Source organism: Hyperoodon ampullatus (genome assembly GCF_949752795.1).
Source record: "Hyperoodon ampullatus genome assembly, chromosome: X".
NCBI classification, from domain to species: domain Eukaryota; kingdom Metazoa; phylum Chordata; class Mammalia; order Artiodactyla; family Ziphiidae; genus Hyperoodon; species Hyperoodon ampullatus.
This window is the reverse complement of record NC_136913.1, coordinates 117,122,334-117,266,512: the sequence shown is the minus strand read 5'-3', so window position 1 is coordinate 117,266,512 and position 144,179 is coordinate 117,122,334. Positions and strand designations below refer to the sequence as shown.

Sequence of the window (144,179 nt, the reverse complement as noted above, 5' to 3'; positions counted from 1 at the left end):
TGAAGGGTAAATCTAGTCTCATAAAATAAATTGGAAAATGTTTTCTACTCTTTTTTTTTGGCCACCCTGAGAGGCTTGTGGGATTGAACCCCGGCCCTCAGCAGTGAAAGCGAGGAGTCCTGACCACTGGACCACCAGGGAATTCCCCCCTCCTCTGTTTTCTGAAAGAGTGTGTTCAGCATAGGTACTGTCTCCTTAAATGATAGAATTCACTAATTAAATCATCTGGGCCTGGAATTTTCTTTGTGGGAAGATTTTTTTATTGAAAATTTAATTTCTTGAGTAGATATAGGTCTATTCAGGTTTTCTATTTCTTTCTGTGTCTGTGGTAAGCAGGATTCCAAAATGGCCCCCCAAATTTCCCTGCCTAATCCCCAGGACTGTGAATATGATATGTCACAGTCACGATTGTTATGTTGCATGGTAAAAGGGATTTTGCAGATATAATTAAAGTTATTTATCAGCTGACTTTGGGGCTTTCTTCGTGGTCCAGTGGGTAAGAATCTGCACTCCCAATGCAGGGGGCCAGGGTTCGATCCCCAGTCGGGGAACTAGATCCCACATGCATGCCGCAATGAAGATCCCACGTGCCGCAGCTAAGACCCGGCACACGCTAAATAAATAAATAAATAAATAATTTTAAACAATTAGTTGACTTTGAGTTAACCGAAAGGGAGATTATCTGAGTAGGCCCAATATATGAGCTCTTTAAAAACAGAGATTTTGGGCTTCCCTGGTCACGCAGTGGTTGAGAGTCTGCCTGCCGATGCAGGGGATGCGGGTTCGTGCCCCAGTCCGGGAAGATCCCACACGCCACAGAGCGGCTGGGCCCGTGAGCCATGGCCACTGAACCTGTGCATCCGGAGCCTGTGCTCCGCAACGGGAGAGGCCACAACAGTGAGAGGCCTGTGTACCACAAAAAAAAAACCAAACAAAACAAAAAACATTTTTCTCTAGCTGGTAGCAAAAGAGGCAGTCAGATTCAAACATGAGAAGGATTTCATGTACCATTACTTGCTTGAAGATGGAGGGGACTCATGTCAAGCAATAATGGTAACCTCTAGAAGCTGAGAACAGCCCCAGGCTGACAGCCAGCAAGGACACGGAACTAAATAATACCATCAACCCAAATGAGCTTGGAAGCTGATTCTTCCCCAGAACCTTAAGAGAATAGCCCCACCCAGCCAATGCCTTGATATTAGCCTTAAGTGACCCTAAGCAGAGAACCTAATAGGGCTGACTTGGACTTCTGATCCACTCCACCCAACCCCACCCCACCCTGAAACATCCATTTGATTAACTCTCATCTTCCTCAAGCCTTTGCTCATCTCACCCCTCAATGAGGCCTATCCTGACTGTCCTATTTCATACTGCAATCTGCCCATCCCATCTCTCCCGATGCCCAGCAGGCCTGAATTCCATTACCCTGCTCTAGTTTTTCCCCCATAACTTTTATTACTTTCTTACATACTATATTATATACCTATTATATCCATTACTTATTTTCGGTCTTCTCTTGTTAGAATATAACCTCCGTGAGATCAGGGAACTTTACCTGTTTGTTTATTGATGTGTCTCAAAAGCCTGGCAGAGTAGGAGTTCGACGAATATGTTGACTGATTGAAAACACTTTTCTCCCCTTATGTACTCTTCTAAAAATGTCTCTGCCTAACACACTTTGACTGTTCTACACATGTCCCCAAATATACTGCTCCATGGCCAACCCCAAAGAAAGACAACCCAAAGTTTTCTGAATAATTGCATTCAACTTCAAATGCAGAATTTCTGGGATCTTCTATATTCTCCTAGATATGAACTAAAAATGTTAAATTTATCCCCAAACATTCTATATAAAGTATTGGGAGGAAACAAGAGTTCATTCAGCAAGGGACAAAATTCAAGTGGAATCTACAACCCTTGCTTAGGTAACTAGTCACAGGGCCATAATTGGTATTTATAATATTCTCCCTAAGAGATCCATTTTATATACCCTTTCACCTCAGTTAATGGTATTTTACTTGGTGGTATAACCTAAACCTTCATTCCTGAGGAGTCCAACTACCTGTGTTCCTTTAACTTTTAAAAAACATTAAAAAAAATTAAAGTGTAACAGAAAAGTAAACAAAGCAACTTCCACCTCTGACCATAATGAGGTAATTGGTACTGAACCTACTTTCTCACCATAAACAACTGTAAAACTGGACAAAGTATAAGGAGACAGCTATTTTCAGGCATTGCTCAGTAAGTATCACAGGAGTACAATCCCGGAGAAAAGGGAAACGCACAAGGGGAGCTGCATATTCACTCCAGTTTTCTGGCCTGGGACACTTTCCTGACTGCAACACAGGGAGGTGGAGTCCCAAGTCTCGTCAGGTTAAAATGAAGGTGTTAGGATGGCTGCATTCCTCTCTGTAGGCTCAAGAAGGTCCATTTTCTTGCTCATTTGCTTTGTTGGTAGATTTCATTTCCTTGTGGTTACAGGACTGAGGTCCATGTTTACTTGTAGGCTGTAAACTGAGGGATGTTCCCAGCTTCTAGAGGCTACCTAATTCCTTGGCTTGTATCCCCCTTCCTCTGCCATCAGAGTCAACAATGGCAGGTGGAGTCCTCGTCATGTTGCATCTCTCTGACTTTTTCTGCTTCCTTCTTCCAGTTTTTAGGATTCTTGTGATTAGTTTGGGCCCACATAGATAATCCAGAATAATCTCCCTATTTTATGTAAACTGACGAGTAACTTTAATTCCATCTGAAACTCTAACTCCTTTTCTCCATGAAATATAACATTTATAGGTTCTGGGGATCAAACATGGACATCTTTGGGGGCCATTATTCTGCCTACCACACAGGGTATGTTCTCTAACTGTAATGGAACCAAACTAGAAATCAATAACAGAAATACAACAGGAGGGACTTCCCTGCCACTCCATTGGGTAAGACTCTGCGCTTCCACTGCAGGAGGCACGGACTTGATCCCTGGTCTGGTTGGGGAACTAAGATCTCACATGCCTCAGGGCACGCCCAAAGAAAAAGCAACAGGAAAATCAATGAACACTTAGAAATAAAACTTTAACACTGCTAAATAACGCACGGATCAAAAAGAAATTCTCAAAGGAAAATTTTTTTTAAATACATAGAATTCAATGAAAATGAAAATACAACGTATCAAAATATATGGGACTCACCTGAAGCAGTGCTGAAAGGGAAATTTTTTTATATATATAGCAGCTTCATTGAGATAGAATTTACCCCTTTAAAGTGTACAGTTCAGTGGCTTTTAGTGTATTCACAGAGTTGTGCAACCATTACCACTATCTAAGAATACTTTCATTGTCCCAAAAAGAAACCCCATACCTATTTGCAGTTACTTCCCATTCCTCCCTGCTCCCAGGCCCTAGAAATAACTAATCTACTTTCTATTTCTATGGATTTGCCTGTTTTTTTACTTGCATGTAAATGGAATTATACGATATGTAGCCCTATGTGACTGGCTTCTTTGAGTTAACATATTTTCAAGGTTCATCCACGTTGTAGCATATATCAGAACTTTCTTTTTTGTCAAATAATATTCCATTGTATGGATATAACACATTTTGTTTATCCATTCAACGACTGATGGACATTTGAGTAGTTTACACTTTTTGGTTGCCGTAAATAATGCTGTGTCTGTTTTTGTGTGTGTGAACATGTTTTCAGTTCTCCTGGGTATATACCTCAGAGTGAAACTGCTGGGTAATAACCGCTGGGTCATATGGTAACTCATTGCTTACCATGTTAACACAACAGTGTTTTCCAAAGTGGCTACACCATTTTACAATCCCACCAAAGAAAAATTTGTAACACTAAATGCTGTTTACATTAGAAAAGAGGAGAGGTCTCAAATCAATAATCTAAGTTCCCTTCTTCAAGCAACTAGAAAACAAAAAGCAAAATGAAACCAAAGAAAACAGATGGAAGGAAATAATAAGAAATCACTGAAATTAAAAACAGGAAAACAGGGGCTCCCCTGGTGGCGCAGTAGTTGAGAGTCTGCCTGCCGATGCAGGGGACGTGGGTTCGTGCCCCGGTCCGGGAAGATCCCACATGCCGCCGAGCGGCTGGGCCCGTTAGCCACGGCTGCTGAGCCTGTGCGTCTGGAGCCTGTGCTCCGCAACGGGAGAGGCCACAACAGTGAGAGGCCCACATACCGCCAAAAAAACCAAAAAAACAAAAGAACAGGAAAACAATAGAGAAATCAATGAAACAAAAAGTGATTCTCCAAAAAAAATCAATAAAACTGATAAACCTCTAGCAAGATTGACAAAGATAAAAAAAGAAAAGACAGGGCTTCCCTGGTGGCGCAGTGGTTGAGAGTCCGCCTGCCGATGCAGGGGACATGGGTTCGTGCCCTGGTCCGGGAAGATCCCACATGCCGTGGAGCAGCTGGGCCCCTAAGCCATGGCCGCTGAGCCTGCGCGTCCGGAGCCTGTGCTCCGTGGCGGGAGAGGCCACAGCAGTGAGAGGCCCGCGTACCGTAAAAAAAAAAAAAAAAAAAAGAAAAAAAAAAAAGAAAAGACATAAATAACAATATCAGGAGTTAAACAAGGGCTAGAACTACAGATCCTACAGACACTGAAAAGATGAAAAAGGGAATATTAGGAACAACTTGACACTCATAAATTTGAAAACAGAAGAAACGTACCAACTCTTTCAAAACCCCAAGGTACCTGTGATGGTTAATTTTATGTATCAATTTGAGTGGGCTAAGGGATGCCCAGATAACTGGTAAAACATTATTTCTGGGTGTGTCTGTGAGGGTGTTTCTGGAATAGATCAGCATTTGAATTGGTAGACTAAGTAAAGAAGACTGCCTTCACCAATGTGGATGGGCATCATAGATTCAGAGCCTTAAAAGAACAAAAAGTCAGAGGAAGGATGAATTTGCTCTCTACTTGAGCTGGGAAATCCATCTTTTGCCCTTGGACATCTGTGCTCCTGGTTCTCAGGCCTTTGGACTTGAACTGGGACTTACACCATTGGCTCCCCTAATTCTTGGGCCTTCAGGTTTGGACTGGAACTATACCACCAGCTTTCCTGGGCTTGCAGATGGAGATGGGACTTCCCAGCCCCCATAATTACATGAGACATTTCCTCATAATAAATCTCTTTCTGTATATCTATATATATCTGGTTGGTTCTGTTTCTTTGGAGAACCCTAGTAACAGTACAGTCTTACCTTAGAGATATTGCAGGTTTGTTTCCAGACACCACAATAAAGCAAATATCATAATAGAGTCATACGAATTTTTTGGTTTCCCAGTGCATAGAAAAGTTATGTTTACACTATACTGTGTTTATTAAATGTGTGTTGGGCTGTACCTCGCCAGCCTACAAGCCCTGTGCTTGCCCAGCTTCAAGACCAAAGAAAGGGGCCGGAGTCAGTGACAGAGACATCACTCGTTTGATGGATGGGAGAGCTTACATGTTTGAAGCAAGGTCCTGGAGCAACACCCCACCGTGTGCAGCGGATGGAGGAGAGATTGCCAGTTATAGGGAGAATTGACGTCAGATTGGATCATGGGTTACCAGGGGAACTAGCAGAGGGGCACGCCCCCCACCCGCCCCTTTGATAAGAACAGTCACTAGCTGGGGCCTGGGGCAAGTATGTAAGAAGGTCAGTCATGTGCTTAGGGTGTAGATGAAGCAGTCACTGGTCGGGCAGGGGATGTACAGAGAGCAAGAAAACAGCCATCTTGAGTGTCCTGACCATACAGTGTGCAATAGCATTATGTCTAAGACAACAATGTACATACCTTAATTAAAAATACTTTATCACTAGGGGAATTCTCTGGTGGTCCAGTGGTTAGGACTCCACTCTCTCACTGCCGGAGCCCCATGTTTGATCTCTGGTCATGGAACTAAGATCCTGCAAGCCATGTGGTGCAGCCAAAAAAAAAAAAAGAATATATATATATATATATATATATATATATATATACACACACACACACATATATATATATATATATTGTTAAAACATGCTAACCATTATCTCAGCTTTCAGTGAGTCATAATCTTTTTTGTAATGATAACATAAAATATCACTGATCACAGATCACCATAGCAAACATAATAATGAAAAAGTTTGAACTATTGTGATAATTACTAATATGTGACACAAAGTCATGAAGTGAGCAAATGCTGTTGGAAAAATTGTGCCAATAGACTTGCTTGATGCTCATAAACCTTCAATTTGTGAAAAACACAATATCTGCAAAGTGCAATAAAGTGAAGAAGAGTAAAATTAGGTGTGCCTGTACTAAAACTCAACCAAGATAAATAGATCATCTGAATAGTCCTTTCACCAGGAAAGAAGTTTGAATTCACAAACTAAAAAAACTCCTTAAAAAGAAATCTCCAGGACGTCCCTGGTGGCGCAGTGGTTAAGAATCTGCCTGCCAGTGCAGGGGACACGGGTTAGAGCCCTGGTCCGGGAAGATCCCACATGCCGCAGAGCAAGCAAGCCCATGCACCGCAACTACTGAGCCTGCGCTCTAGAGCCAGTGAGCCACAACTACTGAAGCCCATGTGCCACAACTACTGGAGCCTGCGTGCCTAGAGCCCATGCTCCACAACAAGAGAAGCCACCACAATGAGAAGCCCGCACACCGCAACCAAGAGTAGCCCATGCTCGCTGCAACTAGAGAAAGCCTGCACACAACAATGAAGATCCAATGCAGCCAAAATTAAATAAATAAATAAATAAATTTATTATTAAAAAAAGGAAAAGAAATCTCCATGCTTGTATTGTTTTACCAGAGAATTCTCCCGAAGATTTTTAGAATTAACATCAATATTATACAATCTCCCCAAGAAAATAGAAGACAAGGGAGCACTTCCTAGCTCATTTTATGAGACCAGTGTTACTGTGATACCAAAACCAGGCAAAGATAATATAAAAGAGAAAGCTATAAACTAGTATCTCTCACGAAGTTAGACACAAAAATACTCAAATATTAGCAAATCAAGTCCAGCAATGTACAAAATGAATCATACACCACAACCAAGTGGGATTATTCCAGTAATACAAGATTGGTTCAATATTCAATAATCAATTAACATAATCTACTGTATCAACAGACTAAGGAATAACATCATATGATCATATAAATTGACACAGACACATATATAAGCTTATTCTAAAGTTTGTATGGAAAGGCATAGGTCCTAAAATACCTAAAACAAATTTGGAAAAGTAAAGTGAGAGTAATCTCTATTTGATGTTGAGGTTTAATACATAGCTACTGTAATCAAGACAATGTAGTATTGATGGAGGGATAGCCAAATAGATCAATGGAAGAGAACAGAGAACCCAGAAATAGACCCACACAGATATGCCCAAAGGATTTTTGACAATGGCATAAAAGTAATTCAGTGGAGAAAGAATAATAGCCTTTAAAAATTTTTATTTATTTATATTTGGCTGTGTTGGGTCTTCGTTGCTGTGTGCAGGCTTTCTCTAGTTGCAGAGAACGGGGGCTACTCTTCTTTGTGGTGTGCAGGCTTCTCATTGCTGTGGCTTCTTTTGTTGAGCATGGGCTCTAGGCATGTGGGCTTCAGTAGTTGTGGCACACAGGCTCAGTAGTTGTGGCTCGCAGGCTCAGTTGCTCCGCGGCATGTGGGATATTCCCGGACCAGGGATCAAACCTGTGTCCCCTGCATTGGTAGGTGGACTCTTAACCACTGCACCACCAGGTAAGACCCAATAATAGCCTTTTGAACAAACGATGTTGAAGCAATTAGACATCTCTATGGCAAAAAAATTAACCTTGATCTACCTAAACCTCACACCTTTTCAAAAGTTAATTCCAAATGAATCTCAGACATAAATATAAAATGTAAAATTATAAAACGTTTAGGAAAAAAATATGACAAAATCTTTGGGCCCTAAGGCTAAGTGGAGAGTTTTTTTTGACTTGACACAGAAGCACAATCCTTAAAGGAAACAATGGACAAATTGAACCTCATCAAAATAAAATGGTTTTGCTCTGCAAAAGACTCTGTTAAGTGGAGGAAAAGACCAGCTAAAGACTGGAAGAAAATATTTTCAAACCACATATCTGACAAAGGCCTTGTATCTAGAATATATAAAGAACTTTCAAAATTCAAAAGTAGGAAAACAATCTAATTAGAAATTAGGCAAAAGATATGCACAGACATTTCACTGAAAATAACAGATGGTACATAAGCACTGATAAGATGGCCAACATCATTAACCATTAGAGAAACACAAATTAAGACTGCAATGAGATATCTCTATACACCTGTCAGCTTGGCTAAAATGAAAAATCGTGATAACACCAAATACTGGTGAAGATGTGCCAAAACTGGATCACTCATACATTGTTGGTGGTGATGTAAAATGGTGTAGCCACCCTGGAAAACATTTTAAAAGTTTCTTTTAAAATTATGCTTACACTTACCATATGATGCAGCAAGCATACTCTTGACTACTTATCCCAGAGAAATGAAAACTTATGTTCACAGAGAAACCTGTATCGAATGTGTAAAGCAGCTTTATTCATCATAGCCCCAAACTGGCAGTAACCCAAATGCACCTCAATGGGTGAATGATTAAACAAAATGTGCTACCTCCATACAATGGAATAATATGCAGCAATAAAGAAGAATGAACTTGATTCATGCCACAAACTACATAATCTCCAGAGCATTATGCTAAGTGAAAAAAGCCAATCCCAAATGTTACATAATATATGATTTCATTTATATAACGTTCTTAAAATCACAAAATTATAGAGATGAGAAAAAGATTAGTAGTTGTTAAGGATTGGGGAATGGGGCATGGAAGGTTTTGAGGAACCCTGTGATGATGGAACAGTTCTACACTTTGACTGTGGTGATGGTTTTGTGAATCTGCACACGTGATAAACATGTGCCTTTATATCTGACTTCTCATCAGAAACAATGACCACCAGAAGGCAGTGGGATGAGACTCAAAGTACTGAAAGAAAAATCTGTCAAACAAAAGTCCTATATTCAGAAAAAATTATTCTTCAAAACTGAAGACAATTGCTAACAGAGTAGATCTTAGAAGCTCTCATCACAAGAAAAAAAATTGTTAATTATGTGTGGTGATGGATGTTAACTAGATTTATTGTGGTGATCAGTTTGCAATTAAACAAAAACTGAAGGCAAAACGAATTCCCAGATAAACAACCAGTGAGAGGATGTATTGCTAGCATAATTACCTTACGAGAAATACCAAAAATAAATAAATTAAATTAAACTAAAAAAGAAATATCGAAAGAAATTTTTAGGGTGAAGGGAATTGATACCAGAGATTAAATCAAATCTACACAAAGGAACAAAGAGCATAGTAAAGGTAATTATGTAGGCAATTATAAAAAGGCAGAAATTATATGTATTATATTCTCTCCTCTCATCTGAATAGATTTTTAAAACAACTTATAAAATTGTATTCTTGGGCTTTTAACACATAAAGATGTGATGTATATAATAGTATCATGATGGAGGGAAGAAGGAATGAAACTATATTAGAGCAAATAAATGACACCAAACAGTAACTTGAAACCACAGGAAAAAATAAAGAGAACCACAAAAAGTAATATGTAGGTTACTACAAAAGACTTGAGCAACCACTAAGAAAAATAACTCAAAAAATAGAGAAATTATTTAACAAAGGAATGAAAAAGAGACAGTAGAAAATATGTGTTTAATAAAAAATAAGGGGACTTCCCTTGTGGCGCAGTGGTTAAGAATCTGCCTGCCAACGCAGGGGACACGGGTTTGAGCCCTGGTCCAGGAAGATCCCACATGCCGTGGAGCAACTAAGCCCATGCACCACAACTACAGAGCCTGCACTCTAGAGCCCGTGAGCCACAAGTACTGAGCCCATGTGTCACAACTACTGAAGCCCACACACCTAGAGCCTGTGCACCACAACAAGAGAAGCTACCGCAATGAGAAGCCTTCATACCACAACAAAGAGTAGCCCCTGCTCGCTGCAACTAGAGAAAGCCCGCACGCAGCAAAGAAGACCCAAATGCAGCCAAAAAAAAAAAAAAACCAAAAACCACAATGCAAGGGAATTCCCTGGTGGTCGAGTGGTTAGGACTCGGTGCTTCCACTGACCAGGGCACAGGTTCAATCTCTGGTCAGGGGAGCTAACATCCAGCAAGCCACGCAGCATGGCAAAAAAAAAAAAAAAAAAAAAAAAAAAAAACAACCCAAAACCAAAAAAACACAATGTGATAACATCACATATCCACTAGAATGGCTAAAATAAAAAAGGTGGACAATGACAATTATTGGCAAAGATACAGAGAGATGAGAAACCTGATAAATTCCTGGTGGGAATGTACATGGGGCAGAATGTACACTGGAAAACAGTTTGGCAGTTTCTTAAAATGTTTAATTATAAGTTTAACATATGACCCAAAAATTATTTCCCAGGGTGAATGAATACCCAAGAGAAGACTAGTACAAGAATGTTCCAAGCAGGATGATTCATTATAGCCAAAAAGTAGAAGCAAACCAAATGTCCACTAACTGATGAATTGATAAACAAACCCATACAGTAGAGTATCATTCACGCATAAAAACTGATGAAGTACTGATACATGCTACTATGCCAATGAACCTCGAAAACATTACGCTAAGTGAAAGAAACCAGACACAAAAGTTTGCAGATTGTATCTACATATATTGATACACATATTGTATCACACATGTTGTAAGATTCCATTTATTTGCACTGTCCAGAACAAGCAAATCCATAGAGACAGAAAGTGGTTGCATGGGCCTCCTGATGGGAACAAGCACTAACAGTAAACAGGGTTTTATTGGGGTGATGAAAATGTTCTAAAATGGATTTATGGTGATAGTCACATAACTTGGTAAATTTACCAAAAATCATTGAATTGTGCACTTGAAATAGGTAAATTGTATGATATGTAAAACATGCATCAATAAAGAAAGAATATATATATTTTTGGCCACGCCACTCGTCTTGTGAGATCTTAGTTCCCTGACCAGGGATTGAACCGGCAGTGAGAGCACAGAGTCCTAACCATGGACAGCCAGGGAATTCCCAATGAACGTATATTTTTAAAAAGCTGAGGAATGTTAGGGATGTGTAGTGGTTACTGTTGTTCTGCCTAGATCCCCTCCAGAGATATTGTGATTTACAATAAGAAATATATACTTGGTCTTCCTCACCATTACTGGCACAGAGCTCCTAAAACCCTTGGAATTTCCTAAGTGATAAGAGAGATTAAGGTGTCTTTTCTTATTCACAACAAGCCCCTTTGAACCACATCTGAGTTTATGTTAATGAGGTGACTTCTGGAAAGCCCCTAAGGATGGGGCTGGTTGCCAGGGGAACCAACCTTGTGATTAACGGGTAGAACTTGTATCTATCACCAATGAACAATGATTTAATCATTCATGCCTAAGGAATGAAACTTCCACAGTGACCCAAAAGGATGGGTTTAGAGAGCTGCCCAGGTGAACACGTGGAGGTGCTGGGAAAATGGTATTCCTGGAGAGGGCATGAGCTCTCCATTCCTTCCCACAGACCTTGCCCAATGCATCTTGTCCATCTGGATATTCCTGAGTTGTAAGTTGTAAAACTGATAATAGTAAGTACAGTTGACCCTTGAACCATTTGAGGGTTAGGGGCACCGACCCTCTAAGCAATTGAAAATCTGCTCCATGCAGGCGGTTCCTCCGTATCCAAGGTTTCATATCTCGGATACAACCAATGGCGGATGGTGTAGTATGGTCATATTTATTATTGAAAAAATCTGCATATAAGTGTACACTTGCAGTTCAAACCTGTGTTGTTCAAGGGTCAACTGTAAACTCTTTTCCTGAGTTCTGTAAGCCACTCTAGCAAATTAATAAACCTGAGTAGGGGGTCGTGGGAGCCTCCGATTTATAGCCTGTCAGTCAGAAGCACAAGTAACAGCCTGGATTTTTTATTAGCCCCTGACATGGGGACAATCTTGTCAGACTGAGCCCTTAACCTGTTGGATCTGACACTATCTACCTGAAGATAGTGATAGAATTGAGTTAAATTGTGGGACAGCCATCTGGGGTCACAGAATTGCTTGGTGTGGGAAAACCCCACACATATTTGGTGAATAGTACTGAGAGTAGTGAGTGTGTAAAGGAAAACAGAAGTGTTTTTCCATATACCTCCAATCCCTTTAACAATTTGTGAGTACCATTCTGCTGGCTGTTGTGTCTCTTTGCTTCTACAGGCCTGCATCTGTGTCTCTAATGCTCTTGGAAGCCTGTTTTGGGGTTAATGGAGCTGCTTTGCTTACACACGCAGAGAGCTGGCATTGCCTGTGAGCTTACAGTCATCCTTACACAATCCCTTTCCTCCCCACCTGCAAGCCGCTGATGGTCTTTGCCCAGTGACTGACTGCTGTGAGAGTAGGAAAATGTAGTTTCTTTGACTCAAGTTGGGACAAGCTCTGAGGCAGAATTTACATTCAGTGTTCCCCTGTTGCATCACGCTGAAGCAACCCTCCACAAGATGTTGCCAGAAAGTACACATCTGTTTAGCTTCTTCCCCTTTCCCATCCCACTTTCTCCATTCTCTTATTAGGTTGTCCTGGGAGCACTTCCTTAAGTTAACTGAATGTACATTTCAGCAACTGCTCCAGAGGAACCCAACCCAAGACGAAGGGGTTACTTATTTCTTATTCCCCCGGTTTGCAGGTGGAGGGACATATCTATTGAAGTAACACTCCAGGCTTCTCTGTGCCCCTCACTTACTTCTCCCCATGGGACTAGGAATTTGGCATATGTTGGTAGATCAGATGCTCTGTGAACCCTCAGATAGTGGTGCTGACTGAGGTTTGTGGGCCGATAAAGGCAAATCCATACTTGGTATGTGTGTCAAAATGAACAGTTGACCTTTTCAAAGGGAAGGGGTCAAATGTAATCATTTTGACAGCAAGAGACTGATTGATATCCTCAAGGGATGGTGCCATATTGGGGACTTGGTGTTGGTCTCTGTTGCTAGAACGTTAGACATTTGGCCATGGCAATGTGTACATCGGCAAAGCCCTTGCAGAGGGGCCCATGCATAGCCGCCATCACTGCCACTGTGCCTACCCCATGGTTCAAGGACTGGGTGGCAGAGGACAGACTGGCTGATATCAACTGGCCAAGTCATCCTGTCTCCTTGGTCATTTAGTGCTTCTTCTGCAGTGGATGCTCTTTGGTGGGAGTTAATGTGAAAAGACAAAGACCTTCACTTTGTGCCCATTCCCATAAGTCCACCCACATGCCTCTTCCTCAGACCTCCTTGACCCCAATCTTTCCATCTTTCCCATCCAAGCCCCTGACCAACAAACCAAGCCATTCACTACTGCCCATGAACCAATATGTATTATAATTTCAGGCCGCTTCTTCCACACAAAGTGGATGCCCAAGTGTACAACCAAAAGCTCTCCCCACTGTCTTTCAGGGACATCCTTGAGTGGGGCAGTAGGGAAGCAGCTGCATATTTTCAGCTTGTACCCAAACACTGAGCCTACCCATCCAGGAACCAAGTTTGAGCTCTTTCCTTGTACGTCAGCTGGTCGTAAGTGATGCTCCCTTTCATGTGCCTATAGGTGGGATTTGAGGGAGAGGCCCCAGTGCAATAGTGGTGGATGATGTAAGTGTCTAGACCACCTGTTCCTACAGCTTCCTTGTGTCCCCTGACTGAGCCTAGTCCTGCTGGATGTACCATTTTGTCTTAGAATGGATTGCTGCTGGGTCTGCCCAACCTTGTGACTGGGTAGATCTGACAGAATCCAGCTCATGATGGGCATTTCTGGGAACATGGTCACTTGATGTCCCAAATTCAGGTGTTCAATCTCTTCTAGGGCCCAGTAGCATGCCAGGAGCTCCTTTTCAAATCATGGAACTTTCTGGATCATATGACCCAAGTGGTAGGATTGTGTTTACTACAGCTTGGACTTGCTACAGAGCTCTTTCTTGCTCTGGGGTCCATTCAAAACTTCTAAGTCATTCAATAAATGGACCAGTGCAGTATTCCCAAGTGCAGAATGTTGCTTCCGAACCCAAAGGGGCCCAACTTTGTAGCCTTTCTTAGAGGTAGGAGGTTCAAAGTGCAACAATTTGTCCATCAGTTTGGAGCAAATGTCCCAGCATTCCCCAGACGTTACATCTCTAAAAACTTCACTCATATGGCTGGCCCCTGAATCTTTGTAGGGTTTATCTCTGATTCTCTAGAGTGTGTGTCTTATCAGGGCATCCACGGTACTTTTGCTTCTTGCTCATCAGATCCAATTAACATGATACCATCAGTATAGTGGACGAAAATGATGTTCTATGAAGTATCCAGATGGTTAAGTTTCCTTTGTGCTATATTATGAAAGAGGGCAGGAGAAATAACAAGCCCTGGGATAAGACTGTGAATATATATTGGTATCTGTCCTACATGAATGGAACCTGTTTCTGATTTTCCTTCCTGATATGTGTGAAAGAATATATTTGCCCAATATTTGACCACCTACGACCGACCAGAGGCTGTGTTAATCTGCTCTAGTAAAGATACCACATCCAGCTCAGTAAATGTAATTGGGGCTATTACTGGGCAGGTGCCAGACTGATGAAATGGGCATATGATGGGGATCATGACTCTTGCATCATTTAATGTTTTGAGAGTGACACTAATCTTTGCACCCTGCCTAGGATGTGATTTAAAAAAAAAAATTACCATTTTGGCCACTGGAGGGTTTTTTGGGGGGAGGAGTTTCAGGGTCTTCCATAGGGCCTTTCCTATTACAATACCTCTTACTTTATAGATCAAGGAACTGATGTAAGATTTCTACTAACTGCTAATATATTCATTGCGATTATTCATCTGGGAGCCATGGAGATGACTACTGGATTTACAGAGACAGATCTGAGCCAGTACTCTTTTTTTTTTTTTTTTTTTTTTTTTTTTTTTTTTTTTTTGCGGTACGCGGGCCTCTCACTGTTGTGGCCTCTCCCGTTGTGGAGCACAGGCTCCGGACGCTCAGGCCCAGCAGCCATGGCTCACGGGCCCAGCCGCTCTGCGGCATGTGGGATCTTCCCGGACCAGGGCACAAACCCGTGTCCCCTGCATCGGCAGGCGGACTCTCAACCACTGCGCCACCAGGGAAGCCCGAGCCAGTACTCTTTATCTCCTTATTATTACCTGACCCTCATAAACCCCCATCTAACAGGGCAACCACAGTAGCACTTTGGGCTCCTGGGTATTAGTGTCTACTTATTTCCTGATTCCAATTGACCTCCAAGTATATTCCACTTTCTCCAGCTGAGTAAATGGTCGTAGATCCTTTTGGAGACAGACTGGGGAAATCACTACCAGGTATACTTGCCAAGTTGTTGTAGGGTCCTTCTTCATGGGAACCTGCCCTCACCTTCGTTTTATGGGTTATGGGGTCTGAGAACTGTCTTAGTTCTGGAAATTGGGAATGGAGTTGTGACTTTCCACTGGGGCAGTTGACCTCTGTCCTAGTCCGTTTGACCTGCTATAAAAACACCAGAGACTGGATGACTTATAAAGAATAAACATTTTATTTCTCACAGTTCTGGAGGCTGGGAAGTCCAAGATCAAGGAGATGGCAGATTTGTTGCCTGGTGAAAACCCACTTCCTGGTTCACAGCCGTCTTTTTGTTGTAACTTCAAATGGCAGAAGGGGTGAGGGATCTCTATGGGGTCTCTTTTGTAAGGACACTAATCCCATTCATGAGGGCTCCACCCTCAGGACCTAATCATCTCCGTAAGGCCCCACCTCCTAATACCCTCACATTGGGGATTAGGGTTCAACATATGAATTTTTTTTAATTAATTAATTAATTTATTTTTGGCTGCGTTGGGTCTTTGTTGCTGTGTGGGCTTTCTCTAGTTGCGGCAAGCGGGGGCTATTCTTTGTTGTGGTGAACGGGCTTCTCATTGCGGTGGCTTCTCTTGTTGCGGAGCACAGGCTGTAGGCATGCAGGCTTCAGTAGTTGTGGCACGTGGAATCAGTAGTTGTGGCTCGTGGGCTCTAGAGTGCAGGCTCAGTAGTTGTGGCGCACGGGCTTAGTTGCTCCGCGGCATGTGGGATCTTCCCAGACCAGGGCTTGAACCCGTGTCCCCTGTATTGGCAGGAGGATTCTTAACCACTGTGCCACCAGGGAAGTCCCTCAACATATGAATTTTGACAAGGACACAAACATTCAGTCTATAGCAACCTCAGACTTCTGCTTACTTTTAATCTTTTTAAATATACATATATATGTGTATATATATATCTTTTAAAATATATATATATATATATATATACAGAGAGAGAGAGAGAGAGTGAGCGAGATAGAAGCACATAATACCCTTGTTGTTCTTCTGTCTTGCCCCTAAGAACACAGTGTTCTGTGAATCATCTCATTTGGGATGTGTGGGTCAGGTACACTTTGATGAGATTCTAACCTTGCTGCCCATTACAGTAATTATACCCACCTTGCTTCTGATGCTTAAGTGCTACCACCTGACCTCACATATTCCAGAATCTTAACACCTCTATTGCTACTAGGGAGTCCAGTTCTGTAATAGCATCTTCTACCATAAGCCCTGGCTCACATCCCTCCCCTCCCCCTCCCGTTTCCCTCTTTCTTCCCTTCCTTCCTTCCTTCCTTCCTTCCTTCCTTTCTCTTTCTGTTCCTCTAGTGGATGAATCTAAGTTTTTATTTGCTTTTGCTTATGAAGGAGTCCAGTATTTATGGCAAAGAGTTCCTCAAGGGTTTTGAGACTCCCCTTCTGTTTCTCCTAGTCATTTACAAGAAAACAGAGAAATTTGTTCCACTAGAGGGATTTATAATTTTCAAACTGTAGATGGTTTGCTGCTAGTCTCAGAAACCAAGGAGCAATGTAAAACTAATTGATACTTTGGCTTTGGTACAATTCTTTGCTTCACAAGGACATAAGGCTTCACTAGACAAATTGCAGTATTGCTGATCTGAGGTAAAACAGGACATCTGTTGTCAGCTATAGGCCACAGAGTGTGACAGTCTAGGAGGCAGCCCATTTTGCAGATCTAATAGTCACTAAAAAAACTTAGATAATTTTGAGACTAGTACAAAAAAGTTGTAGACAGTGGATTCCAGTTTTTGCAGAGGGGATGAAACCTCTGATGAAGCAATTGCCTGATACTCCTGCTTTGTTCTTTTCCCTCAGGGTTGCTTTGGCAATTCTGGGTCTTTATGGTTCCATATAAATTTTAGGATTATTTGTTCTAGTTCTGTGAAAAATGCCATGGGTAAATTGATAGGGATTGCATTAAATCTGTAGATGGCTTTGGGTAGTATGCCCATTTTAACAGTATTAATTCTTCCAACCCAAGAACATGGAAGATCTTTCCATTTCTTTACATCATCTTCAATCTCTAAAAGGAAAACTCTTAATTAAAATTTTTTAAAAATTAATTTATTTGGTTGTGTCAGGTCCTAGTTGTGGCACACGGGCTCCTTAGTTGTGGCACATGAACTCTTAGTTGTGGCATGCATGTGGGATCTAGTTCCCTGACCAGGGATTGAACCCAGTCCCTCTGCATTGGGAGCATGTAGTCTTAACCACCGGACCACCAGGGAAGTCCCTTAATTAAAAATTTAAATGATCAGGTTCCTGAGTTAAGCTACTCCCTAGGCTTAGAATGGGAAAGAACTCATAAGGAACTACAAAGTAATAGTCAATAGTTAATCATTTGAAAGCATAAGCAATAAAGGCATCATAACAATTTGTAAAATTAATGTATGAGTAAAAAGTGTGTTTTTTTGTGTTAATCAAGAATCTGATTTAGGGACTTCCCTGGTGGCACAGTGGTTAAGAATCTGCCTGCCAATGCAGGGGACAGAGGTTCGAGCTCTGGTCCGGGAAGATCCCACATGCTATGGAGCAACTAAGTCCACGAGCTGCAGCTACTGAGCCCACATGCCACAACTACCGAAGCCCATGTGCCTAGAGCCCGTGCTCTGCAGCAAGAGTAGCCACCACAATGAAAGCCCGCACACTGCAACGAAGAGTAGCCCCCTGCTTGCCGCAACTAGAGAAAGTCTGCGTGCAGCAACAAAGACCCAATGCAGCAAAAAAAAAAAAAAAAAATCTGATTTAACTGTTCACTATGGGTATGATATATTCAAAGATTATTTCCTGGGAATTCCCTGGTTGTCCAGTGGTTAGGACTCCTTGCTTTCACTGCTGAGGGCCTGGGTTCAATCCCTGGTTGGGGAACTAAGATCCTGCAAGCCTCGTGGCGCAGCCAAAAAATAAAAACATGTATGTAATAGGTTGTATCTGCCTGGCCATACAAAATGGTGAGATTGCTTTCAGTCTTTGCGATCTCTTAATAGATAACCTGTGATCCACACCACACTCTGGTTTAATGCTTATTCAGTAACGAAAATGGTTTTTTTTTTCTCTACTACCATTGTGGAAGGGATTTCTGAGTTTGGAGAGATTTTGTTTTTAATCCTATTTCTCCAACTTAGGCAAAATTATGCCCTCCTCACCAAGATGCCTATGTGCTAATCCCTGAAATTTGTGAATGTTACCTTACATGGAAAAAGATACTTTGCAGATGTGATTAAGGGTATGAACACTGAGATGGGGAGATTAGCCTGGATTATCCAGGTGAGCCCAATCTAATCACATGGTTCTTAAACAATGGAAGAGGGAGGCATACAAGTGGGTCAGAGAGGTGATGTAAAGACAACCAGTTGTTGCTAGCTTTCAAGACAGAGAAGGGGGCCAAAAGCCAGGGAATGGTGTTCAGGCTCTTATAACAAAATGCCATGAATTGGGTAGTTTAAGAACAACAGAAATTTATTTCTCACAGTTCTGGAGGCTGGAAAGTCCAAGATCAAGTTGCCAGCATAGTTGGGTGAAGACCCTCTTCCTGGTTCATAGCTGCCGCCTTCACACTGTCTTCACATGGTGGAAGGGACTAGAAGCCTCCTTTATAATCCTCTCAATATAAACAACTAGAAAACTAGTCAGAATATATGAAACAACTCTTTCCAGAAATTAAGACAACAGGCAGCACAGGACTTTGATCCCAAGAGAAGGGAAACAAATGGCGACAAACCCTATGGTCACTCAGATTTTTGCCTAGAAGCAAATTCAGTTCTATGACATGAGTAGGGGCAACTTGATTGGATGCTGTTTTTAAAAAAAAACTCTGAAAGACATTTTTAGGGATAAATGGGAAAGTCTTCTTTTTTAAAGTCTTTATTGAATTTATTACAATATTGCTTCTGTTTTTATGCTTTGGTTTTTGGCCGTGAGGCATGTGGCATCTTAGCTCCCCGACCAGGGATTGAATCTGCACCCCCTGCATTGGAAGGTGATGTCTTAACCACTGGACCACCAAGGGGAGTCCTGGGGAAGTCCTAATATGAACTGAAAATTGGATGGCATTAGTGAATTATTGTTAATTTTCTTAATTGTGATAATAAATCTTTGGTTATGTTGAAAATGTCCTTAATTTGAGGAGAGGCATGCTGAAGTATTTAGGGTGAAGTGATAGGATGTCTGCAACTTATTTAATAGTTTATTTTAAAAAAAATATAGCCACTGCACCTATATAGGCAAGTGAAATATGGCAGAATGTTACCAGTGATTAAATCTAGATGGTGGGGACAAAGGAGATCATCATATTCCTTCAGTCTTTCAGTATGTTATAAATTTTGCCTAATAAACAGTGTGTGGGGAGGGAGGAGTTTCATTTTTAGTCCCCCATCCTGACTTCCTGGATGGAATGCAGACATGATGGCTAGAGCCCAAACAGTCTTTTTTTTTTTTTTTTTGCTCATCACAACTGCCTTTTTATTTTATTTATTTATTTATTATTTATTTTTGGTCACAGCTCGAGGCTTGTGAGATGTTACTTCCCTGACCAGGGACTGACCCGGGCCCTCAGCAGTGAGAGTGCAGAGTCCTAACCACTGGATGGCCAGGAAAGTCCCACAATGGCCTTTTGAAAAATAACAGTTTTGTTGAGACATAATTAAGATAGTGTATAATTTACCTATTTAAAGTGTACAATTAAATTGCTTTTAGTATAATTACAGAGTTGTGCAACCATCACCAAATCAATTTTAGAATATTTTCTTCACTCCCCCCCTCATCAAATCCCCCTCATATCCATTGGCAGTCAATCCCTATTTCCCCTCAGCTCTCACCCTGGTCCTAGGCAACTGCAGTTCTACTTTCTATCTCTGTGGATTTGCCTATTCTGAACATTTCATATAAGTGAGATCATACAATATATGATATTTTGTGACTGGCTTCTTTAACTTAGCATATGTTTTCAACATTCATCCATGTTGTAACATGTGTCAGTACTTCATTCCTTTTTATAGACTGAATAATATTCAATTGGATATTTGAGTTGTTTTTACTTTTTGGCTATTATGAATAATGCTGCTATGTATCTTTGTGTACATGTTCTTATGTGGACATGTTTTCATTTCTCTTGGAGTGAAATTGCTGGCCCATATGATAACTATGATAACATTATGAGTCGCTGCAAAACTGTTTTCCACAGCACCTTCACCATTTGACATTCCCACCAGCAGTGTATGAGGGCTCCAATTTCTCCACATCCTCATCAACACTTGTTATTGTCTGTCTTTTTTTTTTTTTTTGCGGTACGCGGGCCTCTCACCGTTGTGGCCTCTCCTGCTGCGGAGCACAGGCTCCGGACGCGCAGGCTCAGCGGCCATGGCTCACGAGCCCAGCCGCTCTGCGGCATGTGGGATCTTCCCGGACCGGGGCACGAACCCGTGTCCCCTGCATCAGCAGGCGGACTCTCAACCACTGCGCCACCAGGGAAGCCCTCACTGTGGTTTCGATTTGCATTTCCATGGAGGCTAATGATGTTGAGCATCCTTTCTCGTGCTTATTAGCTATTTGTATATTTTCTTCGGTGAAATGTCTATTCAGATAATTTACCCATTTTTAGTTGTCTTTTTGTTACTGAGTTATGAGTTCTTTATATATTCTGGATATAAGTCCCTAGTCAGATATATGGTTTGCAAATATTTTCTCCAATTATGTGAGTTGTCTTTTCACTTTCTTGATGGTGTCCTTTGAAGCACAAAAATCTCTATTGTTGATAAAGACCAATTTATCTATTCTTTTCTTTTGTTGCTTATGGCCTTGGTGTGATATCTAAGAAACCATTGCCTAATCCAAGTTCATGCAAAGAGTTATTCTGAACTATGAGGTGGGAAGCTAAAAATGGTGAAGTAACTAGAGAGTAGAACCCTGGGTCTCTGATGCCTAGGAATCTGCATGCTAGCCTTGGACTGCCAAATTCTGCATTTGTTTTACATGAGGGTGAGCTAAAGTATCTTATTAAAAAAATCAAGAACCTCTGTTTCCTAAAATACACTATAGAATGAAAGACAGGAGTACAAGAAGATATTTGCAAACACAAATAACTGACATTGGTTTAGTATCCATAGGGTATGACAAACTTTTTTCTTTGACTGCACCCTGTGGCTTGTGGGATCTTAGGTCCCCTACTGGGGAACAAACACGGACCCCTCACACACACCCACCTCCACAGTGAAAGCATGGAGTCCCAACCACTGGGCGGCCAGGGGATTCCTGTTATGACAAATTTTATGAATCAATAACAAAAAGACAACCTAGTAAAAAGTTAGTCTAAAAGCAATAGAAACCTAGTCTAAAAGCAAGAGAAATGAGCAAAGATTTCACAGAAGAGGAAATATGTGTGGCCAATCAACATATGAAAAAATGCTCGGGAATTCCGTGCCGATCCAGTGGTTAGGGCTCTGTGCTTCTGGTCGGGGAACTAAGATCCCACAAGCTGTGTGGAGCTGCCAAAAAAAAAAAAAGAAAGAAAAGAAAAAAGAAAAAATGCTCAACCTTATTAGCAATCATACAAAAGTAAATTTCACATCCACGAAAATAAAAAAAATGTAAAAGTCTATAATATGGAGTGTTAGCTATGATATGGAGCAATGGGAAATCATACCCTGCTTTGTGGGAATGCAAATTTGTATAATCATCTTGGAAAACCATGCTTTGAGGATCCCTATGACGCTAAGGATTCATCGTAGTGGGAGTAACTGAATAAACAAGACAGTAGCTGGAAAGACAATAGCTTGTGGTTAGAAAATGTAGTGTTTGAATTCATGATTCAGGAGGCAGAGAAGTTTATGCGATGACAAAGTACAGGGTGTGACCTTGCAAGTGGTTGGCTAAAGTGGAGGTGTGTTCACCGAAGATGATGATGCATGTTAGTCTGGGTCCAATCAGGACAGAGCAACCACAGGGGAATTTTAAGAGGAAAAGTTTAACATCAAGAATTATTAACGATAATAGGGGATTGGATAATAAGAGATTGGCTAGTAAGAAGTAAAGGGAACTCTAGGAATACCAGATATAATATACAATAGCAGACAGTATAAAAACAATATATAATAGTCACTACCCATAGAGTGGTGATAACCCCTCTTTCCGTGTACAGCTGCTATCCAGGCCTTGTTAGAGGAGTCGCCTGTGGTGCTGAGTCAGTGGAACTTGCTGGGCATCCACCCTCTGGAACTTGCTGAAAATGTGCCTCTCTAAGATGTTTCCTGTTCACAGGGGAGGTGTCTCACCAGAGTCACTTTGCTACAGAACCACCCAAGGGTGGTGCCAGGGGAAGCTGCTCCCCACTGTGCATTGAGGAAGCCAGTGCACAGAAGGCAAGCACTAGCAAAGGGGGTGGTCTCGGCAGGAGCCCGTGGGGGGAGCACACAGGACACAGCAATTAAAACCCCTTCTTCCTGCCAGGTCTTTCCACCACCATCTACTGATAAAACTTCATATCGCACCAGCTGGCAAGGGAAAATATATGGAAAGGCCCCAGATCCACTTTCACAGCATAGAGAGGGGCTGAGAGGTACTATATCAATTACAGGTACAGGAGGTCAAGAAACTGAGTGGTCCTGATGTTGTACTGTTGTTCTTGTGAATATTGAAATGACCCAGGTGTTGGCAGAAATTTTGGTGGAGTGTAAGGTTATAAACCAACTTGTTCCTCCAAGTGTGACCTTGGTCCACCTGCCTCAGAATCAAGGGGATACTTTAATAATATAGATTCCTTTCTCTCATTGTGTATCTTCTGAACTAGGGTATTAGAGAACTGAGCCCCCAAATCTTTTTAACAAGTGCCCCAGGAGATTTAAAAATTTTAAAAATCAATTATGAATATTCCAAACACAGAAAAGTAAAGAAAGTAATATAATAGGTTCCAGTGTACCCAGAAATCACTTTTAACAAATGTTAACATTTGCCTTATTTCCTGTAGGACTTTTTATTTTTAATATAATATTAGCGATTTTGGCTCAGGTTCCACTGTCATGCCTTTCTCCTCCCTCCCTCGCAAGAGGTGATTATTTTTGTACGTTGTCGTTTGTAAATCATGGTTTTAGGTGGTGGAGAGGCTTAGAGAATTTTTGAGCAGGAATATTACACTATTAAACAGGAGCTTTGGAAAATCAACCAAACTGTGCTCTGCCAGAGAGTTCATTAGGATGAGAGGATGGCGGTGGGAAAGCCAATGAGGAGGCAGGTTCAGTGGACCAGGGTGTGTGGTACTAAGGATCTGAAGTAGAACCACAGACCTTTGCTCTTTTTAAAAGTATGCTCATAATTTATGTTCCACTTTATTTTGGGTGATAGCTATGTATAATTTTAACCTGAAAAAATCTGCAAAAAATACAGTTTGCAAAATAGAGCACATACTGGTCACCTTTTTTTTTTTTTTTTTTTTAATTTTGGCTGCGTTGGGTCTTCGTTGCTGCACGTGGGCTTTCTCTAGTTGCGGGGAGCGGAGGCTACTCTTCGTTGCGGTGCATGGGCTTCTCATTGCGGTGGCTTCTCTTGTTACAGAACACGGGCTCTAGGCGCGTGGGCTTCCGTAGTTGTGGTGTGTGGGCTCAGTAGTTGTGGCTCACGTGATGAGTTGCTCCACGGCATGTGGGATCTTCCCGGACCAGGGATCGAACCCGTGTCCCCTGCATTGGCAGGCAGATTATTAACCACTGGGCCACCAGGGAAATCCCCATACTGGTCACCTTTTAACCAACCTGAGCAATATAACTGGAATACAATACCAAGATTATAGAAATTCAAAATTACAGTCCAGTTGATAAAACTTGGACTTAAAACATCTTTTCAGAAAGTTCAATGTCTGCCTTTTAAGGTTACTATGAAATTGATTTCATATTTGGTATTATGTTGTGTGCTTAGGTAAAACGTGTGATAGATTTCTGTATAGCAGGAGGAGAGCAGGTAATGCTGCTCATCAGAATGGATAGACTCTAATATTCATACAATGGAAGAGAACACTTAGGCTTCTTATTGAATTAAATGAGCCACGGATGCAATTTCATGCAAGTCCAGGATACATTTATTCCACCTTTACTTCTGCCATTCTCTTATTCCAATCTTGACAAGGTAACTTTTGCATAGTATTTTATTTCATTTTGTTTTGTTTTATTTTACTTTATTGTGTAAAGCCTGTGCTTTGTGCCACTGTGATCTCCAGTCTTTCAACCCCCCACTCTGTTCCCCCAGTTCATCAACTCCTTTCCATTTCCCTGTGTTCCATGTTTAGTCACTTCACCCGTATGCTTGCTACTGTCCTGGAATGCCTTGCTTTCTTGACATTTGACCATACCAACCCTAACTTCCAATCTTTATACTAGTAAAACTGTTTCTTCTGCCTTGAGGAGGTGGAGTTGCCTTTCTGATTATTATTTACAGTAATTTGCTATAGCCAGTGTCTAAAATGAGGCATATTTTCACCCTGATGACCCCAGTGGACTCAAGGCTATTTTGGACTGGACTGGGTTCCTGAAATTACTCAGGTTTTGTTCTTCACCAAAAAATGTAAGTAATACCTCAATAATACTGCCAGATTTGTTTGTCTATAGAGTACAATTTTGATGAGCAGTCATGAAAACTGGCCAAATGACATATCAAAATATGTTTAAGCAGGTCAGATTTAAGAATTTTATTGATCAACACATGGATTTTGGTTTTATTTCCATTACATAGATTTGGTCATGGGTCAAAAGTCAATTATAACTTCTGATTGACTATACCTATTTTGTTCATAAATATAATTACATCAAACCAAATATTTGGAGGTCAAATCTTTCTTGTAGAACTATTGATAGACACAACAACATGAATGAATCTCAAAGTGATGATGTTAAGTGCAAGAAGCCAGACAAAAGAAAGTTCCATACTGTATGCATCCATTTATATAAGGTTCTAGAAAATGCAAACTAATCTATAGGGATTGAAAGGGGATTGTTCGTTGTCTGGGATTTTGGGGGAAGGGAGAGAAGATGGGGTTGAAAGGGTACAAGAACACTTTTTGGGGATGATGGAAAGATTTATCTGAATTGTGTGTGTGTGTGTGATTGTATCACGGGATGTATACATATGTCAAAATTCATTAAATCATACATCTTAAATATGTGCAATTCATTATGTCAATTATATCTCAGTAAAAGTATAAAAATCATTAGCAAGGAAAACATGTTTGTTTTAAGCCATTAAAACATCTACTGTGTACCAGGCACTCTGCTGGGGACAGTGTTCATTAAGGCAGACAAGACCCCTCCTCTAGGGGAGGGTACATTCTGGTGGAGGAGACAGATCAACAGTGATAATAGTAAAGTCTGGTAAGTGTTACTACAGGGTAAGAAGGGGAAGCCTTGAAAACAGGCAGCAGGATTATCTAAGCTGGAGAGGGTGGTGATGCTGAGTACCATGCATTTGCCCAGATGAGGCTATACTGTTGGCCTTATCATACATTTCCCAATAATATGACTATTTTAACTGGTTATGAAGATGTTTAAGAATAGTTCAGATCTCTTGTTATAGACCAGTTTTTTCCCAGAGCAGTATTTTTAAGGCAGTGTTTCTTGTTAGGGAAACATCAACTTTCCAGACTGTAGTGTAGACAGAGGACAAGTGTTCTTTTGTTCTCAAAAGCTCTGTTTTCAAGTGCTTTTTACCCGTTGATGTGACTGTGTCTGAGCCTTTGCTAAGGGTACTGCAGCTGGATTGTGTAGTGGAACCAGGTCCAGAAAAAGAATCACTCAAGAATGCAAGTAAACAGGATGTCAGATGTTATCCTTAGTCTATTGCCCTCAACATAGCTTTTTGGCTGCAAAGTAAAATGCCATTCTTCTAGCTTGTGCTTATACACAGTGATGGCTGACAGCAGGAACAATCTTCCTCTGCTTGGCATGTTGTCACCGTGCAACTCAACATGTTTTGCAAGGCATGATTGTGACATATCATCTCGGTGAGACAGTATGAGGACATGTGGCCATTTCTTGGAAGAATTTCCCAGCCTACCTTCTTTGAGCCCTGTTGTGCCAGCACAGCTCCCCACGAGGCTCAGATCTGTCTGACCTAAGAGGCAGTTGGCATCTTCCTCTTGACAGAAACCAGATTTTCACCGGGGCTAGACTATATATTGACAGCTTCTTCCCAGACTGGCCCATGAGTATCTCATTTCTAAGGTCCCCTGAAGTGCTGGCTCACCTCTGTTTTCCCAGAGCACTCGCTTCCTTCTCTCTCCTCCCTCCCCAGCATCCTCCTCACTTCCTTCCTTTACAGCTTCTTGCACCCGTTGGTTTTTTTTTTTTGTGTGTGTGTGTGTGTGTGTGTATGTATTTCTTCTTCTTCTTTTTTAATCCCAATGAATTTGTTTTTCAGATTTTGAAAAAGAAACCCAGTGTTATCCAGGACTTTTTTCCCCCCCATTTATTCTATTTCCACATCTCTGAGTGTGAGCTCTGTGGTTTTCAAATCCCATAATTGGAGTGGCTTCCACTGTTGCCTAAGAAAAGTTCTTTTAGAGCTTTGCGCTGCAAGCACGAGAAGAGAACTCATAAAAAGGAAGACAACAGCAGATGCAATCGCGGATGTGGCTTAGTCCTTGCAGCTGCCCCAGAGAGCTGTTCGGAGTGTACAGTCCTCAGTAATGAATCCAGAAGAACGCATCGTGACATGGCTTATATCTTTGGGAGTATTAGATTCCCCCAAAAAGACCATCTGTGATCCGGAGGAGTTCTTGAAGTCCTCGCTGAAAAATGGGGTAGTGCTATGCAAACTGATCAACAGACTTAGGCCTGGCTCTATAGAAAAGGTAAGGGAAATTTGCAGTATCTTTGGGGTTGCTTACCACAAAAGAGCAGCAATAATGTCACTCTGGAGATTTTCGATTGCCTGGGTCACGGGACGCTCCTACTTTAATCTCTTTCTAAGACTTCGACTTTCTTTCTGTTTTTGTAGTTGGAAAAAGTCGGAAAATGAAATGTTATCCTTTAGTAATTGGCCACCGAAGATTAGTACAGTAAAAACCTGTTACACCACTGGTGTGAGGGACAAGGAGAAAACCCATGTCACGAGCTTGCTCTGTCATAGAGATGCATGTTATACCTCCCTGTGTACTGAGGACATGTTTTGAACTTGGGGTACATGTGAGTCTGAGGAAAAATGGGATGATTTATAAGAGATACAGATGGTGTTTATTGACGGTATGACTAAATTCAGTGTAGATTTTCTTCACAAAGAAATAAAATACCCATTGAAAGAAAGAAAGGCTATTTAGCAACCAGGAGAAATAATCCAAAATGTCACAACACATTCTGTTAAAACAAGAGACACCAAATATATGTTTCAGATGCAACGTGTGTTCAAAGTGAAACTAACCTTACTCTCTTTTAAAAATCCAAAATTGTGAATGTTGGAAACCCATGGTCACGAGGATGTGATTAAAAAAGTGGGCACTGGGATTTCCCTGGTGGTCCAGAGGTTAAGACTCCACGCTCCCAATGCAGGGAGCCTGGGTTCAATCCCTGGTCAGGGAACTAGATCCCACATGCCGTAACTAAAGATTCCTCATGCCGCAGCTAAGACCTGACACAGCCAAATAAAAAAAAAACAAAAAGAAAAGTGGGCACTTTAAGTAAGTTTATAGGTGGAGCCCTACTATTATTTTCTTAAGGTCAGTAGGGAATGTGATGCTGAGTACAGTTCTTTTGCTTATAATTTCTCAACTTTCAGGGTTTCTCTAATTTGCTATTACTACGCTTTGGCAGAAAGCATGAGAAAAAGTTTGTAAGTAGAGACGGCTTGGGACTAAGGGTTTGGTGACATTTGAAACAAGACCGACCGTTTAGATTTTTGCATCACTTCCTTCAGTGGTTAATTTCTCTTCCTGGATTGACAGCAACGTTGGCCCCGCCTTAAAAAGCCTACCTTATCTACTTATCAGTGAATGATGCAATGATGTGACCCGCATGTGATGACAGTCTCCAAGTGACATTTGACTCTGTTTCCCTAGTACTGTCTGGAGCCCCAAACTGAAGCTGACTGCACCAACAACATCAGTGACTTCCTGAAAGGATGTGCAGCCCTTCAAGTGGAGGTAAGCCCACCCAGGTTGCCTTCCTTGTGGTCATCGTTTTTCACTCTGCTAATGAAGATGGTGTTGTAGTAAAATTAGTTGGTTTATTTTCACTGTGAAACAGAGGAAGCATTTTATGGAAACCATGGTTAAGATCGGTGGTCCCCAGTCGTGGCTTGCTAGTTTGTCTTTTCCAGAAACCAATTCCAAAACAAAACAAAATAAAAATTCAAAATATGTACCTTCTGGACTTCCCTGGTGGTCCAGTTGTTGAGACTCTGCGTTTCCCCTGCAGGGAGAAAGAGTTTGATCCTTGGTCAGGGAACTAATATCCTGCATGCCACCAAAAAAAAAAAAAAAGAAAAGAAAAAGAAAAAAAGAGCAAAATATGGTACCTTTTATCCTACTGTATAGCACAGAGAACTATATTCCATATCCTGTGATAAACCATAATGGAAAAGAATATAAAAATAATGTATGTATATGTATAACTAAATCACTTTGCTGTACAGCAGAAATTAACACAACATTGTAAAGCAACTATACTTCAATTAAAAACAAAACAAAACCAAAATATGGTACCTTTAAAAAACAGCACCCAAGCCCTGAAAACAGGCTTCCAGTGCCAGAGCTTGTATGGTGTGAGTCCCTACTTAAGTGGAGCCCAAAGCAGGCCACTGGCTGCTGCAGAGTGTTACTGTAATCCCCCTGAGTTGGGAAGAGTGGAAAGCTTATTGTCATTTTTTCCCACTAACACTTTAGAACAGAGGCCTTGAAAGAACCTGGCCCTGAGGTAGAAATTGTAAATTAAATTACGTTGCATTCTTTTATGTTACGTGGCTCCTTACAGTAAGTATAGGGGGGTGTTGCTGAAAAGGAGGTGATACTTTCGCCTGTGTGTCAAATTATTTAATGTCTCTGTGCCTCAGTGTTTCTATCTGTAAAATGGACACAATAATAGCTACCTTTTGGGGTTGTGGTAAGGATCAAATGAGATACTGCATAATAATTTAGAGCTAAGACCTCCAACCTCCAAAGATCTATGAAGTAATGTACGTAGAGTGCTCAGCTCAGGATCAAGGACATAAGTGTAGATGTGCATTAGTAGTATTACTTGTGGAGAAGTATTAGTAGTGGTTTGAGCCTGGATTCGGACATTAGACTGCTCAGGTTCAAATCTCAGTTTTCTCCCACTAGTAGGTTTATGACGTTGGGCATGTTACTTTACTATGCCTCTCTGCCTCAGTCTCCCCACCTGTAAAATGGGAAGAATAGCAGCTCCTGTCTCATAGGATTGGTGTGAGATTTCAATGAATTTGTGTCCCGGAAGAGTGCGTGTTACATAGTAAGTCTTCTTCAAGTGTTAGCAATTAGTAGTAGTAGTACAAGTACCTTTGCCCCAGATAAACTTTGCTTCCTTCAGAATTTTTCCTAAAGCTAGCCATAGCATCAAGCTATGCTTGTCTCTGAATATTTTATTCCATATTTCCCTATTGCCAAATTTTAGCACTCTCTGTGTGTGTGTGTGCATGGGCACATGAGTGTGTATGGCTTTTGAGGTAGGTGTAACCTACTCTATATCCCTTATGGAATCATATCTGCTATGAGAAGATCATGGTATTTTCTTTTTTATTTGATAAATAAAAACATGGTGAGGTTGCCAGTGATTTATGCACTCTGAAGCTGCCAGAAGGTATACCGAGCTTCTTTGTGGTTCTAAGAATACTAGATGATACAGAAACACCTCCCGGGGGACTTCCCAGTTGGCACAGTGGTTAAGAATCTGCTTGCCAATGCAGGGGACACGGGTTCGAGCCCTGGTCCAGGAAGATCCCACATGCTGTGGAGAAACTAAGCCCGTGCGCCACAACTACTGAGTCTGCACTCTAGAGCCCGCGAGCCACAACTGCTGAGCCCATGAGCCGCAACTACTGAAGCCCGTGCGCCTAGAGCCCATGCTCCGCAACAAGAGAAGCCACTGCAATGAGAAGCCTGTGCACTGCAATGAAGAGTAGCCCCCACTCTCTGCAACTAGAGAAAGCCCGTGCGTAGCAACGAAGACCCAACACAGTCAAAAATAAATAAATAACTAAATTTTAAAAAAAGACAAAAAGGAACACCTCCTGGGTCTGGCATTGTTGGAGAATGAGTCATTTCACATAAGTGGATTTTTCTGATAACTAATGCTTACTCCATTAATTTTTAGCCACTTTGGATACAAATCTTTCTAAAAAAGTATAACATAATTTTCGTTTCTTACATGAAAGTCACCAGGCATACGTTGATTTGTTTTTGATAATTCAGGCTGGCCTGAGCATCAGATGAATATTGTAAGGAGGCAATATCTGGCATCATGGTTAAGCACATACCTTCTCTAGTTTGACAGACTTGGGTCAGAGTCTTGGCTCTGACTGTGTGACTCTGGGAAAAGTTACTTGGCCTCTCTCTGCTCCAGTTTCCTCATCTGTGTAATGGAGACATTAGTAATATCTACTGCATAGGATTGTTTTAAAGATCAAATGAAATAATGCACTTAAGACACACTTCATATGTCACTGCACATAAGACACGCATGATAGCTGCTCACACTGTTATTACTAGGTAGTGTTGTACACAGAATTATGCCTGTAAAAAAAAAAAAGCAAAATTATGTCTGTAAGGGGTGTATAGCAGCCATACCGAGGCACCCCTAGAACCCTGAGGGAAGCCTAATAAAATCAGGACATAAGGAATGAGACTGAAAGCAAAGCTGGGGTGTACCCAAGCAGCCAAGAACACTGACCATCCAGTCTCAAGCTCCCAAGTAGCTAGGGAGACAGACATCAACATAAATATTTGCAAACTTAAAAAAATTAATTATTTTAAAATTGAATATATTTGACATACAAAATGGTGTAAATTTAAGGTGTATGATGTGTTACTTTGATAGATTTATGTATTGTAATATGACTGCCGTTGTAGCTCACATCACCTAAGTATAGTACAATATTGTTCTCTGTGTTCACTACAGCGGGCATTAGAGCACTACGGCATATTTGCTACTCATTGCAAGTTGGTACCCTTAAACAACGTCACTTTTCATACCCTACCCCCACCCCTTGGTAACCACCATTTGACTCTCTGTTTTTTTATGTTTGACTTTTTTAGATTCCACATATAAGTGAGACCATACTGTATTTTTCTTTCTCTGTCTGACTTACCTCACTTAGCATAATGTGCTCCAGGTCCATCCCTGTTGTTGCAAATGGCAGAATATCCTTCTTTCTCATGGCTGAATAACAGTCCATTGTGTGTATATGCCACATCTTTTTTTTATCCATTCACCCACTGATGGGTATTTAGATTGTTTCCGTATCTTGTCACTTTAGATAGAGTATCTCTCAGACAGTGCCTAGTATAGGGCATGCTGAATACTTTTTTGTTGACGCTATAAAACTGTTAATGTATGAAAAGCAAGAAGAGCAGGGCTTGATTATTGCCAAGAACACACTATTATTTATATAAAAAAGAGTGGCAGCTTGAAATGGTCAATTTGGAAATGTAGAAAAATGAAGCTGGAGATGCAGCAGAACACTGACAATTTGAGTGTTGGCTGTGGGGCACAGTGACCATATGAAAGAGCTGTTGCCTTCTGACCCTCTGGGTGGCCAGTTGGCCTCTGCAAGTGACCTCCATCTTTCTGTTCTCATATGGCCACAGTGTCCTAGGGTCTCTAGGGGGTCACACAGCTAACAACTGGTCAGGGAAGTCTGCTGAAACACCTGGGAGACAAAGGTATCTCTGAAGCACCTCCCAGACTTTGATAGTTTCTCTCTCTCTTTTTTTCCAATATTTCCCCTTTTTCTTTTTTTTAAATTTAATTTAATTTTTAAAAATTATTTTTTATTGAATGAAAAATCCTTTAAATTCTATAGTGCTTTACAATTTTCAAAAGTTTCACACACATGATTTCATATAATCCCATAATAACCCCTTTTTCCCCCATCCCTATATTGCCCCCCCCACCTTCCCTCTCCCCACAGGTAACCACTAGCTTGTTCTCTATATCTGTGAGTCTGCTTTTTTTTGGTTTTATTCACTAGTTTGTTGTATTTTTTAGATTCCACATATAACTGATATCATACAGTATTTGCCTTTCTCTGTCTGACTTATTTCACTTAGCATAATGCCAAATCCATCCATGTTGCTGCAAATGGCAAAATTTTCTTCTTTTTTATGGCTCAGTGGTATTCCATTGTGTGTGTGTGTGTGTGTGTGTGTGTGTGTGTGTGTATAATATATTACATATTCTTTATCCATTTATCTGTTGATGGACACTTAGTTTGCTTCCATACCTTGGCAATTGTAAACAATGCTGCTGTGAACATTGGGGTGCATGTATCTTTTCGAATTCGTGTTTTTGCTTTTTTTGGTTATATACTCAGGAGTGGAATTGCTGGGTCACATGGTAGTTCTATTTTTAGAGAAACCTCCATACTGTTTTCTACATTTCTACAAACCTACAAACCTAATATACAAACCTACAAACCTAACATACACCTAATATACAAACCTACAAACCTAGTCTACAAACCTAATATATAATGTTTTCTACATTTTCTACATTTCTACAAAACTCTATTTTTGAGAAACCTCCATACTGTGTTCCACGGTGACTGCACCAATTTATTTATTTGTTTATTTATTTATTTATTTATTTAAAATGTATTTATTGGCTGCATTGGGTCTTTGTTGCTGCACACGGGCTTCACTTGTGGTAAGCAGGGGCTACTCTTCATTGCAGTGCGAGGGTTTCTCATTGCGGTGGCTTCTCTTGTTGCGGAGCATGGGCTCTAGGGCACGTGGACTTCAGTAGTTGTGGCACACGGGCTTAGTTGCTCCGCGGCATGTGGGATCTTCCCAGACCAGGGCTCGAACCCGTGTCCCCTGCATTGGCAGGTGGATTCTTAACCACTGCACCATCAGGGAAGCCCTGCACCAATTTATATTCCCACCAACAGTGTAGGAAGGTTCCCTTTTCTCCACATCCTCCCCAACATTTGTTATCTGTGTTCTTTTTCGTGATAGCCATTCTGACAGGTGTGAGGTGATATCTCATTGTGGTTTTGATTTGCATTTCCCTGATGATTAGTGCGATGTTGAGCATCTTTTCATGTGCCTGTTGGCCATCTGCATTTCCTCTTTGGAAAAATGTCTATTCAGGTCTTCTGCCTATTTTTTAATTTGGTTGTCTGTTTTTTCGATGTTGAGTTGTATGAGCTGTTTATATATGTTGGATATTAACTCCTTATTGGTCATATCATTCGCAAATATTTTCTCCCATTCAGTAGGTTGTCTTTTCATTTTGTCAACGGTTTCCTTTGCTGTACAAAAGCTTTTAAGTTTGATTAGGTCCCATTTGTTTATTTTTGTTTTTATTTCCTTTGCTTTAGGAGATGGATCCAAAAAAATATTGCTGTGATTTATGTCCAAGAGTGTTCTGCCTATGTTTTCCTCTAGGAGTGTTATAGCATCCAACCTTTAATCCATTTTGTGTTAATTTTTGTGTATGGTGTTAGAGAATGTGCTAATTTCATTCTTTTACAAGTAGCTGTCCAGTTTTCCCAGCACCACTTATTGAAGAGACTGTCTTTTCTCCATTGTATATTCTTGCCACCTTTGTCATTGATTAATTGACCATAAGTGTGTGGGTTTATTTCTGAGCTCTCTATTCTGTTACATTGATTGTCTCTTTTTGTGCTAGTACCATACTCTTTCGATTACTGTAGCTTTGTAATATAGTCTGAAGTCAGGGAGCATAATTCCTCCAGCTCTGTTCTTCTTTCTCAAGATTTTTTTGACTATTTGGGGTCTTTTGTGTTTCCACACAAATTTTAAAATTATTTGTTCTAGTTCTGTGAAACATGCCATTGGTATTTTGATGATAATATCTTTTGAAACACGAAGTTTTAAAATTTTGATGAAGTCAAATTCATCTTTTTTTCTTTTGTTGCTTGTGTTTTGGGTATCATAGCTAAGAAAAACCATTGCCTGGTGCAAGGTCATGAAGATTTACTGCTACATTTTCATCTAAGAGTGTTCAAGTTTTGCTCTTACATTTAGTTATTTGATCCATTTTGAGTTAGTTATGTGTATGGTGTGAGATAGGTGTCCAAATTCATTCTTTTACATGTGGATATCCAGTTGTCTCAACACCATTTGTTGAAAAGACTATGCTTTCCCCCACTGAATTACTTAATGTAGCTGTGTAGTAAGTTTTCAAATCAGAAAGCATGAGCCCTCCAACGTTGTTCTTCATTTTCAAAATAATTTTGGCTATTCTGGATCCCTTGTGTGCCCATATAGATTTTAGGATAAGTCTGTCCATTTCTGCAAAAAAGCCAGCTGGAATTTTAATAAGGATTGTGTTCAGTCTGTATATCACTTTGGGGAATATTGCCATCTGAACATTATTAAGTCTTCTGATCCATAAACACAGGATGTCTTTCCATTGATTTAGGTCTTTAAAATTTCATTCAACAATGTTTTGTAATTTTCAGTGTACACGCCTTATACCTCCTTGGTCCAATTTATTCCAAAGTATTTTATTCCTTTTGATACTACTACAAATAGAATTTTTTTCTTAATTTCATATTTGGGTTGTTCATTGCAAGTGCATAGAAATGCAGTTGATTTTTGTATATTGATCTTGTGTCCTTCAACTTTGACTTGTTCATTAGTTCTAATAGTTTATTGGATTCCGTGTGACTTTCTTGTACAAGATCATGTCATCTGTGCACGGAGATACTTTTGCTTCTTCCTTTCCAATCTGGATGCCTTTTATTTCATTTTCTTGACTAATATGCCTGGCTGAAACCTTCTATACAGTGTTGAATGGAAGTGATGAGAGTGGACACCCTAGTCTTGTTTTTGATCTTAGGGGGAAGCTTTCAATCTTTCACCATTAAGCATCATGATAGTTGTGGGTTTTCAATGCTCTTTATCAGGTTGAAGGTGTTCACTTCTATTCCTAGGTTTTGAGTGTTTTTATCACGAAAGGGAGCCAGATTTTGTCAAATGCTTTTTCTGCATCTGTTAAGATGACCACTGCTTTTGTCCTTTATTATACTGATATGTTGTGTTACACTGATTAATTTTCATCTGTTAAATCAATCTTGCATTCCTGGGATAAATACCGATGGATCATGTTGTATATGCACATAGAGATTTGTGCACATCTGTCATTATTCTTGACACATCTTTCTTCATAGAAATGGAATTACTGTGTGAAAATTTGATACTCTCAAATTCCTCTACAAAAATGCTGAAGTTATACTCTTACCAATAGTGTAGAAAGTGCCTTCTTCTTCATGTCCCTGGTGGCCCTGGATATTATTTATCTTCAATGTTTGCTAAAACGTTGGGTGAAAATGGTATTTCATTTATTGCTATAATTTGACTTTCATGATTCCTAGTGAGTTTGGATATCTCTCATGCCTTTATAGTTCATTTGTATTTCCTTTTCTGCAAACCAAATACATCTTTCTTATTTATTTACAGAATGGAGAGGGCAGGGAGGACACTCAGGCCTCAAGAGGAAATCTTCCAGAACATATGGAAGAATCCTCATGTCTAGGTAGAGTGTCGCTAATGTGACCAGGAAGCCCCTTGACAACACTGTCCTAGCAATGCTAGTTTTGTCTTTGTTCTGCGTTTGAACTTGGCGGGAATCAGGGACAGATACAGTTCTTGCGATCATTTGAGAGTGGCCAGGGTGCTACCTCTCTGACTGCATGGTCCTGGCTACAGCCCCAGGAAGGACTGGTCTGTCTCAGCTCTAGTCCTCTGGTTTTCCTTTCAGCCAGCCTTTCTCCCTGCCTCATCTCCAACAGGTACTTCTGCTTTGTCACCTGCCACCCTTATGACCCATACATTGCCAGGGATACCCTACCCTCTCCTATTCTGCTCCTGGGCCAACCCTACTTTGTAAAGAAGATGTTTTGTTCATGAAGGATATCATTGAATGTATATGAGGCTCAGTTAGTGCTTCTGCCTCTCTTTCTCCCTCCTTCTCTCTCTCTCTCTCTCATCAGCTGGTATCAGTATGGCTTTTTCTTTGCCCCCACCTGCTCACTGCCTCCTGTCTCCGTGAGTCATCCCATCTGCCTTGTCACTGGAACAGCAGGGGCGCCCTCCCCAAAGTGGGGCCTGTGGGATGGACGATCTGCCATTTCCAAGGGGCTGCTCTCATCATGAGTCAAGGCAAAATCTCCCGTAAGAGAGCTCTGGCTCTAGGAGAGCAAAGCCTCCCTGGAGCCAAGTGCCTGGAGTGAGGCAGAAGGCCAGGCAACTAAGCAGTAGCTGCAGTGGGTAGCAGCAGACCTTCCTTCAGGCCCTGAACCTGCCACCTTCTTTCGGAGAAGTCACAGTCCTCTTCCCTCGGCCTCGGTTGACTCATCTGTAAAATGAAGAGACTGGAGTAGTGATTGGTAATGTCTCACTGTTGGACACTGTTTTTAACTGGCCCGTTTCCATCAGTTTCCGCTGGGGAAAGCTTTGTATATTTAGCCGCTCAATTTGAGCTAGTGGGAAGACTAAAGAGGATTTTGTAAGTTGTTGGTCTTTTTTTTTTTCTTTCTTTCTGTTGAGCCAATCTGACACTCCTACTGGAATTGCCCTGAGTTACATCAAATGACACCCATGACTCTGGCCATCCTAATCTACCGACTGCATTGTATTTCTGTAAAAACTGGACTTCAAGTAAGGTCGGAAATATTTCCCATCTATCACGAACCTTTTCATTCTCCATCAAAGAGAGGATCTGATGTGGGGCCTGTTATCCGAGAGTCCGGGAAGGGCAGCCAGGACAGCTGGGGGAAAGGAGGGATGTGGAGGGCCGCTGGAGAGCGCTTCCTTGCTGGGGTGTCTCAGCGGCTCACCAAAGAGCTTGGGGGGTCCGAGCTGCGTCGGGGGCTGGAGGAGGAAGCGGGCCACCAGGTAGGGCTGCTCTGTGAGGCCGGGATTCCCACCCGAGGCTCTGGCAGAGGCCCGCTGCAGGCCAGGCGGCGGCAGCCCGGGGCTCGGGGCCGAACCGGGCGGCAGCAGCATGCGCAGTGTGGCCGCCGCCGCTGCTCCGCGGTTTCTGCTGCTGCCACGGCTATACCCGGGCGGCGGCGGCGGCGGCTGCTGCTGCTGCTGCTCTACCCTGCGCCGCTGTCACTTCCAGTTCCTACTTCGGAGATCCAGGTCCGGGTCACTGCTTCCACGCCGCTGGCCCGGTCCCTCCAGGCCGCTCTCCCTCCCGGGCTCTGGGCGCCGGGCTGGAGGGGGCCAGCGAGGTACTGAGAGCAGGGTCCGGAGCGGCCGCGAAGGCGGCTTCCCAGGGCAGCCGCTGCCCGCCCGCCGCTGCCCCTCGCGCCCTCGACCGGCTCGCCGCCAGCGCACCCAGCGGGGCGCGTCTCCCGCACCCAGCTTTCCGCCCTCCCAGCGTCCCCGCCGCTCTGGAAACAAGAACTTGAGGGCAAGAATCTGGCTTCCCTTTATATTAAAAAAGGGGGGGGGGGCATTAAAAAAATTCCCCGGACTAGAGTGGTTGCGGGCGCTGCACGGAGTTTGGAGACGGGCGCCCCCTCCTCGCCCGAGTCCAGGAGCAAAGTTGCAGCCGCCCCTCCCCGCCCCGGAGAGCCGAGCCCAGCTCTCCAGTTTCGCCCTGGTGGCGGCCGCGCTCGGGGCAGGGTCCCAGCTCCGGCCGGGTGGAACGGTTCCCGCAGCCTTGGCACGGGCTCGGCCGCCCGCTCGCCGGCCCCGTGACTCGGGAGGGCGAGCGGCTTCCCGGAGGCGGCGGCGGCGCGGCTGGACCGAGCGAGCAACCGGAGGACCAGCGGGCAGCGGCCGAGCCAGGTGACCTGCCCCGGGGCGAGGGGGTCAGGGGAAGGGAAGCGCGCGAGGGCCTGGGGTGGGGGCGAAGGACCCCGCTTGGAGAGGAGCCGCCTTTCCTCCCCGGGCCGTGGCCGCGGGGTCCGTCCTCCGCCAGGGCCTCGCGGGGCTCTGAGCTCCGGGGTGCGGGGAGCGGGGGCGGGGGCCGCAGGCGGAGAGCTGGGAAGCGCCAAACTTAGGGGCGAGTTGTCCGGCTCTGGCCGTGAGCTTTGCATCAGACCGGATTCCTTCTTTCCCCTGGAACCAGGGCGGGAGTCAACAGTACTATTTTTTTGATACTAACTTGACCCCCCCAACCCCCGGCATCTGTACATTTGGGGATATTTTCGGTGTTGAGTACACAGGTCTGTCGCAGGAATGGTCTGTGGATGGGGAAAGTCCTGTATCTCCAAGGTGTTCAACGTGCCTGTGGTTAATTTTGAGTTTTCATTTTCCAGTCATTTAGGAACCCAACAGGTATGTGAGCGATTTAGTTTCTTAGCTCTAGAGTGCAGAGCCCTTAAGTTTATCTCTGTCTCTTCGAGAATCTTATATTTTCATTTTTGGTTTGATAGTGTTTTTGGATCTAGGGGTGACTCACATGATTTTTTTTTCTTTTCTTAATGCGTAGTGGGAGTAAAAATAGAGTCCTAAGGGAATATATTTTTCTATGCAACTATGTATATTTTTGTCAAGAAAAGCTTCACATAAACCAAAAACCATTACAGAATAGGAGACAACTTTTAAGGCAAGATTCTAAGGTCCAAACTGCTTTTCTAACTTATATTTGCCTGGGAACCCCACAATTTGTCCTTGAACTTCCTGTCTTAATTTTTTGACATTGACCATGGTAAGAGGAGCTTGGATGACATCATTTGCTCGAGCCACAGTTCTGGTGTTCCGTGACTGAGAGCGCCTGTCTCCAAAACGTAAGGCCTGGGCTTGCCCTTGTACTTCAGCTGAGGCATTTCCAAGGATTTCTCTTAAGCAAAGTATTATGCTACATGCCAGGCAGTGCTGCAGTCTCTTCTTACATAAGCGAGCTTCAGGCTGGTGGAGTCTCTGCGTGCACTTGGAGCAGTTAATATCAGAGAGTTTCTCAGTCTTGGGGAGGGAGGGTGGTGGGTGGTGATTGGAGTTTGGAAAAAAGTAAATTTCCAGTCTTGCCTTTCTTTGCTGCTTCAATTTTTGGAAAGCTTTCTATTTATCTTATCTGAAACTCACTGTGCCCTTGTAAAGGCTGTAAGAGAGATGGCATTACTTTCATTGGCCAGAGAAACAGAAAAGTTTAGTGAAGCAAAGTCATACAGCTGACGGGTGGTATCATCAAAACTCTCACCTGAATCTCCTGCTCTCAGCCCAGGATTCTGTTTTGTTTGTTTTTACAAAAACATGACATTTTATACAAAAGTGTTTCATTTGGCACATTTCATGGATGGTATGTCTTCCAAGCTATTAATTTTTTCTATTCTTTTTGCCAACTCACATGGCTGACGCTGTTCTTAGGAGTGAGGACAGGGACAAAGCTTTCCAAAGGAGGGTCTGTGGTTTGTATTTACCTACAGTCTGCCGCCCCTCCGTTCACCTTCGCGGGTAGCAGGTGCTGAACAGAGTGAGCGACCAGGGCCCAGAAATGTCCGACATTCGTTTGACATCACTAGCCCAAGTATAATGTTACTTCAGTCTTTACAAAGAAACTCATTCAGGAGGAGAAATTGGAGAGCGTGAGTTTTGTTCGTTAACAGCAATCTGCTCACCACTGGAACTTAGACACGAAGGAGGAAAAGGAGTTGAGTAGCTACCATTTCTCAAGCACCTACTATGTTCTAGGTACTGTGCTAGGTGCTTTAAGTATATTATTTTATTTAATCCTCACAGCAATCCTGGGAGGGAGGGGATATTGTTCCCATTATACTGAGGTTTGAGGATGATCCAGACAAGTGGCACACACTGCCAGTGCAAAATGGAGCCAGAATGTAATCGTTGATGTACCTTACTTCAGAACTTGCTCCCTTTGCTACGTGCCAGGCTATCCCCCCAGAGGAGCTACTGATAAATACAGGAACACCTAACCTTGGTTTGCACACATGGCTGCTCATTAGAGCCACCTGGGGTGTTTTTAAAAAATACAAATGTTGGGATCTCCCCACACTGAGCTTTTGGGTTAATTGGTCTGCAGTGAGATCCGGGCCTTGGTATTTCCTGTTCTTTTTTTAATGTTTAAACGAATTTTCTATTGCCATATAGCATGAATTCAGGAAACTGCACAAAACATAAGCAGAGTTTGATGAATCCTTACAAACTGAACACATCTGTATAGTCAGCACACCGATTAAGAAACACACCATCATCAGCATTCAAAAGCCACCGCCTTGTACCCCTTCCCAGTCACTACCCCTCACCAGTGGGCACCACTGCCCTGACTTCTAAGACAATAGATTCCTTTTTTTCTGTCTTGTACTTTATATGAGTGGAATCATATAGTATGTATCTGTTTGTATGAGATTTCTCTCACTCAGGGTAATATTTGTACGAGTTCCCCATGTCATTCTTTCTTTTTGATTGCTAGTAGTATTCCACCATGTGGATGTCCCCTATTTTGTTTATCCATTCACCTGTTGATGGACATCTGGGTTGTTTCCAGTTTGGAGTTGCTATGAACAATGCTACTATGAATATCCCTGCGCATGTCTTCTGGTGCACATTTCTGCTGGGTTTATACATAGGAATGGAACTGCTGGGCCATAGGGTGTGTATATGTTTGGCTTGAGTAAGTGCTGCCCCAAAGTCTTCTGAAGTTATTATTTGGTTTTGAAAGCTCCCCAGGTGATTCTAATGCGCAGCCAGAGTCGAGAACTATTTCCCTGGTTTATCTAGAGTTCAGCCATCTAGCAACCTCTAGTGTCTGCCCCCAAGCTGAGAACCTCCTCAGCTTCGGATTGTCTAGGAAATCTTCTCTGCTGGATTGGGCAGTTAGCATCCATTTTCCCATAATCCCTTGTGCCCAGCTACCTTTGCTCTACCTGCCCGCTCTCACCATGGTAATCTGTGGGACACATTTCCGTCTCTACTAGCCTTGGAGCTTCTCAAAGGCAGGAACCAGAACTTGATCATATAACGCCAGCAATCAGTACAGAACGTGGCACATAGCAGGTGCTCAGTAAATGTTTATTAAATGAATGATTGCTATAATGACTGAATGGTCGGGGAAGCTCTGGGCTGCAAAAGAGATGCCCCATCTTTGTCCTTAGACTTGTGCACTTCTATTCCTAGGAGACTGCCTCAGACCCTCACTCAGAGCCTAATTACTTTTATTTATTGAAGCCTGTTGGAATTATGGGTAATCTGGTTGCTCATCCCCAAACTGGTTAGAAATAGCAAATTAGATTAAATGAGATAAGGTATGTGGAAGCACTTTGTAAACTGGAAAACAGCATTTAAAAAGAAAGTTGTGATAAAAGGAGAAGAGAAGTTGCTCTAGATTAGACTTGCTGGCGATGGCAGAAAGAGTCTATATCTATGTGTAACATGGAAGCAATGAAATCAGCAGGAGACAAAAACTATAAAAAGCAGACTGCCAAACATAACCATCAGGGCCTTTTTGGTGTGGGATCAGGCAACCCAAAACATGCTGTGTGGTCTAGTGGCCAGAATTTGTAACTTTCTCTGCCTTGGTCTGGGTCTGATTCTCGGTCAGGGAACCTTTGTTCTTGATAAGTAGTATAGTAGTAAAGTGGCTAAGAGCTTGAGCCTTGGACTTGAACTAACCTGAGGTAGTCACTTATTAGGTATATGCTAATTTCCTTGGTGGTAGTGGTAGATAATATTAGGTATATATTACTTTATTATTATTAGGTATATGCTAATTAGATATATGCCACCTCTTAGCATTAAATGAGCAAAGGCAAGTAAAGCACTTAGCACCAGTGCCTAGCACTGAGTAAACTCTCAATAAAAGCTAGTTCCTAATTGGAATTTTAATGTATCCCAGTAGACTAGTGTTCACAAATGATAACATTGCATTATCAAAAAAAAAGTTCACTTTCTTTTGACAGTTACGTTAGGCAAACTCCATTTAAGAAGTGAGTCGTGCTTTATAGAAAGATTTCCTTTAGGAATCTTAACGTTAAAAAATCTTGGATACAGGAGAAGGTAAACTGTGAGCTCTGGGGAATGATGGCTTCTCCAGGGGTCCTGAGGTTTTACACTAGTTACATTGAGAATTTATATATATATATATATAATGTAAATATATATTTTTTAAACTTTTGGCCGCACCATGCGGCTTGTGGGATCTTAGCTCCCTGACCAGGGATAGAACCGTGGCCCTTGGCAGTGAAAGCACGGAGTCCTAACCACTGGACCGCCAGGGAATTCCCACATTGAGAATTTAGACGGGGATGAAACTTAAACCAGGAAAAAAAAATCCACCCGTTTTGTTTCTCAGGTCTGTGCTTTATTTGGCAAAGATCGCTTGTTTTTGGAAAAACGTTTTTGGAAAACAAAGTCAAAGGTTAAAATCTCCACATATTTTCTAATTCTTAACATCTCTCTTCTTTTTTTTTTTGCCGTACGCGGGCCTCTCACTGTTGTGGCCTCTCCCGTTGCAGAGCACAGGCTCCGGACGCGCAGGCTCAGCGGCCATGGCTCACGGGCCCAGCCGCTCCGCGGCATGTGGGATCCTCCCAGACCGGGGCACGAACCCGTGTCCCCTGCATCGGCAGGCGGACTCTCAACCACTGCGCCACCACGGAAGCACCCCCCCCCCCTTTTTTTTTTGTCTCTTCTGAAGACAAAATAAAGTTGACTGTTTCTGGGAATTTTAGATGAAGAGTGGTGGCGGGCTTGACCTCTCTTGTCATGGTGAACAGCAGAAATGTTCATCCTGTCAACATTACTAACCTCTTTCACTCACTAATTGAAGTGTTTTTTTTCTTTTTCTAGACTTGAAATTCTCAGTGCCTCACTTCATAGAAAATAATTTGAATTTAGATTAGAGGGCGTTGAAATGTGTTTAAAATTATTTGTAGGTCATATTTACTGTGTTTACATATTTTATTTGGAACACTGCATAAAGGCAGTTTAAATTTCAGTGATGTTATAGCCCGGTGATATCCATGGGACACAGACTGGAACCTGTGACTCTAATTTCTGACAATATATGTGTAATCTTAAGAGTTTCATGAACTGGTTATAAGAGTTCCTGTTAAGTCTCCAGCTTAATGTCTTGCTGTAGTTCTCAGTGCTTAGTGTGGCCAATTTTTAAGTGCTGAGAAGAATTTGTATATGGTTGCCTTTATAACAACTCAGGATTAGAAATATGTTTGGGGATCCAGTTCTAAAGAGGAACTGGAGAAGACAAAGCGACAGAATTCTTCCGAGACTATGAATTATTCAGTTGTTAACCACAGTAACTTCTTTAGCTACCATTTTGTGTGCTAATAATAGAAACGGTTTGGACGGATTCCTCTTGGAATTGAAAAATCAGGAAAGCCTTTCACTCTTTTCTAGTCTATTCATAAACTAGGAGAATGTGTCAAAAGAATATTTTCAGTTTCTCTTGTTTACCTGGATGAAATAGTTGGTGTGTCTTTTAAAACAAATGCATTTGTTTTATAATTACGATAGCTTGAAATTTAAAAATCCACCCCAGAGCAAGATGCTTCTGGTTTTAGTTGAATTAAACAATTCAACAAATGGTTTTTTGTTTTTGGTTATGACTGACAAAAACTTTCCCCGTTGCTCCCAGGAAAGAGGTAATAAACCTGTTGATTTGCACATAGTCGAGGGGAGAAAATAAAAATCAAGTGCCTCGGGCTTCCCTGCTGGCGCAGTGGTTGAGAGTCCGCCTGCCGATGCAGGGGATGCGGGTTCGTGCCCCGGTCCGGGAAGATCCCACATGCCGTGGAGCGGCTGGGCCCGTGAGCCATGGCCGCTGAGCCTGCGAATCCGGAGCCTGTGCTCCGCAACAGGAGAGGCCACAACAGTGAGAGGCCCACGTACTGCAAAAAAAAAAAAAAAAAAAAAAAAAAAAAATCAGTTGCCTCTGTACAAAAACAAAATAAAAAGAAACAAAACCCCCCCACAATATGTAATACTTAAAAGGGAAAAATATAGTTTCTGAATTGGATTGAATGTATGCTGATAATAGCAAAAGGAAGGCATTTTATTGCAAAATTTGATCAATTGAATCTTCCTGATGGGAGGTGTCAAAGTTATCTTGTTTTAAATCTAACTCAACTCTAATTTGTTTTTTTAAATTAAATTTATTTATTAATTTATTTATTTTTGGCTGCGTTGGTTCTTCATTGCTGCACGCGGGCTTTCTCTAGTTGCGGCGAGCGGGGGCTACTCTTTGTTGCGGTGCGCGGGCTTCTCATTGTTGTGGCTTCTCTCGTTGTGGAGCATGGGCTCTAGGCACACGGGCTTCAGTATTGCAGCACGTGGGCTCAGTAGTTGTGGCTCACAGGCTCCAGAGCGCAGGCTCAGTAGTCGTGGCGCACGCACGGGCTTAGTTGGTCCACGGCATGTGGGAATCTTCCCGGACCAGGGATCGAACCTGGGTCCCCTGCACTGGCAGGCAGATTCTTAGCCATTGCACCACCAGGGAAGCCCCTTTAATTTAGTTTTAATGTTGATTCTAATCCAGGCTGTTTCTGGGGGCAACAGAGCACAATACAGCCCTTTATTCAAACCACACAATCTTGGCCACTCTCCCCTACTCCAGCCCCATTCTAATTTGGTCATATGTTATCACTGAGGCAACCCCCCAGGATCAATCTGAGAGGTGAAGACATTGCCAGCACAACATAAGGTATGCAGAGCCATTGGTGACGACCTTGGGGTTAGTACCAAAAGGAAATACAAGGTCTGGCCTTTGAATTGCAAATGAAGAAGAGTGAGGGCACTTGCCTATTGCTTAGGGCCTTTGCTTACCTACGTTTTTAGAGGACGTCTATGTCCACTCAGTCCAGAAGCTGCTCCATATCTGCATTTCAGTCTTGGCATTGCCACTTGCTCTGTTGTCATCTGGAAGATAGACTTACAACACCATACATCTGTCTAATTAGCTCCCCACTTTGTCATACCCTGGCAAACTGGACCCTTCCACACAGAGGGTGTGTGAGTTCAGAGCTGTGGATCACCCCAGATGACATAATAGTCACGTGTCATTTTTATTGACTTCTTGGCAGAAGATTTATCTTCCTAACTTAGTTCTGCTTAGAGAAAGAGAGTAAAATCCCAGCTTTATACTTTCTTGGGGACTTGAATATTATTACAGAGATCAGACATGTCAATTGAGGGATTGAATAGGGCAGTAGGGAAGAGAAGGAATTAAATTAAGGTGGGAGGAAATGCAGCAGTTTGCAAAGCAGTGAGTGAAAGTGTTATAAGGACTTGTCTCACCCTAGACAATAACATACAGGTTTCCTTATGCTTTGGAAGCACATGGATATTACTTTAAGAGGCATCTCGAAGGGGTCAAGCTCTTAACAGCTTTTTTTTTTTTTCTTTCTTTTTTTTTTTTTTTTTGCGGTATGCGGGCCTCTCACTGCTGTGGCCTCTCCCGTTGTGGAGCACAGGCTCCGGACGCGCAGGCTCAGCGGCCACGGCTCACGGGCCTAGCCGCTCTGTGGCATGTGGGATCTTCCCAGACCGGGGCACGAACCCGCGTCCCCTGCATCGGTAGGCGGACTCTCAACCACTGCGCCACCAGGGAAGCCCTCTTAACAGCTTTTATGAAGAGCCCGGCCTGTGAAGCAGGTCTCAACACTGAGGAACATTCTGTCTTGTCATTTGTCTGTTCTTCATGGCTAGGTTTCCAGCAAACTTGGGCTACTTACCAATAATTTCTGAGAAATGTATGCAAACCAAGAGAATGAGGTATTTTACTAACAAAAGAAATTTAGCCACTTCTTTGGAGAAATGTGTGTTGTGGTAGTATAAATCAGCATTTTTACTGTAAAATGACCAGTTTGCATTCTTTGATGATATGCTGGTATTTGGGAATGGATTGGGGAAAATCCTGATTGAGGATTAAAAAATCATCTTCAAGCAAAGAGAACAGAATGAAAAACAATGTTTGACAGTTGGTATACTTGTGGGTGATTTTATTTGCTAGATTTTATATAGCATCCTTTTTATTTCTTATCTTAAAACAAATTTATGTATTAGTGCCTGGCATATACCAGGTGTTCAGTAAGTATTTGTTGAATAGGTAATGAGTGGGTGAATTTTTAAAAATTTATTTTAGATAGATTGCATATCTAACAGTCTATATATAGATTATCAACAGCTGACTTTATTCATAGAAATGACTCTTTAGTGGATGAAAATAAGGCTAAAAAGAAAGCCGGGTCCTTCCTAATACAGGATTACTCAGTTTCTTTATGTCAAGCTGGAGCACCTGTTTCATGTTTTTAAAAGTTAAAAAAAAAAAAAGAAAATGAAAGGTATGAGAGATTAGGTGCCACAATGTCATTTGGAAGCCCTTCTCTGCCTTTCCAGTGCTCAGGTCACTTCTTATTCCTTATGTTACCCAAACTCTCTCGATTTCACTGGGCTGTCCACGTGTGAGATTTGCACATCCAGGACTCCATAACTTTGATTCTCCCAAGTGATCCCAGGTAGTAACTTCACTTCCTTTGGGTGAGGTAAATGCTTTGTCAGCATTCTTCGCTTCTCTCAATCATATTCTTCAAAAAGAAGCATCTATCTTCCCAAGTGATGGAAAATATAAGAGCCCTGATTTATCAAGTTCTACCAGGAAAAAATTACCTTCTCCCTGTCTTTCCTTCTGAGGAAGGTATGACCAAAGGACAGGTGTTTCTGGTGGAAGAAATAGCTGCTTAAGTTTTTGGTTGAAAGGAAAGAGGAATAGTCAGCAAGTGCTTGTGCACTGTCTACATGGTGAGTACTGAGAATTGTGGGAAAAGGCAGCATGTGTATGGGAAATAGTGGAGTTTCGCAGTGTGTAGAAGTGGATGGCTAGGTAGCCAAGCTTCCAGAATCTAGAGCATAATATGGAGTTGTGAGAAAGAGAAGCCCTTTGTGTACTGAGGTGTAGTGTTGGGGAAGACCCTGTGGAGGAGAGTGATGGAGGATGGGCTCCTAAGGACCGCTAGGATTCAGACCGTTGAGGGAACTTTTTCATAAGGAGAAGTGTGCATAGCAGAGAGAGGCACAGGGAAGGAAGCAAAGGATTCTGGGGCATACAAGGAGGTGATGATGAGAAACGATGGGCTTGCTACGTGTGGGACCAGCTTGAGAAGGACTTTGAGTGCTGGCTCGAAGAGCGTGGACTTGACCTTGTAGGCAGTTATAGGCTGGGTTACCTTAGGCTGAGAGATGTGCATTTTAACTGAAAGCACCATTCCTGATGGCTTGGCTACCTGAGCTCCCGAGCACCCACCTTCCTGTGTTTGGATGGTTTCCTAGGCACAGATCCTGTTTGGGGTCAGGTGGAGGAAAATTAATTAGTTAATTAATTAATTAGTTAATTAATTGGTTGATTGATGTCTGTTAGGCATTGATGGGCATCTCTGAAAAGGGCAGATTTGAAAAAGGGACTCACATAGAGACGTAAGCAAAGTGCGCCAAAAGCCTTTGCCAAATGAGTGGTTGAAGGTGATCTTGAAAGAAAAGAAAGTAGGAGAAACTTTGGTACAACATCCTTCCCACTCGGATTAGCTGGTGGAAGAGGGACTTCAGGTGTGTGATTTGTAGTCTTGCCAATTGCCTATCACCTCTTCTTACTTCTCGTGGGTTACTTTGCTGTGTTTTGCCACATCCCACTGTGCCCTGTTGGGACTCAGAGCCTCTTTTAGAGCAAGGGATGAACAGGTGAATGTGGCTCTTAGTGGCTGTCATTTAAGCTATTTTACAATAAACAGTTAAAAAAAAAAAAAAGATAGCCCAGCCCAGCCAAACAGTAACATCTCACAGTTCTTTCCAGTGTCCCTTCTCTATAGTGCTCACATCATGGGAGGAGATTTAAAAGGACCCTGTACTACCTGGGACAGGCCAGTAATCGCATTGGCAGACGAGTTAATGAAATCCACCACCATGGAGTTTGAAGCATCTTTGGTCACGTCATGGTCACAGGGCTTCAGTTTGCAGACGAGCACAGGTGTATATTATTTTAGATGACAGATGTTTCCTGAAAAGTCACATGGAAATGGATTTTTTTTCTTCCTTAATGATATTTCTTTTTGCCTTTACTATAATTTCGGCAATGCCTTTTCCTCAATTATAATTAATCACCAATTGGCGAGAGCTTCTAAACTTTCATTAACTCATCAAACATTTATCGAGCGCCTACTATGTGACAGGCACTCTTCTAGATGTTGAGGATCCAGCCGTGAAAAAGGTTGGAAAGAACTGGCTTCATGGGGCTTACATTCTAGCCGCAATTTATATTTAATTGTCTCTGACAGTCCATCCCGTCAAGCAACCAATGAATGACTATTTGTCGAGTGTCTCATGTGTTGAATGCTGGACCAGGGCTGGGGGCCCCTTTGCACTGCAAAGAGTTGGCTTTCCAATGGGAAAGCCAGGGCTAATCTTAACCCTCACAGAATAAATAGAGAATATTACGGTGGTAGGTGATTGACAGTGCATGTGTGCAGCATCTACCCAGACTGCAAGGCTCTAGCTGTTCAGAAGAAAGAGAGGTGAGGGTGAGTCAGTGCAGGATTTTAAGGAAGGCAGCGGATGAGACCGCTGGAGGAGGGGCTCCTGTGCTCATTGCCCTCCTCCCTCCCTCAGCTTTGGGTAGGGCTCATTTAACACCAGTCTCTCCTGAGCATGGAATTTGTCCCGAAGCAGCTGCTTCTGCTAGGTTCTCGGGCTCCAACCCTAAATCGCAGGAGGCTCCTAGGAAAACAGGGGCTGCAGGAACTCTATCTTCACAGGAGAGTCTCCTCCTTAACCGCCTGGATGGTTAAACAGGCAGGATCTGTCGGCTCTTACACTTTCTGAGCTTATTTTCATGGTCTTCACACGTGTTGCTGGATTCATCATGAAGAGTTCCAAAGTAAATAGTACTCAGAGTGTCCAGGGTATTCTTTTCTTTTTAATTCCTCCTTTTTTAATTCACCCTTTACGTGAAAGGGCAAGGAAGAAATATAAGGATGAGGACGTTGATCTGGGCCCCCATGTTCAGGCATTCTTCAGTATAAAAATGGATTATTTTCCAAATATTTGTTTCTAAGTTATTGTTAGGAACGCAGAACACATTTTCCCATAGAAACAAGGTGCTACGTGGTGATTCTGTTTTCTGGCTGGCCCACAGCGGCTAGTGTAATAACTAATGTGGCTGAACTATGGATGTCATAGAGACTAAGTGGTGCAGGTGACACTATGTCCCCGGGAAAATGTGTTCCTCATTCCAATTTGCACAACTAAGAAGTTAAGTCCCCTTCTGCAACGCGGTGGTGGCTTGGGGCTTGGGAAGGACACCCCCAGCTCTGGCGCACAGACGCTCCAACAGCTGGGGCATCACCCGTCTGCCCGCATCCCTCAAAACTGGCAGCCAGTGTGGCTCTAGTGACAGAGGCACAGGAGGAGGGGCGGGGGGAGGCCACAGCGGCCAGCGAGCTGAGAGGCAGCTGGTTCTAAGCCTCTGGCTTCCCACCCTTGGCTTGGCAAACGCTATTAACAAGAGAGATTTCATCTTTCCCTTTCCTTCGTGCCTACTCTCTTTTCAGTGAGATTATCCAAAGCCAGTTGTTCTTTCTCTTTTTAATCCTGGGACCATCCCCACCAAGATGCCTGTATCATTCCTCATTCATTCGCCACTTTCCTCAACACTTGTTACTCAACTGAAGATAAATCTCTGTTGTGGAGAAAGCGGTTTTTTCCCTAGGTGAGTGCTAACAAGGAAGAATGGCGATCATAAGGTGGGATACGTTGATGTCAGTGATGCTGAGGAAACCATCCCGGAGTGGATTTGGGGACTTCTCGATGAGGTGTGAGCAGTGACAATTACACTCAGATCTTTGCTCCTATTACAGGAGCTCTGGGGAGCTGGACTTCCTAGCTGTGGATGAGATGATGTCCAAGTCATCTAGAAGCCCGTATTAGTTATCTAAAGTAACTCTATATAAATCCACAGAGACAAAAGGACATAGATGGTCAAAGCTGTCCACAATTGCAATCTGAGTCCCACGAGGCAGTGGTGGCAAGTTAAAGCCAGAATTTATATATAGGCCATTTAAAACATGACATTTTGAAAAATCAACTATAAACAGGTAATAATTATGTTAGGCTGTGATACCCCAGACTCCCTTTGCTTTGATTCTGTATTATCCAACAAATTTCTAATTGTAATTTGGCTTACTATGTAGATTTCTCTATTGGGAGAGAGTGATCTGGCCCATAAAATGGGAGTATCCAATCCTCTTCATTTTTTTTTTTAATTGGTAAATTCGCATTTTGGCTTATGCATTGGCCTTTTGTGAACATGGTTAATATGAGTCCATTTTCAAGAGCCTTGAGAACTGAAGGCCAGATTCTGGACCTTGGAGACCCAGCCAAGATGCTGCCTTTGGGAGCCCCTATTCAGATGATGGACCAGCAGGCCTTTTCCTGTGCTCCTTTGGTCAATGATATCTCTCACTGTCCTGATGCGAAACAGAGCCACAAAGAAAGTAGTGTTGCTTTCCTTAGGTCCTCACAACTGCTCGGCAGGGACAAATCTGGGATTGGAGTCAAGGTCTCCTGACCCTCACATCAGGGCTCTTTTCAGTATACTGATGTTATTGCAACTACATGCATAAGTCAGATCTTGTTCCCTAAATTGCTGAAATGGAGAGAAAGGAAGGAAATAAGAGAGAAGTAGAGAGCAGGGTTTGCTCCATATCAAATTGGAACAGTTATCATTTAAAACCAGGCAGGGTACAAATGCCATCCACTGTATTCTAGTAAGTGGAATACCAGTGGCGAATTGAGTTCAGTTTCTGAGCTGAGAGCATTATTTGTTGCTGACTTGGTGGCTGCTTTTAGTAGGAGCTGAGTGGAAGCATCCCAGGTCGTGTCCAGAGAGCCAGGAGCACTGCCACCCAGTGAAATATGACTAAGCAGCTCAGATTTGCTTTCTCTGTCGCACGACGTAATGACATTTCCTCCCAAGTTCAGGGGTTAACAGAGGCAGCGTGCTCAGCTGTGAGGATAAGAGAATGTGATTCAAGACGGGCTAAGTTAATTTAAGATCTTATTCAGTAAGAACAAGGAAGAGATAGAATGTTCCTGAAATATTTGGAATTTTTTAAAAAAATGGGCCTGAAACATAAGCTATGTCCATGTGGTCCCACTGAATCACTTGCTTTGCAGTTGATTAGACTTTAATAGTTGAGTGATGGAGCTATTGTGATCACTTCAAACCCTATATTAGCTTTAAATGAAGTTCACTGAATGGTACTGAAGCCACATGACATTAGAGGCATCACAGGCATCACCCATCACTAGGCATCTGAACTAGCATATGGTATGGCTTCTTCTCTTAACAAGGATGTGGCTGGGGCCGTGACTGGTTACCTCAGGTGCTGAGAGCATGATGCCGAGGAATGGTTTCACTTGGTCCTATAACCATGGGCTGGATGCCGCCCTTCCCCTGCCCCCCCCCACCCAGCTAACACCTCACTTATGTGGACGATGGAACCAGATGAACAAATAGAAGTAACTCAGGGCAGCCCTAACCCCCTTCTGGCAAACATGACCAGGTGCTTGCTGGGTCAGGGCTGCCCCTTGAAATGAGAAGGACAGCACATGAGTTAGGCAAAGCCCCTGGGGAGACAGTCTTCTCATATAGGCCATTTTCCCTTTGTCACAATTAGTTGAATTAAGTCATCTTAGAGGTTGTAACAAACTTGCTGCGTATGGTACAGATGCTGCAAGGGATTTCATATCGACAGCAGCAAGAGATTTCTTTTTGTGTACAAACATCGACAGCAGCAAGGGATTTCTTTCTGTGTACAAACCCACAGATTTCTTTCTCATCTTTTTCATGTCTCATGAAAACATAAAGTATGCATACAGGGCTAAAATGCCTCTTGGAGCACTTTCTTGTGTATTTTTATTGGTTTCATCACTTTCTTGCTTTGTGACTTAACTACTTACTCTGAGTCACTGTTTACTTATCTATAAAATGGGGGAAATAACTGTACCCACATTACAGGCTTGCTCGGAGAATCAAGGGCAATGAAGACTCCAAGCATGGTGTCAGCATATAGCGCATAGCAAGGGCTTGGTAAGTCAAGAAATTGTAGCTGTAAGACTACCAAGTGGCTGCGGGGAGTGTTTTCTCCTGTGCTTCCTTGCTTTTCTCAGTTTAGGGAAAATGTCATAAAATAGCATACATGTTGAAACTAAAAACTCCTCCAAAAAGGATCTATTTGTAAAGCCATGTAAATATTAACTTCTGTGAAGCTTATACTGGCAGGTCCCCAATGGTTCAGAATTAACACCTGGTGTTCAGTGGATGGAAAATAGGTTTTGCTGTCATTGTGGATCTCCAAAATGGAAAAATGTGGGGATACGTTTAAAAATGAAATGCCTTGGGCTTCCCTGGTGGCGCAGTGGTTGAGAGTCCGCCTGCCGATGCAGGAGACACGGGTTCGTGCCCCGGTCCGGGAAGATCCCGCATGCCGTGGAGCGGCTGGGCCCGTGAGCCATGGCCGCTGAGCCTGCGCGTCCGGAGCCTGTGCTCCGCAACGAGAGAGGCCACAACAGTGAGAGGCCCGCGTACCGCAAAAAAAAAAAAAAAAAAAAAAAAAAAAAAAATGAAATGCCTTGTCTGATTTCAGCTGCCGATGTAGGATTAGACCTTAGGCTGACTCTATGTAAATACTTAAAAAAAATACCTTGAATGAACTTTAATCCTTGTCTCTCCTATTGCTTACCCAGCGTAAAGTAAATGTTTTTTTTGTCGTTGTTATACTTGAACCTTGCCTCATCCCATTGCAGGTGTGGGACCTTGAAACCATCGAGCTGTAGTCTAAGAGGCAATCCTTTCTTTCCTGTCTGCCTCACAGTAGTGGTAAATGGAGGGAGGGAATCCTGCTGTTCATCTGACCTTCACAGATCCAACTGGAACTAAGCAGCTAATTTCTGCACCAAGATAGGAATCAAGAAAGTTCAGCTAATCTGAGACTCAGTTTCATACCAGACGCTAAACAGGCGAGTGAGGCTTGCACAGAGTATAGGGAGAAGAGTGTCATCGGGACTTTGTATTGAGAAATCGCATAACGGCGTCAAAGTACAAATTTGCATTACCTTTTAACCATCCCACTGCTTTGCAGATAGAAAGGGGGAATTGGTTATCCATTTTGCACATATAAATGATTGGGATTAGGCCTAGGCAAGTGGCTTGTATTGGAATCTACTTCTCTTTGCTCTCCCCGCACCCTCTCCATGCTGGGGGAAGCTCCCTTGCTTTTTCCTAGTTGGGCGCCAGTGCCCTTAGTTTTTCTCCACATCATCATCTCTAAACTTGGTCTCACACCTCTCGTTTCCACTAAGATGTAAAAGACTGATAACAGCTGAAAGTATTGCACTCTCTCCAAATAATATTTCCATTTTAGTAGGTGACCAATCTCAAGTGCCTGGAAGAAAGGTCTGGGGTGGAATGTTCGGTACTGTTCCATGTGAGGCTTGTGAGGGTGCAGTGCTGTAGAGGGCATTCATGGTTCTATCTAACCTTCCGTCTGCTCGGAAATCATAACCCTCAGGCATTGCCTTCTCTGCTAGTCCCGAGAGGCCTCTTCCAACTTCTTCCTATGTAGTTCTGAGTGCTTCAGAACAGCATCTGTGGGTAAATTCTAGTGTACTGAGGTTTTCTAAAAAGGGAACTGTGTAGAGTGCAGGCAACTTCCCTCAAGCAGACACAGTGCCTCTTGCTGATGCACATTTCATTTTCTGATCAGTTTATTTGTTCTCAAATTCAGCCAAGTACCAATACAACTGAACACCAGGGAAGTCCAACGTTTACATTTTAGATTGTAGCATTCAGGAACATATTTGGATCGTAGTGTCGTTTAACTCTTTAGTAATATCGACATTCCCCCTTTGCTAAGAGTGTATTAGTGTTTCACTTTTAGATGTGATTGGGCTCTTCAGTCATTTTAAGTTTGAATGCAAAACATTCATTGATTAAATGAATAAAGAGTGTGGGGACTTCCCTGGTGGCGCAGTGGTTAAGAATCCGCCTGCCTATGCAGGGGACATGGGTTCGAGCCCTGGTCCGGGAAGATCCCACATGCCGTGGAACAACCAAGCCCGTGCGCCACAACTACTGAGCCTGCACTCTAGAGCCTGTGAGCCACAACTACTGAAGCCCATGTGCCACAACTGCTGAAGCCTGTGCATGCCTAGAGCCCGTGCTCCGCAACAAGAGAAACCACTGCAACTGCAAGCCCGCGCACCGCAACCAAGAGCAGCCCCTGCTTGCTGCAAATAGAGAAAGCCCTCGTGTGGCAACAAAGACCCAACACAGCCATAAATAAATAAATAAATAAATAAATAAATAAATTTTTTAAAAAAAGGAGTTGTAAGTCTCAGAAGGGGCACACATTTTGCATATATTGTTTATACTGATGCCCCCCCAAATTTGAAAAAAAATACTCTATATTTTCATTCGAGAGAGATTTTAGGTCTTCTAGAATATGTACACAAAGAAGATAAAATCGGGTCTTGACGCAGCTCCCAGAAAACCTGAGGATTAGAAATGGAACAAATGTCTCTACCTGATGGGAAGACAGATCCTTCAAAATCTTAGGCTCATTACCAACCATGTCCCACGTGCAAAGGTACATTTTATTCCCATCACCACATTGGGGAAACAAAAGGATGCAAACTTCTAGACATCCTGGAATGAAATGTTTTTTGAAGGTGTATTTCCATCCAGAAGGTGGGCATCTGGTTACCTATAGATATATATAGATTGGCATCATTGGCTGGCAAATTAATAGGTTGTGCCTGTGCTTGAGCATACTTCTTGTTTCAAATACACACTTATGAGACTAGAAGACACCTCCATACATTTTAAAACATTGAATACATTTTAATTTTTATATTTTTAAAAATTTTAATTTGTTTTACTGAAGTATAGTTGATTTACAGTGTTTCAGGTGTACAGCAAAGTGATTCAGTTATATATCTATATACCTACTCTTTTTCAGATTCTTTTCCATTATAGGTTATTACAAAATATTGAATACATTTTATTTTATTTTTTTAAACATTTATTTTATTTTTAAAATTTATTTATTTTTATTTTATTTATTTTATTTTTGGCTGCGTTGGGTCTTCATTGCTGCACGTGGGCTTTCCTCTGGTTTGGTGAGCAGGGGCTACTCTCATTGTGGTGTGCAAGCTTCTCATTGCAGTGGCTTCTCTTGTTGGGAGCACGGGCTCTAGGCGCGCAGGCTTCAGTAGTTGTGGCACGTGGGCTCAGTCGTTGTGGCTCACGGGGTCTAGAGTGCAGGCTCAGTAGTTGTGGCACATGGGCTTTGTTGCTCTGCGGTATGTGGGATCTTCCCGAACCAGGGCTCGAACCCATGTCCCCTGCATTGGCAGGCAGATTCTTAACCACTGCGCCACCAGGGAAGCACTGAATACATTTTTAAATTAACAATTGTCTTTCAAATAACAACTGCTTGGTATCTTCCCTAGGGACAGTGGGATATCAGAATGATGGTTGCGACAGGCCAAGTGAAATATTGTATTTCTTTAATGTTTTGCTGCTGGCAGTTGAGTAATACCAGAAAGGTCAGAGGTCATATCTGGAAAAGTCACCTAAGGCCAGGAAGAACCTATAGACTCAGGCCGCCCAAGGGTCAAATCCATGAAGATGAGCTGAGAGGGGCAAGGTCAAGGGGCAGAAACTGGGCATTGAGGCTGGGAGCAAGAGGCCGGTCTGGGCAGAAAGTTGGGCGACGTGGAGTTGGGACCCAGTGGGTGGCCTCGGGGAGGATGAGCAGCAGAGAGGAAGGCCCTGCAGACAGTGCCCTGGCTGAGAACAGTGAATAAACTGTACAGAGGAAAGCGTGTCACAAAGGCTTCCCCTCCTTCTGTAGGTGATGGGCATTGACTGTAACCCAGCACAGAGTTTCCAGTAACTGGGCTGAGAGTATTGATGGGCTCAGGTCAGAAGAGCAGGTCTGTGCATTTCCTAGTGGGCCCTGGAGTCGGCGTGGCTCTCATTCCCCATTACTGCTTCTCTCTGACTCACTGATGGCCCGCCACATGTCATTAGGCGGCTCAGCTGCTGCTTTCATTTCTCCCCAAAGGTATACGGAGGTTTGGGTCTTGGCTTTTACATTTTTTTTTTCTCCTGAGAGCTAGAGGAAGTGGCCTTCTGATAGTTTGGTTTGTTGAGTTGAATACTTACAGTGTCTTAACAGTTTCAATTTCCTTTCTCATAGATATTTGATCCTGATGACCTTCATGCAGGGGTCAATTTCTCCAAGGTTCTGAGCACTCTTTTAGCTGTCAACAAAGCAACAGAAGGTAAGCAGGGCTTGGGACAGATGGGTTCTGGGCGACACATTTGGGTTCACATGTCTCTGATTATCCTAGGAGCCAACTATCTATGGCCAGGATTGTGCGATTGGGGCAGACTTCTCTCCTCCCCCTAAAGAAACCCTGATGGGTGCCAGATACTTTAATCTGTCATAGTTTAGGATTTAAACATAACTGTCATAGAGGTTATTCTAATGCCCTTAATATAATAAGAACCAAGAAACAATTTCACTCAAAGCTATTGAATAGGCAACGGAGTATAACAAGACAGAAAATAAAAAGGAAAAAATATCAGTTCCCTTTTTCATAAAGTTTACAAAATGCAGCCGTTACTTCCCTTTCCCCGCCAGAGACATATTTTTTCTCATAGTTTTCTGTATGTCTTTGTCCATGTTAAGGAACCCTTCAGTAACCTTGCACTGGAAATGAAACCTCAGGTTCATAGTGAGTGAAAAGAACATCATTTATTTAAATGTTTAGTATCCATCACGTTGGCAGAATGAAATATAAATCCTAGTAAATGCAAAGCAAATGATGACAGCCTTAAAGTATAACTTCATTCCTTCCGTGATATAGTATCTTACCTACAGCTGGGCAGTAATAACCATAGTTAAAATGTGTTGAGCCCTTACCATGGGTCTTGGCTGTCCTAAGAGCCATCGGTGGTCTCATTCAATCTTTGAAACAAGCCTGGGAGTAGGTGTTAGTATTAGGTCCATATTACAGATAAGGAAAGTCAGGCCCATAGTGGCCCAAGTAGAAAGTAAGCAGCAGACCTGGGATTCAGACCCACATCTGACCGACTCCAGAGCCCTGATGCTCCATCACGGGTCCTGATGCTCAAACCGTTGGAGAGTCAACAGGCTGTGTGCCCAGCACTGCCAGGTGCTACAAAGGAAGTGTAAGACTTGGTCCCTGCCCTGGAGAAAATTACCGTCTATTTAGGGAGACTCAACTTACCCACGTGAAACAATGAGAGAACAAGAACAGACAATAATCAAGTGCCAAATAGGCTGGAGCATCTAGGAAGCTATCAAGTAATTATAGTCAAAAGAGCTGTATATAATAGCAATAAATGTAAAAATACTTCTCTGAAGTTGTTCTTTTGCTCTCTGGAAGAAAATGCTTTGGAGCTATTGCAAGGCGTATAGCAGAAAGTACAGCTAATTCAAGTAACTATATTTAACACACATGACAACTATCCAGTTCTGGGCAGGGAGGATCGTATAATTCGAACATTATGCCATACAAATTATATGTTCCTTTGCCAAACTCTCCTAGCAAGTTTTACAGTCTCTTCCCTTGCCATAGATATTTATAAAATACAAGGAGGTGAAAGTTAAAACCCACAGCATCAAGGAAATTACTTGGATACTGAGCTTGTCGCCTCGGGAATGTTTGGGCTTTAGACTTTTGCAGTTTATATCTTTTAAAAATAAATGGAGAGGAAAAGAACCCTCATTTGAATTTGTCAGGAAGCCAGCTCGTCCCTTTAGTATGGCTCTCGGCATACTGAAAACACCCAACTCAGCGCTGGGCTGATTGAATTTCACAAGGTTTCAAGGAAGAGAAGACTCTTGAGTTTGATTTTTTTAAAAAAATAATTCCAGTATGAAGATTGCATCTTTCTCAAACACACATCTCTCTCATTCTCATTCTCCCCACCCCTTCCCCCAGGCATAAGAGGGATTTTACATTATATGTGCCACACAGACTGTTCCATGTGAGGAAGAAAAAGAACCACTCAGTTATAGGCCAAAAAACAAAGCGAGAAATTTGAAATATTTCAAAGTAATAAGAGCCACAAACAGCTGTTTGGTACCCAATATAGTTCTGCCTGGGCTAACAGGGCATACTGTTGCAACGGGTTCAGGAGGGAAGAGTTGTAGGGAAATGGGTTAAGAGAAAATGTGGTTCTGTCGCTGTTTTTCATTCTACTGGAGAGCAATGGCCAGTAAGGTTAAGAAAAAGAAGTTGGCCACCAAAAAGGGAGGCGGGGGGTGGGGAATGAAATAAGCTCGGCCTGTTCATCATAGAACAGTTAGAATTATGATCAGGTTGCCTTTGATAATGTCCCGTGAAAGATAATATTAAGCTGTAGATGTTTTTCTGACACAAGGGGTTCTCTTCACGGTGCCTTTTCCTCTTTTCACAGATCAGCTCTCAGAAAGGCCATGTGGACGTTCCTCTTCTCTTAGCGCTGCTAATAGTTCTCAGACAAACCCACAGGGAGCAGTTTCTAGCACAGCTCCAGGGCTGCAAAGGCAGTCAAAGCCAGTGGTAAGTCTGGTCCCCAATTCCCCCTGCCTGTTTTAAAATTTGTAAACTTCGATTGCTATCTCGGTTACATCTCCATAGGTGGTGACATAGCCATCCTGTTGTTTGGGGCGTTGTGAGAAAACGAATTTGGAACCTCGCCCCAATTCAGGCTGGCCCATGGGAACAAATCAAAGGCATGTGGGGCAGAGTCTGAAAATCGGGGTTGAAGCCCCAAAATCCTGTCCCTTTCTAGAACTGAGCAACTGAGAATGCTATGCAAATGTCAGTCATTAGGGTGACTTCGGGAGGGAAGTTTGCTGTTATTTCCCCTCTCCCCCCCGGCTTATTAGGAGAACTAAATAGTGCCTGGCACATAGAAGGCAATCAATGTATATTACTTGCTCTCATCATTGCCGCTGTCATTTTCTTTTTCTATTTGCATTCCTATTGAGCCCAGGAAGAGCTCCTATATTGGGATAGCTTGGTTATCTTTGCATTTGGTCTTAATGGGAGCTTTCATTTGGGAGGGAGCGCCCTAGCTTCTGCTCTTTTGAGACCTTGATTCCTTGTCAAAATCCACCCACTTGCTTTAAGCCCTCATGAGCTATTACTTCCAAAGTACTTTAATTACTTCCAAAGCACTTAATCTTTTGAGATTGCAGATCTCTTTCAGAAGCTGATGAACACTCCATGGTTCCATACCCCTTGGGCCCTCTCAAATTGTATGCAAAATCTCCTGTGTGTGAACTTACTGGTCTGTGTTTTGGGTCAAGGCTTATTGTGCTATCAGCTTCTTAAAGGGACATGTGACAGGTTAAGAACTCCAGACTTAGGTAACTGTGGGATATTTGATCTTTGCATATGACTAAGCCTTAGCCAATTTAAGATATTCTTAGTAATTGGAAGGGGGAGGCAGATTTTATGAGAGGAGGTTGGTACCTAATCTTGGTCATGTAATTATGTAAGACTTTGAGTGTTGGGTAGAGGCAGAGTGGGATAGTTTATTACGTATCTTTTGGGACTTCCCTGGCAATCCAGTGGTTAGGACTCTGAGCTTCCACTGCAGGGGGCCTGGGTTCGATCCCTGGTGGGGGAACTAAGATCCCCCACAAGCTGAGCAGCGTGGCCAAAAAAAAAAAAAGAAGTATCTTTAGATAATTGGTGGGGGAGAAGGAAATAAAAGCTATGACCCCCTCCAAAATACACATTCTCACAAATGCAAAAGTTTTTCTACAATTTATTTATTTATTTTGTGGTATGTGGGCCTCTCACTGTTGTGGCCTCTCCCGTTGCACGCAGGCAGGCTCAGCGGTCATGGCTCACGGGCCCAGCCGCTCCGCGGCAATGTGGGATCTTCCCGGACCAGGGCACGAACCCGTGTCCCCTGCATCGGCACTGCACCACCAGGGAAGCCCTACTGCCTACAATTTTGAGGGCTTTATTAATCCCCTTCCCCTCATTCCCCCAAGGCCTACCCATGTTAGGCCCATTCCTAAATTAAAAACTCAAGACTGAGTTGGACCTGGGGTTTTATCCTTGGTCACCCTACTTTATTTGCCTAAATTCATAGCATATCTGCCCCTGCCTCATTGAGATGAGCGCCTAATCTGGTGTGACTTTTGTTTCTCCAGGAGATGACGGAAAATGGAAGTCACCAGTTGATAGTAAAGGCGAGATTCAACTTTAAGCAGACTAATGAAGATGAACTGTCTGTCTGTAAAGGGGACATCATTTATGTCACTAGAGTTGAAGAAGGAGGCTGGTGGGAAGGCACATTAAATGGGAGAACAGGCTGGTTCCCTAGTAATTATGTCCGAGAAATTAAATCCAGTGGTAAGTCAATCTTTTCAAAGCTTTTTTGACTGTGACTTTTGTACTTTCTTGGTCTTCGGACCAAAAATCTTGTAGTTTTCATTGGTTAACAGAATTGTTTGTACTTGTATGTGTATGTCAAAAATAAGACGAGAACAGAACTGGGGAAAAAATCTATGATTAGATATCTTGAAACCAAGTTGTACTTAGACTACATCAAGGCAGCAAAACCTAAAAAAGCAAAAGAATTCAAAGCTCAGACAACTGTTCCACCTTAACTATGTCCCCTTCTGTCTACTAATTCTAGCCCGTGTAATATAGTACAAAGCCCTTCCTGCTACTCTAAGGATCACCATGGCAGAATACAACAATAAGAGAGGTCATGTGCTAACTTCCTTTTTTAGCCCTAAGCTCTTTGAGCAGACCTAAGTCTAAATGCCTCAGAGATGTGTAGGAGAAATAATAATCATAGGACTGCAGGAAGCTGTCTGGTCACTTTGATTCTGAAAAAGATTGCCCTTAACTCATTAATGATACCCAGAGAATGCAATCTAATCACTCATCAGTAATCTTTCTAGAACTTTCTTGGGTAATGTACTTGCCTTTTATTATTTAAGAAACTAGGTCCTGGGCTTCCCTGGTGGCATAGTGGTTAAGAATCTGCCTGCCAATGCAGGGGACATGGGTTCAAGCCCTGGTCCGGGAAGATCGCACATGCCTCAGAGCAACTAAGCCCATGCGCCACAACTACTGAGCCTGTGCTCTAGAGCCCACGAGCCACAACTATGGAAGCCCGCGTGCCTAGAGCCCATGCTCTGCAACAGGAGAAGCCACCGCAATGAGAAGCCCGTGCACCGCAATGAAGAGTAGCCCCCACTCACCACAACTAGAGGAAGTCTGCACACAGCAACAAAGACCCACTACAGCCAAAAATAAATAGATAAAATAAATTAATTAATTTTAAAAAAAGAAACTGGGTCCTGCCTATATTTTTAAAAAATCCCTAGCATTATAAAAATGTCACAACACAGATAAAATAAGGTTCAGTTATTCACATTATTATATGTCTTCACTCTTCAAAGCTATTTACGCAAGGGCTCCTTTTAAGTAGTTAGCGCCTCAGTATATTTTTTCCTTTGGTTAATGTCTTTATTGCTTTTTAAAAAAATAAATTTATTTATTTATTTTTATTCATTTATTTTTGGCTGCGTTGTGTCTTTGTTGCTGTGTGCGGGCTTTCTCTAGTTGCGACGAGTGGGGGCTACTCTTCGTTGAGGTGGCTCCTCTTGTTGCAGAGCACAGGCTCTAGGTGCGTGGGCTTCAGTAGTTGTGGCATGTGGACTCAGTAGTTGTGGTGCACGGGCTTAGTTGCTCTGCGGCATGTGGGATCTTCCTGGACCAGGGATCGAACCCATGTCCCCTGCATTGGCAGGTGGATTCTTAACCACAGCGCCACCGGGGAAGTCCCTTTATTGCTTTTTTTAATGCCTCAAAATTAATACTATTATTTAATAAAATTATAGGCTCACTGTAAATAAGTTAAAACTTACAGAAATAGATGATGTAGACAATAAAAATTCCCTTCTCCTTCACCTCCTCCCCCAGATAACCACTGTGAGGAGCTTTTCCCTAAAGCATTTGAGATAAAATTTAGTTTCACACTTTTCTGTGTTGGGTGTTGGGGGAAGGTGGGGCATTTCCTTTAATGGAATAAGTGTTTAGTAACAGATTTATAATTATATATGTATGTGTAGATGTCTTAGCAGTTTTTAATTCACTTGGCCAAAAAGTTCGTTCGGGTTTTTCCGTTACGCTGTTACAATAAACCTGAACGAACTTTTTGGCCAATGCAATATTTCTGGGAATTGAGACGTTTCTGTTGAGCCCTGAAGTATTTTCACAGGCTGTGCTTGAAATTTCCTTGGTTTTGATGATTTTCACAGCCGATTTTTACCCCTTGCTACATCTTTCAATTGGTGTAATCTCGTTGTTAGGATCTCTAAATAATTTTACAGATTCACTCTAACTTGGCTTCATCTGTAAAACTAAAAGGAACAGCTCTTCCTTCCTGGCCTGGGAGTCCCAAGCATTGTTTGAGGGGTTGTGTGGGGCAGACAGACAGCACGCACTCCTTATAGTGTCCCTTATTGAGATGCCATGTAGCCTTGTAGCATATAGTCTGGCCCCTGCCTTGTGGACCGACTGCCCTGAGCTGTTTGTCCTGGTCTTTGGCCCCTTCCCTTAGAGCTTTTACTATACTCTCTTTGGTTTACAACTCAGTTAAGGACTCACCTGGCAGCTTTCTGGCTCTGCTTTGAACACCTAGGGAACCTAACCCTTAGAAGCATCCTATGCAACTGTCAAGGATAGGTCTGGCTAGCTGGGGCCAGGAAGCCTGCTCATCAGGGAAGGTCTCAGACTGGAAGAATATGGACCATCTCTCACCTAGTTTATTGCAGTAGCTTCCTAACTGGCATCCCTGCTCCTGTCCTTGTCACCCCTGTAATCTAATTTAAACTCAGTAGATCCAGAGTGATCCTTTCAAAGTGTAACTTGAGTAATATATAATGGCTTCCCATCTCAAAAAGAGTAAAGGTCAAGGTCATTCCCAATAGCCTACAAGGCCCTCCAGGATTTGGCCTCTGGTGGCCCCTCTGGCCTTCTCTTTGACCTCTCTCCCCTCACGCATCCCACTTCAGCCACACTGGCCTCCTGGTTTCCTGTTCCAGACAGGCTCCTGCCTCACCTGCTGTCCCTCCACCTGGAACGCTCTCCCCAGATATCAGCACGGCTGGTTCCCTTACCTACTTCAGGTCTTTGCTCACTCGTTGGCTTCGTGGTAGCACCTTCCCTGGTCACTCAGGAGAAAATTGAACCCTATTCCCACTGCCCCTATCCCCCTTCCCTTTTGTAGGTCTTTGTTTACCATTTCTTTCTATCTAACATAGTGTACATTTACTTATTTATTTCATTTACCATCTGTATCCGACCATTAGAATGTAAGTACCACAAGGGCAGAGATGTTTTTTCTGTGTTGTTGGGCTCAGTGAATATTTGTAAAATCAATGAATATTGTGGGGCAGTTCATTCAATTCTTTTTTTTAATATAAATTTATTTATTTATTTATTTTCTGCTGCATTGGGTCTTCGTTGCTATGTGCAGGCTTTCTCTCGTTGCGGCGAGTGGGGGCTACTCTTCATTGCAGAGCATGGGCCCTAGGCATGCGGACTTCAGTAGTTGTGACATGCAGGTCAGTAGTTGTGGCTCGCAGGCTCTAGAGTGCAGGCTCAGTAGTTGTGGCGCACAGGCTTAGCTGCTCTGAGGCATGTGGGATCTTCCCAGACCAGGGATCAAAAGGTCATTCAATTCTGTTTAGCTTCTTCATTGAGCATCTCCTGGGTACTTGGTGGGGAGGGGGCTATAAAAACCTGCCCTCATGGACCCTGCCCCCAAGGAGCTTACAGTCTAGTAGTCAAGATAGGTGTGTACACAACCAACAGTGACAGGATAAGACAGAGTCACACAGACAAAGCTCTACGAACGAAGCTGTTGGAGGAGTAAAGAAACGATGTGATTAACAATAACCTCAGAGATAAAAGCACTTGATGTGGGTCTTGAATGATGAAAAGAGGTTTATGATGGACAGAAGGTTAGAAGGAGTCACTAAGTTAAAGCCGGGAAGTAGGGAAGCATGGAGTGGGTGGTAGGGGGATTTGGGCTGAGGGTCTGGTGAATGAAGAGAAGGGGTGGGGCCTTGAGCTGGAGCTACATTAAGAAGGGTGTCAATGACAAGCTGTAAGCAGGGGATTGCATGTGGTTTAGGGAGATCTTTCTAGTGGTGGTGTTGGGGCTGGATGGCAGGGAAGTGGTGGGGGTAAACAATGAGGATGTGGGGAAACCAGTTAAGACTACTGCTGAGGTCCCAGCAATCCAGATAGTGGCGTGGGTGACTTTGGCAACAGTGGAGAGGAAGAGAAAGTGGATGGATGCAGTAGATACTGTGGAAATAGAATCAAGAAAACTGGCTGATAATCAGCTATGAGGAAAAGGGAAGAGGTGAGCATAACGCCAAGTCTAGGGGTCCAGCTTGATGGTGAGCTCCTTAAGGGCATGCGATGTCATCCACCTAGCCAGCCAGCAGAGGACTAGGATATTGGTCTCTGACCTGGGCACCGGTCAGGCACAGAAACCTAAGGCATGCCCCTTGCCCTCATGGTGTTCATAGTGTAGTGAGGGGAAGATCTCATTAGCATATTGAATGATAACTTCCAAATACAGGGTACTCTGGAGAGTGGTGAGCAGAAGAGGGGTGCCTAACTCATCCTGACATGTAGGTCAAAGGGCAATTATTCATCGTTGTATACCTTCCTATCTCCATAGTGTCTAATGCAGTGCTTTAGACATACATGCTGAACTCCATTAATAGAGAAGATAGGAGGGCTTCCCTGGTGGCGCAGTGGTTGAGAGTCCGCCTGCCGATGCAGGGGACACAGGTTCATGCCCCGGTCCGGGAAGATCCCACATGCCACGGAGCGGCTGGGCCCGTGAGCCATGGCCGCTGAGCCTACGCGTCCGGAGCCTGTGCTCTGCAACAGGAGGGGCCACAACAGTAAGAGGCCCGCGTACCGCAAAAAAAAAAAAAAGAAGAAGAAGATAGGAGAAGGGTGTGTGTGTGTGTGTGTGTGTGTGTGCGCGCGCGCATGTGCGTGTGCATGCGTGCTGGGGGGGTGATTGGTACTGAAGATGATGAGTTGTTTTGGATATGTTGAGTGGAGGCGCCAGCGAGTCATCATTCTGAAGATTTCTAGCAGGTTGGCAGTATGGATTTGGAGCACGAGAGAGAGAGAAGAGCTGCAGATGAAACTGACAATGGACAGTATGAAGTGGTGGATGATGAAGCGTAAATACATAGCAGATCATCAGTGGACAGAGAGAACACGGTGGCTGGAGAGGTCGGGAGAGTCTTCCTGGAGGAGATAGGGCTTGAGCTGAACCCTCAAAGACATGGAGACTGTGTGGATAGGCCCGGAAGGACCATCTAAGTTGGAGTGATTGGTTGGGGAGATCAAAAACCATGAAAGAGCTGTGGTAGGTGAGCAGAGCGAGTTTAGGGGACCGTGGAAGAGATGAGCTAGGTGTAATGCAAAGGTCTTGCTGGGAAAGTAGGTGTCAGGTCTTTGCTGACTTGAATTCTTTCCCACCCAAGTCTTGCCTCCACAAAACAGTAAGCAGGCCAAAACCTACTAGGATGCTGCTGAAGGACAATATAAATTCAATGTTGTGGTGTTTTGTGCTTGGTCTAGAAAATACTTGTCAACTTTGGAATTTCTTTCCACGAAGTCCATACTGCCATGTAAGCTCAGGAAAGAAAATTTATTCTTAAAGAGTTAAAAAAAATGATTTCTAAGTTAAATGCCTAGCTCAAAGGAACGAAACCTTCAATTTGGAGTTTTAAACTCCTCTGCCATACAAATTCTGGGTCCTTTATGAAGTTGAATCAGGCATGGAACCATCTGCTTACTATTGTGGCAGATGTGTAACACTGAGGTCACTCAAATAGTCAGGAATTCTGACATACTTGTTCATGGTAGCCTGGGGTACCATTCAGGCTGATACTACAGGTTCTTTAGGATTGCCTTAGAAACCAAATGAAGCAACCCTAGCCCCAGACAGCCCTTAACCCTGCAGATGGCTGTGTCATGGAGAGCTGTGCAGTGTTTTCTTCCCTTGACAAGAGCACTTCATGCTCTGGAAGTTTGCCCTTGGGGGGGTGGCCTTTTACATTTTAGATTCTGCTGTAACTTTTGTCTAGAGATAATTATGGCCGAAGCCCTGGGGACATCTTCTTCCTCTCTTCAGGAGGAGGTTGGTTTCTGAGGACCTACAGAACCACCAGTGTAATAGTGTAGAAAGTTAAGAAATAGAATATTTGAGTATAATGTTTTACACACACACACACACACACACACACACACACACACACACACAAACCTTTCAACATGAGCTTAAGACTGAAGATAGAGTAGGTTTTTGTGACCATGATGATAAAAGCCTCTCACCAAGGATGATAGAACCTGGACACTGGTGACATTAGGAAGCCCTTGTTACCAGTCAATTTCTTGTTACATGAGAAAAGTAAACCCTATTTTGACTAAAAATATTTTTTCAAGGATCTTCATGAAAAATACCTGTATGCATAACTTAGTCATTATATAAACTACAGAAGATATATTAAGGGCCCTTGCTCCTTTATTTAATTTGAGTCAGATACATTATAAATAAGAAAATTAGCCATTTATCCAATTTTCAGCCCTTTTCTTCAAAATCAGTGGTATAAATTAACTTGTTTATACATCAAAGTCATGTCTGCCACTACATCAGTAAGGTAGTAAATTATATCTCTTTTTAAAAATTTTTAATTAATTTATTTTTGGCTGTGTTGGGTCTTTGTTGTTGCATGTGGGCTTTCTCTAGTTGCGGTGAGCAGGGGCTACTCTTTGTTGCAGTGCACGGGCTTCTCATTGTGGTGGCTTCTCTTGTTGTGGAGCACGGGCTCTAGGCGCGTGGGCTTCAGTAGATGCGGTCTGTGGGCTCAGTAGTTGTGGCTTGTGGTCTCTAGAGCACAGGCTCAGTAGTTGTGGCGTATGGGCTTAGTGACTCCGCGGCATGTGGGATCTTCCTGAACCAGGGCTCAAACCTGTGTCCCTTGCATTGGCAGGCAGATTCTTAACCACTGCACCACCGGGGAAGTCCCTATCTCTCTTTTTTTATTTGTGTCTTTGTTACTGAGAGAGGCTACATGTTTTGTCAGGACTTCACATTAAAATTTTCCTGGCAAAATGTCCATGCCAAGAAAATATTGAGGCAAGTATGATTGGAGCAGATATTTTAAGCAAGTTCTGTTTTCTGCAGCTGATTCAGTTAAGGGATCATTAAATCCTTCTAAAACTTCTTCTCAGGTAAATATAGATGTCAAGTGAGGGGATTAGGTAGATGGCTAATTAAATTTGTATTAAGGCAGATTAAGAAATGACTCTTCCTACTTATTAAAATCCAAAACTAGGATTGGACTTTATATTTAGACTTCCTGTTTTAATCCTCTGGGTGTATCACATAGATGCTTCACGTCCAGAGAAAGCTAGTTATCGCTAGATTTCTTTTTGACCTGTCACCACCAACAGGCATAGGAATCTGTACCTCAGCAAGGGAGGGGAATGAATCGAGAGTTAATGGGAAAGGGATCTTTACATCAGAAGCAGGAGAGTTGGGCTTCCCTGGTGGCACAGTAGTTGAGAATCCACCTGCCAATGCAGGGGACACGGGTTCGAGCCCTGGTCTGGGAAGATCCCACATGCCGCGGAACAACTAAGCCCGTGCGCCACAACTACTGAGCCCACGTGCCACAGCTGCTGAGGCCTGCACACCTAGAGCCTGTGCTCCGCAACGGGAGAGGCCACCACAATAAGCTATTTGAATTCTTCACTACATTGACTGATTTTTTTCCCCACTGATTGAATTGAATTGACCAGTTTTTTAATGGCCTTAGAAACACATGTAAAATGTTTATGTTTCCATGTTAGGTCATATCGGGGAGGAAGAAATTTTCCTCTAACCCTCCTTGGTTCTTCTCTCTGGTCTGAGAACTAAGCCAATATGAGATATTAACAGGAGGAAATCCAAGTTTAATAACATGTATACATGGGAGAGACCCAGGAGAACTGAATAAGTCGCCAAAATGGTGAAACCCTCACCTTAAATACCAACTTCAGCTAAAGACAAAAGAGGATGTTGGGGGTAGGGATTTGGGACTTCAAAGGGGCGGGAGGGCAATTGACATAGAGATGGAAAAGCAAATGTTTGGTAAATAAACGTTTGCTGGACCAGACAGAGACAGTGGGACACAGAGTGGACTCTGATCTCTGAGAGTTGCCCCCCTCACACCCAGCACACGTCCTTTGCATTATGTCTCTGCTGATAGCTCTGTTCCAGGAACAGGCCCTCTACCTAAATTCTCTAGCCAGCTAAGGGGGTGGTGAAAAGAAAGACTTCCTGAGTCTTTAGAGCCTTGATTGTTTTCAGCTCAAAATAATCCACACGCCAGGGCTTCCCTGGTGGCGCAGTGGTTGAGAGTCCGCCTGCCGATGCAGGGGACACGGGCTCGTGGCCCGGTCCGGGAAGATCCCACATGCCGCGGAGCGACTGGGCCCGTGAGCCATGGCCGCTGAGCTTGCGCGTCCGGAGCCTGTGCTCTGCAACGGGAGAGGCCACAGCAGTGAGAGGCCCGCGTACTGCAAAAAATTAAAAAAAAAAAAAAAAAAAAAAAAATAATCCACACGCCAAAGAGACATTTTGGGGTGATAAATTTTGCTCCCCTCCCGTCACTTTGAACCAGCCCCAGGGACTGGACTTGTCTCCTCTGAACGTCCACATTCTTATTCCTTCTCTGTGTGTTGCCGAGGGTGGGTTTCAGCTAGGACTGCACGTGGCGAGAGTAGGCAGTGGTGGAGGGCAAAGGAGGTACAAGAGGCAAGAAACTGTCACTGAAACCTAGTGCTCGTGTTTTTCTCTTTGCATCCACCCCTTGAATGTTTTTCGTGGGGCCAGTTGTTTGCAAGGGCTACATTTTTTTTTTTTTTTTTTTTTTTTTGTGGTACGCGGGCCTCTCACTGTTGTGGCCTCTTCCGCTGTGGAGCACAGGCTCCGGACGCGCAGGTGCAGCGGCCATGGCTCATGGGCCCAGCCGCTCCGCGGCATGTGGGATCTTCCCGGACCGGGGCATGAACTCGTGTCCCCTGCATCGGCAGGCGGACTCTCAACCACTGCGCCACCAGGGAAGCTCAGGACTACATTTTTAAAGAGTTTCCAATGTTTTCCTTCCAAATCTGTCTTCCTTCTTCTCTTGGTATTGATTCCCCATCCTACACCAAGACCGCAGGGACAGCCAGACCTTCCAGCACTACACTGAGTGAGAGTGGTGAGAGCAGGCATCCTTGTCTTGTTCCTGATCTTAGGGGGAAAGTCTTCAGCCTTAGGTCTTTCACTGCTAGTTAAGATGCTAGCTGTAGGGTTTTCATAGATGCTCTTTATTGAGTTGGAGAAGTTCCTCTTTATTCCTTTTTTTTTTCTGGAAGTTTTTTTTTTTTCTTGAATGGGTGTTGAATTTTGTCCTGTGCTTTTGCTGCATCGATTGCTATTATCATGTGATTTTTCTTTTTAGACTATTAATACCATGGGTTTCATTGATTGATTTTTGAATATTTAACCAACATTCGTGAGATGAATTCTATGGTATACAATTCTTTGAAAATATCACTGAATTCTATTTGCTAATTCTTTGTTATCGTTTTTTGCATCGAAATTCATGAGGGGTATGGGTCTGCGGTTTTCTTTATTGTACTGTCTTTGTCTGGTTTTGGTGTCAGTGTAATTAATAGTGACTTTATAAAATGAATTGGAAAGTGATCCCTTCTCCTTATTTTCTGTAAGAGATTGGGAATAATTGCTATGGCTTCTTCCTTAAACATTTGGTAGAACTCTCCACTGAAACCATATGGGCCTGGAGATTTCTTTTTTCCACAGTTTTAAATTTATAACTTCAATTTCCAGAATAATTATAAGGCTATTCAAATGGTGTATTTAATATTGGGTGAACTGTGGTAGTTTTGGTTTTCTGAGGAATTGTGCCATTTCATACCTAATTATCAAATTTATGTGTTTTAAGTTGTTCATGGTATTTCTTTATTATCTTTTGGGCATCTCCAGAGTCTGTAATGATATCCCCTACTTCACTCCTCCTATTGGTAATTTGTGTCTTCTCTCTTTTATCCTCTGTCAGTCTTGCTAGAGGTTTGACAATTTTATTTTATTAAAAATTTTTTTTCGCTGTAATATTTTTTTATTGAAGTGTAGTTGATTTACAATATTGTGTTAGTTTCAGGTGTGCAGCAAAGTGATTTGGTTATATGTATATATGTATATATCTATATTCTTTTTTTCGATTCTTTTCTGTTATAGGTTATTACAATATATTGAATATAGTCCCCTGTGCTATACAGTAAATCCTTTTTTTTAATATATATTTTATTCATTTATTTATTTATGGCTGTGTTGGGTCTTTGTTGCTGCGTGCAAGCTTTCTCTAGTTGCGGCGAGTGGGGGCTACTCTTCCTTGCGGTGTGCGGGCTTCTCATTGCAGTGGCTTCTCTTGTTGCAGAGCACGGGCTCTAGGCGCAGTCTTCAGTAGTTGCAGCACGCAGGCTCAGTAGATGTGACGCACTGGCTTAGCTGCTCTGTGGCATGTGGGATCTTCTCGGACCAGGGCTCAAACCCTCGTCCCCTGCATTGGCAGGCGGATTCTTAACCACTGCGCCACCAGGGAAGTCCTACAGTAAATCCTTGTTAACAATTTTATTGATCTTATCAAAGCACCAGCTCTTTTTGCACCTCGTTCAGCCACCCAGGAATCTCCATGGCAGCCGCTGTTTTCTTTCAATTCATGTTTCTCTGTTCTACTTCACATAGTTAACATTTTTTTTCAGTTACAGTGACCAGTTTCTGTGGCCTCTCCTTTCCTCTTCTGTTTTGGCAGGCTCTCCATTACTGTTTACCCTTCCTTTTGGCCTTGCTTTCAAAAGTTGGTCACATCTTGCTGGTTTCTCTAGAACGTTTCATTTTTATCAAGACTGGTTTACATCATAATTGCACAAAACAACCGAGTTCTAAGTAACATTAAGGGTACATTGTAGAAAACTTGCCTAATAAAAAACTGAAAGAATTTGGTATCTGTCGATTTTGAATATGCCTACGAATGCAAAACCATGGTGTGCTGGGGGGAACACCATGCTGGGCAGTACAATACTTGAGTTCAATTCCTGACTCCACCATTTGCAATCTCAAGTAATAGGCTGGGTGGCTCTGCATTGCTCAAATTTACCCAGTAAAGCCTTGTGAAGCCACCATGTGGATCCAGGCAGACCTTGAAGTTGCATGAAGCTTTCCAAACCTGGTTATGCCCCAGTTTTGGGGCATTGAGGAGTGCCAGATTTGGCCCTCATTGTTGCCTTATTGTTTTATTTACACTTTACCCAGCCCAGCCCAGCTGGACAGTTCACTGTCACAGGAACAGTCCTGCCTTGAGCATTGCCATTTGTACAGTTGTGCTTCTGGAATCTTCCCTGCCTAGGAAACTCTACTGTCTTCTCTGCCTATTTGAATTCTAGCTCCCCTCCAGGGACAGATCAAGTACCCCCTGCCCAGCAAGGTCTTCTCTGACCATCCCAGATCAAACTGATGATCCCTCTGAACTCTGGGGGGAACTACTGCTCATGCCATTGACCGGGCCCTTCAGTAGCTTAATCTCTGGACGTCCTGTTGATTAGGAGCACAGGCTTTTGTCAAGACACACCAGGGCTTCAGTCTTGGCTCTGTCATTTCCCAAATTCATGCCCTTAAGCAGCTGATGTCACTTTCCTGCACCCTAGTGACCTCCTCTACAAAACGAGATCATCTCTGCCTTACAGGGTAGTTGTAAAGATCAAATAAAATGTCTTAAAAGGAGTTAAGTGCCAAATAAACATGAGGGATATTTTAAATATAATAATAATTAGAAATTAAGGTTAAATGGGAAAATGTTCATGAAATAATGTTGTAATAGGAGGATTACAAAGCTGTAGGTGAAGTAAGAAAGATCTATGTGTGTTTGTGTGTGTGTGTTCACAAACACATGTATAAAAAGAATGGGAACACTAATATGTATAAAATAGATAACTAATGAGAACCTTCTGTGTAGCACGGGGAACTCTACTTCACTTCGCTGTACAGTAGAAACTAACACAACATTATAAAACAACTATACCCCAATAAAAAAATCTATTTTAATAGCAAAAAAAAAAAGAATGGGAAGACGTACTTCAAAATGTTACCCTGGATGATGGTTAGCTCTGGGTGATGGATTAACTGTTGGTTTTTCTTTTCTATATTTTGCATTTTTTAGGGTAGGAATGTAATAGATATAAAACTAGAAAATATTGCTTTTAAAAAGAAAAAAATCAAGTCCTGATGATAATATTTGGTTATTTATACTCCACCATACATCAGAAAGAGTTGTTTTTTAAAAATTAATTAATTTTATTTATTTATTTGGCTGCGTTCGTTCTTTGTTGCTGCATGTGGGCTCTCTCCAGTTGCAGCGAGCGGGGGCTTCTCTTCGTGGTGGAGCGTGAGCTTCTCATTGCAGTGGCTTCTCTTGTTGCAGAGCACAGGCTCTATGCACATGGACTTCAGTAGTTGTGGCGCACGGGCTTGGTAGTTGTGGCTTGCGACCTCTAGAGTGCAGGCTCAGGAGTTGTGGTGCACGGGCTTAGTTGCTCTGCGGCATGTGGGATCTTCCCAGATCAGGGCTCGAACCCATGTCCCCTGCATTGGCAGGTGGCTTCTTAACCACTGCGCCACCAGGGAAGTCCCTGGAAAGAGTTTAAAGCAGCATACAATATAGCAAGATAAAATGGAACATAAAACAAAATGAAGCAAAGGAAAAAATGAGGGTAGGAAAGACAGTCTGTAGTGACACTGTTAAACATTTATGATCGCTGTCTTGTATTTTTATTAAGTGGTTTCTTTTCTTAAATAGATTTTATTTATTTATTTATTTATTTTTGCCTTCTTGGGTCTTTGTTTCCTGCGTGCGGGCTTTCTCTAGTTGCAGCTAGTGGGTGCTACTCTTTGTTGCAGTGCGCGGGCTTCTCATTGCGGTGGCTTCTCTTGTGTAGCAGGGCTCTAGGCACACGGGCTTCAGTAGTTGTGGCATGCGGGCTCAGTAGTTGTGACTCACGAGCTCTGGAGCACAGGCTCAGTAGTTGTGGCGCACGGGCTTAGTTGCTCCGCGGCATGTGGGATCTTCCCGGACCAGGGCTCGAACCCATGTCCCCTGCATTGTCAGGAGGATTCTTAACCACTGCACCCCCAGGGAAGCCCCTAAATTTATTTCATTTAGAGTGTAAATATATGCCACAGAGTACTGTGGTGTTTGAGGGGGGATAGTATAGGATATTCTGAAAACCAGTCAGGTCTGTTTAGGATTTCCAGTTCTAATAAAATTGTGAGTTATTGCACTAGATATAGTATTTATTATATAAACTATATTTCTTTAACTACTGTATGACAGAAGTGTGTGTATACTTACTCATAGAACTCATCAGAAACCACATATAGAGATGTGGCACTAAAATTATTTGAATTATCTAATAAAATCTTAGGGGGTCTTAAAGCAGCTTAGTGTTTGGCTGTGAAACCGAGAAGTCTTAAATAGAGGCAGGGACATGCTGCATATTCTCCCAAATCTTCTTTCTTCTCTAGGCCCTTGGTACCTGAGTAATACCACTTTGCAAAATTCAGAGAGGGTATTAGGTGTAGTGAGAACCTATAACCTAAATGCCTTCTGTTTTTTGAATTTTATTTTATTTATTTTTTATACAGCAGGTTCTTATTAGTTATCTATTTTATACATATTAGTGTATATATGGGTAAGACGCACTTTGTAAAAGAAAGGCATCTTTTTATAGCACAGCATAATGATATTAAAATGATACATAAAAGAAGAATTTTCTGCTAGTTTTCAGTGTATTAAAGATTCTGATTATTTTGTTTTTGGCATAATAGACAGCCCTAAGAAAGGATGGCTGCTATTATTCTTGTATAGTAAGTTGCAAGATACAAATATACATATTTGGTTAGCATTGGCTTTGCTTATCTGTTTTGAATAAGTTGAATGGAGAGGCAGACTGGAGTGAAGAAACAGCCCAAACTGGAACTGAAATTCTTGCCTTGATCCTGTCATTAAGAAACTCTAGCTTGACCAGCTGTAGTTTAGTAAGATTATACTTTCACTTATTTGGGAATGTACGTTTCCATTGAGCCTTCCACTTGACAATATTTATAGTATGTTAGTTGTCCTATGTTATAAACTGTTCATATTACACCTGTATAATATTAACATAATTTAAATGTCTTTTTCACAGAGAGACCTCTCTCCCCCAAGGCTGTCAAAGGATTTGAAACTACTCCACTTACCAAGAATTATTATACTGTGGTGAGTGTTCAGATGATGAACAAAAATTTTCTTGACTCTCTACATGGAGAACCACTGATGTGTTGAGGTGACACCAGTGGAAGCCTGGAGAAAGTTGCATTGCAAGGGTCTCCACTAGTGACAGTGGAGTTCTTTTATCTGTAGGCTTGTTACAGACGTCTAGAAGTTTTACAACCACTGTCCTGAGAAATTCAAGGGTAGCACAAAGGTTCAGAGCAAGGTCTACTAAACTGCAGTAAAAGAGAAATCAGCTAATATGTAGACATGATGGGGAAGTTTAGCAGTTAGATCTTGCCTTACCAGATAGTTAGGAGGTGAATTCCCAAGTTCCTCTAATGCAATACGTTTTAAGTGATGGCATACTGTGATTTTAGTTTAGAATCAATCAACCAGTTATGATAGCCTCTGAAATATTATCAACCTTGTTCTTGAGGAGAGCCCAAAGGGAAGACTGCCCTTGGCACAGAGGGAGGAATGAGATGGCTCTGGCTTGAACACAGATATGTCAAAATATATTAGCTATAAATAGGGCATGTGCAATACCGTTTGAAAAAGAAATCGTATCCTTTTCCTTAATCTACTCTCTGCTTTCCTCCATGTCTCCTTTCAGACTTGGCCCAGTCAGCAATGAAAAGGTCAAGTCATCATGACCTCTAAGTCTCCCTGTCTGGTAGCCCTGTCATCTTCCCCATCACAGCTGAAATACAGTTTCACTTTTCACCCAGTGCTCTATGTGCATTTGTACTACGTGCTCCTTTCATCGTGTCCATGGATAAACAGTTTTTATTTTTATTTTTAAATTTTATTTTATTTTTGGCCGCATCAAGCGGCTTGCAGGATATTAGTTCCCCGACCAGGGATCGAACCCGTGCCCCCTGCAGTGGAAGTGTGGAGTCCTAATCACTGGACTGACAGGGAAGTCCCTAAACAGTTTTTAAATCTCTCTATACATTTGGTTTCAAAAAATGGAATTTCATTCTTCAGTGAATTTGCTCTGTAATGATGACATGAACAGTAGTTGGTATGAAAAATCAAGTAGGAGCTTCATAGGTAACCTGGACAATAATCATAGGGGATAATTTTGTCACTGTTCTTCCTCTTACACTTCCGAGGTTAAAACGTTACCCAACAGAGCTAGGCTCCCTTCTCCCTTCATCCCTGACCACTTTTTCTTTTTAAACTGGCAATATTTTGATGCCTTTTTTTCCCTACACCTATATAGCTATATATCATTACATAGTTGCAATCATACTATATACACAATTTGTGTCCTGAGTTGTCACTTAACATTATATCATTTTCAATTATTTATTTACCTTCTATTTCCTTTTTTTCTTCCAGTTTTATTGACATATAATTGAACATGCAGCACTGTGTAAGTTTAAGGTGTACAGCATAATGATGTGACTTACATAATCATGAAATGATGACCCCAATCAGTCATTGAATATCCATCATCTCATAGAGTTACAAAATTTAAAAAATAAAAAAAATATATTTTCCTTGTGATGAGAACTCCTCAGGATTTGCTCTCAACAACTGTCATAGAGAGCATACAACAGTGTCAATTATATTTATCATGTTGTACATTACATCCCTAGTACTTATTTATCTTATAACTGCAAGTTTGTACCTTTTGACCACCTTCACATAATTCCCCCCGCCTCTGGTCCTGACCACTTTTAGCTTCCAGGCGACCCCCAAGGATTTAATTTTTAACGGAAGGGCACAGTCAAATGGTGGGTGAAACTGTTACCGTAGCTGCTTCTCCCTGTGGACCTGGAGCACACCATTGCTCTGCTTTCAGTCTCTCTCTGTCTCTACTGAGTCTACCAATTTAAAATGCTGGGATTATCCAAGGCAAACTAACCTCTGTGATTCTTATGGGCGTTATGTAAACCCCATATATACTATATACCAACTCTGGACGTACTGTAGTTTCTTTTTTTTAAATTAATTTTATTTTTGGCTGCGTTGAGTCTTTTTGCTGCCCGTGGGCTTTCTGTAATTGTGGCGAGCGGGGGGCTACTCTTTGTTGCGGTGTGCGGGCTTCTCATTGCGGTGGCTTCTCTTGTTGTGGAGCACGGGCTCTAGGGCGTGCGGGCTTCAGTAGTTGCAGCACGCGGGCTCAGTAGTTGTGCCTTGTGGGCTCTAGAGTGCAGGCTCAGTAGTTGTGGCGCACGGGCTTAGTTGCTCCGCGGCATGTGGGATCTTCCTGGACCAGGGCTCAAACCCGTGTCCCCTGCATTGGCAGGCGGATTCTCAACCACTGTGCCACCAGGGAAGCCCCTGTACTGTAGTTTCTATCACCCATCCCCTGTTGGAGTTCATGTACATTATTTCCAGTTCCTCACAATTATAAACAATTCTGCAGTGAACATCCTATATGTGTAACTTTGACAAAGTATATAAAGATCTGTGAGGTGGATTCCTAGAAGTTAAATTGTTGAGCCAAAAGAAATATATGTATTTAAATTTTGATAGATTTTGTCTCAAACCAAACTTAATAAAACAGAGGGCCTTGGAGAGCCCATGATGGCCTGGGAAGGAACTGTAGAGCTGTGGTGTAAATATTGCTGAATTATTGAGACCAGTTAGACATGTTGTTGTAACTAGATATGCATGTGAAGGGATTTGGGTTGATTGTTGGTGTTTTTTTCTAATTCACATTTTTGAGTATTTAGGCAAATTTTTAGCAGCAACTAATTCAAAATATGTTCTGAGTATTCTGATTGCCCTCCCAATCTGTGTTGAATACCTTAGGCAAACCAAAATAATTCTAGCTCACCCCCAGTATTTGGAGACCTGGAAAATCAAGTTCACCCACATGTAAGGTGTCCCCATCTCATCTTTTTTTTTTTTTGGTAAAAATGTAACAAATTTTATTTCCCATATGATCTTATATTAACTCTTATCCTCTCTAAGAGTCATTAATTGTAGATATTTTCTGTTGCTAGTACTATAAGGGCACTAGTGACTGATTTTTACTTCATTTTTTTTAAAACAGGAAGTATTTCTTTTCTGACTACATAACATTATGTAAACAATGATTTTAAAAAAATCAGACAGTTCAGGAAAAGTATAAAGAAGAAAATAAATATCACCTGGAATCCCACCACTCAGAGATGATCACTATTAACATCTTGGTGAATCTCATGACGATCTTTCTTTGAGGTAGATGTGTATGTGTGTATGTGTGTGTGTGTGTGTGCACGTGTGTGCACACGCGTGAACATATATACATATATATAGAGCCTATGACGTGTGTGTGTGTGTGTGTGTGTGTGTGTGTATTTTAAACAGGAATTATGTATTCTTCATTATTTCTCCTCCATGGAGATTTTTCTATTCTCAGACCCTGACAATACTGTCGCTGACCAGACCTGTTCTTATGCTCTTGCATTCAGCGTGTCCTTGCTAGTCCAAATGCTTCCTTTATTTTGGTTATGTGTATTAGTCAGGGTTCTCCAGAGAGACAGAACCAACAGGATCCATATAAAGAGATTTACTGTAAGTAATTAGCTCACGTGATTATGGAGGCTGAGAAGTCCCACGATCTGCCTTCTGTAAGCTGAAGACCCAGGACAGATGGCGGTGTAGTTCAGTACGAGTCCAAAGGCCTGAGAACCAGGAGAGCTAATGGTGTAAATTCCAGTCCTTGGGTAGAAGACTGATGTCCCAGCTCAAGAAGTCAGGCAGAGTGAGCAAATTCTCCCTTCCTCCACCTTTTTGTTCTATATGGGCCCTCAACAGATTGGATGATGCCTACACATATTGGGGAGGGCAATCTGCTTTACTCAGGCTACTGATTCAAAGGCTTATCTCATCTGGAAACACCCTCACAGACATGCCCAGAAATATTATTTAATCTGGGCACCTCGTGACCCAGACAAGTTGACACATAAAATTAACTGTCATATCCTGTAAACTTGGGCAGGATAGAGACCTCTTGGATTTTGCAAGTTTGCAGACGTTCTCTCCCCTTTTTCAGGTTTCCAAGGGATTGTCTGCTGATTTCAGCCCCATTTAGGCCTCGATATGCTTCTGGTGGCACATCAGTTTTGAAATGTTTAGAAGTTTCCCGGTGTCATCACAAGTGGCATGGGGTACCCAACTCAGACCTGCATCTGCCATGAGGCATTTTTTTTAAAGCTCAAAAAACCTGAGATTAAAAGGGAGTCATCAACGAAATACAAAATATTTAGCACTGAATGATAATGTAAACAGTACATGACAAAAAGTAGTTTCCTTCCTTCCTACCTTCTTCAGAGGGGCATGTTTAATGCATCTAACTGAGGCTTGGCCTCTCCTGGCCCATTGTTTTGAAAGAGAGTTTAGCTCATCCCTTAGGGACATGGCAGCCTAGAGGCTTTTGCTGCTCCTGACCTTGGTTCCTTCATTGTCCTCAGAATTCACTGCCATTTGTTAAACTTCTCTCACTACTGAGGAAAAGCGTGTCATTTTCTCTGAATTATTTTTCTAATAATCTTCTGCTCATTGGCTCTCTTTGCCTATTGTAAGTTGATGTTACATGCCAGGAGGGATTAAAAAATAAATAATAATAATAAGCACAACAATAGAAAATGGTAACTATGAGAGGTGATGGATGTGTTAATTAGCTTGACTGTGGTGATCATTTCACAATATATACATATATCAAAATATCAAGTTGTATACTTTGAATATATACAATTTTTATTTGTCAATTAGACCTCAATAAAACTAAAAAAAAGAAAAGAAAAGAAAGTGAAATCTATGTAGCTTAGTTGTCAAGCTTAATTTGCACGCAGTGTTTAGGTCTTGGCACCCATGGTCTCACTGGGAAGACAGGACAGACATGATGGTATAAGCCATGTGGCAGACAATGACGTCAAGTTATAAACTGTCCTAAAATGAGTTGCTCCAAATGTGGTTGGGGGATCTTTTGCATTTGAAAGCCCCCAGGGAGATTGTTAAAACTCTAGATATCTGGTCTCCACATCTGGCTTGTTACATCAGAATCTCTGGCCATAGGTCCCAGGAAACAGCATTTTTAACACCCCCTCAGCCCCCTTCTCTCCATCCCCCCCAGGTGATGCTGATACTCACTAAACTAAAATTTGAGAACCAATAAAGGGAAAGGTTGAATGGGAGAGAGGATTGACGGCATGTCAGGACTTAGATAAGCAGAGAAGAGCTGGAAGGGAATTCAGGCAGGGAGAACCCTGCGAGCACATTCATCCAGGCAAGAATGTGCGTGCCTATACTCCGTCCCTGCAGGTCACAGAATGGACTGCGCTCTCTTCTATCCCCATCAAAATGCCTCTCGGGGGGTGAAATTCCTTATTTATTGCAACTGGTGCAGCCCAATGTAAGAATGCGGTCCCTCGTGCTGCCATAAATAGGCCAGACTCACAATAATCCTAATATAGGCACACCTCAAAGATATTGCCAGTTCAGTTCCAGACCATCACAATAAAGCGAGTTACGTGAGTTGTTTGTTTTCCCAGTGCCTATAAAAGTTATGTTTACACTTTACTGTAGTCTGTTAAGTGGGCAATGGCATTGTCTTAAAAAACAATGTACACACCTTATTTAAAAAAATTTTATTGCTAAAAAATGCTCGCCAACATCTGAGCCTTCAGCGAGTTGTAATCTTTTTGCAATAGTCACATCAAAGATCACTGGTCACATAACAAATATAATAATAATGGAAAAGTTTGGGCTATTGTGAGAATTACCAAAAGTGACACAGAGACATGAAGTGAGCAAATGCTGTTGGAAAAACGGCGCCAATAGACTTGCTTGATGCAGGGTTGCCACAAACCTTCCATTTGTGGAAAAACCACAATATCTGTGAAGCGCAATAAAGCAAAATGCAATAAAACGAGGTCTCCCTGTACTAAACTCTGGGAATGAGCATCTGGCTGCAGAGTAAGAGATAACATTTCCCTACATCCAAATAGGAAAATATAATCAGTAAGGGCCAGTATTATTTATTTTTTCTAACTTTCTTCTCCTTTATTGTAACGTGTGGCAGATGTCTTATCAGAACCTCCATGTGGTCGGAAAGGTGGGAAGAAATCTGAGACCCGTTCAATCACATCAGAATCCCAGGAAGCCTCCTGTAGTTCTTGCTTCTGCCACCCATCTTCTGTTTACCCCCCTTTTCTCTCTCACTCATCTATTTACCCACTTGCTCCCACCCTGAATTTTCTCTACGTTTCTAGTGCTTATCTACCCTTCTAAAAAATACTTTATTTTTTAGAGCAGTTCTAGGTTCACAGCAAAATTGATCCAAAGGTTAGAGATGTCCTGTATACCATCTACCCACACACATGCACAGGCTCCCCCAGGATCAGCATCTCCCACCAGCGTGGGACATTTGTGACAATTGATGAACCTACATTGACCCATCATTAGTACTAAAGTCCAGAGTTTACATTACCATTCACTCTTGGTGTTGGGCATTCTATGGGTTTGGACAAATGTATAATGACACGTATCCACCATTACAGTGTTGTTCAGAGTAATTTCACTGCCCTAAGAAACCTCTGTGCACCCTCCCTTTTTAAAAACCACCAGCCTAAACTACCTTACACATCTATCCAGTTATTCCTTCTCCATATCCCCTATTCTTTTTTACCTGCCCATTTCCTGCCTAACTCATCCATATCTTCCATCTGAGGTCAGGGAGGTGACAAGAGTTTTCAGAGTCCATCTCTGTTTTGCAGAATCTGTCCATAACAGGGCAAGAGTGCTGCTTGTTTTGTGAAAACCAAGGACCTGGAGGGGGTGAAATTGATCACTGCACTTGAATGTAAACAGGCGGACTCTTCTGCCATATACGTCAAATATGACATAAATACAGTAGTGTATTACCTTTTCCCATCTCCTAGGAGTTTACCAACATGAACCTGTTTTTGCAGCCATCATACTTATCTCAGAATTCCTATAATATGATGGTTTTGCTTAGATTAAGGTTTCCTGGGGCCATTATAATCTTCCTTTATCATGGGATGTATCTCTGTTTCCAGCTTTTGTTTATGCATTTTAGCCTCTTAAAATAATTTCTTCAGACTTATATGACTTGTTCCCTTATGGAAAACAGAGTTATAAAAATGAACTCACTCTAAAGCCTTTCCAGGAAATGGAGGAAATATATTTTACTGGAAAATCAATAGCCCAGGATGGAGGTACAAAAGGCCTCCACCTCTTTTTTCTATGGCTTCTCACCATCTGTTTTATTCTGAATTTAGTCAGAGGTTAATTGAGCAAAAGGATACTCTGTTGTCCTTGTGAAGATGGAGTCAGAGAGGCAAAGGCAATGTCTGGACACAGTCCATTTTAGTATTTGAGTGGATTTCATCTCGATCAGATTGTACTGCTCTGAAGTTGGTTGGCCTGCCAAACTGTTTGCGTTCTGACTCACCACTGAGGCCTTCTGTTTGGGGACACATAGCCTTCTCTGTCTGCTTCCCTTTTTATCCTTTTACAGTAGATGCCCTGTGGCCTGAAAAATAAAGAACCAGTCTCCGCAGTTCATCAGTTGATCTTCTGAGATTGAGGAAAGCAATAAAAATCCAAGTGAATTTGGGAGAGAATCCCAGGCATCCACCCTGATGAGCATTTCTACTAATCAAACCACAGCAAGGGCAATGCTATTTAGTACATCATCATTCAAACAAATTTTGCATTATTTAATGAAGGACTCATTAATCACCTGTGTCAATTTAGCTTGTAAAGTCAGCTTTCAGCCACCCTCAAGACTTGCAACAATATGAGTTTAGTGTATGTTTCCATTCAGCTCTCCAGAACTTACTCAAAGGCAGCAGGGAGTGTGTGCCTTCCTACCTCCGTTTGTCCCATGTGAGTGGTTCCAGCACAGATGGAACCCTTAGAAAGTGTGCTGCTTCGCCTAGCAAATAAATCCACTGGAGCAGGAAAGTTGGCACCTTTCTTGCAACATCTTAGTGCTTTCTCTTAAAGGAACTACCTGTGATAGCATTTTAAAGGAAGTTAAAATAATAAAACTGTTTCAATGAGGGGAGGAATGTTGAATTATAGCAACCATGGAATTAAAGCAGTGATGTTTAATTGTCTTAAAAATCACATTTTATGATGTAAATAATATCCGTGAATTTTCTAATTTAAAAATTCCCTCAGGCAATGACTGTGTTTTGTTTTGTTTTCTTTTTTACTTTGTTTTCCTTTTTTTCAATGGACATTATACTTTGGGTAGTGTGACAGTTACAGACAACAGTGCTTGAAAGCAAGGTTGAGGATGTGAGATGGCTCATTACCAGACATGGTCTCTTTAGAAAAATGTGAACAAAGGAGATGATGAGATGACTTCATTCTCTCCTGAATATAAGTGGGAAGCCAGGCCACCATCCTCTTTTTCCTCCAATACAAATACTATAGACAAATGTTGCTAAAACGGTAGTCTGCATATGAGTTTTACCTCTTGATAAAATGTGGTACTGTTGAATTCTAGTGCAGCTCTCTCCATTTTTAAGAATAAAAAAATGAATCCTAGTGCTGAGCATGAGTATAAATGATTATTTAACACATTGCAATGAACAGCAGCCCAGCTGGGCAGAGACCACTAACGATGGACACATTTGAGTTTGGAAGGACACTACTGGATGAGGACTTGGAGTCAGAGAAAAAACAGAAAAGTTTCTATTAACAGATGAGAAATTTTTGCTTTGACTTTAAAATAACAACTATAATGACACATAATTCACACACCACAAAAATCACCACTTTAAAGTGTACAATTCACTGATTTTTAGGAAATTAACAGAGTTGTGTGATGATCACCACCATCTTACTTTCCAGCATTTTCATCACCCCAATAAGAAACCCTGTACCCTTTCATAGTCACTCCCTCCAGCCCTTGACAACCACTAATCGACTTTCTGTCTCTATGGGTTTTCCCTATCCTGGATGTTTCATATAAATTGAATCATACAATATTTGTTCTTTTGTGTTTGACTTCTTTCTTAGCATAGTATTTTCAAGGTTCATCCATGTTGTAGAATGTATCAGTACGTCATTGTTTTTTTTTTTCTTAAAGAAGGAAAGTATTTTTTAAATTAATTTATTTATTTGGCTGTGTCGGGTTTTAGTTGCGGCATGCAGGATCTTCGTTGTGGTAGGCAGGCTCGTAGCTGCAGTGCGCGGGCTCTTTAGTTGTGGCGCGCAGGCTCTAGAGTGCACAGGCTTAGCTGCCCCACAGCACGTGGGATCTTAGTTTCCCGACCAGGGATCGAACCTGTGTCCCCTGCATTGGAAGGCGGATTCTTAACCACTGGACCACCAGGGAAGTCCCTTCATTGCTTTTTATGATGGAATAAATCTTCCATATTATGGATATATACCAGGTTTTGTTTATGGACCTTTGGATTATTTCCACTTTTTGGTTATTATTTATAATGCTGCTGTGAAAATTGATGTGCAAATTTTTGCACAGACATATGTTTTCATTTCTCCAGGAGTGGAATTACTGGGTCATATAATAACTATGTCTAACTTTCTGAGGAACTGCCAAACTTTTCCACAGCAGTTACAATTTTTGACTTTCCCACCAGCAATGTATGAGGGTCCCAGTTTCTCCACACCCTCACCAACACTTGTTCTTTCTATTTTTTTTCTTTTGATTATAGCCACCCTAATGAGTGTGAAGTAGTATTGTGGTTTTGATTAGCATTTCCCTAATGGTTAAATATGTTGAGTATCTTTTTATGCACTTATTGGCCATTTGTATATCTTCTTTGGAGAAATGTCTATTTAAATCCTTTGCCAACTTTTTTTTTTTTTTTTTTTTTTTGCGGTTTGCGGGCCTCTCACTGTTGTGGCCTCTCCCATTGTGGAGCACAGGCTCCAGATGCGCAGGCTCAGCGGCCATGGCTCACGGGCCCAGCTGCTCCGCAGCATGTGGGATCTTCCCAGACCGGGGCACGAACCCATGTCCCCTGCATCAGCAGGCGGACTCTCAACCACTACGCCACCAGGGAAGCCCCCTTTGCCAACTTTTAACTGATTATTTTTATTGTTGAGTTGTAAGAGTCCTTTATATATTCTGAATAGTAGAACCTTTTCAAATATATGATTTGTAGATATTTTCCCCATTCTGTGGGTTGTCTTTTTTACTTTCTTGATAATGTCCTTTGATACATACAAGTTTTCAATTTTCATGAATTTCAGTTTATCTATTTTTTCTCTTGTTGCTTGTGCTTTTGGTGTCATCCAAGAATCCATTGATGAATTCAAGATCAGGAAGATTTCCTCCTCTGTTTTCTTCTAAGAGTTTTGTAGTTTTAACTCTTGAATCCATTTTGAGTTAATTTTTGTATATGGTGTGAAGTAGGAGTGCAAATTCTTTCTTTGTATGTAGTTATTCAGTGGTTCCAGCACCACTTTTTTTTCTTTAAAGAGGGATTGCACAATCAAAGGGTACATGTGTTTTTTGTTTTTGTTTTTTTGTTGTTTTTATTTATTTATTTATTTAATTTATTTTTCGCTGCGTTGGTTTTTTGTTGCTGTGCACGGGCCTTCTTTAGTTGTGGAGAGTGCAGGCTACTCTTCATTGCGGTGCCTGGGCTTCTCATTGCGGTGCCTGGGCTTCTCATTGCGGTGGCTTCTCTTGTTGCAGAGCACGGGCTCTAGGCGCACAGGCTTCAGTAGTTGTGGCATGCGGGCTCAGTAGTTGTGGCTCACAGGCTTAGTTGCTCCACAGCATGTGAGATCTTCCTGGACCGGGGATCAAACCCATGTCCCCTGCATTGGCAGGTGGATTCCCAACCACTGCGCCACCAGGGAAGTCCCAGCACCACTTTTTATATACCTTTTTTTTTAACTTTTTATTTTATATTGGAGTATAGTTGATTAACAATGTTGTGTTAGTTTCAAGTGTACAGCAAAGTGATTCAATTATACATATACATGTATATATTCTTTATCAAATTCTTTTCCCATTTAGCCAGAACCATTTTTTGAAAAGACTATTCTTTCATTATTGGAAGTTCACAGCACTCTTGTCAAAAATCAGTTCACCATGAGTTCATTTCTGGACTCTCAATTCTATTCCATTGGTCTATATATCTATTTTATACCAGTACTAAACTGTCTTGTTACTGAAGCTTTTTAGAAAGTTTTGAAATTGAGAAGTATACACTCTAACTTTGTACACTCTTCTTTTCCAGGATTTTAAGTGTTTGTGAAGGATTGATGTGAATTCTTTAAATTTTTGGTAGAATTAATCAATAAAGCAATCTCATCCTGGGCTTTAACTTATGGGAAGTTGTTTTGAATATTAATTCAATCTCTTTACTTGTTATAGAGATATTCAGATTTTCTACCTCTTTGTGGTCAGTTTTGGTAGCTTGTGTAGTTTTAGATTTTTTTTTTACTTTTTTAGTGATTGCCCTAGAGTTTGCAATATACATTTAGAACTAGTCCAAGTCCACTTTCAAATAACACTGTATTGCTTCACAGGTACAAGTGCAAGTACTTTATAATAACAAAGTGTTCCTAATTCCTCCTTCCTATCCCTTGTATCATTGCTGTCATTCATTTCACTTATACATAAGCATACATAAGCATTATATATATATATATATATATAATCGAATACATTGTTTCTATTATTATTTTGAACAAACTGTTATCTGATCAATTAAGAAGAAAAATAAAAGTTTTTTATTGAGGTATAGTTGATTTACAGAAAAATAAGTTTTTATTTTATCTTCACTTATTCCTTCTTTCATGCTTTCTTTCTTTATGTAGATCTGTTTCTAACCTATAACATCTTCTTTCTCTCTGATCTTTATTTTTTTTAACATCTTTATTGGAGTGTAATTGCTTTACATTGTTCTGTTAGTTTCTAATGTATAACAAAGTGAATCAGCTATACGTATAATTATATCCCCATATCCCCTCCCTCTTGCATCTCCCTCCCACCCTCCCTATCCCTCCCAAACTTTATTTTTTTAATTTTTAAAAATTTTAAATATTTATTTATTTGGTTGCGCTGGGTCTTAGTTGCAGCATGTGGGATCTAGTTCCTTGACCAGGGATCGAACCTGGGCCCCCTGCATTGGGAGCACAGAGTCTTAGCCACTGGACCACCAGGGAAGTCCCTCTCTGAACTTTAAAAAAAACCCCACTTTTTGCAAAGCAGGTCTGCTGGCAAGAAAATTCCCTCAATTTTTGTTTGTCCTAGAAAGTCTATTTTTGCTTGACTTTTGAAGGAAAATTTCACAAGATACAGAATTCCAGGTTGGTGGGTTTTTTCCCCCAACACTTTAAATATTTTACGCCACTCTCCTCTTGCTTGTATGCTTTCTGACAAGTCACATATAATTCTTATCTTAGCTTCTCTATAGGTAAAGTATTTTTATCCTCTGGCTTTTTTCAAGATTTTTTTCTTTATCTTTGATTTTTCTGGAGTTTGAATATGGTGGGTTTAGGGGACATTTTGCAGGGGGGGCATTTATCCTGCTGGGTTTTCTCTGAGCTTCCTGGATCTGTGGCTTGGTGTCTGACATTAATTTGGGGAAATTCTTAGTCATTGTTGTTTCAAATATTTCTTCTGTACCTTTCTCTCTTTATTCTCCTTCTGGTATTCTCATCACACATAGGTTACACCTTTAGATGTTGTCCCACAGTTCTTAGATATTTTGTTCCATTTTTCAGGGTTTTTTTCTGTTTGCTTTTCAGTTTTGAAAGTTTCTATTGGCACATCCTCAAGCTCAGAGCTTCTATCCTCAGTGGTCCAGTTTACTAACAAGCCCATCAAAGGCATTCTTCATTTCTATTAGAGTGTTTTTGATCTCTAGCATTTCATTTTTATTCCTTCTCAGTATTTATTCCTGCTTACAATACCCATCTGTTCTTGCATGTTGTCTACTTTTTCCATTGGAGCCCATAGCATATTAATCATTGTTATATTAAAATCCTGGTCTGATAATTCCAATATTCCTACCATATCCGATTCTGGTTCTAATGTTTGCTCTGTCTCTTCAAACTGTGTTTTTTTTTTTACCTTTTCATATGCCTTGTAATTTTTTGTTGGAAGCCAGATGTGATGTACTAGGTAAGAGGAACTGCAGTAAATAGGCCTTTAGTAATATGGTGGTAAGGTATGGGGTCAGGGGAAGTGTTCTCAAGTCCTATGATTAGGTCTCAGGCTTTTGGTGAGCTTATGTCCCTAGATTGTGAACTTCAGCAGTGTTTCTCAGTCTTTTTTTCCCCTCCCTTAGATAGGACAGGAAGGCTAGAGGGAGCTAGAGTAGGGTATTTCTCTTCCCCTAGGTATTTTAGGCTCTGATAAAACCCCAATAGGTTAGGGTTTGGTAAAATACTTTCTCTCTTGAGGGCAGACCTTGTTATGAAGAACAGAATGCTCCGGTAATTTCAAAACGGCTACTTTTCCCTTCCCTCTCCTGAAGCACAAGGGAGATTTTCCTCCTCTCTTCATTGTGATAACCTGGTACAGCTTCTGGAAGTAAAAGTCACAGAAGTGTGGGTGTGCTCCTCTGTGACTGGACCCCCTAGAGCTTTTAACTCTCAGATGTTTCTGCTCTGAACCCCCAGCAATTCATCAATTACAGTTCAGGTTTTCCTACCCTGATACCACTTCCCATGGAGGCTTCTGCTCATGGTCTTCTGGTCCAGCAAGTTATGATTCTCTATCTGCCTGTCTGTCTCTCCAATTTTAAGTGTACCGTTTTTGCCTGTGACCTCACTTCCCTGACAAATGTAAGCAAAGTTTTTTTCTAGTTGTTCAACTATTTACTTGCTTTTAGGATGGAGTGATGACTTCCAAATGCCTTAAATGCTGGACTGGAAACCAGAAGTCCTCTTTCTTCTTTTTGATGTAGGCATTCACAGCTATTTACAGTCTCTAAGAACTGCTTTAACTTCATCCCATAAGTTTGTTTTTTCATCCCATAAGTTTTGATGTTTTGTTTTCTTTTTTATTCATCTCAAGATAGTTTCTAATTTCCTTTGTTGTGCTTCGACTTTCTATAGGGGAAACATTTCTGTTCCATCCCTGGATTAATTTCACAGAGCACTGGTACCTCCAGGCCCTTAAATTTACACTTACACCTTTAGAGAGTAGGCATTCCTCCCTGAGGAATAGAGAAACTGAAAGTAGACATGAGTGGCTGGGAGGAGGGGCTACAACATAAGCCCTAGCTTTTTTTCTTTTTTTTTTTTCCTGTGGTACGCGGGCCTCTCACTGTTGTGGCCTCTCCCGTTGCGGAGCACAGGCTCCGGACGCGCAGGCTCAGTGGCCATGGCTCACGGGGCCCAGCCGCTCCGCGGCATGCGAGATCTTCCCAGACCAGGGCACGAACCTGTGTCCCCTGCATCGGCAGGCGGACTCTCAACCACTGCGCCACCAGGGAAGCCCAGCCCTAGCTTTTGAAGCCACCCTGTGGCCTATGTCCTTGTCAACTAGGAGTGATATTGCCCTTCAGGTGACATCTGGCAATGTCTGGACACATTTTTATTTGTCATAATGGGGTAGGGGGTGGCATGCAACTGACATCTGGTGGGTAGACGTCAGGGATGTTGTTAAACATCCTACAGTGCACAGGGCATCTGCTCACAACAAAGAGCTATCTACCCCTGAGGTAGGTGAAATGTCACAATCTGAGATGAGCCTTAAAACTGAAGCAACCTGTCCATTGGTAGCAGAGCCTGGATGACCACCTTCCAGTCCAGTTGTTTCCCAAAAAACCCACAGCTACCTGGACCTCCAATTGCTTTGTCCACTCCACCTGTCAGTAGCAGGTCATCATGCACTGTCTTGTGAGTGTATGTCTGGCATATTGGTAGGCTAAGGGGCTTCTCCTGGCTAAAAATGCTTCACATTGTCTTGTGAGCCCGTGTTTAATGTCTCCCTCTGAAGACAGAGTAGAAACTCCCTGAGGACAGACATGGCCTTTGGCACCAAGGAGGCACTCCGTAAATTTGTGTTGAATGGATTAGGAGATATGAGAGAAAATACACCAAAATGTTAACTTGGTGATCTCTAGGAGCTTAGAATGAAGGTTACAGCTGCCTCCAGAAGAGGCTGGGAAATGAGGTGTGACCCCAGGGTTGGTGGGGGCAGAGAAGTTGTGGACCTGTACATTGGTTGTTTTGCCGATAGGATTTTCATTTGGCTATCATTAATAATACTGGTAAGCATCATTTTCCTTGTTAAATTCCTCACATTTCAGCTTCTTTTTCTCTTTGAAATGTTCATACTAGCACTTTTTACCTTTATTAAAAAACCAGTTTTAACTGCTTAAAAATTCAGTGTCCTCAGATTTTGTCACCTAAAGATTTTCTCAAGAACATAATTTTAAAAAAATCTTTTTTTGGTGTTTGACACCGGTTATCATGAAATTATCCTGACACTGAATCTCTATGTCTTGAGGTAGCTGGTCTCAATTTCCTCATCCATAAAGTGGGAATGATGATCCTTTGTTAGCCGAGACCTTTGCTGAGGATAAAATGATTTAAAACACGTGAAAGCATTCTGAGCAGTACTGTGTAAATGAAAAGGCCCCTCCAATTATGGGTAATTCTGAAAAAATGTGTTCGTATGAGTTATGCAGTATAACCAGTTGTCATGCAATTATTAGAGTAGTTTACTAGAATGAAACAAAGTGCATTCAGATTTTGTGCTCCTTACTTACAGTGCTAGCTGAATAAATAGGACTTTTTTTCTGATAATTTGGTTAAAAGATCTAAAACTCTGTTTTACCTTGGACTTTTCTGACAGTTACAATACCTTGACCTTTGTTTCTCCATAGGTGTTACAGAATATCTTGGACACTGAAAAAGATTATGCTAAAGAACTTCAGTCTCTTCTTGTTACTTACTTAAGACCCCTGCAGTCCAATAACAAGTAAGATTTATATTTTAAACCTCTCGCTAAGCAAAGCAAGATAATGTCAGTAGATGGAGTCATTACTCTTATGTCACTGAATAATTGATTTTGCCCTTTAGAAGAATTTCCACAGATCACAGGTTGCCAAGAACATGGTCAAGGCAACAGAAATTATGCAAGATGTAGCTTTTGGAGAGCTTGGCTTTCTTTCTCTTCTGGCTGTGGAGGGAAGGAGCTGATCTGCCTTTCTGTCTGTCACCATTTTTATCTTGTACGTTTTAGAAGTGATACATCTAGTTTTACCTTCCAGAAGAAGGACTTGCTGGTGTTTTTATGCAGAAAGCACAGACACTGGAAATTCTTGTGCTTGCTCTGACCTTGACTTGCCAGGGCCGAAACTCTTTCCCATGCTCCCAGAGTGGAAAAAGCGTGGCATTTTGTGAATGTTCCTAAGAGCAATTCAAGCCAGTATTTCACCCAGGCAAAAGTGAATGAGAAAGAGGTGTTAAAAATATTCAAACCTTATCCTGGTCTTAGAAATCTGAAGGCCTGAATTGAAAACTTACTTTTCACAAAAGAAAAATATTGACCGTTCATTTTTTAGGCTTGTAGGCCTGACATATGTAACAAATAATAGCTAAGTGCATTTATGTGTGTTTTTTATTTTAATGGATTAAACTTTACTAGAGATTATGATCTATAAGTCAAATGGTAAATTTAGTGGTTGATACATAGAATGGAGGACAGAAATCTCTTCTTGTTTCTCAGTTTAAGAGTTTATTTTTGCCAAACAATTGCCTAAACTGTTGGCTTCAGGCTTAAATAAGTTTAATGTATTTCACTATTTTCTCCCTTTTCCTAAATCATGCTTGCTTAGGCATAATGTCCTGCTAAATTTCCTACTCAGTTATTTTCATGGCACTATGGGAATCTTACTTCAGTATGAAAGGATTTTGTATTCCTGTGTTTTGTCAGAGTTTAAATGATCAACAACAAAGTGGCTTTTGTTATTATTATGTAAAACATGAAGTGCTCTGTGAATCATAGCCCTTAGAGCTGAATGGAACCTCAGTGAATCATTGGGTCTAGTGCCCTGGAAGAAATGACTATCCTCATTGAATAAATTAAAAAAACCCCAAAGTCCAGAGAGTCTCCCTGTCCTGCCCATCACATGGTCAGTCAGTGGCCAGACTCAACCCACTGCGTTTCCTGCCACCGAGTGAAATGTGGTTCCGTGTTCTAGAGGTGACAGGCAGAGGAGGAGAGGGGAACTGAAGTGGTAACCCTGGCAGCGGAAGATGGTAAGATTTCAAATGAAGGAGTGACTGATTAGCAATCAAGAAATAGTCAAAGGAAAAGAAAAGAGCCACGGCAGAGGAGGTGAGAGACCCGAGTCAGAACCGCACTGTTCCCAAGGGAATTCAAAATGCAGTTCTAGTCACTTTCCATTGGTTCTGCCTTGTAGACCCCAAAGTGATTTGAGCAAAGGGGACTGTTTATTGTTTGATCCTGAAAGGTCCAGATAAGCCTCCAGTCAGGTTCTTGCTGCTATGGGGGAACAGCAGCCAGGGAAGCTGGCTAAAGGGTTTCGCTTTTGATACCCATGAGAGGGGTTTTCTAGCTTGTGGTTCAGGAGGGCATCAGAGCAGAGGAACTGGGTGCTTTTTATACTCTAGGGGTTACTGGTAACGTCTGTTTGGGTCTTCCTTTTCTTTGTCAGCAAAAATTACTCTCCTGGAAACCCTCCCCTTGTATTATTATACTAAGGAGAGAGAACATGTGGCAAACATTGGCCTTTTAAGTAAATCTTTAGAAAAGTTTTCTCTCAAAAAGTTAGGGGCTTCCCTGGTGGCGCAGTGGTTGAGAGTCCGCCTGCCGATGCAGGGGACACGGGTTCGTGCCCCGGTCCGGGAAGATCCCACATGCCACGGAGTGGCTGGGCCCGTGAGCCATGGCCGCTGAGACTGCGTGTCCGGAGCCTGTGCTCCGCAACAGGAGAGGCCACAACAGTGAGAGGCCCGCGTACCGCAAAAAAAAAAAAAAAAAGTGGTTAGGAGCATGGACTCTGGAGCTAGAATGTTTGGGTTCAAATTCTGGCTTCATTCACAGGCTTTGGGACTTTGGCTGATTTGCTTTAACCTCTCTGTGCCTGGATTTCCTTATGTGTAAAACAGAGACAGCAATAGTACCTACCTCATAAAGTTGTTGTAAGGTTAAGACGAGTTGTTATTTGTAAAATGCTTACCTCAGTGTTAAGCGCTGTATTAGTGCTGGCTCTTGTTTTTATCACCTATTATTTGGTAGGGGAAGAAAGGATGAGAAAATTCTTAGTACAGAGGCACTGGATTAAAATGGTTCAGTTTGTGTTTGACTCCATTCCATTCCAAAAGCAAACAAACACATCAGTACTATTTTCTTCCCTCCTATTTCCGCTCAAGATTTCCTTTAGTTGATTTTTGAGTGGCATATGTAATGTCTTTCAATTACTTTACCAGCTCCTCTAGAGGAGAGTATTCAAAAGATTTTACACTTATTCCCAGCTATGATGTATTCTACCCATTTAGATACTTAGATATTTTTTATTGAGATATAATTGACATATAACATTATATTAGTTTCAGGTGTACAGTGTAATGATTCTATATTTGTATATACTGTGAAATGATCACCACAGTAAATCTAGTTAACATTCACCATCACACACAGTTACAAATTTTTTTTTCTTGTGATAGAACTTTTAAGATCTACTCTCTCAGCAACTCTTTCCACTATGCAGTACAGTATTATTAACTATGGTCACCATGATGTACATTACAGCCCTATGACTTACTTATTTTATAACTAGAAGCTTGAACCTTTTGACCCCCATTCCACCCCCCGTCCCCCCCTTTGGCGACCACCAATCTGTTCTCTGTAGATGCTTAAATGTTAAGCACTTGCTATTCATTTACTCCTTGCTTTGTAAAATACCTAAATGTACCTTATAAACACTCATTTTCTTTAGGATCATTATTCTTGTTATGGAAAAGGGAAATCAAGGAAAGAAGCTTTAGAAAATTGCTTGAGATCACAGAGTTGGTGTCAGTTAAAAAGCAAAAGTTAAAATGTAGGGATTGCTTCCCTTCTCCCATTTGCCAGTTACTAGCAAACTATCAGCTAACTAGACTAGAGATAGATAACTAGAGTCATCCCCAAGTTCTTTTCACTGAAACTACATATATATATATATTTTTCAGTCTGAGTACTGTAGAATTTACATCTTTATTGGGAAACTTCGAGGAAGTATGCACGTTTCAACAGACGCTCTGCCAAGCCTTGGAAGAATGTTCAAAGTAAGTGTCGCACATCGCCATCAGGATAGCTAGCAACATTGGGTTTTTTTGGTGTGCTTTGTTTTCTTTTAACTGTTGTCTTAGATAGGGGCACTTTATATTTATGCATTTATTATGCATTTATACATTTATTCCAACTTTGATAAATTGCCCCAGTACAGAGAAAATCTACTAGGTGGTAGTATTCACAGAGTCAACCCACTAGTTGCTTATCAGGACTCTACATCTGGTCAGTTATTTCTCACTTTATTTAAAAATCATATTGACAAATAAGGTCTAAATTGTCATGGATGATGCCTTTGTCATCGATTAGATATTTTTCTTTTGTACATTGCGAATTACTTTTCCAAGTAATATCTTTATGTGAACCACAACGCATCATTGATGGCTAGCTAGCTCGTTGAAGTGTTCAACTTCATACTGCAGAATGAACTGTGATGATCATCAGGCAATATGTTTCTGGAGCAAGATTCGTTTTCCAAGTAGTGGATCTCGGAGAATTGGTGACTTTCATCGTCTATAGGGAATTTGGGGCAATTGCCTGTTTCTTGAGCTTAATGAGACATGGGTGGTTGTCCAGGGACGAAGCTGGTGAGAACCCCCTCTAAAGAGACCTGAGGAACCACTGCAAATGCTGATAGGGATCCATATTATTGGTATGAAAAGATGGTGACTAAGTGAGAAGAGCAGATTACTATTACTATTTAGACTTTGCTTTTCATTTTATATAGAAACATGTAGAAGAGAGTCCAAGGAATATGCCAACATTGTTATAATAGATATCTCTGAATGGTGGAATTCCGAGTAATTTTTTTTCTTTCTTGTGTTTTTTTGATTTTTCTGCAAACTAAAATGGGTGCCATGTAATTCTAATTCTGTCATTTTTGGATTCAGTTAGTTTTGTCTGTACTTGAACTTCATGCAAATTAATCAAGAGTATTTTTAGTGTGCCTGGCTAAATTTGAATATTATAATTTGAATAAGTATCTTAAAAAACCCTAGTAATTCCAAATAAGTATCTGACCCTATATATTGGAGCTATGTTTGGTGGCTAAAGTTTAAAACAGTGGCCAAGAACTTCCATTTCATAGATAAAATGGTTATAATATAGAAGTTTCTTTTTAACTTTGGCAAAAGAATTCATAAGGTTTGCATGTTGCCAGGTTTAATTGGAATCATCTTCCTTTATCCTGTTTCCTATTTTACATTCTGTGTTTCATCTGTTTTGCTTACAGGTTTCCAGAAAACCAACACAAAGTAGGTGGTTGTCTACTGAACCTCATGCCTCATTTTAAATCTATGTATCTGGCTTACTGTGCAAATCATCCTTCAGCTGTAAATGTACTCACCCAGCACAGGTAAATCATTAACATTTCCCCCAAAAAGCTGTTTTGCAATGATATCCTTTCCCAGGACTACCTCATTTGGAAATCCAAGATCTCCCATTGAACTCTTGATTATCCCCATTCATCATACCAGAAGTTGATTCATTGTTATATGGATTTATTGTTCATTCATGCAACAAATAATTTATTGAGCACCTACTATGTGCAAGGTCCTATAGTAGCTGATGGGGATACAGTAGTGAACAAGGAAGAGAAGGTCCCTTCCCTCATGGAGCATAGACTCTTGAGAGAAATAGACATGAAATTAAATGTTGTAAACATGTTATATTAGAAAAGGGTAATTAGAAGGAAGCTGTGAGACTTTGAACATGGTATCAAAGTGTGGAGTGAAGGAAGGGTCAGGGAAGGCTTTCTTGAAGTAAAATTCTATTTAGAGCCAATGGTTTAGCCTTCCCCATCCCAGTGAATGTTTTATCCAAGTTGCTGCAGAGCTAAGCTGCCTAGGTTCATCTCTTTTTCACTCTCCCTTTGTCTGGTAGAGGAAGTCTCAAGTGGTAATATGGCTAAAAGGCAGGTATCAGCAGGGAAAGTTGGAAGGAAACTAACCCTGTGAACTGGGTGTCAGGTACTCTAAGCAAAGGTCTCTGATGACAATTATACATGAATATAAATTGTTTCAGATTCATGGGGAACAGCAGCACAGTATCTCCTTTAAGAGTCCTTGCAAGGGACCCAGATAAGCTCACATCTCTCCTACCCTTCCTTACCCTCTGATGACTCACCCTTGACACATTCACTGATACTTTCATCTGGGCCAGAATTCTGTAGGATAGGCTTGAAGACACAGTTTGGACTTTGAAGCCATGTGCTAGGAATCCAGGTGGGACAATAGGAAGAACAACACACAGGGTCTCTTATGACTGAACTCGGAGATTAGATTCAGAACTGACATGATTCCGGAGGCTGCTCAAGACTGAAAAGATTATTCTTCTTTTAATTTGACTTGTACATCCAGACCCAGGCTGGAACAGTAGGTGACAAAAACCCTCAGAAGTGATGGAAACTTTGGCTTTGTCCTGGTTCATTAGGAGCTTGATTGGCTTTATAGAGCTGTTATGTAAGGGCATGTTGAAGGTAGAATTCAGTAGGTCCTACTTGAAGGTGAATTTTACTTCCCTGATGAAAGTTGTGAACTCTTGTGGAATAGCAAATATGGAAGTTGGAGTTTAAAGAAAGAGAAGCCATGACTCTGGATTATTTAGGCAAGTGGCTCAACTGCTTAGAGCTAATAATAACACTGACAATGTGCCAGGCACATGATGTAAAAGCCTATGAGGGAGTTACTATTATTACCATCTCTGCTTCACAGATAAGACATTAGAAGGTTAAGTAATCTGCCCAAGTACTCATAGCTGTTAAGTGGTTGAGCCAGAATTAGAATCCAGATCAGTCAGACTTCTAAAAAAGTGTTTTTATTAAGACATGTATTTCACCTACAAAGTGAATAATCTAAATGCAAACTTAAAGAATTATCATAAAATGAGCACCCATGTACCCACCACCCAGCTTAAGAAATAAAATTTTACCATTTCTTTTTTAATATAGTAACTTTATTGAGATATAATTCACATACCATACAATTCACCCATTTAAAGTGTACAGTTAAATTATTTTTAGTATATCAGAGTTGTGCAACCATCACCACAATCAATTTTAGAAGGTTTTCATCATTCTCCAAACAAACCTATACTCATTAGCTGTCACTCCCCATTGCCAGCCTAAGGCAACCACTAAAATACTTTATGTCACTATGGATTTGCTTATTCTGAACATTTCATTTAAGTGGAATCACACAACATATGGCCTTTTGTGTCTGGCTTCTTTCACTCAGCATAATGTTTTCAAGGTTCATCCATGTTGTTGCACTTAACAGTACATTGTTTTTTTAAATTGCCATACATGCAATGAAAAATATTTCATTGTATGGATACCGCATATTGATCTTCCATTCACCAGTTTGTGGACATATGGATTGTGAATGGTGCTACTATGAAGATTCATGTACAAGTCGTTGCGTAGACCTGTGTTTTCATTTCTCTTGGGCAGATATGTAGGAGTGAAATTGCTGGGTCATATGGTAACTCTATGTTTCACTTTTAGAGGAACTGTGAGACTGTTTTCCAAAGTGGCTACACCAATTTATATTCCTACTAGCAATTTATGACGGTTTCATTTTCTCCACATCCTCACCAACATTTGTTATCATCAGTCTTTTTGATTATAGCCAGTCTAGAGGGTATGAAGTGATGATATCTCATTTTGATATTGATTTGCATTTCCCTAATGACTAATGATGTTGAGCATCTTTCATGTGCTTTATTGGTAATTGGTGTACCTTCATTTGGGGAAACGTCTGTTCAGATCCTTCGCCTATTGTTAAATTGGGTTACTTGATTCATTACTGAGATATGTATGATTCACATACCATAAATCCACCATTTTAAAGTGTAGAACTCAGTGGTTGTTAATATATTAGGTTGTGCAACCATCACCACTATTTAGGTCCAGAACATTTTCATCACCCCAAAAAGAAACCCCTTACCCAGTAGCAGTCACTGTCCATTTCTCTAAGGGCTAATGATGTCGAACATTTTTTTCCCTCAAACCCTTTGTCTGTTTTTTAGGTGGGTTATTCATCTTTTCATTGTTGAGTGGCAACATTTCTTTATATATTCTTCTTTATATATTCTTATCAGATGTGTGATTTGCAAAAAACTTCATTTTGTGGGTTTGCTTGGTATCTTTTGAAGCACAGAAGTTTTAATTTTAAATTTAATTTTGATGACATCCAATGTATCTATTTTATCTATTTTGCTTATATTTTTGGTGTTATATCTAAAAAATTGTTGCCTAATCTAGGTTATGAAGACTTACGCCTATCTAAGAATTTAATATTGTTAACTCAAGTTTAGCTCTTTAATCCTTCTTGAGTTAATTTTTACATATGATGTGCAGTAGGGGTCCAACTTCATTCTTTAGCATGTGAATATCCAATTGTCCCAGCACCATTTGTTGATTTCTATTCTTATAAATTTGTTACATTGTGTTTTATGTCACAGAATACATAATGCTCAGTTCAACTACATCCTTACTAATTTTCGACCTGCTGGATTTCTTGATTACTGATAGAGGGATGGATCACAATAGTGGATCTATCTATTTTTGTTCTTCTTTCTCTAGTTCCTTTAGGTGTAAGGTTAGATTTTTTATTTGAGTTTTTTCTTGTTTCTTGAGGTAGGATTGTATTGCTATAAACTTCCCTCTTAGAACTGCTTTTGCTGCATCCCATAGGTTTTGGGTCATTGTGTTTTCATTGTCATTTGTTTCTAGGTATTTTTTGATTTCCTCTTTGATTTCTTCAGTGATCTCTTGGTTATTTAGTAGTGTATTGTTTAGCCTCCATGTATTTGTATTTCTTACAGTTTTTTTCCTGTAATTGATATCTAGTCTCATAGTGTTGTGATCAGAAAAGATACTTGATATGATTTCAGTTTTCTTAAATTTACCAAGGCTTGACTTGTGACCCAAGATATGATGTATCCTGGAGAATGTACCATGAGCACTTGAGAAGAAAGTGTATTCTGTTGTTTTTGGATGGAATGTCCTATAAATATCAATTAAGTCCATCTTGTTTAATGTATCATTTAAAGCTTGTGTTTCCTTATTTATTTTCATTTTGGATGATCTGTCCATTGGTGAAAGAGAGGTGTTAACATCACCTACTATGATTGTGTTACTGTTGATTTCCCCTTTTATGGCTGTTAGCATTTGCCTTTTGTACTGAGGTGCTCCTGCGCTAGGTGAATAAATATTTACAATTGTTATATTTTCCTCTTGGATTGATCCCTTGATCATTATGTAGTGTCCTTCTTTGTCTCTTGTAATAGTCTTTATTTTAAAGTCCATTTTTTTCTGATACGAGAATTGCTATTCCAGCTTTCTTTTGATTTCCATTTGCATGGAATATCTTTTTCCATCTCCTCACTTTCAGTCTGTGTGTGTCCCTACATGTGAAGTGGGTCTCTTGTAGACAGCATGTGTATGGGTCTTGTTTTTGTATCCATTCAGCCAGTCTATGTCTGTTGGTTGGAGCATTTAAACCATTTACATTTTAGGTAGTTATCAATATGTATGTTCCTATTACCATTTTCTTAATTGTTTTGGGTTTGTTGTTGTAGGTCTTTCCCTTTTCTTGTGTTCCCTGCCTAGAGAAGTTCCTTTAGCATTTGTTGTAAAGCTGGTTTGGTGGTGCTCAGTTCTCTTAGCTTTTGCTTGTCTGTAAAGGTTTTAATTTCTTCATCGAATCTGAATGAGATCCTTGCTGGGTAGAGTAATCTTGGTTGTAGGTTTTTCCCTTTCATCACTTTAAATATGTCCTGCTACTGCCTTCTGGCTTGTAGAGTTTCTGCTGAAAGATCAGCTGTTAACCTTATGGGGATTCCCTTGTATGTTATTTGTTGCTTTTCTCTTCCTGCTTTTAATATTTTTTCTTTGTATTTATTTTTTGATAGCTTGATTAATATGTGCCTTGGCATGTTTCTCCTTGGATTTATCCTGTATGGGACTCTCTGTGCTTCCTGGATTTGATTGATTATTTCCTTTCCCATGTTAGGGAAGTTTTCTACTGTAATGTCTTCAAATATTTTCTCAGACCCTTTCTTTTTCTCTTCATCTTTTGTGACCCCTATAATTTGAATGTTGGTACGTTTAATGTTGTTCCAGAGGTCTCTGAGACTGTCTTCAATTCTTTTCATTCTCTTTTCTTTGTTCTGCTCTGTGGTAGTTATCTCCACTATTTTATCTTCCAGGTCACTTATCTGCTCTTCTGCCTCATTTATCCTGCTATTGATTTCTTCTAGATAATTTTTAATTTCATTTATTGTGTTGTTCATCAGTGTTTGTTTGCTGTTTAGTTCTTCTAGGTGCTTGTTAAACGTTTCTTTTATTTCCTCCATTCTATTTCCAAGATTTTGGAACATCTTTACTATCATTACTCTGAATTCTTTTTCAGGTAGGCTGCCTATTTCTTCTTCATTTGTTTGGTCTGGTGGATTTTTACCTTGCTCCTTCATCTGCTGTGTATTTCTCTGTCTTCTCATTTTGCTTAATTTACTGTGTTTGGGGTCTCCTTTTCGCAGGTTACAGGTTCTTACTTCCCGTTGTTCTTGGTGTCTGCCCCCAGTGGATAAGTTTGGTTCAGAGGCTTGTGTAGGCTTCCTGGTGGAGTGGACTGGTGGGCAGGTGGATTCTTAACCACTGCACCACCAGGGAAGTCCTATCACTTTTTTTTTTTTTTTTGCCTCATGTATTTTGATGTTCTGTTGTTAGGTGCATTCATGTTAAGGATTGCTTTGTCTTGTTGGAGAAATGGCCCTTGTATCTTTATGTAATTCTCTCTCTTTATCCCTGATAGTTTTCCAAGTTCTGATGTCAGTTTTTTTCTGAAATTAATATAGCTAATCCAGCTATCTTTTGATTGCTGTTAATATTTCATTTTCCATACCTTTGCTTATAATCTGTCTGTGTCTTGTAGACAATATATAATTGAGTCTTGCTTTTTTAATCCACTTTGAGAATTTCTGTCCTTTAACTGACATAGTTAGACCATTCACATTTAAAGTGATTATTATTATAGTTGGATTAATATCTAAAATGTTTGTAACCATTTTCTATTCATTTCCCTTGTTCTTTCTTTACTGCCCCCCTTTTACTGCCTTCTGTGGTTTTATTATTATTATTATTATTATTATTATTATTTTTAATTTTGACTATGACACCCGGCATGTAGGATCTTAGTTCCTCAACCAGGGATCGAACCTCTGCCCCCTGCAGTGGAAGCACAGTGTCTTAACCACTGGACTGCTAGGGAAGTCCTGCATTCTCTGGTTTTAGTTAAACATTTTATATGATTTCATTTTCTCTTCTTCTCTTTGTCTTTTTCTGAAAAAAAATTTATTGATTTCCCTAGAGTTTGTAATATCCATTTACAACTAACCTAACAGCACTTTCACATAACACTTACCATTTCACAGGTAATGCAGGTACCTTATAACAGAGTATTCTAAATTTTTCCCCCTCATCTCTTATTGTTCTCATTCATTTCATGTATCCATAACATAAAATCACTCAATATACTGTTGCTTTTATTACTTTGAACAGGTATCTATTACATCTGTTAAGAATAAGAAAAAAGATTTTATTTTAACTGCATTTATTATTCTCTGACACTCTTCCTTCTCATGTAGATCCAAGTTTCCTTCTCTCTGAAATACTTCTTTTAACAATATTTGATAGGAGGTCTACTGGTGACAGTTTCCCTCAGTTTTTGTTTGCCTAAGAAAGTTTTATTTTGCCTCCACTTTTTTTCCTTCTATTTTTATTGTGGTAAAACAAACAAACGTATAACATGAGATCCACCCTCCTAACAAAGGTTTAAGTGTACAGTACAGTATTGTTAAGTATAAGCACAATTTTGTACAGCAGATCTCTAGAAATTTTTCGTCTTCCATAACGGAAACTTATATCTACTGAACAGCAACTCCCCATTTCTCCCTTACCCCAGCCCCTGGAAATCACCATTTTACTTTCTGCTTCTATGAGTTTGACTACTTCAGATACCTTATATAAATGGAATCATGTAGTATGTTTCCTTCTGTGACTGGCTTATTTCACTTAGCAAAATGTCCTCAGAGTTCATCCATGTTTTCACATATGACAGGATTTCCTTCTCTTTAAAGAGGTATGCATATGCATACCACATTTCTTTATCCATTCATTCATCAATGGCCATTTATGTTGTTTCACAACTTGGCTATGAGAATGCAAATGTCTCTTCGAGATCTTGATTTCAGTTTATTTAGATAAATAACCAAAAGTTGGATTGCTGGATTAAATGGTAATTGTATTTTCAGTGTTTTGAGGAACTTCCATACTGTTTCCACTGTGGCTGCACCAATTTACATTCCCACCAACAGTGCACAGAGGTTCCAACTTCTTCACATCTTTGCCAACATTTGTCTTTATTTATTTATTTATTTTTGGATAATGGCCATCCTAATCAGATGTGAGGGGATGTCTCATTGTATGTGTGTGTGTGTGTTTACAGTAACTATTACACTTCTCTACTTAAATGTATACAATCTCATGTAGTAAGGGTCATGTATCTCTTTTCCTCAGATAAATACTAATGTAATATTTAATTGAAGTATAGTTGCTGTACAATATTATATAAGTTACAGGTGTATAATATAGTGATTCACAATTTTTAAAGGTTATACTCCATTTATAGTTATTATAAAATATCATTGTGGGGCTTCCCTGGTGGCGCAGTGGTTAAGAGTCCGCCTGCCAATGCAGGGGACACGGGTTTGTGCCCCGGTCTGGGAAGATCCCACATGCCGTGGAGTGGCTGGGCCCGTGAGCCATGGCCGCTGAGCCTGCGCATCCGGAGCCTGTGCTCCGCAACGGGAGAGGCCACAACAGTGAGAGGCCCGCGTACCGGAAAAAAAAAATATCATTGTGGTTTTCATTTGCACTTCCCTGATGATTAGTGTTGTTGAGCATCTTTTCATGTACCATTTGTATGTCTTCTTCGGAAAAATGTCTATTCAAGTCCTTTGCCCACTTCTTTTTTTTTTAACATCTTTATTGAAGTATAATTGCTTTACAATGGTGTGTTAGTTTCTGCTTTATAACAAAGTGAATCAGCTATACATATACATATATTCCCATATCTCTTCACTCTTACATCTCCATCCCTCCCACCCTCCCTATCCCACCCCTCTAGGGGGTCACAAAGCACCAAGCTGATCTCCCTGTGCTATGCGACTGCTTCCCATTAGCTATTGGTTTTACATTTGGTAGTGTACATATGCACATGCCACTCTCTCACTTTGTCCCAGCTTACCCTTCCCCCTCCCCATGTCCTCAAGTCCATTCTCTAGTAGGTCTACATCTTTATTCCCGCCCTGCCCCTAGGTTCTTCATGACCATTTTTTTTCTTTTTTTAGATTCCATATATATGTGTTAGCATATGGTATTTGTTTTTCTCTTTCTGACTTACTTCACTCTGTATGACAGTCTCTAGGTCCATCCACCTCACTACAAATAACTCAATTTTGTTTCTCTTTATGGCTGAGTAATATTCCATTGTATATATGTGCCACATCTTCTTTATCTATTCATCTGTCAATGGGCACTTGGGTTGCTTCCATATCCTGGCTATTGTAAATAGAGCTGCAATGAACATTGTGGTACATGACTCTTTCTGAATTATGGTTTTCTCGGGGTATATGCCCAGTAGTGGGATTGCTGGGTAGTATGGTAGTTCTATTTTTAGTTTTTTAAGGAACCTCCATACTCTTCTCCATAGTGGCTGTATCAATTAACATTCCCACCAACAGTGCAAGAGGGTTTCCTTTTCTCCACACCCTCTCCAGCATTTATTGTTTCTAGATTTTTTGATGATGGCCATTCTGACTGGTGTGAGGTGATATCTCATTGTAGTTTTGATTTGCATTTCTCTAATGATTAATGATGTTGAGCATTGTTTCATGTGTTTGTTACTTTGCCCACTTCTAAGTTAGGTTATTAGTATCTTTACTATTGAGTTGCAGGAATTCCTTATTGTTTTGGAGATTAGACCCTTATCAAATATATGATTTGTAAATATTTTTTCCTTTTCCATAGGTTGCCTTTTCACTCTGCTGATTGTTTGCTTTGCTGTGAAAAATCCTTTTAGTTTGATGTAGTTCCACTTGCCTATTTTTTGTTTTGTTAACTGTGCTCTTGGTATCATATTCAAGAAATCATTGCCAAGACCAATGTTTGGAAGCATTTCTCCTGTTTACTTCCAGGAATTTAGAACTTCAAGTTTTATGTTTAAGTCTTGAATCCATTTTGAGTTGATTTTTGTGTGTGGTGTGAGGTAAGGTTCCAGTTTTCATTTTTTTTTTGCATGTGCATATTCAGTTTTCCCAGTACCATTTGTTGAAGACTGTTTTTTTCTCATTATATATTCTTGGCACCCTTGTCAAAGATCATTTAAACATATATACACACATTTATTTCTAGGCTTTCTAATTTGTTCCATTGATCTAGTGTCTTTCTTTGTGCCAACCATACTGTTTTAATTACTGTAGATTTGTAATATGTTTTGGAATAAGGAAATGTGAAACCTCCAACTTTGTTATTTGGGGCTCATTTTGGTTCCATGTGAATTCTGGGATTGTTTTTTTCTGTTTCTGTAAAAAACTAAATGCCATTGAGGATTTATAGGGATTGCATTGAATCTGTAGATCACTTTCAACGTCTGGACATTTTTTTTTTTTCGGATTTCACCGGTTACATGCATTTATTTATCTGTGTATATATTTAGTTTTTTTTTAATGATTTTTTTATTAGTTTCTGCTTTATAACAAAGTGAATCAGTCATACATATACATCTGTTCCCCCATCCCTTCCCTCTTGCGTCTCCCTCCCTCCCACCCTCCCTATCCCACCCCTCCAGGCGGTCACAAAGCACCGAGCTGATCTCCCTGTGCTATGTGGCTGCTTCCCACTAGCTATCTACCTTACGTTTGGTACTGTATATATGTCCATGCCTCTCTTTCGGTTTGTCACAGCTTACCCTTCCCCCTCCCCATATCCTCAAGCGTCTGGACATTTTTAACAGTATAAACTCTTCTGATCTGTGAACATGGGATGTCTTTACACTTATTTGTTCCTTCTTTAATTTTTTTCATTAATGTTTTGTAATTTTCAGTGTACAAGTCTTCGGTCTCCTTGGTTAAGTTTAGTCCTAAGTATTTTATTCTTTGGATGCTATTGTATCAATAAATGAGATTTCTTTCCTTCCTTCTTTCTTTCTTTCTTTCTTTCTTCCTTCCTTCCTTTCTGTATTTTTTTGGGATAGTTCATTGTTAATGTATAGAAATGCAACTGATTTCTGTATGTTAATTTTGAATCCTGCAACTTTACTGAATTCATTTATTAGTTTTACCAGTTTTTTGTGGAGTCTTTAGGGTTTTCTACATATAAAATCATTTCATCTGTGAACAGAGATCATTTTACTTCTTCCTTTCCCGTTTGGATGCCTTTTAATTTTCTTTCTTTCCTATCTGGCTAGGACATCCAGTACTGTGTTGAATAGAAGTGACCAAAGTGGGTATCTGTGCCTTGTTCCTGATCTTAGAGGAAAAAACTCTGTTTTTCACCATTGAGTATGATGTTAGCTGTGTGCTTTTCATATATTGCCTTCTTATGTTGAGGCAATTTCCTTCTATTCTTAATTAGTTGAGCATTTTTGTTTTTATCATGAAAGGATGTTGGATTTTTGTCAAATGCTTTTTCTGCATCTAATGAGATGATCATATGATTTTTATCTTTTGCCCTTCGAGTGTGATGTATCACATTGATTGATTTTTGTATGTCAAATCATCCTTGCATCCTAGGTATATTTCCCACTGGTCATGGTGTATGATGCCTTTAGTGTGCTATTACATTTGGTTTGCTAGTATTTTGTTGAGGACTTTGGCATCTATATTCATCAGGATATTGGCCTATAGTTTTCTTTTCTTGTGGTGTCTTTCTCTGGCTCTTGTATCAGGGTAATGCTGGTCTCATGAAATGTGTTTGAAAGTGTTTCTATCTCTTTAATTATTTTGGAAGAGTTTGAGGAGGATTGGTGTTAATTCTTTTTTTTTTTTTTTTTTTTTGTGGTACGTAGGCCTCTCACTGTTGTGGCCTCTCCCGTTGCGGAGCACAGGCTCCAGACATGCAGGCCCAGCGACCATGGCTCACGGGCCCAGCCGCTCCGTAGCATGTGGGATCTCCCCGGACCAGGGCATGAACCCATGTCCCCTGCATCGGCAGGCGGACTCTCAACCACTGCGCCACCAGGGAAGCCCTAATTCATTTTTTTAAAAATTTTTTATTTATTTATTTTTTGGCTGTGCCACGGGGCATGTGGGATCTTAGTTCCCCGACCAGGGATCAAACCCACCCCCCTGCGGTGTAAGCGTGGAGTTTTAACCACTGGACCACCAGGGAAGTCCCCAGTGTTCATTCATTTTTAAATGTTTTATAGAATTCACCAGTGAAGCCATCTGGTCCTGGGCTTTTCTTTGTTGGGAGGTTTCTTTGTTTGTTTGTATTTTGGTTTTTAAATTAATTCATTTATTTTTGGCTGCATTGGGTCTTCATTGTTTTCTCTAGTTGTGGCAAGTGGAGGCTACTCTTCATTGTGGTGCATGGCCTTCGCATTGCGGTGGCTTCTCTTGTTGCAGAGCACAGGCTCTAGGCATGCGGGCATCAGTAGTTGTGGCACGTGGGTCCAGTAGTTGCGGCACACAGGCTTAGTTGCTCTGCGGCATGTGGGATCTTTCTGGACCGGGGCACAAACCCGTGTCCCCTGCATCAACAGGTGGACGCTCAACCACTGCACCACCAGGGAAGCCCTATTTTACTTTTTTAACCAATTTGTTTAACTTACATTTAGTAAATGTATAGAGTTGTGCAACTATCACCACAATCCAATTTAAGAACATTTCTGTCACAGAAGATCCCTTATGCCCATTGCAGTCAATCCCTGCTCCCACCCCCATGAATTATTTTTTTAGTGTTTGCTTTGAGGCTTTCCATATATATATCTTAACTTGTCTGAATCTGCTTCATGTTTACAGTAACGTAATTCTAGTGAGATATAAAAATGTTACTCCTAGTATACCTCTATTTCCACTTCCCTTTTTGTGCTACTGTTGTTATACATGTTATGTCTATATGTTATGAACCCAATAGTACACTGCCATCATTATTATTATTGTTATTTTAAATTTATTTATTTATTCATTTATTTAATTTTTGGCTGCATTGGGTCTTTGCTGCTGCACGTGGGTTTTCTCTAGTTGCTGAGAGCAGGGGCTACTCTGTTGTGGTGTGCAGGCTTCTCATTGAAGTGGCTTCTCTTGCCGTGGAGCACAGGCTCTAGGCGCATGGGCTTCATTAGTTGTGGCTCGCGGGCTCAGTAGTTGTGGCACATGGGCTTAGTTGCTCCACGGCATGTGGGATCCTCCTGGACCAGGGCTCAAACCCATGTCCCCTGCATTGGCAGGCTGATTCACAACCACTGCACCACTGGGGAAGCCCGCCATTGTTATTATTAATATAATTTTCTATTAATGAAACTGAGAGAAGAAAGGAGAATGAGGATATATTTATAGCATTTGTTATATTAACATTCTTATTTACTGTTTGTGTAAGGTGATACCTCATTGTTGTTTTGATTTGCATTTCTCTAATAATTAGTGATGTTGAGCATCTTTCCATGTGCCTGTTGGCCATCTGTATGTCTTCTTCGGAGAAGTGTCTACTTAAGTCTTCTGCCCATTTTTGGATTGGGTTGTTTGTTTTTTTGATATTGAGTTGTATGAGTTTTGGAAATTAAGCGCTTGTCAGTCACATTGTTTGCAAATATTTTCTCCCAGTCTGTAGGTTGTCTTTTCATTTTGTTGATGGTTTCCTTTGCTGTGCAAAAGGTTAAAGTTTGATTAGGTCCCATTTGTTTATTTTTGCTTTTATTTCTATTGCCTCGGGAGACTGACCTAAGGAAACATTAGTACAATTTATGTCAGAGAATGTTTTGCCTATGTTCTCTTCTAGGAGTTTTATGATGTCCTGTCTTACATTTAAGTCTTTAAGCCATTTTGAGTATATTTTTCTGTAGGGTGTGAGGGAGTGTTCTGACTTCATTGATTTACATGAGGCTGTCCAGCTTTCCCAACACCACTTATGGAAGAGACTGTCTTTTCTCCATTGTATATTCTTGCCTCCTTTGTCGACGATTAATTGTCCGTAGGCCTGTGGGTTTATTTCTGGGCTCTTTATTCTAGGGGTAGTTTTTTGAGACCAGTCTTTGAAATTTGCTCATTCTCTCTACTGACCTAGCTGGCCTCTTGTGTAGCTTGTTGTTCTTTTTTTTTTTTTTTTTTTTTTTTTGCTGTACGCGGGCCTCTCACTGTTGTGGCCTCTCCCGTTGCGGAGCACAGGCTCTGGACGCGCAGGCTCCGCGGCCATGGCTCACGGGCCCAGCTGCTCCGCGGCATGTGGGATTTTCCCGGGCCGGGGCACGAACCCACGTCCTCTGCATCGGCAGGCGGACTCTCAACCACTGCGCCACCAGGGAAGCCCGAGCTTGTTGTTCTTAATTAAGAGGACCAGCCTTCTCTCATTTGCTTACCACCAAAATCTTCATTGCCTTTGCAAGAGACCTTAGGCTTGAATTTCCCCACACTGTTTTTCAACTAGAACCAATTCCTTTGAGGAAAGCTCACTGTTCCTATAGTCTGTCTGCCTCTCTCCTGGGCAAAATCTTTGAGCCACTACTCTGGGTGCTGGGCAGGGCAGTAGCCTCTGGTCTTCTCTTTTTACCTTTCCCAGCACAGAACCTCTACCCTGCAAGCGAGCTGGGGTGAGGGTAATTTGGTGCCAGTATTTTCAGCCTGCATCCTCCCTCTCTGTCCAACCTGTCAACCACACTCACTAGGCATTCAATGTCTTCAACTCAGAGCTGAAGCAGTTGAGATACGCTAGTGAGATATTGTGTCCTTGGGTTGGGAGTTGAGGGCAGAGGGAGCCCTCTCTTCTTGTCCACACTTGCCTGGAGTGGCTTCTGGCAAACTGAGCCAGGAGGAGGGAGGAGGGAGAGAGGGAGAGAGCAGGTCATGGCTCAAATACCAAGCTCTCCCTGTTCTTACTGAGTTTTAGAATATTTTCTTGAATAAATGTTTTCTTCATTTACCAGATGTCATTGGAACACTTTCTAGAGACTTTAAATGGTTGTTTTTATAGGTTCCACTAGCTCGGCTTGTTTCCCTGGGGGATGGGTCCACGTAGCATCTCATGCCACCATCCCCTTCAGGCCACTCCTTGATGTCAGCCTAAAAACTTTTTCCCACTTTTATATTGTCTCAGTTTACAGTTCTGCCACTTAGAAGCTGTGTTACCCAGAGTGATTCACTTAATCTTTAAACCTTAGTTTCCTCACTTGTAAAATGAGGATAAAATCACCTACCTTGCAGGGTTGGTGTGAGGATTCAATGAAATAATGTATACCAAGTACCCGGCATATAGCACAAGGTACTTGCTGCCACCTCCCATGTCTGCTTTATTCGTCTTCTACCAGCTTCTTGTTGTTTTGTTAGAAAAACAATTATGCAATATGTCAAGCATACAAAGAACAGAGATAAAATAAAGTACACCCACGTACCCACCATTCAGCTTAAGAATCAAATTGTAGCTGCAATTGGAGTCCTGTGTATACTTTCCAATATTTCCTGCTCCTCCCTCCCTCCCCTGAGGGAGCCTCAATCCTGAATTTGTTTTTATTATTTCCAGGAATGTTTTCATACTTCACTACTTATCTTCAATAAATAAAAATATGGTTCAGAGGCATTTTTCCTGTGATGGCTATGTAAACATCCTGTGCGGATAAGGGTAAATTTCTTAATGCCAATGAAAAGAGATCCCATCATGTTAGCTTGCCATTTATATGAGCACGTATTCTTTTTCTTCTGATCTGAGAACAGCAATTCTGGATAAATACCAGAAAGAAACGGTGTACCTCAGATGGCAGACTTTTGTAGTGTTTAGAGAATTTTCTGTTGTAATTCTGTGTACTAAAATACTACTGACTCTGCATTTACCCATGTTAGGAGTTTAAAGTATAAATAACAGTAGAGATTCTTTCAAACATTATGATTTAAAGTCTGTTGCACAGTTAATTGAAAGATTCTCAACTTTGGGGGGAAATTATAACCCTGTTTGCTTGATTTTGGTTAGTGATTTTTAAAAATTGAAGTATAGTTATTTACAATGTTTCAGGTGTACAGCAAAGTAATTCAGTGTACATATATCTATGTATAGATATAGATATATATTCTTTTCCAGATTCTTTTCCATTATAAGTTATTACAAGATATTGAATATAGTTCCCTGTGCTATACAGTAGGTCCTTGTTGTTTATCTATTTTATATATGATTATTGATTTTTTTGGAGAATTTTATAATATCCCTTGAAATGATGGAAGACTCACTGGAGTCCCATAGAACTGAATTTTTATCTTAGTGGTTTATTTACATGTAAGGAATGAAAATTAAATTAAAATACTTGGGGTTATCCTCAGAGGTGCTTCTAATATAATCTAAGCTATTTTCTAGGCATCTTGTCGTAATTTATGCTGACATACTAGAGGCAAAGCATAGTTGAGTGAAATTCTCAGAAAATTCAGATTAAAATCCTGTTTTATATGAAGGCTTCAGCTGAAATAGGGACATTGGTGGATTTCTGCTAAAGCTGTAGGTGCTTAGAAGCGGGAACATTTCTGAGTCAGAGCAAGCCAGTTAGGTGAACTTCTTCATTTCGGCCGGCAGGTAGCAGTATCATACTAGAAATGCTTGTGACGATTGACAATGAGACCAGACGCAGCCTGAAAATTGTATGACTGTGTGTTGGTGCCTTGTGAAAAGTGCAGTGATGCATTATCTGAATTCGGAGATACAAGCAGACCCCAATCTTGATATGTTTGTTCCCCATATTTACATATATTTGAATGAGTGCCCCAGTCTTTTGCTCGGCCCTGGGCGAGGTCTTTTGGGATTTCCCCTCTCTCTCCCCTTCTGGCTCGCTATTGTGGCTCTTATTTCTTCCTGGGAGTAACCTCACCCTTACAAAAATACCCACTTCTCTCCCGTGCTTCGTTGTGGCATCCATCCTTTTCACAAGGGAGAGGAACCCGGCGACGTGGAAAGACAGAGGGGGGAGAGGGGGAGAGAGTTAGCGCCGAGGCAGATCTGGACCTCACTTCCGGCTCTATTGCGGCGACTACCACAAACACCACGTATTCTTTTCCTCTTGTTAGTTTTATAAACTCTCTGTTTACCACTGTTGTCAGCAATGAAGACTTTGAGAAAAACTCAGAGCTGTGTACTTGCTTCCGGGACGAAGCACATAGGAAAAATTCTGAGACTAGATTCTGTTCTGTCTTTGAGGAACCAGGGAAGGGAGCAAGTGAGACTGACCACAAACAAAAAAGTGGTGGGGAAGAAGCAGGCAGCCTAGTCTCTGGGACTGGATCAGTGAAAAAAGAGCTAAGTGAGATCCACCCAACCCAGTGTGAGCGGCATCCCGGGGATTTTCCACTGGCCACGCCCAGCCTCCCAGCTCCTCGTGCCTCGCCTCCGCTTTCCAGACCACGGTGATTCCCATGAAAGGCTGGTGGCGAGAGAGTGAGGCGAAAAGGGGGGAAAATCTGGTCCTTTTCTAGCTGCTCTAGTTAGAGTCACCATCGTTCAAAGTGGAAATCTATGTAAAGATTCTACAGAAACACTGTTATATGAGATGGTTAAGCCCTGTAGTGTTATAATGTATGACACTTTTCTTCAGTTTTCCAGCCCAACCTAGAATATACCAGAGCCCCATCCACCGTGCATTCTATAAGGGTATGTTGAGTTTCAAACAACATTCATACATTGAAAACTGCTTCTATTGTGTCACATCACATATACAGAACATGTTAAACTTGAAAAGCACTTCAAACAGGCTGTATAAAATGTAAAAGCTGCATTTGAAAGACATTGTGTTTTGGTATACAGATATATATTTGCATGTTATATTTGTGTATGATATTAATTTGTGCATTAAATTTATTTGGCTAAGTAAAATGTGTCTTTGAGGATCTATTTATCATGATGGGCAGTGGCTTTATACGGCAGTTTTGTTCTTTTGTTGCACTAGTCTAATGTTACTTTTTCCCTAATAGCCAGTGTTTTATTCTGAGATAGTGATCTCACGTTATACTGAAAAAAAAATTTAAATTCTTTTGTAATATTTAACAAGCCTAGAAGTTAGAATGATGCATGGAAAGTAATAAAGTACACATTAGCATTTGCTTTTAATTGTTGTAACCCTTGTATCAATTAGAGTAGAACGTTGAGGATGCAGGTAGTTATTTACTCATGGAAAGGAAAAAATAAGGCTTGTTTACCAAATTGAAAAGAAATTAGAAAATTGATTTTCTCAAAATTACATACTCAAATGCACTCTCCAACTTCGAGTTATTTTCCTAATTATATTTTATATGTGATGATCATTTTTTAGTCTAAGCCAAATCTGACCCACAGGCAGGTTAATCTGTTTCCCTAGTTGCTTGCATTAAGCACTATTTCTTTTTTAAAAATTTTTATTGAGATCTACTTGATTTACAATGTTGTGTTAGTTTCAGGTATACAGCAAAGTAATTCAGTTATACATATAGATATATATTCTTTTTCATATTCTTTTCCATTATGATTTATTACAGGATATTGAATAGAGTTCCCTGTGCTATATAGTAGGACCTTGTTGTTTATCTATTTTATATATAGTAGTGTGTATCTGTTAATCCCAAACTCTTAATTTATCCCTTCCCCACCCCCTTTAACCTTTGGTAACCATAAGTTTGTTTTCTGTCTGTGAATCTGTTTCTGTTTTGTAAATAAGTTCATTTCTATCATATTTCAGATTCCACATATAAGCGATATCATATGATATCTGTCTTTCTCTGTCTGAATTACTTCACTTAGTATGATAATCTCTAGGTCCAAAACACTATTTCTTCTAGAAGTTCTCCCTGCATTATTCAAGTGAACTCAGCTCCCACCCTCCTTTTTTTCATGGTTTAGACCTCAGAGATGGTCCATGCCCCTGCTGTGTTCCACATCAAGCATCAGACAGTAGTGATTTCCAACAGACTTGGGTATGAACCTTAACTTAGCTATTTACTTGCTTTCACTCACCCTTTCTGAGTCTCATGTTTCTCATCTGTAAAATGAAGATAACACCTGTGTTGAAATGTTGTTGTGAATATTAAACAAGAACAAATGCATGCAGAGATCTTAGCATGAAAGATTTTAGTCTTATAAACCCCAATATTTAAGGTTCACGATTTTAGTAGGAAGTAGGTTTTATCTCTGCTTTACAAATGAGTCAGCTGAGGTTGGTAACTGATCAGGGTCACTGAATCTGTTTTATGATTTCAAGTCCAGGGCACTTCCCTCCCCTTGGCTGCTTCTGGAGCAAGACTGCAAAAACTGATAAAACAGGTAGCCTTGATGGTTAGATGAGACCACTCAGATGAGATCTAGCTTCCGTGACATCCCTGTGATTCTGCGTGACTCAAGGTTGCTGTGTAACAGCTGAAATGATGTCTTTTTCTCTCCTGCTCGCAAAAGCCAAGCAGAGGGAGAGTATCTATAATAGGGGTAACCTGCAACCCACCACACCCCCAAACCCCCTAGTAGGTTATCACTGATAGCAAGTTTCTTTGAACACAGCACAACTTTTTGCAACATGCCACAGTTGGGAACCGCTGTCGAAGATGTGTTCTAGGAGAATAAGTAGGTCATTTGGTAGTAGAGGGTTCCTCTTGGAGAGGGATGAGAAGATTGGTGGGGCCAGTGGGAATCCAAAAAGTTAAGACTTGATCTTGCAGGCAATTGGAGGTTCCTGAGTAGCAAAGCAACAGGAGTTAAGTGGTGGTTTGCAGGGTGCTTCACAAGCCAGAAAGCCTGGAAGCTGGGGGGTCCATTGGACTATTGCAGTGAACCAGACCGGAGAGATGAAGGCCTGAGCTGAGTCAGTGGCAGTGGGAATGGAAAGGAATAAACAGGCACAAGAAGGCTTGTGACGGATTAGATATGCATGGGTGAGCAAGGAGGGAGAGGGGTCAAGAGATAAGGCAGGTTTCCTTCTTTAATTCTATGTTGCAGAAATATAAACTAAAATGATCTTGCAGCCCCAGGACTCAGTATCCTATTGGTGGAAAGGAGACAGTCCAGAGGGTGCTGAAGGGCAGAGAAAACCCAGGCTTAGACTTAGACATTTGCACAATATGGTTCCTAAGATACTAATACAGTCTTTTTTTTTTTTTTTTTTTTTTTTTTTTTTTTGGCCACACCGCGCGGCTTGTGAGATCTTAGTTCCCCTACCAGGGATTGAACTGGGGCCCACGGCAGTGAGAGTGCAGAGTCCCAACCACTGGACTGCCAGGGAATTCCCTACAGTCTTTTTTTTTTTTTTTTTAAAGCCGAGTTATTTGGGTAGACTGCTGCACTGTTTTCAGATCCTAGGCTAAGTGATTAGTCATGCAAACATGCTGCTATCTGAATTTAGGACTTGATTCTGGCACATTACAAGTGGGTGTCCCAGTGATAGGGAGCACCCGGTGATAGGGAGCACTTGGTGAGTTACTCCCCTTGGCATCTCATCAGCCAATAACTAGAATGTTTGCAGTGACTAAGAAAAGATTTTTTCAAACCTGACATTGAGGTCATATGATAGATTGTATGCCCCATGCCTCTGGGTGCAGGCTTCTTAAGGGCAGGGGCTTTGGTTTTCTTCACGGCTGTATTCCCAACAGAGAACAGAGCCTGGCACTTAGTAGATGCTCAATAAATAATTGTTGGATGAGAAAATAAAGCCAGGGATCATAAGTGCCTGGTTCACCGCTGTAGCCCAGTGCTGTGCGCCATGCTGATTGAATTGAGTTGAAGTGTGTTGGACAGCATTTGCGCTGGTGATCCAAAATTTATTTGGTTTTCTATGCTGTGAAATACAGGAAAATCATGTTCAGTTGGTAACTTTTTACATGGAATATTAAGCAGTAACAAAACTATATTCGTTCTTTTGCCAGTGACGATCTGGAACGATTTATGGAAAATCAAGGTGCATCTAGCCCAGGTATCCTCATTTTAACAACAAGTCTCAGCAAACCTTTCATGCGACTGGAAAAGTATGTTACTCTCTTGCAAGAGTTGGAACGGCATATGGAGGTAAGGGAAGGCGAGCTGTTTTAAGCTCCTGTACAAAGGATGAGCCTCTGCTCTGGAGGAAGCAGCCAGTACCGCCTCCAAACTAGCCTTACTGAGCAGTTCAGAAAAAACCTGGGCTTCAAAATTTACTTGATCCAGTCTACCCTCTTCCCGGGCTTTTAGTTTTCCCCATTATGCAGCAAAATAAGAAGGGGACATTCTTTTTTTTTTTTTCCCTCTGAAGATTTTTTTTTTAACTTATTTTTTCCAGCTTTATTGAGGTATGATTGGCCAATAAAAATTGTATATATTTAGGTTGTACAACGTGATTTTTAAAGGTGTACAATGTGATGATTTGATATACACATACATTGTAAAATCATGACCACAATCATGTTAATTAACACATCCATCACCTCACATACCTACCTTTTTTTTTTTAGTGAGAACTTTCAAGATCTTTTCTTTTTTTTTTTAAGCAACTTTGAAGTATACAATACAGTATTATCAACTATAGTCACCATGCTGTACATTAGATCCCAAGGACTTATTCATCTAATAACTGAAAGATACCCATACTTTACTATTAAGTATTCATGATCATTCTCCCTCCCCTCTCTTCTCCCAGCCCCGGTCCTGTTGCTTCCTCAAGTCTCTGCTCACTGGTTGACTTAGGTTTTCTTCTGCCCTCTCATCTGTAGATGGTGGTTCTACAGAGAAATCTTCCACCAAGAAATCTTCTGTTGCTCTGATACATGAACCAGCTTTCTTGTGGGAGCTAAACAAAGCAAAACAGCATCAGAAAATGTACAGAACATTTTTCATTATAGACAGGAATGTTTATCCCTAGAGCACTGTGGTCATTCAGCTTTCTGACTCTGGATTACAATGGAAGATTCTGGTATTTCTTTAAAGATGAATAAATGGGTCCACTCTCAGTTTCTCTGTTTATGCAGCCATACATCTCCATCAAAGCCCCCTCACATTTTTGTTTAAAAATGTACAGTTTACTTGCAACAGCTGTAGCATAGCTCTCACCTTTTCTAAATATTCAGATTTGCAGTGAGGCCTGAGGATTGAATATTTTTGCCTCAAGAGCCCAAATCCTCTTTATTAAAAGCCGATCAGCAGGGGTAGCTTCTTGAGCCGTTCTTGTGTGATGGAGCATGGGGGATGGGGATGGGTGAGGAGGGCCCGAGGGGTGAAGCTGCATTTACCCTACTTGTTCTTCCTGTGTCTGGGGAAAGGTTTTGAGGCTTGAAAGGGCTTGATTATCTTTAAAGAAAAAGGTTGCATGCTGCCCGTCTTTGTCAGCGTTTGTAAGGATTGAAAGCGTGTACTCTGAGGGAAAGCACATTCTCAGGTTCTTTGGCCTGCCGGAATGAAATTTCACTTAGGGCCCAGGAAGGTGTTGACCTCTGGATGGCTTTCCAAAAGCTAAACCTGTTCACTGAACCATTTGAGGTTTGCCCCTCCTTGTTTATCACAAAAATCCAGAAACGCGTGGCCCCAGTTTCTGGAACTGCTCAGTGCTGAAGTGCAAATGGACACTTCATTTGAGGAAATAAAATCCCAGGTGCCCCCACTGCCTGCATCCTCTGTCTTGGCCCTTCTTGTCTCAGAGCCTGTTTCCTCTCCTCCTCCGCATGCTGGTCACCTGCCTTTGGCTGCCTTTCATTTCCCACCATCAGATAATACATACTCTGAGTACAAGTTCACCATCTGGTGAGACACTTTATCCAGCTTTCTGATCATTGAGTATGGCTGCTGGCTCATGGCAGAGTAGAACTTGAACTTCTCAATGATCAGCTGATTTGTGGAAGGATACATTTATAAAGGAGTACAACCTTTCTTTTCATAAGCAGTGCTGCTCTTGGCTTGGGTCAGACCCTTAGTCTACTCAGCTCTGTATTTTATCACCCAAAGCTGATTGAACAGCAGATTTTGTCTTCCTTTTACTGCAGCTGAATTCCAGAGGTTAGCTGGACATCTCCTGCAAGGAGCCCTACTTTCCCTTCATAAACAGTTATGCAGATGTGGATTCCTCAAAGCCATTTTTGAACCTTTTCACTTTTCAGGGTTGTGAGTACCGTGGAATTGCAGACCAAACATAATCAGCTTGCTTAAGAAGGAGCACATGGTATGAGACCTGGAATTTTTTCCCGTCTGCCATGTTGAGTCTGCTGAAAGAAAATGGAGGTGTAGGAAATGAGATTGGGTTGATTTCTCTCTAACCACCACTCTGTTTCTACAATTCCCTACCTCTTGACATTTACTAACAACATGACCTAATGATGCCCCCCCCGCACATTATTATTTATTATCCATGGTATAACAGCAAAAAGGCAAATGGGAACTCTTGCCTCGATAACTGTACCTAGTATGTTGTTACCAAATATATAATGTGTTCCCAGCCATCTTAATTTCTTCATTACCTAATCATTAGAGGTGCTGAGATTCCAAATGCTCAAATGCTGTTTTATTTTTTAATCTTCAAGTTAGCATACGGTAAAACTGACTTTTTTCTTTTGGGGTACAGGTCTATGACTTTTAACATGTGTAGAGATTCGAGTTACCACCACTACTATCGCGATACAGAACAATTCCATCATCCCTCAAAATGTCTTCTTTGGATCTCTTTGCAGCCACACCCTCCTCCCACCCCTAACCCCTGCAATCACTGATCTGTTCTCCTTTAATATTGTTTTTAAATGTATTCCTTTCATAGGATACGCATCCAGATCACCAGGATATTCTGAAAGCAATCATAGCATTCAAAACTCTCATGGTAGGTGATGTTCTAAAATTATAATTCTCCATTTTGTATGCTTTGTTCCTAAAAGAGTGACTTGTGTGTAATGTTTCTTTCCTTCTGCAAAGGTCTCTAGAGTGGAAACAATAAGCTCTAGCGACCGTATCGCAGTGATTGTTTCATTGAATGTTGTCTTCCAAACATCATGCTTACCTGTGAAAGGTTGCCAGGCTGAGGGTGTAAAGCACTCACATTTGAAGTCTCTGCCACATTAAGCATGGCTGTGTAGGTGGGGGGTTTCCTTTTGTCTCTTTGTCTTTACCCCCGTGTTACTCACCGTATGTCTGTGCAACTCGTCCTTCACTGATCGGCATCAATACCGGATTCATCTACTTATGCCGAAAGGTGTGAGTCTATTCTTTGCATATGAAAAAGAAATCCTTCATCAAATCTAAAAGGAAAAAGAAACCCGACTAAAATACAATTGCTGTATATAGAGTGCTATCAAAGTTACCTTTTATCTTGAATCTTGAGCACAATGGCTTAATGTCCTCTTGAACCCACTGATGTAAAACTGCTTGGCGGCATTTTAGGAGGAAAGAAAGTGTTATTTGGGGAGATTGATTAAGTTGAGCTTAATTTTAGACATTTCTGTAGTACTCCAAGTGATGGGGATCAACGTTTAGTTATGGATTCTTGCTGTAAGGTTGTGATGCAACATTCACCATCACCTCGTTTTTATTGCTGACAAAAGATCTGTACCTGACGTGTCCACAGTTAAACAGCAAGTTGAAGACCAGAGTGTAAGGTATCAGGTTAAAATTGCTGTTGTAGGTAAAAAATGGTGGAATATTGGCAGTTTGACATGGTTCAACCTAATGGAACAGCCCACTGAAAGCCATGACATTTATAATCATTTGTATCCCTTCTCTTTTTTCCTATGTAAATTGAATATAAAATGTCTCATTTGAAAAATGATATTTCATTCTAATCATTTTACATGTTGTATAACTTGCTTTGATGGTTATAGTATACTTATTCCCATTCTAGGCCTCAAAGATATGTGTACAATGAATTTATTTGCTCAAGTTTCCATTTACCTGAAAGGGGCAGCAGAGATTTTATAGAAAACACGCCCCCAAACACTATGATAGTCATTTGGAAACAGGAACATAACTAACCATATGCTTATTTTCATATTCGATTTGGAGTGAATACTGTTAAATTATTTTAAGATAACTTCACATTTTCTGAAGCAGTGAGAGATATATGTATATAGTATATACTATATACAAATATATAGTAGTCATACCCCACGTGTTATTTCTTGGCTTGTATTTTCAGTTTGTATTTGTGAAATTCAGTTGTATCTCTTTTTCCAATCCTTTTAGGGATAAAAATTAACTTAGTACTTTTTCATAGCAATCTACTACTGGTCCCAAAACAAAGTATAGGGCAGTGCATATGTTTCATTATAAGATCAGTTTGATTCACTGTGGCGTAAGGAGTTTAATTTTCTCTTTTTCGATAACTCTTGGAGTCATTTTGTAAATTAAGATGTCACTTGGTTGGAAACTGAGTTAGAAAAATAAATTTGCTTTGTAACAAAGCACGATTTATGCAAAGGTAGACAAGATGGAGAGGAGCTGGAGCGAGCAGGGACACCAAGCAGCAGATCTGAACCTACTGGTCCTGTTTGATGTGATTCTGCTACTTGTCTCCTTGTGGAGAGGGAGAGGCAACCCCCTTCTACCACTTTATCTTGATGTTTTGCAAAATGAGAAGTGGCTCTTCCTTACAAAATGTTTAGGAGCTGAAGGCTAGAGATTTAAGGTAGTGGATCTTTCCGTCTGTCCGGAACGGACCTGGTGATGGGACTCATGGTGAGGAATAGGGACTCAGTGGAAATCTGATAGTCAAGAGCCGCTTCTTACTTTAGCCTTGTTTCAGGTCTGTTTCGGAAGAATTCCTATTTCAGTATGTTCTGCTTTGGTTCTGTAGGGGCAGTGCCAAGATCTCAGAAAGAGAAAACAGCTGGAGTTGCAGATACTTTCGGAACCTATTCAGGCATGGGAAGGGGAGGATATTAAAACCTTGGGAAATGTGATCTTTATGTCGCAAGTAATGGTGCAGTATGGAACATGTGAGGTAAGAGGTTTCAAATCTCAACACCCTTTCTTCCGTCTTTTATATATTTCTTCCTTTCTTTCTTCTTCCATCAAGGTCAAATGATCAAACTTTTCGCATCAGAAACTGAGCACCTGTTCTTTGCCCAGCCCTCTGCTTGGTGCTGTGGGAGCAGTTAAGAGAAAAGAACAGCCATGATCTCTGCCTTCAAAGAACTCATTAGAGACAGATTAAAAGCCAAGCTGCAACTAGAAAACAAACCAAAATAGTCAATGCCAGATCATGCCATCCCTACAATAGATTCCATAGAAGTTCAGAGAAGGGAGAGACCAAGAAAAGACTGTATGCAGACAGGACTTGAGGAGGGGGCCGTGAAGAGAGAGGGGGAAGATTTTGTAAGGGAGAGGTCATTCTTATCTCAGGAGACATAAGCGCACTGAGCCAGCCAGTTTATTAGGAGCAGAGGAAGCATCCTGGGCAGAGTGAAAGAGCGAATTCATTGGGTTCGAGAGAGGCAGGTTGTGAAGAACCTCAGATGTCAGGCAAGGATAGTTCAGCTGGACGCAGCAGGAAACCATGCGAGGCCTGAGTAGTAGAGAAACAGGGGTGAAACGAAAGGGGTGTTTCTGACGACCTGGCAGCTGTATATGTCAGCTAAACTGGAGGGGATGGGGCTAGAGACAGGCCAGCTGGGTTGGAAAGTGGTAAGTACCCCCCAGGAAGGTGGTGGCAGAGAGAATGAAACTTAAGGGGCAAATATGAGACCTGTTGAGAAGGGAAAGCCTATAGGAAGTGGTGAGCCAGAGCCTAGAGGAAATGACGGATGTCATTTCTGACCTGGTAACTTTCAAGTGATGGTGGGTATCCAGGAGGAGATGACTTGTAGGCAGCTGTTGAAACGGTATAGAAATGTGGGTAGGAGGTCAGAGTTAGAGGCAGAGGTTTACATGCCCCTGACAGATGTGCCTTCTTGGGAAGTAAATATCCAGAGAGAAGCACGGAGGCCTGAAGGTGGATTCTGTCTTTTAGGAAGGGAGCGGGGTAGGGGAAGAAGGTTGATTACATCACCTGGTGTGATTTATGGGGTATTACAATCGTCTTCTCCCTCCCCAGACATCTTCCTCTACTCCCTGACAGGTCTCTTTCAGAGATTCATTACTGTGGTTACCAAAGGGGAAAGCGGGGAGGGATAAATTAGGAGTTTGGGATTAAACAGATTCAAAGTACTATACATAAAAGAGATAAACAACAAGAACCTACTATATAGCACAGGGAACTATATTCAATATCTTGTAATAACCTAAAATGGAAAGAATCTGAAAAAGAATATGTATCTGAATCACTTTGCTGTACACTTGCAACATTGTAAATCAACTATACTTCAATTAAAAAATTGGAAAAAAAAAGCAATCTCATTTAAAATGCAGATACCCTGTGGAAGGTTAATGCAGTGACTCTAACAGTCTTTCATACCTTTGGGATAAACCTCTTGGGTAAAGCAAGGACAAATCAGTGCCGGAAAAAAGAAGATGAAGCAGGGACTCCCTGGCTGTCCAGTGGTTAAGACTACGCGCTTCCAGTGCAGGAGGCTGGGGTTCGATCCCTGGTTGGGGAACTAAGATCCCGCATGCTGCGCGGCGAGGCCAAAAGATTAAAAAAAGAAAAAAAGACAAAGCAGAAGACAGAGGAGAATCAGGGGAGTGTGGTATGTCGTGGAAATTCTAGGAGGCGCATTTGAAAATGGTCAGCCTGCTGAGTGCTGCAGAAGGGTCAGAGGTCAAAGAGTATGGAGACCGGGAAGAAGCCATTGGATTTCTCTAGAAGGCAGTGATTGAAGACTTTGAGAGAGCAGCAGGGGTGCAGTTAGAGGGGGATCAATGGGGAGAAAACGAAGGCAGCAAGTAATCTGGCAATAAAATGTCAAGAAATAGGGTGTTATGTCTAAGGAGCCACAGGGGCAAGTGAAAGCTTATGAAATGGACAGGAGATGTGCATATGCTAAAGGCAGCAGAAAAAGCCAGTTAGACAGGAGAGGCAGCTGGAAGCAAGAGCAGGAGATGAGACCAAGCAAGAGAAAGATGTGAGAGAACGCAGAACACTTGTTAGAAAAATTAGCCTTGAAAGGTTGCTCTTCTCAAGCGGGAGAAAGGAGGCGGAGCCAGGCATGAGGATAATTGTAGCTAAGATGGTCGGACGCACGAGCCCAGCGCCATCTTTGGCATCTACTCATTGCATATCTGTTTAAGGGGTTCAGAGAAGCCTTCGTGTGTAAAATTTCCTTTAGAGCCATTTTAAAAAGTGTTTCCTTCTTTGTTTTATATGGGTATAATAATTATTGTGTAGTTATTGATTAACGGTAATTTTAGGAAAAGTTTACCATACATGTTAGGGCATAATAAATTTCCTATCACCTGAAAACCCCTTTATTTGGCCACTTTTCAAAGTAAAATCATTTTCACTTTGGGAACATTGAGACTTACATTGTGCTCTGGTTGCAACTTGGGCAGGAAGGCATTAACTGTGTGACTTTTCAGGCTTACATGCTTGGGAAGCAAACATGGTTGTTTGTATTTAACTCTTATGTATAGGAACGACACAGATAAACTGGGGGCCTATATCCATTTTCAAAGTAAAATTAAATGCGTTTTATACTTTTAAGTTGGGTATCCTTTTTTAAAAAAAATCACTGCGTTTCATTGCCTTATATAAAAATCTATGTTACAAAAATGATTCCAGAAATTATTAATAAACAAAATGTGCAATTTATATTTTTCATTTAATCTTTTTCCTTCCACTTCAGGAAAAAGAGGAGCGGTACCTCATGTTATTTTCAAGTGTCTTGATAATGTTATCTGCAAGTCCTCGGATGAGTGGCTTTATCTATCAGGTTAGTAGATTTCATATAAAGCAAATAGCAAGACCCGTAATGAAAACAGGTTTCCATCCAGATGCAATATTTCCACTCCGGCATTAAAAGCTCCAGCCAGAAAAGACAGAATGTTCTGTCTGACCCTTCATGTAATTAAACAGTTTATAAGAGCAGATGTTCCTTCTCTCAGAGGCGTATGTGTTAGCATAATGAGTTTATCCTGAATGTCCACTGCTCTGGTTATAAGCTAGGTTATGAATGTGTAAATAGAAATTGAAGTCTGCAACTAGATGCATTAGCAACAGCATTTTCCAGGCCCATATCATATCATTATTGCTGAAAAAATATAAAGTTGAGACTTGCCCCTATGGTTGTCTTATTACAGTCACATCACGTGACTCAAGTTTCTGAGATGGAAGTCATTCAGCTCCTTAGGAAATTCAACTTCCTTTAGTCTGCTCCCAAAACACGGAGTATTATAAGTTATTGTTGCCTATATCCTATCTTGGCCTAGCAATTTCTAATTTTCATGAAATTCGAGTTTCTATTTTGTTTTTTGATGCTCAGGAAAATGTGTTAGAAAAGTAAACTGTGATTAAATCCTGACCTTATGGTTTAGGGTGTGTTAGCAAAACACAACCCCCATTTTCCCCTTGCTTTCTTGTCTGATTAAAATTTAAAGTGGGGAAACATATTATCTACTGACAGACCAAAGAAATATGTCTCTCCATAATTCACCAGTGATTCCTAAGAGGGTCAGAAAATCTAACAAATAAGCAGAGACATGTATAACCACAGAATTAATGGGGATGTTCTTTTTCTGGTAGGGAAAAATACCAATAACAGGAATGGTGGTGACTAGATTAGACGAAATTGAAGGGAATGACTACACATTTGAAATCACTGGTAGGTAATTTTCTCTTCTTCATGTAGCTACTTCAAATTCTTTTTGAAATGCAGTGGGGTTTAAATAAATAAGTGCTATTATTTTCTGTTATATAGTCCATGAGCAAGTTTTACATGGGCATGGCAAAGCATATTCCATTTCCTGGGTTAATTAGGCTACAGCGATAGCAGGGAAACCTCCTGGTCATTCAAAAGCCTTGGCTTTGCCATTAGTTTCAATCTTCTCTTGTATAAGAGCTACTTGTTAGAGCTAAGAAATAACAGAATGGACCGATGTAAATATAATTTTCCCTCCCGTCTGTCGTCTGTTCCCTGGTGGCAGAGGAGCCATTTTATCACCAGCCTATGAATTAGCAAGATTCGGGTGTGTTTTTAAAAAGTGCTGAAAAGCCATGAAACTTTCTTCACAAATTGAGCAAAATGCCACACCTCCATAATGCTCCGTGACAGTTTGGCCTCTTGTCCCTTTTGCCAAACCTGTTTGATATGCACCTGATGGTGGCACGTTTTGCACTGACACGACACGATGGCTAACACTGGGATGCTGGCCGCAGGCTTTACCCCCTTCTTTCCCAATAGGGAGCCCGAGATTTGGTATTGGCCCAGAGATTGGAACCAGTCTTAGTTAGAGCGAAGTTTTATACTACTTCCAAGATTCTGTAAGCGGTAGAAATCCAGGATGGTTTTATAAATCAGATAGGAGCATTTATGTCTTTACTTTATTATCAGAGCTTATCTGTTCCTGATAGAGAAGTTTCAACAGGGTTAGCTCATAAGTATGAAAACGCCTGAAAATAGACACCCAAGTCCTAGCTGCAATGAAGTGTGTTTATGAATGAGGCAAGCTCAAGCTCCTCCTTGCCTTTTGTTTCCAAATGCTCCTAATCAGGTAACATAGTAGAGAGAACTGTGGTCCACTGCGGCAACAACCAGGACTTCCAGGATTGGCTGGAGCATCTGTACAGGCTGACCAGAGGACCCGCCTCTTGCAGTTCCTTATCCAAAACATCATCGTCATCTTGTAGTGCTCATTCCGTAAGTAGTCTGACTGTCTTGTCCAGGGATTATTGAGTCTCTTGTCAAATCCTGCCTGCTGAGGACTTACAAGAAGTGGTGAGCATGCCCTTAGCCTTTGGATAGTCTGTATTTGTAGGGTTTGAAGTACAGTCAAACCTCACTAATTCTGGTTTCTTGTTATGGAGGGAGACCCATCCCAATTAACAGAGTTTGACTTAGAGGTGTGCAGCTTTGTTTGACAGTATTAAGGTACTCCAACTAACTGCTGGCAAAGTTTTTCTAGCCGGAAGTCCTGCTAAGATGTTTTAATGATAAACAGCATTTATTTTAATCAGCAACCATTCTGTTCATGTTAATAATGTGCTAAGTCAAAGGAAATAGTTTACCTTCGTAAGTACTTGAACAGCTCCATGCAGTCTCATTTATGCATCACATTCCCTCAGTAACCTTTAAGGGTGAACTTTGAGCGTTGTCTCCTTCCATTTTATCATAAATTTAGAGTTCACGGAATTTGAATTGATGAGATTTTACTGTACTTGCCGAGTGAGATTGAAGATGTGCTGTGTTGTCTGTTAACACTCAAACCTCTGATGCCCAAATTCCAGTTTTGAGCACAGTGTGTGGTGGAAAGAACAAGGGATTTTGGCATCAGTTCTGGGTTCAAATCTTGGCTTTGCCAATTGCTGGCTGGTTACTTCACTTTGCTAAAGTTTGTCTTAAGTTCTTCTCAGGAAATAACCTATTTAAGTGCCTAATTGAGTGCCGCACACATGACCAGACTCATTAAATGTTGACTGTTACTCCACTTTCCCCCCTTAGAGGGGAGAAAACACCTGACTTGAATGAAATTCCAGGACAGAGGGAGGGCAGGAACATGGGATGTGGAGTGAGTTTTGTGCTGTTCCTTAGAGACCCCAGAGTCTTGACTGGAAAACGCCAGTTCTCCAACTGGAGACTTGTTTTCCCATCTTTTCCTTTCTGGGGCTGCCTTTGCGGATGCAACGAAGCTATTGCTGTTCTCTCAGTGTGTGGCCCAGGGGTTCAGATGGCAGATTGCCAACATCTCATCAGACATTCTCCCAGTCTTTTAGCTCTACTGGACAACCCCGAGGACCGTTGGAGCCTCCTCAAATTATAAAACCGTGGAGCTTAAGTTGTCTGCGACCTGCGCCTCCACTTAGACCATCAGCAGCGCTAGGTTATAAAGAGGTAATTTTGCTACATATGGTATAAAATGCTTCTGACAAGCTGATTTCGTAGCTTATTACAAAGAGTTCTGTGGGCATGTGCTAGAATTGATGATAGGTGATACATGTCAGTCAATCTCGAATTGCTAGACTCAGTGATTTTTTTAAAATTAATTTTCCATTTCCGCATTGTCCATCTACACATATTTCTTGAATATCCACAAGGTTTCTGTGCACTGCCTGAGTTTCCCTGGTCTCCCCCTGGAGTGCCTCTGGCTTGCCTTTATGATTATATGATAATTCTATAAATAGGTCATGATGTACACACATCTCAAACAAATGCCACTTCATTAGCATTGAATTGCTAACCAAGCAGTCCCAATTCTGCATTTGGAATCATTTTGATCTCTTAAACCAAATCAGTAAAAGTCTTACGGGACCAAGCCATGGGTCTGAACTATGAAAGTCTGAATTATTTGCTGCAGTTGGAAAGAGAAAAAGAATTTAATGAAAGGAGTGTCTTTTAAAAAGAGGCTTTTAAGCGTCAACCCTAGAGGACATCTGATATTTGGGTAGAATGTGGATTTCAAGGTTTTTTTTTTTTGTCTAGAAATGGCAGTCAGGAAATGTCAGTCACTATCTCCCATAACTGTGCGGAGCATTACCTTTTCCATCCAAACGGTGTTTTTTTTTTTTTTTTTCCCCTAACAAGTTTCTCATCATTTCAGCTTTCGGAAAAGATCCTCATTTATTAGTAACTATTCTTTAAATAGGTCTTACCGAGTGAAGATTTAAGTCTGTGACAATTATGAGACACATGTTAGAATTATGGTGCAAAGGCAGCATATATTTTTGTGTCAAATGTGTGTTTTGATGAGTGACGCAGACTTAGCTCAATTTTGAGTTTTTGATTTAAAACACCATGCTTCACTTAATTGTTTCACTTAATTGTTGCCTCCAGTTCTTAGTTCAGTAAAAGTAGGACAATATTTGGATATGGGAGGATTTTTTGATCCTTTCAACCTGACATGATAGGAGAAATAATCCTTGAGCCGAATCTTTATTATGTACCTCTATTCAGAATTTGGCCAGGAAACAGCCCCACAGGCTGGCTTTGGAGATTGACCGGTGATTCCTGCAGTCATCCAATTTTCTCCTCTGATTACCTAAACCAGGAGTGCCACTTCATAGTTACCTAAGTCCCCTTTTTAATGATGCATATTTTGTAATTGTCCGTTACTAAGTTCAAATTAAGGTGAGCTTTGAAGGGTAAAGTTGACTTAATCCTTCACAGAACTAATCCATTAAAACTAAGGCATGATCACTTTGTTTCTGCTGGGAGATGTGTATTTCAGTTATTTTCAGCATTTGTTTTTCTGCACAGAACTGTATTCCTTGGGCTTTTGCATGATGATATTGCATCTGAAACTAATGTGGGAAACATGATGATATTCTCTCTGTGTAATTTATGATAACACTAACATTTCAAATGTTGTTTTAGAATTATTGATAAATGGATTTGGTCATTATAACCATCGACCTCTCACGCTCATCTTCTCTTTCTTTACATATTCACTTTAGAGGATGTCTTATATCTTAAAGGTAAGGGTAGAACGATATCTTTGGCATACAGTGACATCATATAATGCTGTGCTGTAACCTTTGATGAATGAAGCTTTCCTTTATGCTTGTTTTGTCCCTTGTTACAATTGGTGGCTAAAATATGAAGATACAATTCTGACATGTAAGTACTTTCTTCAGAAAAGTAGGCTCTTGTGAACTATGTACGGAAATGTCATCTTATAATGCCTCTAAAATGTCTGTTTTCCGTGGGGTTTTTTTATATGCTGTTTCTATTTTTCCTGTTATTTTTGTCACATGTGAGTTTTTCATGTTTGTCTGTTTTCAAGTCTAAGTGGATCACTGAGGCTAAGTGGAAGAAATTAAATTCTTTGTTGCACTTATTTTTAAGGTAGTGATTGTTATCCATGCATCCTGTATATACATTGCATGGGAGATTGGAATAAGATGATCACTGTTTACTCGGGTACTTAATGAGCACCTTTTTAGACCTGCTGGTTATTCATATGGCAAAGGCAAATCCAATAATTCATCTCTCTTTTATCTACTAATTAAAAATATGACTTTATAGATGTATGTTTAAGCTTGCTGTAGGTACGTTATGCCTAACCCCAAATTATTTATGAGGAAATCCTTCATTTGGCTCTTCTCTTTGACTACAGGGAATTTACTTAGTCTCTCTGCCTTAATTTTCCTGTCTCACAAATGGAAATTGATATTGTTCTTTGTGGGACTGTCGCTAAGGAGAACTTAGTTAAATAGTTTTGAAGCTCTTCAAAAAGCGGTCTATACCCCATTAATAGTTACAATTGTTATTTCATTCCCTTAAAGCTGTATCAGTGGGGAATATAAACCAAGTTAGGAATACTGTTATTTCTCTAGGATTGACATCCATTACTTTCTCTGCAGATGGTACCCTAAAGGCATTTGGCCTCCTAGAGAAGCAGCCGCCTCTGCAGTAGGCCCACACCATTCTTATTCCCATCTCTATGGCAATTGAGAGGATAATAGCATTGCCTCGGTTTTATTTAACCTTTTAGAGTTTATTGGAGCCATTTTTATTGTGTATAGTATTGAATCTTGATACCCTCCTAAGTGAGACTGTCAAAAATAAGAGAGAGCCATTCTATTTAATTTCATTTGCTTTTTTAATTTGTTTTTTGGGGAAATTTTTAATTCATAAAGAAACCTCTATCCTTACAGGAATCTGGTAAAAGCCCCAAAACGATGAAGAAGTTTCTTCACAAAAGAAAGACTGAAAGAAAGCCATCGGAGGAGGAATATGTCATCCGCAAAAGTATGTGATTTGTACTTTTAGAAGGTTGGTTATGGATGAGGAATTGTTTGAAAGAAGAGGATTCGAGCAGTGTGTTCTCAGCATCACCTTTGACGTAAAGAAAAATGCATGGGAAGGCTTGGCCGCCACCTCTCAGATTTTGCAATAAGCTGTCTCCTGCTGCTTTTCATGTCGTCTTAGGCAGACAAACCATCTATATAGTTTTCATGTTGAATATTTGGCTCTACCTGGTTTAGAACCACTAAAGGGACCCATTTGCTATGGATACATTTTTTTTCTTCCCTCTTAGTTTCTGACACCTGAGATATTTGCCTTTACTGAGATCGACTAAATAGGCCCGAAGCCTGAGATCCTCTGGAATTTTAATGTTCAGTGATGTTCTCAGTTAGTCAAGGAAGCAGCCTGCTGGCATATAGAAACAGGGCTGGGTTTAGAGGCAGGCTGCAAAGTCGGTCAGCCAATCGATATGTACACATTTGCCTCTCTGGGAACAAGGTACCCTGGGACACACATGAAGGAGTAAGTGATGTATCACAAAGGGGTAACAGAGCAGTGTGTATCAGTCTGAAATACAGCCTGGATAAATCTTTGCTGGACTCTAGCTTCTGCTTCCCCTACCCCTCACCTCACCCCTGGATGTGCACATCAACATGTTAACAGTCATTTCTAGAATGAGTTGGAGGGTGTTGGGGGAATGAGAGGGAGAATCAGTGACTAGGCTGGCTGGTTGGGAAAAAATGGGTGGGATTAATGGTGGAAAGCTTCCTAGAGAAAGTGAGCCTTGAAATTTGATGGAGAGGAAGGGTGTGGTGTATGGATTGAGTACTAAGGCCAGCGCCAAGCCCAGGGCTGGCCTTGTAGCCTCTGAGACCCTGGCAGGACCCTCCAATTCCGAGCTCTGAGTGGCTTCCGGAGCAGGCCACTCTCAGCGCCGAACTCACTGGTGCTCCATCCCTTTCCCAAGGTGGATGTGTCTCTGCTGCACCATGCCAGCCGGTCAGCTTTTTCTCCTGCCTTTCATTAAGGCCATTGGTCAGAGAAGCCAGTGCCTAGCACCCGAGTGCACTACATCATTTCTAGGGTCCAGAGGCATGTATCTCCCTGAGGAGTCACGATTCCTTACAATTGACAGGTACGGCTGCTCTGGAAGAGGACGCTCAGATTCTGAAAGTGATCGAAGCCTACTGTACCAGTGCCAACTTTCAACAAGGCCACGGCTCAAGTAGGTTCCCCCAAACCAATTTCTCTAATGAGTGATGTTTCTTTGCTACTGCTCACTGCCTCTTAGAAAAAAGAAGAGCAACCCAGATGGGCTGCAGGGTGTGTAAAGCAGGTGACTTGCAGCAGAGGGGCGGGCCCAGGGCTGCATCTTTCAGATAAGCTGGTTTTAGCTACCAAGCGGTTTGTTTACCCACTGTTTCTTTTCACCCAGAGACAAAGAGAGATGCAAGAGTAAAAAAGTTGGAGGTGATAGAAATGAAAATAAATTTTTTTTAAAGTCACTCTCCTTTGAAGTACGCAGATACCTTCACCAACACTAGTTAGGAATTAAAGAGCCCAGAGAGTTCCTGTGTCTGTGAACTGATGCTAATCTCTTCTTATAGGCAGATTTGGAAAGGAAGTCAAAATACTATCTTTGATCAGCTGCATATTTAAGCAAACAGAGCTTCACCAAACTCAAGTTTCAGAGTTGCTCTGAAAATCTGGAAATGTAGCTGCTTAGCAGGGCCTGTTGAGAATGTCTACAATTTATCAGGGAGCCATTAGGTGAGGGTATTTCCCCCAACAACTTTCAGGCTACAAACTGAAAGCGAGATAATACTTTCTGATTCATTCTTGTGCTTTTAGAAAAGCCAGGTCACATCGCTTATGTCCTTGGTCTTTCATTATTATGGACATTCAGGATACCTGGTGTGAGGGTCTTGCATCTGTGTAAGAGATAAGCTCTCCATAATGTTCCATCTGGACAGCCACTGAACCCTGGCTTGAGTGTGGGCAGGGCTTCCTCAATGGACTGCCCTGACAGGTGCTTCCAAAGTAACATGTCTCTCAGGTCGTCATGGGGAAAGCATTCTATGTGAAAGTTGACACATTTGACTCTGAAGGGGGGGACTGTCACACCTTCTGCTTCTCAGACCAAACGTACCTCTGGCTTTGGGCACGCCCAGCCCTGATAACAAGATTCGAGGAGTCAGGAAAAGAAAGTGAGAGCAGTTTTTATTGCAAAAACGAGGAAAGAGAGGGGGGCAAGGAGACGCCAGAAGCAGCAGCCCTCATACGAAATCTGGCCTCACCGCCCGCCGCCTCCTGTCCTCCTCACACTGATAGAGACGGGAGATTTGCTCAGAGGTGCGGGCAGGCATTCTGGCCTCAAGAGTGTCATTTCCCCCCACCCCCGTCCTCCCTGGCCTCCCTTTTTTTTTTTTTTTTTTTTTTTTTTTTTGCGGTACTCGGGCCTCTCACTGTTGCGGCCTCTCCCGGTGCGGAGCACAGGCTCCGGACGCGCAGGCTCAGCGGCCATGGCTCACGGGCCACAGGCTCCGGATGCGCAGGCTCAGTGGCCATGGCTCACGGGCCCAGCCGCTCCGCGGCATGTGGGATCCTCCCAGACCGGGGCACAAACCCGTGTCCCCTGCATCGGCAGGTGGATTCCCAACCACTGTGCCACCAGGGAAGCCCCCTGGCCTCCCTTTTATGTGTGCAAAGTGTCTAGCATAGTGCTTGGCACATGGTAAGCACTTTCACATCCTGGTGACCGACACCCTCCATCCCTCTCCAGCCAGAAGTCCTGCACCCGTAGAAGCGGCCGCTATTGTTTCTCTCTGCATCCAGTCGGTTGGTTAGTCGGCCAGTCTGCTATGCACTTATTAAGCACCTACGAAGTACTGGGCCCCGAGGAAGGCAGAGACACATCCACCTCGGGAAAGGGATGGAGGTTGAGTGAAGGCACTGAGTGTTCACAACTGGAAGGAACTTGGCTTAGAAGAGAGGGAGCCAGTGGCTCTGAGAGGAAGGATCCAGAAGGGAAGGGGAGGTTGCAGGTGCAGGAGAGCTGTCTGGTCAGGTCCCATGGCTGCTCTGTCACCTCTTCCATCCCAGAGCCTGGAGATGGTGAGCAGAGAGCAGTAAGGACGCCTGCATCTTTGCTGCTATTGTGATTATCTCCCCGACGCCCCCTCTACCCTCCATCAAAATGGTCTTCACCGACCCTGCTTCACCCTGTATGACGGTAAAGAGAACAAATGGGAGTGAATGATGCTTCTGAGTCCCTTTAAGCATGCTGCATCCCAGTGCAGCGCTACGTTCTGCATGATTTTTACTCAAATACAAAACCCACAGGGTGTGGCGTGCCGTTCCCCAGAGATGCGCAGGGAGGAATGGTCACTGGCTGGCTCTTTGCTCTGGAAGAGGCAAAACAGGAAATGATGGGGTCTTGGTTGAGGACAGTTCTCACAGCGGCCTTTTCACATTGTGTTTCTGAATATAAAATGTGCCCCCGGCCCCCAGGATTGAATCAGTGTATTTGGCCATTTCGAATTTCTCCCGTCAGGAGGATTTCGTCAGCAAATGTTGGATGACTACTCTCGGGGTGCCAGGCAGCCAGATGCCGTCAACAAAGACCCCTCAAAAACAACAGTAGAAAGGAACTAACCCCCAACAAATAGTCTCCCCTAGTAAACTCCCTCCCTCGCCTCTTGCCGCCCTTGTCTGTAGGTGCTCGCAAGGATTCCGTTCCCCAAGTCTTACTCCCCGAGGAAGAGAAACTCATCATTGAAGAAACCAGAAGCAACGGCCAGACCATCATTGAAGAAAAGTGCGTAGAGTGGGCTAAACCTTTTCTGATTTTTCTGGGGGCTGGAAAGAAGGTTCTGGCAGGGCAACGTGGCTTTGGCCAAGCTTGCACGGAAGGACAGTCCCTCCTCATCTGAGAATATGGCCCTCTTGGCTGACTGTGCAGTTGGGAGCCTGGGGAGGGCTGCCCCCCAACAAAGGGAAGGGGAAAGGAGAGGCAGAGGAGGTCAGGAAGGGACTTCAGGGCACACAAGAATACCACTCCACATGGGTTTTGGAGGCATTGGGAAGGCCATAGCACCAATTCCCTTGCCCAGATGGATGCCTCTCACATTTATTGACTCAGGCACTGGATTTTCACATACTTGACCTCATTTAAACTCCTACCGCAATCCTGGGAGATAAACGTTACTTTCACCACTGTTACAGATGAGGAAACTGAGATTCAGGGAAATTATGTCCCTGACTTAGCTTTGCACAGTAGTGAGGGTGACCTAACGGGGGAAAATCAGGTTAAGTACTTGTTTATACTTGAGTCATTTCTGAAGTCAGGCCTAAATTTGCATAGGACAGCGTGTTTCACAGTGCTTGGCATCGTCAATGTATTTTTCCGTCTGGTGTATGAAGTGATACGACCAAATGGTAAAGCACTTGGGCTCAAGAGAATAACAGCCCTGATTCAACTCCAGATTCTGGTACTTGTTAGCCGTGTGACCTAGAGCAAGTTCAATCACCTCTCTGTGCCTCAGTTTCCTCCTCTGTCAAATGGGTATGATAGTAATACTTTCAGGGTTTTTGTGAGGTTAAGTGGAATAAGAAGTACAAAGGCTAGCACATGATAATTACTCAATAAAGGATGATTGTTATAATTACTATTTTTATAGCTATATTAACCCCTACAATGACTTTATGAAGTTTTCAGGGAATGTGGTATTATCCCCATTTTGTATGTAAAGAAAATAATACCAAGAGAGGATGAGAAGAAAACTGGTTACCTAAGGTTAGAGGACTGGTAAGTCGTAGGGTCAGAACTGGAGCCCAGATCTCTAATGTCCTTGTCCAGGGAGAGAGCCAGAGAGGAAATGACTCTTCCTCAGTTCTGCCAAGGTGCTTTATCCTTTTTTTGGAATATATGGAATCTTTTAGAAATAATGCCCCTGACTTTGTGTTTGTGTCATGTACGATGGGGTAGGGTCAGATAGGTGAGAAGGGCAATGCCATAGCACAGATAGCGTAGGATAGGCAGGGCCTGGTGACACCTCTCATTACAATATGTAAAGTGATGGTCCTTCCTGCCCCCAAGAGAGAAATCAAAACCTTATGAGGAGGCCTAGTCTCTTTTTTTTTCTTGACTTTTCTTTTTATTTATTTTTAGAAATGGAAGTAGAGTTGATGTACTGTATTATATAAGTTACAGGTGTACAATACACTAGTCTGTTTTATTTTTTTAGTACTTGCCTAAGCTGGGAAGCAAGCAGCAGAGGAGGAGGGAAGTGTAGAAAACGTGCGGTGACACGGTCTTAGAAAGAGCTTGTGTGATGCTGGTTGTTAGCCCATAAAAATGAGAAACACAAGGACCATTCATAGCAGTATCTCTTCCGATCCACCAGCAAGGCCACAGCTTTTTAGGATCTGTATTTCTATAAAGCTGCTTTTCTTCTTAAGTATCACTTAACAATATCTCAGTGCCATCTGTTAATCTATGAACTTTATCTTTGTGTTCTAGGAGCCTTGTTGATACTGTTTATGCCTTGAAGGATGAGGTCAAAGAGCTGAAACAGGTAATGAAATTCGAAAGTCGTTTTCTCAGATCCTAACGGGCCTGCTTCCTCTTCCCTGCTGTGCACTGATAGATGCCCTCAGGAGAAGGCCAGGGACAAGCTGGTGAGGTGGGGATTCTTAGTTCCCTTGTGTCAGCCAGATGGGTTTTGTTGATTTTACCACGTGGTCTTGGGTTTCAATTTCTGAAGCTTGCTTATATACCTATTTAGGGATTTACAATAGGATCACAAACTTAGTTACAACTTGCATGTTCCCTGACTTTTGCAAACAGAATTTAAGAAAAGATAAGTCATTCATGAGCATGTAAGTGTAAACAGAACCATAAATCATGATTTGTGGGCCCCTCTGCAGCTCTGATCCAGTGCTCCATGAGGGACACTCTTCCTTGGGTTTGAGGACTGACTGTACCTGGTGACAGGGTAAAGGACGGATTGAAGGGAGAGAGACCAGAGGCTAGAAGACCACTTAGGAGGTTATTATAAAACTCAGAGTGAGACGTGATAAAGTCCTGAGCTGAGGAGGGAGAGCCGCTCAGGCTGCGGAGGAGGGACACAGATGTAAAGGAAGGCACATCACAGAGTTAGAGCCTTTGGAAAATGGCGCCATGATGTGGGGATTAAGAAAGATCCAGGGATGGAAGATGAGTCTTTTTACCTGGGTATCTGCTTTGATATGGTGGTGCCCTTCACGGAAATCAAGAGCCCCAGGAGGAAGAGAAGTTTGGGTGGTGGGGGAGATACTGAGTTCACTTTAGGGCGTAATGAGTCTGAGGTGCTTGTAACACATCTAAGTTGGCATTGGGGACTGTGGACCTGGTGCTCATGAGCTGAGATGAGGTCAGTACCAGAGAGACTGGGGAGGCCCCTATGTAGTTATTTGAGTTGAAAGAGAAGAGACACTAAGTGAAAAGTGTGTTGAATTAGAAGAGGGCCAGGGCCAGAGCCCTAGAGAATGCTTGTATTATATTTCAAGGGATGGTCAGCGAGAAGTAGAACCATCAAGAGGCTGCCTTGTCTTAGAAGCTGAGGGAGAGGAGCTTGAGGCAGGAAAGTGTTGTCAGTGGTGAAGGCTGCCAAGAGACTGAGCAGGAGGGGCCCTGAGGCGGGGTCCCTTTGTTTGGTAACCAACCAACCTTTTCCCATCATAGGAGAATAAAAGAATGAAGCAGTGCCTGGAAGAAGAGTTGAAATCAAGAAGGGACCTAGAAAAGCTGGTCCGGAGGCTGTTGAAGCAAACTGATGAGTGTATTCGGGCCGAGTCCAGTAGCAAGACCTCCATTCTCCCATAACCATCACAGTGCGGCTGGCAGAGGGTGCCCACAGGGCATCGGGAAAAGTCCAGCTGAGTGATCTGACTCAGTTTGCTCACTTCTCTGGTTTTTATTTTGTATCTTAGTCTCTCTCTCTCTCTCTCTCTCTCTCTCTCTCTCTCTCTCTCTCTCTCTCTCTGTGTGTGTGTGTGTTTGGTTCAGTGTTTGTTGCTGTTTGGTTATTGGTTGGTTGTTTATTTTTTTTGACAGAGGTCAAAGCAAGAGGGGGTGAACGTCTCCCCATTTTTTTCCATTCAGTAAGAAAAGGGAAGCTAATGTAGGCAAATGACTTACATGGTCTTCAGATGGCTTTCAATTCATAGTGCCTCTTTACCAGCCATTATCTCGGGTCACTCATTTTGGGCTGGCTGCTGTCCCAAAGTGGCCGGCCATGGCTTATTAAATGTGAACTTGACTTTCTCCCCCAATGCTTTCCTGTGCCTGGCAGCCCCTCAGTACCTGATTTACTGAAGGCAACACTTCTGGAACTCTGACTGGCGTAGGGTGAAAGGCTAACACGTTTGCCCAGTGATCCAGCTGCCCTTCCCCGGGCCGTCCTCAATGCACACTTTTTTTAATGACTACCCTATTTTGTCTATAAGACCAAAAAAACTGTAGTGCCCTCCCTCCTTTCGTGTTGGTTTACATTTTAACTCTGTGGGACAGAAGCTCTGGTCACCCATGCCAACACCAAATCCATTAACAAATTGCACTGGACAGTCCTCCCCTTCAGTAGCAGAGTTGCCCATCTCTTGCCAGTGCATGATGGGTTTTGTCCCTAACCTTCTACCTTGTGTGTACGTTTTCTATTTCCCCAGTGCTTTTAGCCAAGCATACCAACTGGTGTGTCGACTGGTATGTGTGTGCTTTGCTTTTTAAAAATATAGACTGTGAGCACTTACTTTTTTCTACATCACATATTCAAATTGCGACTTCTCATCCTTCAGTCTACACTTGAGGAGATGTTGTGCCCTAGCAGACGGCTTTAATTCCCTTGATTGCTCTACCATATATGCTGTGAGGAGATGTGATAGTCATCAGCCTCTTCGAGTAGGACTCTAAGCATTATTTGCAGAAATGTGCTGTTGGTCCAGTTTGTATAGCCAGAAAGAAAGGGCCCCTCTAGTAGCTGTGTGCTGGCTACTAGTGAAGCTGATTATCTGGAACTGGTTTACTCAAGTTGCTCATTGAATCAAACCCTCGCCTTTGTACGTATCTGGGAAATTAGAACTGTGATAAACCAGGTTTAGAAGAGGGTCACAGGAGGGCAACACGCATCCAAATTCAGCACAGTTGAAAGTTGGCCTGGGGCTGTAGGACAGAGCAGTGCAGCCTGCCCCTGTCTGTCCCAAAGATGGGAAGTTTGATGAGGTGGAGGAGATCACTGGAAAGAGAGGCCAAGGACCAGTGGACTGAGCAAAGTTGTCTCCCAGATACATTTGATGGGTGCCTATAAATGTGGGTTTTGCAAATGTTGTTTAGGAACCAAACTTGAAGCTTGAACTCCCCAGCTTGTTAAGCCCTTTTCCTTTCTAGTACAGGGTGGGTCTCAATTCCCATAACTACATGGTACGGGGCTGTTGACTGCTTGCTGCACAGCAGAAATTACACCATCCACGGGAAAGGGACTGTTCCTGCAGATCAATCTCAGCCAACCACACCCAGCTGTCTTTGGAAGCTGAAGACTGAACAAGATTGCTAGGAATGGCTGTTGTTCTGTTTTTAGCCCAACAGTTTAGAGATGCCGTCCTTCATCTCCAAATGGAAAACAACAGAAACAGCAACACAGATCATAGCATCTGCCCTGTCTGTGGTTAGTCAATGGCTTGCAATAAATGTGCAAACTATATCCATAGGAAACATTTTTGTGATTACAAAGTACTTTAGTTGATAAGGTATATAGGATTGCTTAAAATATTGAAAGGTCTTTATTTTAAAGTGACGTGTCCACATGCATGTTTTGGGGACGTGGCCCTTCTGATGAGAGGCCCTGTGTACTCTGGGTAATGTAGCTTGTGCAGAGTGGTGTCCGCGCTCACACTCAATAATCCTATATGGGAAGTGAAGCCATGTTAACCTGACAGCAGTGTCTCCATAGTTGTGTTGTTTACAGTACTCTATAAATGGGTCCCTGTTACTCTGTAGTCAAACTGCTGCCCTTCGAGGCCTTTCAGTTCCTCTTGTCATGTCCCTTCTTACACAGCTCAAATTTTCTAACTTGTTTTTATTTTGAAGACTTTTAAAATGGACATTTTCAATAAATAAGAATAACAATGCTTTATAAAATAAGTCCTGTGTTTCTTCTTCATTTTCTTTTTCTTTTTTGCTAGCTGGTGTGCAGAAAGATTTCTCATGCTGTGTCAGCTTCCTCTTCTGTTTCCCTCATTAGCTATCCATGCTCATCAGGCCCCTGAACCAGCTTCTACCTTTTTCACTCAGGGCAGATGATATTTGTTCCCCACTTTAAAGAGATAATACACCTATTGAGAGAGAACCTTCTGTAACTTCTCCACCCCTCTCCTCCTGCCCCCAACCTATAAACTGTCTGTACCTCTTCTCACCATTTTCCTTCCAATATAAGAGAAAGAGATACTCACTTTCTTGTTCAAGCTTATCCCTTGATCTTTAGTCTTGTTTCCATCCCTCTTTGTATTTTGCAGGATTTTGTCAATTTTGCTCTATTTTGACCACAGGTGGAATGCTGGTGTCAGCGGTCAGGATGAAAATATTTGCTCCACCCTGAAGACAGATGCACTGGATATTATCTGTTGCTACTCAGCATCCATTCCTCTCCCCCACCCGCAACCCCAAGGCTAAAAAAGCACCTATCCCAGACTCCCTTGCAGCTAGGGTTCCGATACAGTGTGGGTTCTGATACATTTTCAGTTCTGCCAATGAGATGCCTTTGTGCAATGTTTGAAAGGCTTCAGTTAGGCAGAGGCTATCTTCCTGGAGCTTGTTGGCTGGCAGGAGGTTCCAAGGATATGTTCGTGGCTTCTGTACTACCTATGGGTGACAGACTGTAGTGGCAGCAGCATCTTCTGAAACTGGATTTGTATTACAGCTACTGTGTTATGACCTTGAAGCCATAGTCAGTGGAAGCCCCCTGACTTCCACTTCTGTAGCTGTCTATTTTTTTTTTGACTGCATTGGGTCTTAGTTGCTGCACGTGGGCTTTCTCTAGTTGCGGCGAGCGGGGGGCTACTCTTCGTTGAGGTGCACAGGCTTCTCATTACAGTGGCTATTCTTGTTGCAGAGCATGGGCTCTAGGCACACGGGCTTCAGTAGTTGTGGCTCGCGGGCTCTAGAGCACAGTCTCAGTAGTTGTGGCGCACGGGCTTAGTTGGTCCGCGGTATGGGGATCTTCCCGGACCAGGGCTCAAACCCATGTCCCCTGCATTGGCAGGAGGATTCTTAACCACTGCACCACCAGGAAAGCCCCTGTAGCCGTCAATTTTATAGGCACCTGATATTACCTTTCTGATTGAGATCACCTCAGCGTAGGAAGCCGAAGCAATAGCTGTCACATGGCACCTCCCATGTGCTAGGCTCTGCACTCTTTTACATAGTTAAGCTCCTGTAACCCTTGCAACAACCCTATGAGGTATTCACTATTGTTATCCTCATCTTACAAGTGAACAAAGGTACAGTGGTTGAACAATATGCTAGTATGTATGGAGCAGGGATTTGAAACCCTGGTCCATCTGCCTCTCGAATCCATGCTCTTGCTACTGCATCTCCTCCTCTGCACTTGGTACTTACCGAGTCAGCTTCTACCTCGGCCATCTACTCTCCTGAAGTCACTGATGAGCTCTTACTGACAAATCCAGGGAGCGCTTTTCAATACCCATCTTGACCTCTCTGCAGTTTCTGACCCTTGCCTCCTGGATAAATCTCTCCTTCCTGGGCTTTCATGATCCCAGCTTTCCTGGCATTCATTCAATCTTTCTGACCACCCCAAAGTCTCCTTTGCTGGATCTGCCTCCTGCCTGTCCCCTGAATGTTGCTGATCCTCGATGCTCTTTGCCTCTTCTCTTCCTTTCTATAGCCTTTTCCTGGACAACCTTGTCTATTCCTATAACTTTATTCATCAAAGTGTAGATGACTCCCTGGTCCATAGTTTTCCATCCTGACCTTTTCTCCTGAGCTCCAGACCCGTGGATGCAGCTACCTTGTGGACATCTTAGCACCGCAAACTCAGCATGTCCCAAACTGTACTCCTAATTCGTAGTCCTAGATCTGCTCTTCCAATGTTTCCTATCCCAGTACATAGCACCCCTGGCCACTTAGTTGCCCGAACTGGAAAAACAAGTATTGTGCTTTATTCCTTCCTCTCCCTAAACCCTGTATAAATTTATACATTAACCCTTTATACATTTAGTCATCAAGTCTTACCATTTTTAACTCTGTTGTAACCCCTGAACTTCTCCCCATCCTCTGTTGCCTATTTTTGATGCTTATCATCTCTCTCTCAGACTAATGCATCTCTTTGCCTCTTGTAGTCTAGCCTCTTTGGTGCCAATAGTCTGGCCTCTTTGGTGCCAGTAGAATGATTATCTAAAAGATCTATGTCATTCACCTGTTTAAAAATTTAATCTCTTGCTACTCCCCACCACACTCAGTAAAGTTGGATCTCCTTGAATTTCTCTTAAGTTGAATAATATGCCATTTGCCCTGCCTAGAATCCCTTTCCCATCCCTGTCCATCAAGCAAATGCATTCCTTTCCATTTAGAGTCAGCTCAAGTATCTATGTGAACTCCTGATTTCTAAAACACATGTACATATGTATCTCTGCATGTATATGTGTACATTTATATGTATGTAGTGTGTATGTTTGTATGAATTAGGGTTGCCAGATAAAATACAAGACGCTCAGTTGCATCGGAGTTTCAGCTGTACATCAAATAATGTTTTGGTATAGATCATGTCCCAAATATTGCATGGGATATATTTATATTAAGTTTTTCAATGTTTACCTGAAATCCAAATATAACTGGGTATCCTGAATTTTTTTTTTTTTTTTGGCTGCGTTGGGTCTTCGTTGCCGTGCACGGGCTTTCTCTAGTTGCGGCGAGCAGGGGCTACTCTTCTTTGAGGTGTGCGGGCTTCTCATTGCAGTGGCTTCTCTTGTTGTGGAGCATGGGCCCTAGAGCACGTGGGCTTCAGTAGTTGTGGCACGTGGGCTCAGTAGTTGCGGCATGCGGGCTCAGTAGTTGTGGCATGCGGGCTCTCTAGAGCGCAGGCTCAGTAGTTGTGGCGCATGGGCTTAGTTGCTCTGCGGCATGTGGGATCTTCCCGGACTAGGGATTGAACCCGTGTCCCCTGCATTGGCAGGTTGATTCTTAACCACTGCGCCACCAGGGGGGTCCCTACCCTGAAATTTTATTTGCTAAGGCTGACAGCTTTAGTACCTACATGAGTATACATAGGTGTCTAAACGCATACATTTCCTAGGAGAAGTGACATCCTAATAGCAATGAACACAGCTGTGCCTAGAACTTGGTTTCTAAACACTATACTCTGCACTGGAACGAGGGCTCCTTGGAGAAATGGCCGATTATATGGCTGAGGCAGGAAAGGTACAAGATGAGCCTGGAACATCTTGTTCTGCCAGAAAGTAATACTCAGAAATATGATAGGGGCATGTTACAAAGACACAGGTGCAAACTTGAAGAGGCTCTTACTGGCCAAATAAGGGAAAATTTGAGCACGAAAATACAGTAATGAATTTGAAAACATTGGAAAAAGTAGAAATCTATGTGTCCATATCGATAAATAAGTAAGTGGGGAGAAAGGGAAGGCCTTTGTTTACAGTACCATGCTGAGGGTTGACTGGTAAACGTGGAAGGAACGCTGGAGTTGGAAAATCCCCGTTTTGCAGCCATCATAGTAAAGACCGATTCAGGCAAAGATTATCACTGGGTGTTAAAATATAGAGGGAAACTTTGATGATGAGCAAGTTACTTGTATGGTCTTAAAGTGTTTCCCCAAAGAGTGCTTACTAGTTGCAAGGTGGAAAATAGTAACTCTAGATAGAGTGGGGAAATTGGACAGCACTTTAACTGAGTGATCAAAATTCACATCAACAATGAGAGGCAGGGACTTCCCTGGTGGTGCAGTGGTTAAGAATCTGCCTGCCAATGCAGGGGACATGGGTTCAAGCCCTGGTCTGGGAAGATCCCACATGCTGCGGAGCAGCTAAGCCCATGCGCCACAACTACTGAGCCTGCACTCTAGAGCCTGTGAGCCACAACTACTGAGCCCACATGCCACAACTAGTGAAGCTTGTGCACCTAGAGCCCATGCTCCACAACAAGAGGAGCCACTGCAATGAGAAGCCTGCGCACTGAAACAAAGAGTAGCCCCCGCTCGCTGCAACTAGAGAAAGCCCGCGAGCAGCAACAAAAAGCCAACACAGCCAAAAATAAATTAATAAATTAAATAATTAATTTAAAAAAACAGTAGGAGGCAAACAGCCGTCATGTGCCTCCAGATGTGATACGCTGAGAAGGACACAACATCATTTATGTAGTTTTCCATCCAGGAAAGCATAACCTGAATTTAATCATGAGGAAACATCAGACAAACTCAAAATAAGGAACACTCTTTTTTTTTTAAAGGGGACAGATTGTTATTATATTAGTCTAAAAAGTCAATGTCATTAAAGACAAAGATTGTGGGCTTCCCTGCACAGTGGTTAAGAATCCGCCTGCCAGTGCAGGGGACATGGGTTCGAGCCCTGGTCTGGGAAGATCCCATATGCCGCGGAGCAACTAAGCCCGTGCGCCACAACTACTAAGCCTGTGCTCTAGAGCCTGTGAGCCACAACTACTGAGCCCACGTGCCACAACTACTGAAGCCCGCACGCCTAGAGCCTGTGCTCTGCCACAAGAGAAGCCACCATAATGAGAAGCCTGCGCACCACAAGGAAGAGTAGCCCCCGCTTGCTGCAACTAGAGAAAGCCCGCACACAGCAACAAAGATCCAACGCAGCCAGAAGTAAATGGATAAATAAATTTATATTTTAAAAAAAGGACAAAGATTGTGGAAATGTTCCAGATTAAAGGTGACTAAAGAGACATGACAACCGAATGCAATACCGACCCTAGGATCCCGTGCTGGAGGGGAAAATGCTATAAAAGATATTATTGGATGACTTACCTGAATTGGAATACAAATGGAAGATCAATATCAATGTTAAATCGACTGAAGTTGATAACTGTACCTGTGGTTATAAACAAGTATATCTTTATTCTTAGGAAATACACGCTGAAGTATTTAGGGGTGAAGGCCGTGAGGTACACAACTTACTCTTAAATGATTCAGAAACCACTTTTTATTTGTACTGTTCTTATTTTTGCAACTTTTCTGTACGTTTGAAATAATTTTCAAATAAATTAAAAAAAAAAAAGCTCAAGCATTGCCTCCTCAGGGAATCCAGACTCCATCACTCTGCACTTTATTTGCTTGTGTCTTTTTCCACACTGAATGTTAATTACCTTAAAAGGGGGGGATAGGCTCCTTTCATCCATGTAAATTCGGGGCCTAATACAGGGTCAAGCCCATAGAACCTACTCAAGAAATATTTGTTGAATGAGCCAACTTTCCCCATAATTTGAGGTCTCTGCTGTTTGTCTGGAAGAATTGTGAAGACTTGCCTTGGAGCCAATAGCAGAAGGCCAGTGGGGTTCTAAGCTTTCAGCAACCTCCAAGCCTGCAGGGTCCAGTCTGACCCAGCTCTTGGCATGCAGGCGACCTCGGCCAAGCTGTAGAGCCAGCCCCTCTTGGCAAGCAACTCAGAGGGAAGTTTCTGTCTGCCAGATGAGCACAAAGGCTCTTCCTAGATTGGGCTTCAGCGTGTGCTCTTTGACCTGTACACCGAGATCCTTTCTCACACAAGGCCCCCTGTGAGCTGACTCCTACTGCTGCTCCCCTGGACCTTTTATCCAGCTTCACAGTCTCTGCTTTCGTATGTTCTGTGCTCTCCCTCTGGTCCTCCTTTCCTCCCTGTGGC

General features: G+C 41.8%; 1 protein-coding gene across 2 annotated transcripts; it reads left to right on the top strand.

Moving 5' to 3' along the window:
- Positions 1-27,092: 27,092 nt before the first annotated feature.
- On the top strand, positions 27,093-136,143 carry ARHGEF6 (Rac/Cdc42 guanine nucleotide exchange factor 6; the record flags this gene model as incomplete). 2 transcript variants are annotated; one of them, XM_079727043.1, is made up of 22 exons in its annotated part: positions 27,093-27,257; positions 28,458-28,541; positions 56,837-56,921; positions 59,089-59,210; positions 60,824-61,025; positions 75,021-75,091; positions 90,889-90,983; positions 94,202-94,297; positions 95,533-95,655; positions 115,428-115,566; positions 118,274-118,333; positions 120,299-120,445; positions 123,225-123,311; positions 124,121-124,199; positions 125,089-125,234; positions 126,300-126,425; positions 127,985-128,005; positions 129,188-129,281; positions 130,414-130,503; positions 132,996-133,095; positions 134,800-134,854; positions 136,003-136,143. In XM_079727043.1, 22 exons carry the CDS (start codon positions 27,093-27,095, stop codon positions 136,141-136,143), a joined length of 2,328 nt encoding a protein of 775 aa, XP_079583169.1. The 2 variants fall into 2 exon arrangements, with proteins under 2 accessions (XP_079583169.1, XP_079583168.1); XM_079727042.1 differs by having other exon boundaries at positions 59,089-59,213.
- Positions 136,144-144,179: the final 8,036 nt, after the last annotated feature.